Source organism: Pocillopora verrucosa, chromosome 10 (genome assembly GCF_036669915.1).
Source record: "Pocillopora verrucosa isolate sample1 chromosome 10, ASM3666991v2, whole genome shotgun sequence".
NCBI classification, from domain to species: Eukaryota; Metazoa; Cnidaria; class Anthozoa; order Scleractinia; family Pocilloporidae; genus Pocillopora; species Pocillopora verrucosa.
The window spans coordinates 17,751,862-17,879,768 of NC_089321.1; the positions used below are offsets into that span (position 1 = coordinate 17,751,862).

Here is a 127,907-nt window from a genome sequence, read left to right on the forward strand (position 1 = left end):
AAAGGAGGACTTCGATTCCGAACCTACGACAACATCTTACTTGCCCGTTTAGCGGTGACTGATGTATTAACCAGTCTTTTTGGCCAGCCATTGTATGTCCTGTGGAGGATATTCCTCATGTTTGGTCTCAGTTACAGTGACATGGTTGAAAATTTCCATTACCATGTTATGACTATATTTGTAAATGCTTCATGTCTTCATCTTCACGGACTAATGATAACGTTACAGACCAGCCTTTCTCGGCTTTATAAATTTTACAGATATGGTGCTTCGCTGCGCGCACCCTGCGAGTTGCGCTTTTACTCACTTTTAACTTACTTGTTTGTCATATGGAATGGATGGGAGGTAAATATTCTTTCACAACACCCAATCGGAGGGATTTTGATTGAGAGCAAACAACCGTTTGAATGTTGTAAGTGACAGATCACTTTGTCTGCATTCATGCCTCCTTTGTTTCTGTTTCAGCATCGCTGAAGTATCAAAGCTTTAACTTGGTGGAATATAATTTTCCTTTTCACAAGTTTCTCCGTCCTTCTGTTATGATATACATGCATTTTCAATATCTTTCCTATTATGTTATTTTAAAAAAATGTATAGTTCCTAGCAACTCTTTACTCAGTAAAGAAGCTTCATGAATATGAAAGCGATCTTTGCAGTAACAAACATTACTTATAAGCGGTTGTGAAAATATGGCCTGTAAAAAATAACGCTTCTAAAAAATTCAGGCCTGTATAGGATTTGAACTCAGGGCCCCCTGCGATGTAGATGTAGTGCTCTATCAAATGAGCTAACAAGCCAACTGGGAGCTGGTTTTTATGTTGGTTAATACACCCGTGAGGTGATAAATCAATTACTGTGAATATATGAAAATCTTATATGAAAGTCATTCATAGGTATCGCAGATGTCATAGGTTCAAATCCCGTACAGGCTTTAATCTTTCAGACCTTATTTTCACTACTGCTGAAGTAGTGTTCATTACTACAAAGATCGTTTTCGTATTCATTTCTTAATCCGTAGTTCTCTTACATGATTTTCATATATTCACAGCGGTCATTAAAGAAGCTTGACTAAAACACTGACGATATAACTCAGAATTGTTGTTTGAGTATTCCAGCACGCATTTTAAACGATGGCACTCTCAAACACAGCAAGCTATGATTCTGTAACCGATATTTTCTTCTTTGTCGTCAAAAATCCTTTCTCTTTTATGATCGGTTTTCTTTAGTGTCTCAAAGCATCGAATAGTTAATTTTTAAAAAGCTACGTAGGACTGTTAACGTATCATGCATTAACTGGTACGTTCCAAGCTACTGTGAACGTTGTAGTCATTTCCAAATCTGATGAAGATGCATGGCGTTTACAGAATGGCAAATATGCCTGTAATTGAATCGTAACTTGTGTCCTTTTTCCTTTTGAAAGCAGATCGTGCACTGCTTGTACTATCGACTGAGTTACGAATGCGGCTGGTTTACTTAGACTACTTGTGGCTTCAAGCGAAGTCAAAATTAAGTATTTAACTTTGTTTCAGGTAAAAAGTGTTTCCTGCGTGTCATGCATATAATTTCCTTTATTTAAATGGTTATAGGATGAAAATCAGATCAACATCGGGTTATAGAACTACTTGAATTCGCCTTCTTATCGAAATCAGATTGATGTATGCATCATGACAATCCTTTTTTTTATCAAGGAAATCAATTTAATGAACTGTTCTTCTTCCATTAATTTGTTTTTTTAATTTGTTTTCAAGCTTTAAGGGTAGATCACCCCCAAATTGTTTTTTTTTAATACATAACTGATTCTGGACAAATGATATGATATTTCTTTGGTGTTTTAATCTAACTCAAAACAATTAATCAAACTATAAATAAAGGTTGCGAAACTACCTAAGACCCCTACTTACCCCCTCCCCCCTCGACAATAAAACGCGGGACAAGCAATTAGAATACTGTTCATCTGACTGGTTTTTATCGTTTTATTTCAGAATATTCCACAATATTTTTACAATCTCTTAAAAAGGAATAATGAATAGTCGGTACTACTTCTGGACTCGCGACGCAATATAATGGCGCCTTTTCGCAGTTTATCCACGAACCAAGCGAGGGGGGCGTTTCATCTCAGTACATCCACTCGTTAGCCTCCAGATTTGGGTCTTCCCCCTATCAAAAGAGACAAAAATAGTAATAGTTCGTCAGTGGAAAATCAACTGATCACCAGAAATAAACCTTACAATGGATCAAGTCGTTTCTCCGCTCTGCAATTACCGATTTTTGATCACGTTGCATCACTTTTACTCGAAAGTAGTAGATTCCAAGACGAACAAAGCTGACTTTTTGAATATTTTCCTTAGGAAAATACAATTTAAGTTATAAATTTTACTTGATTTAACCAGAAGAATGCTTCCCGCGTACGGCTAAGCAAGCTCGCTCACGGTTTTCAAATGACATCATAATTAAAGCACTAACTGACCTCTTTTCGACGAACTTCTCTTCCGCTGGGACGGGATTGCTTATACCCGCCCGGTGGCTTGTCACTCTGACAGGTGAATTAAGTCTAACTATGTCCGCCGGCATTCCAAAAGCGTCGCGTGGATATGAAATTTACAAAAACATCGATCATACTGATCGACTTAAATTTTTCCCACGAGGAAGCCTCCGCAAGTTAAATTAGGGATGTGACCTTAAATCATTGGACCGATAGTTAACATCATTTTACTCAACTCTGTTTGTGGGGCGCATCATTACCATTAACAGTGATTCCTAATAATTTATCAATGCCTGTCTGTTTTCATCTGAAGGTGTAATAGTGTCTTTATTGTTCAAAAGATAAAATTACATATCTTATGTTACATTAAAAAAAGGATGTAAATAAGCTTAGGTGTATCTAAATAAGATAAGTATATACGTGGAAACAAATACAAAAGTCTAATACAGGAAGTACACTTTTACAAAGCTACATTGTACTTAAAAACAATTCTATTAAAAAATGTATTCTTAAAACGGTTTGTGCGAATAGCGGGCATGACAGGGGATTTATTTCTCAAATTATACCTCGTGATCTTTGGTCTCAGGGAAGTAGGCTCTAAGAGGATGGCTCAGGATAGTTGAAACCTTGCGACAAATTTTGTGATCTTGCGTTTTAAGTAAGTCACCTATCACTAATTTCTTAGATATGTAACTACGTTTAAAACAACGATCTAAAAACTGCTGGGCTATAGTTAGCTCTGACTCAGAGGCCCCATGCACAGATAGAGCATAAGTAATATTAGGTAGGACAATGGAATTAAATAAAACATCTACTTCTGCTTGGCTACATCCTTCTTTGCGGAGGCATCTGATAACGTATAAACATTTATTAGCTTTACCTAACTTTTCTTTTAGGTGAGTACTGAATTTGCAGTTCGGCTGAAACGTGAGACCAAGAATGGTTATTGTACTAGTCTGAGGTATGCCAAAAATACTTTTGTAGGCCTCAGCAGTGTGACCTTTTTTATACATAATAAGCTCTTTACATTTAGTAGAATTTGAATTCATTCTATTTTGGCTTGCCCACTGTAAAAACTGATTTATTAAGTCTACAGAGTGATCTTTATAATAATATACCGGAGCAATAATCGTACAGTCATCAGCGTATTTGAAACCAAGTGTCTCGTTCCCTAATTTAATTTCCAGATCGTTAAGAAATATATTGAACAAATAAGGTCCTGAAACACTACCCTGGGTTGTGCCCTTGTTAACTGTTTTCCAATTACAGACATGATTCCCGAAAATAACTCTTTGTTTTCTATCTCGCAAAAAACCTAACCACCAGTTTATGATATACGGGTTAATAGACTCTTAAGTTTCTCAGCAAGGAGTTGATGGCTCACAGAGTCAAAGGCCTTACTGAAATCCATCGCGAACATCCGCACTGCCTTGCACTTGGGATCATCAAGAAACTTGCAGATCTTATTCTGTAAAAGTAGCAGAGCATCTGTGCAGCTCCCTCCTTCTCTATACGCGAATTGACTATTCAACAGCTGTTCTTCTACCGGCCTTTGGGCGTGAATCTTATAGACTGCCTTTTCCAGGGCTCTTGCTATTACAGGGGTTACGTTGATCCCCCGGAAGTCCCCTCTTGCCACTGGAACATCAACTTTTGGCAGTGGGTTTATACTTGCCCTTTTCCACGATCTAGGCCATTGGTGCGTAGCGAGAGACAAATTCCATAGCTTAGTAATGATTGGAGTGAAGATCTCCGCATGGTCTTTCCACACCCAATACGGAATTTGGTCAGGACCAGTTGCAGTCTTCTTTAGAGTACTCAGTGAGTTCCATACATATCGTTCACTAATTTCCGGGACTTTCACCTCAGGACCAATTTCAAGTAACGCGGGCTCAACGTAATCGCCATCCGTACACAGGTCACCGAAATACTCGTTCAAATCTTGAGCGGTCTCTCTATCCAGCGAAACGTTTGTGGACCGCCGGCGTTGAGATATCAAGTCTACGTTTTTCCACCATTCTCTGCTCCCCATTTTGCCCTCCAGAAGCATCCTTCTGTTTTCGCCAATAACCTTCAACACATTTCTACTAAGCTCTCTATGCTTATTAGTGCGTAAAACAGAGATGCGAGACTTGCTACGTAGCATGTATTTAACTAGCGGTGTCATCCAACTTGGATCACGGGACGAAAGGGAAACCGTTCGTAAAGGCATGCACCAGTTAATATTTGACAGGATTAGAACGATAAACATCAATAACTGAAAGATTACTCCTTGTATAGATAGCAACACCTCCCCCATTCCTTAGATCGCATCCAGACCAATTCCTATCCCTTCTGAAGATATTATAACCCGAGATATTAACCACCGTATCGGGTACCTCAATTTTTAAATGAGTTTCCGACACAACACAAGCATCGATGTCATTATTTCTTAAGTCGGCCTCCAAAGCCACAACCGCTCGCACCCGACTAGTTGTTTTCCCCAAACTACAGATGTTAATAAACAAAAGTTTAGGGACAGCAAGCTGACCAGAACTAACAGAGGTGTGTTCGCGGGACACCACTTGTTTTGGTACACTGACGAGATTGCTAGGGTTTCGTCGTTTTTCAACCCGCAGCCGGGGAATAGCAAACCCACTTTCCGCCCTTCGTCCAATGACGACAGAAATATTCTGAATAGATCTCTCCTTCACATGATGAACATTTTTTCTCAAACCTCCCCGATTACCACGAAACCTGAGCAGCTGTAGCTTCTTAAGCGTCTCTAAGACAGGGCTCGAAGGTTTACCAGATTTCTTTCTCAAACCGAGTAAATAGTTTCTTCCATAACATGGAATCTTACTTTCGTCAGACCAGGTTTGCTTTCGTAGATCATAGCTCTTCTCTGAAGAAATAGGACCAGGGTTCGTCTCCACATCCATAAAAACTGTAATGTCTATCGTTAACAGGGAGCAATCCGTCGCCGCAAGCAGTATATAACCATGTTTAACCCATTTCATGATAGGCCTTCGAAGTCTATCATGGCGGTGCGCCCTTGTTGAGTAGCACTTACGAGCTGAGAAGGAAATTCCAAAGACGTCGCAACCAACCGAACTTTTTCCTCTCCAAATAGGCTTGAGAGAGTCAAAGTCTTCATCCAAGTATATATTGTAATAAAATTGAAGCTTAAAATTGATTAAAATAGCTAATAGAAGAGGAGCCAATATCCTCGTGGCCGCCATACTCGGCGCCTGCGCAAAGAAGTATGTGGTGTATTTACTTCCCAAGTTCCTGTTTCACCACTATACTCTCTCTAAGTCAGAGATAAGTCCTGGTAAAGAAGGAATGGTGATATAAACGTACCGAAGGGCCGCATCCGACAAACGAAAATGAGTAAAGCATAATATACAACCCTCCCACGGCCGGTATATACAACAAATTAATACTGGAAGTCAAGAACTCCTTTAGTTCCACTATATTAATTTTTTGTATGGGTAAATTAAAAAGTCTCTCAATCCGGTGTTTTTAACACAACAACTTAATACTTTTGTTCTCACTATGGAGTAAAAGAGAGATCTTTTTGCAATGTATTGATTTATTTATATCTTATTGCAGTTTACCAGTTGCCACCAATGATTGTCAAATTAGTACAAGTTCTAAGTTTACTTTGTAAACTAAACTTTATTTAATTTTAATTTTCTGTTGCAAAGAGCTTCCAGTTGATGACGATGTCCTTCAAAAGCTCTAAGTAGTAGATGTAAATACATATTATCCACGTCGTATGAGGATTCAGTCAACTGCGTGGGATCATTAACATTAAAGATGTTTCTAATCGTGGGAAGATTGTGAGTCAGTTGAATTGAAATGACGGTTGATTGTAGCCACAACGGAAACACAAAAATCAAAATGCAATTCTTTGGCTCTCCACTAACTGTTAATTGCAATAAAAGTCTCACGTCAAAAAGCATTCAAAGGTTACCATGTGTTAATAAAAATGGGCCCGTGATACCACATCAGATGGTCATGGAATTAGCTAAGGACACATCAACAATGAAATATTGTGAGGATTGTGAGAGAAGGTGCGAAAGAAAGGGAAAAACGGTTTCATTTAAAAGGGTGTGCCATAGAAATGAGCACCCTCTCAAAAATATTAGCGAGATACCATCGTAACTAGCACCGGAAATTTTGTGGAAGGAATGCGTATGATGATAGTAATTACCAAAAGATAATAAAAGCTGACGAAGGTGAAGCTTACGCTGTTCGATCTCTTAAATTTGGATTTTTCTGCTGCTGTTGATTTAACAATGCAAAATGCAAACCAGGTTAAATAGCGGGGGGGATTTTCCTTTTTCTGTTTAGCTACTTGGCAGAATTTTGGACATATGCCACGAAAAAACCAAATATCGAGGTCATCAACGAATACCGGATATGAGTATTCTTGAGAATAAATGAAATTGTTACAACAATGAATAACATGATGAATCTGGCAATTACGGGTTATCCTCAGAATCGTCGATTATTTGTCTCGACGTTTTTTGGGGTCAACTCGCAAACTTAGCTGAATAAAAACCGAAGCGAGTTTAGAAACCAGGGACCTGTTTCTCGAAAGTCCTTGTAGATTCAAATCCACAAAGCTTAATTTATTAGTTGTGTTTACATTCAATCGCTTTAAAATTCAAAAGTTCGATTAGATTAAACTATTTGTTTTGTCTTTAGACCAAGACCCAGAATAATATTCCTCAATTTGAGAACTTTAAATTATGGCTTCGGATCTATGATGTTAACTGGGTTTTCGACAAACGTGCCCCAGGGCATAACTACGACAGATGTAAAAGTTAATGAATGATAAAGGCGATTATAAACTCAAAGACTTCACAGTCCGATAGGCTGACACATATCAACGCAGCATAATCTATTTCTAGAATGTGAGTGATATCAAGGTGAAGTCGAAATGTTGCGTGATAAATTAACTTTTTGCCAAAAACTACAATGACATGAATCATAATTAAAATCTCTCTAATTGATTTTAGGAAGAATGCCTTTAGAATTTGTTTACGCACGTTATTATTTCGCCACCCCATTATCCATATCCCATTCCTTGAGCAATAAATTTTTGACCAGAATGTCGTAAAGCTCAAGCCTGCCCGTATTCATACATCTCTTTCCTAAGTCTCCATGATAACTTTCCTTTTGCATAAAGACTTTTGTGATTTCCTTTATTTTTTTCTACTTTTTATTCCATTGCTCTGTGATATAATTATGACACAAAGGATGTTTGAATGTTTATTGAGGCTAACAAGTGGACGTTGGTCTCCTTTCAACTTTCAAGGTTTTAATGAGCTTTAATGAAGACGTTGTACAAAGAAGGAGTCTTTAAACATACCATGCTGCAGGTGGTCACTGTAAGTAGGAAACTCCTCTATTGATAGGGCACAACAATGATTAAAAGTTAGGGTCGTATTTGCAAACCTTAAATATTTAATGACTTTGATTAAATCAGTTGACGTGGAGATCGTGGCTGTACGCAGTGTTATTTTAGAGTAGTATTTTAAATGTTTTGTTAGGAAATAGCGTGAATCAATTCTTTTCGAGGCACTCCAAAACTACACATTTTATCCAGCCTTTTTTATACACATATTTAAATTTTAAAAACATGCCTTTTTTTATGTCTTCTCTCCCCTGACTAATTGTAATTCATAACAGCTTACAGTCTATACCAATAAATTTTATAGTGTAACTAGAGAATGTTATTTGTTACTCCATGTACATCGATGGAGACAGACACTAACAAATAAGTCTCCAAAGCGGAATAAAACTGGCGCATAAAGAGTCAATTAAGAGTCACGGTATATATCGTGAACATCATTTTTGTGTAAAAATTGAAAGTTCTTCTAACATATATGGTCTGTTTTAGAATCGCTTTTATTATGGAGTCCCGTCTCAGTAATGCATTAAGCCTTGTAAAGCCACAGAGATACTAGGCACACTTTCATTAGTCGATAACCAGCGTGTTTTGACGAGAGTATGTCAACACCTACAAGGCTACATGGATTGGTATTTTTTGCTAAATATGTTAAACAGAATGCAGTGGAAGACCTTTTATGTTTAATTACAGAGCCTCATGTAAATATTAGGTGGGTTTGGAGAATTCCTCAAAGTTATCCAAACCTTCGACTTCGTCTTGGTATACGCAATTGTCACGAGTTCACCCAGTCCTCCAGATTATTTAGATGAGGCTATATGTAAATACGGAAAATTTCTCCATTGATTAGTTTATTTTTAGTTGTCGTTTAGGTGGAATTAAAATTTGAAAAGTACTCACTGACGTGCGACAAGATGATAATAAACAGTAAAGCAGTGATAACTTATAATACCTTGCTGACGTTTCGAGCGCTAGCCCCTCGTCAGAGCGATTGGAGAAATCGCCTATTATTTCAGCTTTTTCACTCTTTACGGTGGCCAATTTACGTTTTCAACTCAGTTGTCAACGTTAAATTACCCGCTATACTCTCCCACCGACGCAGTACCACAGTTTCTTTAGAAACTTACCCCCTCTATTCATTTTCAATGGATTACATTGTCACTATCATCATCTACGGCATTTGTGTAACGTACTTAGGAATTGTGGGATTACCTTTTTGGTGTTTTAATCTAACTCAAAACAATTAATCAAACTATAAATGAAGCCCATATATCCTTCCCCCCCTCCCTCCCCCCCCCCCCCCCGACGATAAAACTAGGGACAAGTGATTAGAATACTGTTCTCCTGAATGGTTTCAAATCATTTTATTTTAGAATATTCCACAGTACTTTTACGATCACTGAAAAAGGAATGAATGAATAGTAGGTACTACTTCTGGACTCGCGTCGCAATATAATGGCGTCTTTTCACAGTTTATCCACAAGCCAAGCGAGTGGGCGTTTCATCTCAGTAAATCCACTCGTTAGCCTCCAGTTTCGGGTCTTTTCTCTACCAAAAGAGACAAAAATGATTATAATTCGTCAGTGACAAATCAACCGATCACCAGAAATAAACCTTACAATGGGTCAAGTCGTTTCCCCGCTCTACAATTACCGATTTTTGATCACATTGCATCTTTTAGTCGAGCGTAGCATGACACATTGACAGTTTGTATATTCCAAGACAAATAAAGCTTACTTTTGGAATGTTTTCCTCGGGACAATAAAATCCAAATTATAAATTCTATTTCATTTAACCAGCAGAATGCTTCCCGTTTACTGCTAAGTAAGCTCGCTCACGACTAACCCCTTTTTGACGAACCTCTCTTCCGACTGGTCTGGATCTACTATAGCTCTCCGTTGGCTTAGTAATTTCCTCTCCTGGATCTTGGTGCTGCAAGAAAAGAAGAACTTCACTTTCACAAACTTTCACAATAGTCAACCTCTCTGAACTCAGTAAAAGTCACATACCTGAACGATTCTTTCAAGGAGAAAGCGCCGTTTGCCCACTGGTTTCGACTTACTATAGGCTTCTGCTTGATTATTCAGTAGCAGCAAATAAAAAATAGAAGAGACGAGTATGATCCACCTTGTGTTCATGTCTGCTTCTCTTCAGTTCACCCAGTCGTGATGAGAATGATTAACCTGTTATTCTGATATGTTTTTATAGGCTACTCTGACAGGTGAATCCAATTCTGACTATTGTCCGCCGGCAGTTCAAAAGCGTCGCGTGGATATGAAATTTACAAAACGTCGATCATACTGATCGACTTAAATTGTTCACACGAGGAAGCCTCCGCAAGTCAAATTAGGGATGTGACCTTAAATCATTGGACCGATTATTAACCTTATTTTACTCAATTCTATTTGTGAGTCGCATCATTACCATTAAATAGTGTTTAATGGTAATGATGCGACTCATTCATTTGTTGTATATACAACGCCCGTACGGCCGGTATATACAACAAATGAATACTGAAAGTAGAGAACTCCTTTAGTTCCACTATGTTAATGATTTGTAAGAGTGAATTTAAAAAGTTTCTCAATCCGCTGTTTGTAACAGAACACCGTGATACTTTTGTTCTTACCATGGAGTAAAAGAGAGACGAGATCTTTTTACAATGTATTCATTTGTTTTTATCTTATTGTTGCTTAGCGGCTGACACAAATGAGTGTCAAATTAGTACAAGTTCTAAGTTTACTATGTAAACTAAACTTTATTTAATTTTAATTTTCTGGTGTAAAGAGCTTCCAGTTGATGACGGTGTCCTTCAAAAGCTTTAATGAGTAGATGTAAATACATATTATCTACGTCTTATTAGGAGGATTCAGTCAACTGCGTGGGATCATCAACATTACAGCTGTTTCTTATGTACTGGTTAACGGGAAGTTTGTGAGTCAGTTAAATTGAAATGATGGTAAGTTGTAGCCGCAACAGAACACGAAAATCAAAATGCAATTCTTTGGCTCTCCACTAACTGTTGATTGAAATAAAAGTCTCACGTCAATAAATTTCCAAATGTGTTTATAAAAATGAGCCCGTAAGACCACATCAGATGGTCATGGAATTTGCTAATGACACATAAACGATGAAATATTGTGAGGATTGTGAGGGAGGTGCGAAAGAAAGGGAAAAACGGTTTCATTTAAAAGGGTTTGCCATAAAAATGAGCACCCTTTCAAAATTCCAGCGAGATACGATTACAACTTACACCGGAAAATTAGTGGAAGAAATGCGTATGATGATAGTAATTACCGAAAGATAATAAAAGCTGATGAAGGTGAAGCTTTTTTTTTTTTTTTTTTTTTTTAAAAAAAAAAAAAAAAAAAGAAGGTGAAGCTTACGCTGATCGATCTCTAAAATCTGGATTTTTCAGCTGCTTTTGATTTAACATGCGTTATGCAAACCAGGTCATCCTCAGAGTCGTCGATTAATTGTCTCGACGTTTTTGGGGTTAACTCCCAAACTGTGTCGAATTAAGACCCAAGCGAGTTTAGAAACCAGGGACCTGTTTCTCGAAAGTCCTTGTAGATTCAGATTCACAAAGCTTACTTTAATGGCCGTGTTTACATTCAAGATAGAAAACTCAAAAGTACGAGTAGATTAAACAGTTTTTTTTGTCTTTGAGCCAAGACCCAAGATACTATTCCTCAATTTGAGAACTTTGAATTATGACTTTGGATCTGTGAAGTTAACTGGATTTTCAACAAACATGCCCCAGAGAATAACTACGACAGTTGCAGTGAGATTGGGTCTCCAATAGTTCCAGGTGTATGAGTTAATGGATGATGACGGCGATTATTAGCTCAAAGACTTTTGACCTTAAGACGTGCGGGAAAAAAAATGCGAGCTCCGCTTTTAGGCTTGGCTAAATCTATATAATACCTTTATTGTATGGTAATATCAAAGTGAAATCGAAATGGTGCGTGATAAATTAACTTTTTGTCAAAAACTACAATGACATGAATAATGATTAAAATCTCTCTAATTGATTTTGGGAAGAATACCTTTAGAATTTGTTTTCGCACGTTATTATTTCGCCACCCCATTTGCATTCCCATTCCTTGCTTAATAAAATTACGGAGTCTTTTAACATACAATGCTGCAGGCAGTCGTTGTATGTAGGTAACTCCTCGCTATATTTGGGCACAACAATAATTAAAAGTTAGAGTCGTATTTCCGATCCTTAAATATTTCAAACTCAGTTGAAGTAGATAGCGTGGCTGTACACATTGTTATTTTAGAGTAGTACTTTAAATTTGGGCACAACAATAATTAAAAGTTAGAGTCGTATTTCCGATCCTTAAATATTTCAAACTCAGTTGAAGTAGATAGCGTGGCTGTACACATTGTTATTTTAGAGTAGTACTTTAAATGTTTTGGTGGAAAATACCGTTAATCAACTCTTTCGAGGCACTTCCAAACTACACATTTTATCCAGCCTTTTTTATACACATATTTAAATTTTAAAAACATGTCTTTGTTATATTTTTCTCTCCCGTGACTGATTGTAATTCATAACAGCTTATAGTCTATACCAACAAATTTTATAGTGTAATTAGGAAATGTTATTTGTTACTCCATGTACATCGATGTAGACAGACACAAACAAATAAGTCTCCAAAGTGGAATAAAACTAGCGCATAAAGAGTCAATTAAAAGAGCCTTGCGTTACACATCGTGAGCAAAAAAGGTATCTTTTGACAAAAAATTTGTGTTTAAAACTTAAGGTTCTTCTGACTTAATTGGTCCGTTTTAGAATCGTTTTTATTATGGAGTCCCATCCCAATAATGCATTAAGCCTTAGAAAGCCACTGAGATACTGGGCACACTTTCATTGGTCGATAGTCAGTGTGTTTTGACGAGAGTATGTCAACTCCTACGAGGCTTATTTTTATTTGCGAAATATGTTTAACAGAATGCAGCGGAAGACTTTCTCTACTTAATTACGGAGCCTCATGTAAACATTAGGCTTGGTGGGGTGGGGGGTGAGCAGTGCTACGGAGGGGAGGGTCATTAATACATTTTTTACAAATTGGAAAGGGTCAAACCTGTTTTATTCGCAACCGGCGAGGAAAAAATTACTCCACGTCGCCTAGTTGACTCTTATTTGTTAACAAACACGCGAAGTGTATAGAAACCTAAAACTTGTATATAAAAGTAAAGCTACCAGTCAAGAAGTGTATAGAAACCTAAAACTTGTATATACAAGCAAAGCTACCAGTCAAGAAGTGTATAGAAACCTAAAACTTGTATATAAAAGTAAAGCTACCAGTCAAGAAGTGTATAGAAACCTAAAACTTGTATATAAAAGTAAAGCTACCAGTCAAGAAGTGTATAGAAACCTAAAACTTGTATATAAAAGTAAAGCTACCAGTCAAGAAGTGTATAGAAACCTAAAACTTGTATATACAAGCAAAGCTACCAGTCAAGAAGTGTATAGAAACCTAAAACTTGTATATAAAAGTAAAGCTACCAGTCAAGAAGTGTATAGAAACCTAAAACTTGTATATAAAAGTAAAGCTACCAGTCAAGAAGTGTATAGAAACCTAAAACTTGTATATAAAAGTAAAGCTACCAGTCAAGAAGTGTATAGAAACCTAAAACTTGTATATAAAAGTAAAGCTACCAGTCAAGAAGTGTATAGAAACCTAAAACTTGTATATAAAAGTAAAGCTACCAGTCAAGAAGTGTATAGAAACCTAAAACTTGTATATAAAAGTAAAGCTACCAGTCAAGAAGTGTATAGAAACCTAAAACTTGTATATAAAAGTAAAGCTACCAGTCAAGAAGTGTATAGAAACCTAAAACTTGTATATACAAGCAAAGCTACCAGTCAAGAAGTGTATAGAAACCTAAAACTTGTATATAAAAGTAAAGCTACCAGTCAAGAAGTGTATAGAAACCTAAAACTTGTATATAAAAGTAAAGCTACCAGTCAAGAAGTGTATAGAAACCTTAAACTTGTATATACAAGCAAAGCTACCAGTCAAGAAGTGTATAGAAACCTAAAACTTGTATATAAAAGTAAAGCTACCAGTCAAGAAGTGTATAGAAACCTAAAACTTGTATATAAAAGTAAAGCTACCAGTCAAGAAGTGTATAGAAACCTTAAACTTGTATATACAAGCAAAGCTACCAGTCAAGAAGTGTATAGAAACCTAAAACTTGTATATAAAAGTAAAGCTACCAGTCAAGAAGTGTATAGAAACCTTAAACTTGTATATACAAGCAAAGCTACCAGTCAAGAAGTGTATAGAAACCTTAAACTTGTATATACAAGTAAAGCTACCAGTCAAGAAGTGTACAGAAACCTTAAACTTGTATACACAAGCAAAGCTACCAGTCAAGAAGTGTATAGAAACCTTAAACTTGTATATACAAGCAAAGCTACCAGTCAAGAAGTGTATAGAAACCTAAAACCTGTATATACAAGCAAAGCTACCAGTCAAGAAGTGTATAGAAACCTAAAACTTGTATATACAAGCAAAGCTACCAGTCAAGAAGTGTATAGAAACCTAAAACTTGTATATACAAGCAAAGCTACCAGTCAGGAAGTGTATAGAAACCTAAAACCTGTATATACAAGCAAAGCTACCAGTCAAGAAGTGTATAGAAACCTAAAACCTGTATATACAAGCAAAGCTACCAGTCAAGAAGTGTATAGAAACCTAAAACTTGTATATACAAGCAAAGCTACCAGTCAAGAAGTGTATAGAAACCTAAAACCTGTATATACAAGCAAAGCTACCAGTCAAGAAGTGTATAGAAACCTAAAACTTGTATATACAAGCAAAGCTACCAGTCAAGAAGTGTATAGAAACCTAAAACCTGTATATACAAGCAAAGCTACCAGTCAAGAAGTGTATAGAAACCTAAAACTTGTATATACAAGCAAAGCTACCAGTCAAGAAGTGTATAGAAACCTAAAACCTGTATATACAAGCAAAGCTACCAGTCAAGAAGTGTCTAGAAACCTAAAACTTGTATATACAAGCAAAGCTACCAGTCAAGAAGTGTATAGAAACCTAAAACCTGTATATACAAGCAAAGCTACCAGTCAAGAAGTGTATTGAAACCTAAAACTTGTATATACAAGCAAAGCTACCAGTCAAGAAGTGTATAGAAACCTAAAACCTGTATATACAAGCAAAGCTACCAGTCAAGAAGTGAATAGAAACCTAAAACCTGTATATACAAGCAAAGCTACCAGTCAAGAAGTGTATAGAAACCTAAAACCTGTATATACAAGCAAAGCTACCAGTCAAGAAGTGTATAGAAACCTAAAACCTGTATATACAAGCAAAGCTACCAGTCAAGAAGTGTATAGAAACCTAAAACTTGTATATTAAATTAAACTAAATTATTTACAGATGAAGAATTATTATATCAAAAAGCTATCTTCTCCCCACTTACATAATCGTCTCTCTCGACCCGTTCTCGCTTTCGTCCATATTTTGACGGCGGTAATGTTCCCGCGCGGGGTTCTGGTATAAAATCAGTCTCCGGTGACGACTCGTCACTTAAGCTACTCGGGCTTGAACCAACAACTCGATCTACTACATCACTTTGCGAGTCAGTTTCTACCTCAGAAACTGCGGTCACATGTTGCTGCACATTTCTTAGCAGGGCTACCGAGGTTGTTGACACTCCACTGAATCGTACACCAAGCTGCCAACGTGCCCTTTGATCATTGCGACCTTTTCAGCTTTCTTCTCTTTGAAGGTGACCTTGTGATGGGAAAAGTACAAGGATAGCTTGTCCACCCTCAAGGACGACAGCTCATCGGAGTTGTACAGTCCAACCCAGTCAATGTCATTGTACTGCCGGTTCAACCGTTCTATTTGCTCTGTTTCAGTCTCCTCTTTCTTCTACTCCTTGCGCATTTTTATCTGGGCAAGGTGCCGAACATACTGTGCCACAAGCTTTACGGGGACAATGTATTTATCTGAAAACTTTCTAATAGCCTCACTGTCCCCACTGACTAGTTCACTTTCCTCAAACAATCGCTTAATCTGAGCTCGAGGCTGGAAGTTGTCGGGCTTACGGCCATTGGTGGGGGTTGCACTCCAAGAGAGATGGTGGAAGTTTGGTAGCTTGCCATAGTCGGGATGTGGTCGTCGAGCTGGAAGTGGAGCGCTGGTAGTCTCATCCTTCTCGCAGAATTTATATAGTTGCATTGGCCATTTCGCTCTCGAAACGACATTCGCCTACACTCCATATAAAGCTCCATGAATCTCCCGGCAGCCGCTGGATTATCAGAAGTCACAAAAGCCAACTTTTGATTCATTATTTTCAAAGCCTCGCGAACTTCCCACTGGCGCTTTCTTTCACTCACGAAACAGCGGCGAAAGGGTTCCTTGTAGGGAAAAGTGGTCCAAAAGGACAGCTAGAATTTTCAGAATACTATTTGAGTATTATTCGCCCTTTGGGTTCGCGAACCACCCCCAGGTCTTCATTTCTACACTTCTCTGGACTTGTTCCCGCACCCGATGTGCCACCAACAGAGTCAGAATAGTAGCGGGCATCCTTTTTAGAATGACGAGTCGGTAAACAGCCACAATAGTCACAAGTTGCTCCATCTGACCTCATGAAATCCTCGCATTCACCACAAGCACATTTTTCTCTTTCTATTCCTCGTACATCCTCGCCCATTTTCAAGTTTTCATCGTGCAATCATACGCCACGCAATTAACTGCTTTGTGCGCAGACGCAGTTACGTGAGTTACTCTTCCGGTTAGCTACTTACACTTCCGGTTATTTTTGTCATGGAGGAGGTGGGGGGGAGGTTCAGATGTTTTGTGGTGGTATTTGTGAAGGGTCATGCGTTAATCCATGCAGGGAAGTGGGAGGGCCACGACTTTTTTCGCAAAAAATTTCTAAAATACCCCGACCCACCCCCCCCCCCAATAAAAAACGTACCTTCCCTTAGTTTGTTTTCAGTTGTAATTTAGGTGGAACTAAAATTTGAAAAGTACTCACTGACATGCGACAAGACGATAATAAAAAGTTGTGCAGTGATAACTTATAATGCCTTACTAACAATTTCTCGCGCGTCTTTAGAGAACTTTCGCCACTATTTCAGTTGCAGTAGCCCGGATGTAGTTATTAAGATTTTAAATTTAGGATGTGCAACCAGCCAGACGCCCCTTGTGGAAATCACCTTAATTGACGAGGCAGAATGTAAAGTATTTTATTATTCACTTTATAGACCGAGTATGATATCTTTTTGGCTTCTTCTTCCCTCTGGTGCTGGGTCGTATAGCGGTTTGCCGGCATAACCAGGTGTGACTGATATCTTTTTGGCCTCTTCTTCCCTCTGGTGCTGGGTTGTATGCGGTTTGCTGGCATAACCAGGTATGACTGATATCTTTTTGGCCTCTTCTTCCTCCTCGTGCTGGGTAGTATGGCGGCTTGCTAGCATAATCTTGTATGATATCTTTTTGGCCTCGTTTTCCTCTCGGCAGTTTGTCGTATGGTTGTTGGTCCATTTTACTAAAGCTGATATATTTCGCGTTCATGTTCTCTTGTTGTATGTCGTAATCATTTGCGGGAGGATTTCGCAATTCAGAGAACAGGAAAGTTAAAACAATTATCACGAACGCTTGGAGAGGCTCCATTGGGCTTTACTCGACTTGTTACAACTGCGTTAAGTTGTGTAATTTGAGCTTTGTTCACGATCTATATATGTTTTGACGGTAACATTATGCAGTGCCAATGAGCAGTTAAATAAACTGGTGACACAGGAACGAAAGTTTTTTATTCTTTAATTTACGTTAATCGTGTTTCTTTCAATTTTATTAAGTAAGTGATATAAGTAGGACAATAAGATATTTCAAAGTAATGAACGGTCAGTTCCAAATCAAACGAGTTTTCGTTTGGTTTGGTCCGACATATCGTTTAGCAATTAAAGCTTCTTACTGTATTCGATTAAATGCCGAGAATTCCTGAAAAATTTTAAGCTTCTTCCGACCTGTCCTTCCGCAAGATAGATGAATCTGTTGCTAGTGCGTTAATAAACGGTGGCTTTTAAATCCTTGTAATGCCTGGATTGAATGTTTCTCTTATCGAGAATCCCTAGACTTGGTACCTGTTTTCCCATTTATACCTTGTGATACCTTGTGACGCCGGCTCTGACAAAGTTAAACTCGCTTTATGAGGTAAAACTGGATGAGAAAGGATAAAATAACTTTTAGAGTTCCAGCGGTTGAAGCAAATCTTGAAGAAAGATCAAAGGACGTTAAGTATCCACAAACTGAAATAGCAGCACAGTGTTGATAAATACTAAACATATGAAGCTCTTGGAAAGCATTTACCTCGCTAATAAAAATGAACCCGTATATTAAAAATTCATGAAAAGATATAAAAATATATAACATATATATTTATATATGATGTATGAGATATGTTATGTAATTAAATGTCTGGTTTAATGGCCGCGAGGGGAGGGGGGGAGGGGGGTTCGAGAATGTGGGTCTGTTAACGGTGAAGTTTACTCCTAAATACACCCAAAAGTTGCAAGGTCGTTAGTAGCGAGCAGATAATTATATCATAATCAAAAATACATCTAATTGCATACTAGAAAACTACAATAAAGTCTCGCCCTTTTCAGCAAATTAAAAAAAATTGGTTGAGGAGAAATTCCCTCCAGTTCAATCTTTGTAATCATTCTTCCCAGTGGGTCGAAGTTATCCTGAAACAGATACGCATTTAAACAGCCCGAGCTAAGTTATCACCACTCTTACCAATCCCCACTTCTCTTATTTTTTTATCATTTTTTTTTTAATCGTGGCTTATTTCGTATGGCTCTGCCGTGTTTCCTGACTGAATGCGGGAAAAGAAACTTTAATTGAAACAGAAGAGCGTATATTTTTGCTTTTTTTTATTCGTGCGCGTCAGCCTGCAATAAACATAGAGTGTAACACTGGGAGCCTTTAACTCCCCCGTAAGTAGTTTTGGGAGCGATATTCGTCTGCTTTTTATCATATTGATGGTTCATAGCTTATAATCAGTCTGGCGGCAACTTCTGAAGGATTTTACTGCTTTGAAATTTCTTCTGATTCTTGTTCGTTTGTCAGCAGCCAGTTCAGTTGTTAAACATACCCGGAACTCAAAATTGCGTATTCAGGTTTCTTTGCATAACAGAAAATGCGGACATTTCTGTTCATGAGAGCCCAAGCACGTTTTAATTTACAAAATATGATTATTTGACAAAACAACAACTGAAACATGACGTGGTAGCTGATTTTATCAACCTACATGATAATTATTGATAGGCGTTTTGTCTCAGATTATTCCTTGTCAAATACAAAACATCTAAACTGAAACAAAACGAGAGACAGGAACAAAGGATTATTCTTAAAGAAACTTTTACTGGGTTTCAACAAACTCAGACATTTTCTGTAAAGTTAAAAAAACAGTAGTTGGAAATGGTGTTTATAAAATTTGCAAAATATTCTTTCCTCGTGTAAGCATTCTAAACCTAGAAGAAGCTCTTAAATTCAGATTCAATATCCCGTTTTTTTAACCCACACCTCGTTGTGACATTGAATAGCTGAAAATATGTCAGCCTTTGATCACTTTCAATTCAGTTTTCAACCGATGGGTTGATCAAAAATTTGACTTAAAATACTCGTTTTTAACTCAAAAAGGAAGCTCTTACTTTGAAAAGGAATCTTAATTTCAACTGCTTAAATAGGAAAGGCCAATAGATATAATATTCATACCGACTGTGAATTTTAATATAATTGAAATGGTTTGTTTGACTTGAGTATTTACCATTCGAAGCAATGACACCTCTCGTGTGACAGTTGATAAGAAAATACGGAAATACCAACAAAAGAATTCCTTATCAGTTTAAAAAGCTTTTATCGGAATTTCTTTTGAAATTGGTTGTTCCGACAATTTGTAGATCATTTCACAGCAGGCAGACAGAGACTCTCAGTGTATTCACACTAACCACTGAGTATAGAGAGGGGTTTAAACTGTACAGCATTTTCATATTTACAATGATCTGAAAAATTTTGATTGTGGCTACGCTAAACAACGGAGATTACTTCTGGTGAGGTTTGCGGAGAATATCTCATATCCAATCTGTTTGAGGATTGTTTATGAGTTCATGGTAAATGGTCATGAATGATGATTTGGCAAAAGTGAAGTCAGCCACGAATCACGATGATATGGAGCCGAAGACGTGTTATGAAGGAACTAGACCAGAATACGTGGCGCAGACGTTTTTCTTGCTGTACATTACTATAGCTACCATAATTGGTAATTCTGCCATATGCTGTTCAATCTACTACAATCAAACTCTTCATCGCTTCTCAAACTATCTCGTCATGTCTCTTGCTTTATCAGACCTGATGGTTGCCTTTTTCTCACTTCCAATGCGAATCCACCAAAGTTTGCACAACACGCACTGGTGCCTCGACGAAACCACTTGTGTTTTCTGGATCTGGGTAGATTTAGCTTGCCGCTGCACCTGTTTTGCGAACTTAGCATTAATATCGCTGGACCGTTTTGTAGCGACAAGATATCCGTTGAGGTATCACCGTATTATAACTCAGAGAAGAGGTCACTTGATGATTCTCTATATCTGGTTTCATGGAGGCGCGATAGCTTCGCTCGGACTAAACAACTGGACAAATCCTACCATTCCAGCGTTTGCTATAGATAATCCATCAGGGTGCCGAAAAACTCCCGATCCGACTTTTTACACTTTTGCCGCTTGTGTGGGATTTTTCCTTCCTTTACTCATCATAACAGCATCGTATTCTTACGTATTTTCAGTTTCCCTGGAACACTGGAAATCTACAAACTGCAGGACACTACCAGAGCCCGTCTCACTTGTTCAGGGTGGCATCGCCTGTCGACGATTTACATTGACTCGGGAGATCAGAGCCGCTAAAACATTGGCCATAGTTATAAGCGCCCTGATCTGCTGTTGGTTCCCGTTCTTCGCCATACTTATGGCTCTGTTTTGGTGCTCGACATGTTTTACTCGAATAAGCCCGTTTATAAACATAACATTCATTTACATTCTTCCAAACATCAGCAGTGCCCTAAATCCATTCATTTTCTTCATATTTAGTCAAAGACTACGAAAAGCGTTCTACAAATTATATACTCGTGTTAAGAGGAGTTTAATTTGTTTCATTGAGAATTTCCGTCTCTAGAAGTGCCTCCAGACATTCTGTGAGCACGAGCATAGTCGTTTGCTGTCATTTGTTACCGTGGATCAGTTTTCCACAGCAGTAAATGGACATACGAAATTGTTGATTACTGTCTGTAGAATGAACTGATCGAAGGTCTTAGCTTAGCACGCAGGTGTTGAGCACGTAAGAAATTCGTTCAATTTTTGTCCCTTGCTACATTACGCCGCGTTCAGTTTGCACTAGTAAGATTTTGAATGTGTGTTCTTCTTGCACGGTGTCTTAAGAAATTCGGACCCCTGGACCCTGTGTGGACCCCATTGTGTTGTCGTAAAGGAACACGTTCTCCTTGACTGAAACGGCAGAGAAATGTCATCAAGGGTTGGTGTAATGTACTAGAGTCATGCAATTCGATGAAAATTGTACGTCTTACTTCAGCTTATTTTCTATAAAGTAAGAAATAAATCACTGAAAAGTATGTTCTTTAAAGGGTGTGAAGTTCGTATGTGTTAGTTGTTACTCAATTTATTATTTCAGCCTCTGAGACTCTCTTATTCAGGAACTGAACAGAAAGACATGTGCTTTAATGCCACTATAATTATATTCATACACCAAACAACTCCAGGTCTGTTTATTGTATGGGTATAACTGAGTGAGGTTTTCCAGTAAAGAGCTGAAGCCCGTTGATACTTTGCCTACGAAATTTTTCACAAACCCGAATAATCTAAAGGTCCTCACAGAGCTGTTAACACATTCTGAGCCTAGACTCAATCAACATCAAATAATTATCGACGAGAAAAGACACTTTTGAGGTTCGCTTTATCATCCGCCTAATTTACTGGAGTCTCAGAAATTGCAAAAGGAATCTTTCTGTGACAAAATCTGTGTAAATTTCGGTGTTCGCAGGCTCCGAGAAAACGATAAATACTTCAAAGTCATATGGAAAAATTACTCCAACAAACTGCAACGGGCTTTGTTCCCTAAGATATGTCCACTCCAACATTATCTACCGTCAAAAAGGTATATTACAGCAGCTTTTTAAACATATTATTAGGTTCCTTTCAGTCAGCATGGAAAGTTAAAAGACATTCTCGCTGCCTAAGGGATAATATGGTCAAAAGAAGTCCTTCGAATCTCAAGAATACAAACAAAGTCCATTTGTGTTGTTAGACTGAGTCGGCCAAACTCTATGTACATGTTACTTTTGAAGGTTTTTCTCTTTAAATGAAATAAATTATACCAAAGGTCACCAAGCTGACGCCCAGAGTAACCCAGTCGACAGAAGTCACGTGACCTGTATTCCAGAATGAAAGAGCAGTTGAGTCTCCATGGTGAGACATTGAATTACATCCGCTCCATTGGCAGCAAGTAAAACAGCGTTTCTCGTGAACTGGAATGAAAGAAACAACGCTCAGGACCAAATGCTTCTTACAAACCTACATTAACATACGTCCACATAAAGGGATGACAAAGCTTTCATATTTTCCTCTTATAATAATGCGAAAAAGGTTTTTTTAATGATGTGTGTCTCATTTTCCCAGTCTGTTACTATGTTCAGTTATGACATGTGGACTGTCCACGAATAGATTTTCAGTAAAACCATTTCGGAAAAATATTCAGTTGTTAGAATGAAGCCGCAAAAATTCAATGCAACCAGCTGAATGGAACATAAAAATAGCTTTACCACGACAATATATCCCCTTTCATGCAATCAATAATTATTTGATTTTCAAAGCCAAGAATAAACCATGTGCAATAATTTTAATTGATGAAAAACCAACTAAATAGTTCACTGGGTATTTTGTACTGACTCATACTACTTACCTTTGCATGGTTTAGCACGAGCCCTCTGACATTGCTTGTGGTTAGCACAGCCCATATGATAGTGAACTACATCGTTCCTCTTTGTACTCTTTGTAAAGCAGATATTAGAAAGACCATCATTACATTTCTTGAGTGTGCGTTTATGTGTACATTCGTCGTATGTTGAATTCATTGGACAGTGATGGCACATGGGGTACATTTCATGGGCGGGGTGTTTCACGCTACCGTGCTGGTAAGATATATCCGGGTCATCATCCAGAGCGAGATCACCCGACGGATTCTTTCCTTTTGCTAAAAAAAAAAGAGCGCCAAATTCACCATGCATGACGATTACCTTATTATTCGATAAATTGACAAATTTGTGAGACATAGCAATTGTAAAATATCTTAATAGCATTAAGTGAGGTCCCATTTGTAAATAAAGTAATTCATTGCTGGTTCTAATAGATATAAAGATCCTAGAGTATCTAAGATTGAATCCCAAAGATCGTAAGGTGTGTGATGAAACTGCTCATTCTTGGCTATTAGAATAAGCAATAGCTCAGAGATTTTTTTAAAAATACACGAATCCCTGACAACATTTTTCAAATCAGCTATTCTGAGATCCTGTTATTACTTAAAAAGGCGAGCCAAGATAGCAATATCGGCTTTTACAAAAAACCATTCATTGTTCCATTCATGTTTGTTTGTTTGTTTGTTGTTTATGCTTCACTAAATCTCGAAAAAAGTGAACTTTTCGCCAAATCTTCCCAAGAGATTCAGTCAGAAGTATTAGATGAGAAAGTTGTTCACCACATTTTCTAGCTGTCAATTTCCCGCACAAACTTCGTTGCTACTAACGACCAATACTATCAAAGACGGAAACAAGTTGTAACTCAGTCTGGTTTTCATGTCAGGGCCCATGGATAGTTACCTTTAGTCAGATCATTTGATTTATCATGTTGAGTGACATTCGTGACCTTCCCTTTCCCGCCTGACAGTTCAACAGTCTCATGATGTGGGAACAGGAAGAATGAAATAGTATAAGGGTGAGGCTCCTCGTCTGTGACGTCACTTCCGGTCGTCCGTTCTGCCTGCTGTGCGCATGCGACTTGTAAAACGAAACAATGAAACGTTACGTCGAATGTCAAATCTGTCACTAAAAGTGTCGTATCCCAACAAAACTTAATTGGCCTACAGTGCATCACAAATTGTTGGAACATTATCACTTTTGCCTGGGAATCAAACAGAAACGAACTGGGAGACTTTCTTCCAAACCTGACCATATTGATTGTGGGCTTAAAACAAATTCTTCGGTTGCAAGCAAAAGTGGGGAAATTTGTTAAGAGAAGGTTAAGTTATCGGGTTGTTAATCACTGTGAAACTGATATGCGTTGCGCGCATAAATTTGCCGGTAAGGTGACCGAGTTTTTTCCATACTTGTGCATGAGCAATCCTTTGTTAGTTTTCTTTGAGTGATATTAAGTTGTTTATCTAGGCTTTTCACCAAGGTTTGACTTAGTCATCGAGCTCCATCAGTAATGGCTGTACGTTTTTTTCTTAAGGAAGCAGTGAGGTTGGTATAGCTGCGCGTTTACTTCCATGTATATTGCCGATGAGATGCGTGTTGGCGTTCGTCTTTGTCTTACGTGCATCGGTTGTCACTGTAACATTAAACTAAAGAAGTGAAGTGGTTTTCCTAACAATTTGTCCCAATTTCGTGAAGCTTTATAGGCCGTTAACTAGGAGGAAATCGGGAAACAACAAACAAACAAACGTGATTACGACAAAACAAAAATTACACATTTTAGCTTTCATTCATGCGCGATATAGCTTTATGAACTACCAAATTTCGATCGATGATTTGTCATCAAATTTCATGATAAACACTTTATGATGAAATGCGGTAACATCATGCGTATAGTGACGTGTTGCCACCAGAACAATTACTTGGTCTCACCTAAGTATTCCTACAAGACTCTTCATCGATAACATTTACTCTATAACTGATACTGATTTCACTGAATGTGAGTGGAAAAAAATATGTTCCTTAACAAAAAGGTAACACTGATATCAAGTATTCCTCAAAGTGGATTTCGAATCTTGTTGGCTTACGAAAAGGGAAAAAGAGGAAAATCAGGTGAACGATCGATCACGCATCGAGTTCGAAGCTCAGTCTAAGATAGGAGGAAGTCGCTTTTAGGACTAATTATTACAACAAAATTAGAATTAGAAACTTGTTTAGGCTGACAAAGGTGGCCAGTGTTACTGACAATATGCAAATTGAGCGCATAACTGGTATCCTAACTTCATGACCCGCAAAGAGTCAGGCACAGGGCCGTGTTTTGTCTGGTACGCGACGTATGAACACTGAACTTGTCAAATTTTAACAGTTCACCACTGTGCGACTATTTTTAACCAAAATTTCTCGGAACTGTTTGATAAATGGTTCAAACCTCGACGTTCACAAACAGGAATTATACATAAAGTGAAAACACTCGAGAGGAATTCTGTTCAACAGAATAAGACCCAGTAAATTATTTTTTACAAACTGTATGGTCCGATATGCCGTGAAAATATAAAAAAAAGTCATCGGTAAAAGCAATATCGCGGACAAAGTTGGAATATTCTCTGATGTTTCAACACGGGTCCGTTATCTGTACTTATAAATTTTACGAGCAAGTGAACTTATAAGATGAATTTTAAAAAAAAATTACGTCATGTTGAGATTATTTTTTTCAACTATATCTCTTAGGGTCTCACTGTTATACGATAGTTTTGCTTAAAAAAAATTATCCCTGACCATCGAATTATGCTCCCGAGGATAACATTTGAAACGATTCCTGTAAAGTTATATAAAACACATCAAAAACGGAGACTAACCAAGATATCTTGGAGCTTTATATTTTTTTAGTGAATATTGTTCCAGTGATCTGTTCCGTTATCAGATCATATCCAGAATATCGCCCCTGGATAGATAACTCCTCTCAAGAGGGAACATGATATTTATATAATTCAACAGTGTTATGAAGTACTTACCGATGGCCAAGCAAAGCAACGAACAGGCGAACAGCAGTCGGGTCATATCAGCCCTTGTGTAACCTGAGATACACAAAACAAGCTCTACTAAGACCTCTTACCGTCCGTGACCTTCAAAGCGTGTAAACAGACATAGGACGGCAGGTACAACAACAGGTCCCATGTCGCTAAGCACTTGCGCGGTCAATCGGCTCAAAGCAGATTTTTGTCACGTGAAATAAGTGTTACTTTGAAAGTCAGACAAATGGATACTATTGTTGGTGATCTATTAACAAGGTGGGAAATATATCGAATTTCACTTCCTAGTCAGAAGACAAGAGAACTTCATCATCATGTTAATACCTCGAAGCAAGAATCGAGTTAAGTTAATGTTGCTACCCTCTACAAAAAGCACCTTTTCTACGAGCGCCAAAAATATTTTTGTTGATCGGAACAGAGGTATTTAACATTCTGGCTTGTAGTCTTTCCTTTGAACCCTTAGTATTATCATTTGGTATCATTCTAATTTAGAAAAGAAAGAATGAATTCTTAAATATCATTCGACAATTATTTCTAGGCAAGTGACGAGTTAAGTGAAATCCCAGAGTGGTTCCAAAGATTTGTTTTAGGTGATGGACAGAGATTAACATCATGACAATAAACATACAACAAGACCGCTCATAGATCTTTTTCTTTTTGCGCTAAATACAACACAGTTACGTCAACCTATCTCTCATTTCACAGAGTTTTATTGTTAAACTTGATTGGAACTGCAGGTGTAGTGATTCACTGCCAACATCAACTAGAAGTAATCAGTTCTTTGCTAAAATCAAAGGAAAATTCGAAAGCGTTAACCCACCTTTTGTCCCTTATCTTTACTTCTTGAGATGAAATTAATTGTCCGCCAGGCTATATTCGAACGTTATGACTGACTGAAGCTTTAAATCTCATTTTCTTGCATGGTTACCCTCGTGTGAACCTGAAATCAGCTTCAGGCGGTATATGTCAAACAAGCCCTTTCACTTTTTGACGCACCAGCGAACTCCTGTTCACAAACCTACATTTTTTTAAAGACAGCTACCTGTTTCTAAATATGATTTGGCTCTAGGGGTAAATGTAAGTGATTTCGAGGTAAGCCCTTTAAGTTTGTATATTCTGCTAAACGCTGGACGCCACTGAATAAATTCCGAAGCCGGTCACATGGTAAATTGGAGCATAGGATGGTCCATCCATCAGTGGTCATACGATCATCGACTCCTTCGGCGCGTGGGGACACAATGACCTCTCTCGCTCAGAACTTAGAAAAATGGCGTGAAAACACTAAGCAAATGTCTTTAATCACGTGTGGGATTAAATAACTGTGTATGAATCCGTTTGGTTCTGATTTCTGTCCGCAAAGAAATGACAATAGAGTATTCTCGGCTATTGGAATGATTGGGTCTGGATGGCAAAATAATGAGAAGAATGAGAGTGATGTGATGTGTCAGAACGCAAAGTAAATCCCACTAGTGCTGAGACAAGCTGCGTAACAATCATGTGTTTTGTTCTGGTCATGCTTTAAGTTAACAAGTGGAACGCTGACTGCTTATATTTCACCAAGTTCAGCTTGTTGACAGAAATTTACTTACTTTGCTTTATGGTAAAAAAAAAAGATTAAACTGTTGAAGGAATATAATGTTATGATCGTAGCGGTCGATTCCGTTTCATGTTTGTAGACAACACCACATGCATTATTTCAAACTGACAGGAAAAAGGAATGCGGATTTGGAATTCTTAACTAGCACTTGGTTAATGATAACTCTTAGAGTCATTACATACGAGACCATTCCTCCCCTCCTGCAGTTTTTTTACTTTCTACAACTTTCCATGTCGCTTTAAGAGTTGACTGTTACACACTAATTTTTCAGGGGAACAAACAGATTATGTGACATGCTCTTAACCAAGAGTCGAATAAGAAGTTACTTCATATAAATCAAAGAAATCCTAACTTAATAAAGGATGGTTATAGTCGTAACGATAACGCATTTTTGTCTGTATTTTGACGCTTCATAGCAGTATAGAAATGAAGGAAAATTAAGATCAAAAGGACCTCTTCAAGAGAAAAAAAAACCTTAACTTCAAAGGCTATTCTCAAAATTGACATGTCAGTTCCTCATCAGTTAAAAAAAAAAATATATATATATATATATATATAAATTTGATATATACTAAAACAGGGATAGCGTTAAAGGCGCGCTGTGATTGGCTGCTTAAACTCTGAATATCCTATTCATATTCACTTCCGAGAGATGCACTCAGGATTTGCCCCAGAAAATGTTATAATCGTTTCAGAAATAAATTAGCTAAAAATCGTCCTTTGTGATATATAACATCACCGTAAAAGTAAACACTAAAACAACCATTCACCTCAGCGTCGCTGGCTAACGATTGATCTTTTCCTGACCGCTTCGCGGCTCGGTAAATATCCACCGCTAGCCACCTCCACTTCGGTGAATAGTCGTTGTATATTTTTATGAGAAAGATATGACAGTCAATGGTTTTTCCTCTGATCAGACGCAACCGCACCTTACAAATGAACTGTTAAAATATATCTATCCCCCTGTCTGCCTCTTGAGTGCATACGCAGCTTTAAACGAATTTGTTATTTAGTATCTTTTATGTGACCTGCTGAACAACCAGCCAACCTACCTGTAGTCTCCTTTGATAATTAGATAAAATGAGATCCTCTCACGGCTAATTGCCACTTCGTGAATAACTCAACACAGCAATACTGATCCAAAGTCAAATTTTCTTATTTCAACTGCATGCTTAAAAAGGCCTTCCACCGCTCGAGCGGATCACTAGCCGAAATCTCGGTGACAGACATGCCAAATTGGATTGGATGATCACAGATTAGATGAAATCATCTTCACTTTATTAGAACAAAACTCATCAGAATAAACCATACCTTTAGAATTGCAAATTGGAATTTTCATCAACTTTAGTAAAACCTCTCATCTCTCATCAGTTGACATGGAACAATTCAATCTCCTATCAATTGACTCGGTATAGTGAATACTCCTGTAATTTTCAGGGGCACCACTTTCATTATATGCGTACAAACGATTCTTCGAAAAAGCAAATCGACCTTGTCAATTAGAATGTAGAATTGCAGATTGAAGAGGAATGAATTCAATGTGATTGTTTATCGATCGGCGACTGATTATAAGCTGCAACCCCTCTAATGTACCAAAGGAACTTCACTGGCCATGAATAATAACCAGAAAACAAAATTCATCAACTTCTCCCGGCACTTTTCAAACTGATGATAACCGTTGTGCTATATTTCAAATAGCCCTTGTACCCTCCCCTCTTACCCGCCGTCACTCACATGAGCTGACATGCAAGAAAAATATCTTTCCTTTTCTCAGAGCAATTTTTGAGCACAATCATCACATTTTTAGTTTTTTTGGCTCGTTTTGTTGTTTTGGCAAGCTGTTTATATTGAGGGTTATTTGGAATCTTTCACTCGTAACACATCCTAGGAGAAGGCGGAGGGGGGGGGGGGGAATTGACCAGCTGAGATGTGAGAATAAGATAAAACGGCGGTTTCAGCTCGACCGAAAAGTTTTCACGTCAGGCGTTTGGAGATGAAACCGGCCTTTTATTTTCATTTTCGCCAAATTATTTACTCCTTTACCTCAGAAGGTGATACATTTACGCATCTTAGCACCTTTGTGGCCAGCAGTCTTGATTCTGATAACTATGTCGATACTTAGTATGCCTGAAAAGGTAAAAATAAAACAAATCAAAATTGCATGTGGCCTTCCATGTTAAACCACTAAATTACTAAAATTTTGGTAATGCTTTCATCGTCGTAATCGCCAGCCTTTCGCCTGATTCCTTCCAGTTCAGAGCCCAGGCCGGAGTAACAAAGATTCTACACCCTTTCTGTCTCTCGGTACAACCACAGCAAAAACAGTTTCCAAGGTGACTCATAATAGAGGGGTTTCCACCGTATGTTTATCACTAAAGAAGAAGATATGGACTCACCGCTAGGACTGGAAGCTTTTTATTTTTCATCTTATACACGAAACACCATTAAAATACCTTAGTTCACATGGCAACCAGGTGGACAATCAGACATGGTTTGATGTTACTCTGGTTTAAAGATTTAATGAATGTAACCGAGAAGTTACAATTCATAGACCCAACGTTTCGACACTCTTGTCTAGTGCCTTCACCAAGGGTGATCCAAACGCTGCAACAAGAGGTATTTTTATACGCTCACTAATTAGCTGACCTTTTTTCTTTCACATTTTGAGTTTATAATTTAATCCGCAAAGTTAAACTAAAATTATGTACTTTTGATAAGCAGTTTGAATTTTGATGACCTTTGTAATCGTTATCATTATTTTTCATAAGTTTAGACTTTTTATTGGGTTTTTCCCTCAAATAACTAGAAGACTTCCGCCTTAGCAGTTTTACCCAATCAAAACGGAACAAGTCAGACTTGCTGATCGCCATAATCACCCGGACCACCAATCAGGAACTACTTTACAGCGGAAGTGAAAGTAAAATGAACCGCACGAGGCACCAAAACGAGGCGAGCGTCCTGACGTCACGAATCTGCCATGTAATTACGTCATGTGACAAAAATATGCATTGAAGAGACGCGAGGGAAAGATTCATTTTTAGGGGAAATTTTACATTTTCTGAAGAGTAGAATTCTTATTTTTACCCATATTCAAAGGATAAGAAAAGTCTCGAGAGCAACCCTTTAATGGGTTATTTAAATTCTGACAGTTCTGAGGTTTCTCTGGCTCTTCTAAATGTTGGTTTCTGAGAGTTTATGAAGAAGGAAGGATTCAAAATGGAGGATAGCGATGATAAACCATTCCAGTGTACGACTCCTGGATGTGGACAGGTTAGGCTGAGTACCATTTGTTGCTGTCATATATCTCTTCCTGGGGGAGTTTGGAAGCGACTGGTTTAATTTTATAGTGATGTCGTCACCCGTAGATGTTTCCAAGCCTTACGTAAGCCTACATTTAGCCAACTTTTCACCTTCTTCTCTTCACAGAGATTCGCTAACAACGATCACCTGGAAAGACACAAACAAAAGCACCAGTTAACTCTTAAATTCGGCTCTCTTAAAGGAACAGACTTAACTGTTGCAGGTAATTTTCCTTCGTTTGCAAGATCACACCAAATTTATATTTAGCACTCTTACGACCAAACAGATCCTTTGTTAGTTTGTATTTACGTGCGGTAGTTATAAATGAATTTAGCTGATGGTTTTACGTGACAAGTCTTATTCGTTGCCTTATATCAGCTCCTTCGCTTCCTTATGCCCTCAACAATTTGTAGAGGTCGTGAGTGGCCTGAATGACTTTAATCCATGGTACTTAACTTGCTTTCAAACTTACATGTATGTTTGTCCTGCTACATGTTAGAAATTCTGTTTTACAGTTTTCCTGTTATAATAAGTTCTCAAATACCTTGGTTTTGGTTTTGGTTGTTGTACAAACTCGTAGTTATCCTTGCATGCCATTTTAGGGATGAGGAAACAACATAAATGTGTACTTGAAACATTAAAATTTTGTTAGCTGCTACACTAGCTAATTACAGTTTCGTAATTAATTGAAAGCTCTCAGTTAATGTGCACTTGTGACCACCAAGTGAGTATACTGTGAAAGTCTGCAGTTGTGGCACTCAAGTTGTGTTCTAATTCAGTTTTTATTCTGTATTCTGTATTCTGTGATATGCTATGCTCTAAACTATGTCATTGCCAAATTTGTTTGGACTATTGGTAAATGATTACCAAGCTCACTGTTGCAAATAAACATAAGCTTTCTGCTGTGCCTAGTTAATTTTGTTGAGTGCCTAGAATGTATTTGATTGTGTCATTCCTGATAAGAAATGACTGTGGGATTAGGTACATTTTGATTAATTACACTTTGTGCTCTCCCCCATACCACTGCTGGTACCAATTTCTAAGAAGTAGTGATGATTAACAACTATTCATGGAAGTGGAAGTGGCTTGTGGTGGATATTTACTGAGATGTGAAATATTCACTGCTAGCCACCAACACTAGTTGTTTTAGTATATACTAAAACTGAGGTTTGATCACTACAACCAGTTGCAAAAGTAGTTGGAACATGTTACCATGAAATCCAACATAATGTTTCTACTCTTTCCCCTCTTGTTGATTGCTGTACAAAACTTTGATGAACAACAGTAAATCTGGGAAAGGGACCTTTTTTTTCACTGACTTTCTTCTTGGCCATGAGATGAAGTCAGTAAATTCACTTTCTTCTCAAGGTTCTGAAGATTTTTGCAACTGTTTGTAGCAAATGAAGATGATTTCAACTCATTTATCTCTGCAGCCTTTATAATATTTTCGGGTGCAAAAGTTTTAAGTTTGGGTAGTTAATCAGGGCATGCCTTCAATGCTATCCACTGTTTTAGTATACACTAAGTATGTTATTTCCACATAGGTATGCATTTATACTGTAGCTATCACTTTATTTCAACAGATCAGGATGAACAATAAATTTTGTTGTCATTTAATATGGTCATCCTTATATGATATCCTATTTGCAGATCAGACACCAACACCAACAAGATTTTTAAGGAACTGTGAAGAGGAAGGACTCTTCGAGGATTTGGAGAATCCATTTGACCAGGTACATGTATGTTCTGGTTTTGCTTTGAATCACGTAAATGTAAACTTGCATAAAAAGTTGAGCAAGGTAGCTTTCCTCTGAACATCTGTGAACTTTGCAAAAAATGTATGTGTCAGGCTGGTTATTTTCAGGAGGTCTAACCTAAACCATAGTTTTTTGTAATCAGTGGGCCTCAGGTTTTCTCTATAAGGGGTTGATCTAATTAAATAAATTTCCATCCACTGTTAGCTTTGGCTCTCTTGATGCTGTTCACAAAAATAAATGTTTAGATAAAAGGTTCAGCTGAATTGAGGAATACTTAGGATGTGATTTCATCAAACAACAGCCAAACTTTGTCAAGGTAATTGGACAGTATTGTTTATCAAAATGCTACTGTAAATGAAAAAGCCATGAGTTAGCCATTATTGTCATTATGCTTATGATCAATTTTTTCTCTCTATCAGTCAACTGGAACATGTCCAAATTGTTTATTATCCTTTTTTTTGAGGGGGGTTGGGAGGGGGGTTCAACATTACATCACAATAGCTATGATATACAGGTGTTATTAAACTGCATGGTCACACAACTGATAATGAAATGATTTTGTAAATCAGGACTAAAACTATGCAATTTTTTTGGCTTGTTTCATTTCAGGATTTCAAGAGAGCTACTGATCAGGTTTGTGATGATGTTGGTAACACTCATTTTACATGGTTACCGTGGTAATATACATTGCATTCCCTGAACACTGAATATGATAAACATGTAGATGTAACTGTATATGAAAGACAAGGCATTCCATTCAGTGACATTCTGTAGGAATCTATTTTTGAAAATGGTATTCCATTATGTTCTTTTTTTTTTCATTAAGGTGCCTAATATTGAGTTGATCATGTTATAACCCAAAAAAAAAGTAAATGTTTCATTTGCTGAAGTCTCATACACTGTATGTTACATGAAATTTAAACTTCCTCATTTTCAGCTGAAGTCATGATCTTCCTTTAACTTAAGGTTAAGTTTGGCACTTTAAATTTTGTGATAGAGTGACATAAATCCATTTTTTTCCCAACTTTTAGCCCCCAAACTCGTCCACTTCTCACTCTTCAGCTCAGTTGTCTGATCACAATCAAGCTTCTCTTGCCAGTAATGGTGCTCCAACACCAACCGTCATTGTGATTGAAGAAGCTGAGTCTAAACTTCAGCTAACACCACCTGTGCAAAATAACACCACAACAGACACCAAAAAAGTCGTCATATCTGCAGCCCCAGTGTCAGTACTTGTGCGAGTCCCCCCGCACATTCCACCAGCAATACCAGCCTCCATAGCAGCTCCTGATGCTCAAGTCCCCCCTGCACTTCCAGTGCCTAGTCATTTACACAGCCGCCTTAACTCCTCCAGCTCTTCAATGCCAATTCCATCCATCCCCACCCCAGCTATAGTAAGCAGCCCAAGTGCAAGTAGTCCACCCTCTTTCATGGGCAGTGCTAAACAGGTGTGTTAAATTGTATCCTGCAAGAATAATATTTTCATAGAGCCACCATCATACATGTACCTTTAAGTTTGTGATTGGTAAATCTCAAATGTGGGAGGTTCAGCATGGCCTGAGTTTAAGCCTTTAGTTGCACTCTTACTCTGGCTCTCTTCACTCTTTAGCTCCTGTGACTGACCAAGACAAAATTGCTCCTTAAAATATCGATAGAAATAGAAATATAAATTAAGGGATTGTGACATGAAGTTGATCCAATACCAAATTCTCAGAATTAACATTATTGGAATTGTATGACAGACAGCAAAGAGAATTGCAAAGGAGATCTTAGGAATGAAAGGGTTAAAACCTTTCTTTTACCAAGGTTTGATGTTGGCAAACTTTCAGGGAAACTTTTGAACTCTTGGTTACAAATATATCTTGTCCATGAGGATTAGCAATTCTCATAGTCACTAAATCCCTTTCAAACCTTGTTTGTTTTAACAGTGACACTCATCTGTAAATTAGGTAATAGATCAAGTTAGATGTTGATCTATTCTTTGTTGATTCAGTGAGCACTATTACCCAGTCTGTTTGGTTGACGTGATCAACTCAATTTGTCTTGATGTACAATGGAGTAAAATGGAGCAAAATGAGAAATGTAATAAAATAGCAGTAGAGTGAAATAGTCAGGGAGGTCTGGGTTGGTTCAATATGCCACCCAACCCAACCATTATGTTCTTTTTTTTTTTCATTAAGGTGCCTAATATTGAGGTAATCTTGTTATAACCCAAAAAAAAGGAAATGTTTCATTTGCTGAAGTCTCATACACTGTATATTACATGAAATTTAAACTTCCTCATTTTCAGCTGAAGTCATGATCTTCCTTTAACTTAAGGTTAAGTTTGGCACTTTAAATTTTGTGATAGAGTGACATAAATCCATTTTTTTCCCAACTTTTAGCCCCCAAACTCGTCCACTTCTCACTCTTCAGCTCAGTTGTCTGATCACAATCAAGCCTCTCGTGCCAGTAATGGTGCTCCAACACCACACCTCCTTTGCTCCACTGCCATTATCACATCATTTACTATCATGCTTTGGTTTACTTACTGAATGTTTGAAATAGGCAAAATTGCAGCATGTCCTATATCTCTTTTGGTTTCCTAAATCAATTTTGATACGCAAAAGAATGTAATGAAATTGTTGCCACAATAGTCAACTTGTTTTGACTTTGCAGCGTCTCAAGGAACAGCTTAAAATGCACCAAGCAGCACAGTCTAACAATATCATACATCGTGCCATGACTGAAGCTGTTGACATGGTAACATCCCAACATAATGGTCTCCCTGTGAGTCCAGCTAATCACATAAATCACCAACAAACTACAGTCGTAACCAGCAACAGTCCACAGGACACCAAGAAAATGTCAGGTGCCTCGTAAGTATTAACTGTGATGATAACAGTAGCCATGGTAATTTAAAATTTTTGGCTTTATTGGTTTTCAAACCTTGGCATCTGAGCCTGTTTAGCCTATGGAAGCATGGAGAGCTGGTTCTTATTCCTTTTCCTAAAATTAAATCCATGGGCTTGTTGGTTTTGTTGTCCAGTTCATCAGTCATCTACTACCTCATATCTTCCCCACACCCATTAGACATGGCATGTAGTAGTTATATCGTATCACTGTCGTATCGTTAATACATACACTATATGTTCCCTGTCTGAGTCAATGAGATTAAAATGATAAAACTTTGTTTATGTAGAAAACGCCCACGAAGAACACAGGATGAGCTGGACCCTGACGAGAGAAGAAAGCGCTTCCTTGAAAGAAATCGGTGAGTATTCACAGACAAAACTCAGTATATGCATACTATATACATGTATAGTTTGGATGTTATGGGTTAAAGTTGGTTGAAGAGAACAACAAACCATTCTATCCCAATTTACTTCTATCTTGCATCACAATTGACATGTTAGAGTGAAAGGAAACCCATTATCTACAACAACCTTCAAATGGAGTAGCTGTATCTGTTTTTAAAATGATAGTGCCTGTACATGTACACACTTGATGAACCTGTGCGTGTTTCCTTCAGAGCTGCGGCCACTAGATGCAGAGAAAAGAGAAAAATCTGGGTGCAGCAGTTAGAGAAAAAAGCAGATGACCTTAGTAATACAAATGCTCACCTACAGGTATGATTGGTTTTACTTTTTTTACTGTTTTTCGTTTGTTTTGTCGACCGTTTTAAATTAACTATGATGCGTTTTCTCTCGATCGTTTGTTCATTTGAAGCAGCATGATAGCACATCACTCAATCATATTGATAAAGATAATGACAACACAAACAATTACCTGAAATATCGTCGTAAAAAAAATCACTGAAAACAATGTTCCACTGATTCAGAAGCGGAACTTCGGCAGGAGTGTTGGTCGTGCTGATTCAATCATTGAAGACCTTCATGTTGGTTTTCAAGGGTGTAGAAACTTTATTCATACGATTTACCTTGTGACTCAGGAAACAACAGTCCTATGAATCGCTATGTTAACTTCTTTGTGATTGCCTTTAGATACTTTTATAACACGTACACTGACACAATTTTTCGATTTCTGTAATGTTTGTACAGAGTGAAATAACACTTCTACGAACCGAAGTTGCGCAGTTAAAATCCCTACTTCTGGCGCACAAAGACTGCCCGGTCACAATAGCACAGCAAAGAAACGCACAGATGTTAAGTAAGTATTTAAACTGAAAATCTTGCTCTAAACTAATCAAACAGTCGATAACATAATTAAGATTTTGTTTTGTCTATTTGACTCACGAAATCGCGCGGTCTTCGTACAAAAGAAGTTGGTCGAGTATGGAGACGGGAGCGGAGACTTGAAAAGAAGCAAGCACAATCATCAACGCTCTCTCGCATCTCGACCTCCGTGAAAAATTCAAACTGTCTTTATGTCTAGTTTTGTTCACTTGCTTTTTTCTGTTCTTCTTTTCTATAGTGATAAAAAAAACTTCTTCATGCAGTTATTGGCTATCATTATCGGGATTACCTTCCGATCAAAGAGCTGTCTTGTAGTCCTCTTTTCTGTAACCAGTGTTACCAAAACTTAACGTTAGAGTTTATCTTGGAAAAAATGCCAAGCTAAGGGTGATAGAATGTCAGTAAAGTTGCCAATTTATCAAACGAGTTCCTATTTTTCCAACAGATCATCAAGTTGGTGAGCAAACGAACGGAGTTCTTACAAATAATTCCCACGGCACAGATGCTGCCTCTGCTGAAGATGTCGCTACCAGCGCTCTCACGCAAATGGCTCACCGGGCTACCCTGGAACTAGAAAATCTTGCTGCTACTACGATGTCGAGTGTCATAACAACAAACACTAACCCGATCGGGGTTTGATATAGAGTAACTTAGGTAGAAACAAGTACAGTAAGACATTAAGAGCATTCTAATCAGCATGTACAGTTAATTAGAACGGCGCGCGTGCGTGAAAATAACCGCTTTTAGAAGTGTATTTATACAGATTTTAAAGAGAACTGAATGTATTTTAGGTATGACGCGTGTCTGTAAGTTGCTACTCGACACTTGTGCTACTTTCTATCAGAAGCATCTTACCGCGCCATTTTTATTACTGACGCATTCATTTTGTGCTTGCTGAAGCTGTAGTATAAAACTATTTGTTTTAAGGTTTTAAATATACAGTGCGACTCAGCAGATGGTGGAACAGTATCGCTCTGAAAAATGCAAAGCCTACGCGTTGACGCGTTCAACACTCAGCAGAAGTGCGAGAAAAGAGTGCAATGTTATGTTATCTTAGCAGCTGTAATGATTCAAAAAATGAAAAATGCAAAGCTTACGCGTTGACGCGTTCAGCACCCAGCAGAAGTGCGAGAAAAGAGTGCATTGTCATGTTATCTTAACTGCTGTAATGATTCATTTCCTGAGTGTGATGTTCTTTCATGAAAAATGCTTATGTAATTGTGTAATTCCGTGTCTGATAGGGGTTAAGTTAACCCTTGATTTACGGTGTTGAGTGTAGGTTACTGGAAATTCCAGTTTCAAACTGAAAACAATTCTATTCAATCTGTGTGCTGGCCCTTCGTTGGGCGATTCTGTGTTTAACATTCACGTCAAGATGGCAAGTAACCAATTGACTTCTTTAATTTCTCATCGAAACCGAACCCTTCTGCGGCGATGTGTTGCTGACATAACGATACAAAGGCTAAGCGCTTGTTCGTTCGTGGTGCGCTCCTCTGATGGCTGTTTTGTTAAAGCAGGACGTGCATTTGGTGTAAGAAAATAACTCTTGTAAATAAATAGAAACGAAAAAAAGGCGATATATACCTATATCCTTACTCGAGTTTTACTGTGGCACAATGTGACGTTCAATAAAACCGGTGCAAACTCACTATTGTGTCCTATTAACTTACTTTTCTCTATCTCGAGTTTGGCCACCTAGCATTGAAACAATAAGGCTCTTCCTTTGTAGGGTTGGGGTAAGGGCAAAGGTTAGCGTCAACATTATGGTTAGGATGTTAGGGTTAGGGTTTAGGCCTAATGACGGTGCTAGGTTCGAGGTTATGATTAGGGTTTAGACCTTATGTCCGGGTCAGGTTTAGGGTTATGGTTGAAGTTAGTGTTTCTGGTTAAGAATAGCATTCAGCTTTTGTCTCTTGGTTATGGATGGGAGAGTAGCAGCGCGAATCCTGGAAGTTGTCGAGAGGTTAGGAAAAAGGAATTCTTTGCTTGAGATGATTACGAAGTTTTACTTACGAAACAAAAACTATATAACTTTGTGATAATACTAGAATGAAAAAAAAATTTCAAACTCACGACAGCACTATCAAAAGTATGTTACGGCATGACTCACGCCATCATAAGTTTATTACGCTATTATCATTCCTGTCATTATAACTGTTTCTGCTATTACTATTGTTACAATTTATAAAAACAAATTCGCGTCACAACTCACCATTTTTCTACTAGCGTAAAGGGACATCTGATCGACAAAAACTCATTCGCGTGTTTACAAATACTTGAATACCTTGCCTAGCGGTAAACGGAAATGTTCGGCTGAGTGCCTTTAGTTGTTGAAACAGCGAAAAATGCTCATTGTCAAGTAATCATGGCATGAGTCAAGCCCAAACATTTCTAAAAGCCTTCAACCTCTAAGTGTGACTAACATCTAATTTCTCCTTACAATATCACACCTTAATCAAACGTTACGGTCACGAGAGTAGAGGAAATGATCACCGACCCAATAGCAACCAGTATAACAATTGTATTATGGGTCATTAGGAAATTTGAAATGTAAGTGCTGGTTGTATGTGCAATCTGAAGGGTTCCCTTTACAGTTGGTATTGCATAAACAAAAACAGTGATACAGTCAAACCTGTATCAAGCGGTCATTCACGGGAAATGACAGGTTGACCGCTTAATACATTTTGACCGCTAAATGAAGGTTTCACAGAACAGAGTCACTACAACAAACATGATAAAAACGTCATTTTATGCCATAAATAACCGATTCACATACAAAAACTCACTTAAAAATGCTACTAACATTGAAAAAAAATTTCCTTGAAATATTATTCGTAGTTTTATTTGAGAAGATCTACTAAAATTAACCGTCCGAACAGGTCGAGGACATTACAAACGGGCCGTTAGAACTCAATAAAAGGTGACCACGACCGCTAAAGAAAGGTGAAAATTACAGTAATTAAGGGTAAAAATCTCTGGACTTTGAAAACTGACCGCTTAATACGGTTCGACTGTAATTCCAACATTGACTGTTGCATAATGATGTTTAGTTAAAACTGATAAGGCCAGTTTGTAGGTTTCACTATTAAGGCAGAATACAATCCCAACCTACTTCATAAGCTTTCATACAAAGTAGAATCTGACTATTCTTGAGTTTTTGTAAAAAAAAAAAAAAAAGTTATTTTTCTGTGTTACATTTCAATGGTTGACAACTTCAACCATGAATCGCTTTTTATTCTAAAAAAATTAAACTTGTATTTTAATTTACCCTCGGAGTAAACTTGTCAAGAACCAATAATTTCCTTAAATAGTTAGCGAAAACACAGTTATAAAAAACTGATAAAAGAAAATGAAAATATTCAAAATGACTATGAAGACGATAATGTGATGACCTGAAACATGCAAGAACAAATTATACACAGTTGGTCAACACGTACGTTTCATCTTATATCTCGACATTTAAGGCGCGTCAAAGGCGCCTTGAAAGTTCCTTTCAGTTCAGAGAGCTGAACACAATTATTTTGATTATTACAGCAAGCTTACTATGTTCATACGGAACGGATGAGGGCTTTTTCAGGTCCTGCTCGCTGGATGAGAGTCCGCAAAACGGCTGCGTCTGTAAGGTAATCTACCTTAAATCTTCTTCAGAGACAGATTCTAATTTCCACGTCATAGGACTGTTGTTGGAGGGAACCCCTTACCTTGCGGTGCAGAAAGTTGGTCCTAACAAAAAAAGCGTTTAAACTTTCACAAAAATTGAATTTCAGCAGGTGGGTGATTTTCAATTTCACCTTAGCGATGATTCCTGTTAGTCAAGAGCTCCTGAGCTGCTTATGATATCTCCTCTTTGTTGAATCATCATAAAAAGGAAAATGATGATGACGTAAATGTAAAATTATTCAAAACATCACAATACGATATCATGGCCGCACGGTTTGCAAACGTACTTTACGCCACAAAAAGTAGGAATGACCAAATTTTTTTTAAGCCCGCGCACGTAATGGTAAGCTTCACGTAACTAGAGGACCCAAATGAAGAGAATTGAAACTTACCTCACCCTTGGACGCAGGATTTGTTTTCATATCAACAGCCAACTCGTCTTCGTTCTCTTGGACTTTGTCGCTGGACGTAGATATTGCAGAAGGTTTTCTGGAATTCGTTTTAGAATGTTCTGAAGCATCTGATTTGTTGTCTTGATCATCAGGGTAAAGATTACTCCGTATCAAATGTGAGTGTTTCAGAAATAACAGCAACTGAGCTTTATAAATATCGTTGTCATCATCGTCGTCTCCAATAAATTCTGGATTCGTTTTCCCCTTGGGATTGGCACTAGTTGCTGTACTGTCCTCGTAGATAATTTCGAGTGGTACAACAGTACTGAGTCCATTTGTCTCATAATCCTTGGAGGTAGATTTTCTGAAATTAAAAGGTTGTCATTAATCTTGGCGTAAATTTTACGCAACTAGCATTGACGTTTTCCGGCGAGGGGAGGGAGTGTTCATTCAATGGCTGATTTGACTTTAGAGCCGAGCCTGATTTATACCCAACTTATTTCCATACTTTGACTCGAGTAGTCGTTGCTTCAAACCATTGTGTTATTCCTTACTCATTCGATTTAAGTAACCTATACTTACCCATTTCTTTGTTCAGCTTGTTTCCTTCGTCTTCGTAGCAGAAGCAACACAACAAAAATAAGAATCAAGAGAAACACACCACAGGCGACTCCGACAGCTATCCACACCTCAGTTGAAACTGAAAAACATGAGCAGTAGTGGCCAGAAGTCAGACGGTAAACTCTCACATTCCGACAAGATAAACGCTAATCAAAAATTAATGATTGAGAGTAGCACTATTTCAGAATAACTATACATCATACCAATCGTATGAGCTATTCAATTGTGATAGCCCAGTCCTCATCAATATGAAACCCGCAAAGCCGAGTTCTTAATTAGTTGTGTAAACTTGTTCTTGGACAGTGGGGCAAAGGCTATTGCCCTCTGGTTAATAGGCTGGACTTAGGACCGAAATATCCAGTGTATTTTTCAGCCAGGCCACAGTTGCTGCGTTGCGCAAGACAAGTCTCACACTGAGCGCCTCCACCTAAATGAGTGGCTAAACTGACTGGTATCTTGACAACATGTTGAAGGTTCCCTGTAATTTACTATCATTTCATTTAGATGGAGTAACAATACAATTGGTCGCCTAATGCGACAGAAACAACAAAAAGCTCCTGATGCCCGTCCAATCAGTCTTGTATTTGGACTTTTTAATACCTGGACAGCGGACATCGCTATTGCAGTCGATGTATTCTACATCCCGTCCCAGTCCGGCGCAATCGTTGCCCCCAAGTCGAGGAGAAGGATTAGTACAAGTGCGCTTGCGGTGTTTCTGTCCACCTTCACACGTTTTGCTGCAGTCTGTAAACTCAGACCACTCTGAATAGTTTCCATGTACGGGATCTGTTTAAAAGTATTTTAGAGTATTTAACCATAGATTGTTTCTTTTGGAAGGAAAATATTTTGATAATTCAAAAATCTGTAAGTTTAAAGTACATTTCTTGCTTAGATCACAAAGGTCTGAACGTAACTTTAAATGAACAGAGTTTTTTTTTTGTCATTTAGCGATAGATTGTAACTTACCTAATCTTTGAGTACATCTGTCTCCCACAAATCCATTGCACCTTAGGATGGATCCACATAAAGATAAGTAAAGAGTCGCATGATTCCTCGTTATCCAATACTTTAACGCTGTATTTATGTTTCTCAGTATTCTCACACCAATTCACATGTAATTATCATTTCCGCGTGAAAGGCATGTAAAAAACATGTGTGAAAAAGCATGTAAAAAACATGTAAAATTTTGTCCATTTTGCATTATGATTTATACTCTCTTCAATTGGTTCTTGAAGCCGACACATGATAAACGTGCCCTCGCGCATGCACTTTGACGGCCTTGACGGCAAGTTGTGAGGAGCGCCTGATGAATGAATTTGGATTAACGTCGGCTAAAATAAGTGCCGAATCAAAAACGTGGAAAATTTGCTAAACAAGACAGTGTTTAGTCGAGTGAATGCAGTACTGACCTACACACTGGACCGTTGGCACCATCGTCACAAATACCTGCATTCGCACAGAATCCGGCGGAACACTTCTCTGTAATGCAAACAAAGCGAAGAAATTCCGAATTTCTTCAATAATAAAGGAGAATGCATTTGGCGTCAGAAAAATCTAACCAGAAAGTAAAGACCAGATAATTGAGATTACAGTTGAAAAAATATCATTTTGCCAGTGAATTATGAGAAGTGCAGTTCCCATGTAGTTTTAAATGTGTTATGGAGATGGTAAAAGAAAAATTAACATCATACCTTTAACGAGAATTCTCCCGAAAATAAACCCTTCAATGTTGGAACCATTTTTTCTCCAGAGGGTCTCATTGACTGTATGTGTAGTCGTGTTGGACGTACTGTCAATAAGCAATCGAAAATCCACCAGAACGCTTCCATTTCTTAAATGAATCAAAATTGGAAAGGTCAAAACTAAATCAGAAATCACTAATATTTCGTATCAATATTCCCAGTCTTAATTATTTTAATGCGTTAGTTAGGATTGTTTCATTTGAGTTCAATCAGATAATCGTTGCTGTCATCAAGGTACACCGGCATACAACCCGTTCATTGGCTGGACCAAGAAGTAAGTTCACTTTAGACATCAATTAGTCACTGAAAGAGACATTAATGTTTCTTGCAAACCTGAATTCAAGTATTTGTATTTCCTTCAGGCCCGTCACATCGCGAGAGAACATGTCCCACAGCTGTAGGAAGAACGAAATCATGATATGACTAATCTCTCAATAAATCGATTTTAATGGTTCTAAAGTTCATTCCTTTACGTAGTAATTCCTGATCTGTCGTTTAGTCAGTCCGTCTGGCATCAATTAATCAGTAAGAATTAAATCACTCAACGAAAATGAATGGCTGAAATATTTACCAGCTCCCAGTTGGCTTGTTAGCTCAGTTGCTGAGCGCTGCACCGGTATCGCAGAGGTTATGGGTTCAAATAGCATGCAGGCCTGTATTTTTTTCAGACCTTACTTTCGCTATTGCTTAAGTAGTGTTTATTACTTCGAAGTTCGCTTTCATATTCATTTCTTAACCCGCAGTTCACATATACGATTTTCATTTATTCACAGTCAATGAAACATATTTGTTTTAAACAATTGCATTTTTAATTTCAGCGAATACACGTCATGCATATCTGTGTCACTAAACTGAAATCTCCTCAGTTCAGAATGAAGTACAATTCTTACCGTATAGTTCACCCTTCGAGACAGATTCACAAAACGTGCTGAACTTTCATTCATCAGGTCTTTATCGTATTCTTCATTTATTAACGAAACCGTCACATCAATAATCCTCGTGTCATTTGAAGCCCTTGGTTTGGTCAGGATATCTGTTGCTAACACGGTGGACGAAGAAGATTCCTTAAGACGCGACTTGGTAGGTGAAAGAGTTACGTCTACTGTCTGTGACGTAAGGTTTACATCGGCCATTTGAGAAATTGAGGAAACTGTCGATCGCTGCTCTTGCAAGGCGTTACTTCTCCAGGGTGAGGATATCAAAGCTGAGGTGAATGCCTCTGACGACGACCTAGAGCTCATTGTATTTGACTTAGTAGGAACAATAGTCCTGTTAGCCGTGTGTGACATCACGTTAGCAATGATCAATTGAGAGATTGAGGAAATCACCGATCCTGTGGGGCGGATGACATATGTTAATGAGGAGTGTTTCGATTTTAAAGTTGATGTTAGTGATAGAGGTAAATCTAGTGATTTTAAAGACGCTGGAGAAGAAAATGGAAGAGATGAAGTTGCTGGTGGTAATGATGATAAAGGAAATGGTAATGGTGATACATTTTTTGACGATGACAGCGATGGGGAAGGTAACGAAGACAGAAACAGGGAGTGAGACAAAGACGGAGATGGATATGACGATGGAGATTGAGACGGAGATGGAGATGATGATGGAGATGGCGATGATAATGACAATGGTGGTGGAAATGATGATGCTGGTAGTGACGATGGTAATGGCGATGACAAAGGCCATGGCGGTTGTGATGATAATGTAGATGAAGACGGAGATTGAGATTGAGGCAAAGACGGAACCAGAGATACAGATGACGATGGAGATGGAGGCAAAGATGGAGTCAAAGGTGGAGGTGGCAATGATGGTGATGGTGGCTGTGATGATCTTCGCAGTGATGATAGTAAATGTGAAAGCATTAGTGACAGTGATGGAGAAGACGATGGAGAGTGAGATGGGGATATCGACCAGAGATACAGATGAGATACAGATGACGATGGAGATGGAGGCAAAGATGGAGTCAAAGGTGGAGGTGGAAATGATGGTGATGGTGGCTGTGATGATCTTCGCAGTGATGATAATAAATGCGAAAGCATTAGTGACAGTGATGGAGAAGGCGATGGAGAGTAAGATGGGGATATCGAAGGGGACGGTGTGAGAGATGATAATGGTAGGGATGATGATGGCGATGGTGATGGAGATGACGATGGTGGTGGAGATAATGTCGGCGATATCGATGGAGATGGGATTAGGGCTGGAGATGGCGGCGTTGACGATAGTGGTGGAGATGATGTCGGTAATATTGATGGAGATCGGGTTGGAGATGGCGGCGTTGACGTTGGTGGTGGAGATGATGTCGGTGATATTGATGGAGATGGGGTTAGGACGGGAGATAGCGGCGTTGACGATGGTGGTGGAGATGATGTCGGTGATGTTGATGGAGATGGGGTTAGGTCTGGAGATGGCGGCGTCGGCGATGGATTGGAGAATGGTATGATAAACGATGACGGTAAAGGCGGTGACGATAGTGAAGGCGATGGTGATTCTAATAGTGGAGGGGATGGCGTTGACGATGGTAACGACAACGTCGCCATTGACGATAATGATGATACGGTCGGCATTGGCGATTGCCCTGATGATTGTAAGGACTTTGAAATCACTGATGATGTTAACGATGACGTCGATGATAACTGAGACCATAGGGATGGCCATGATGATAATGATGAGGATGATAAGAGTGCTGTTACTGATTTCCGTGCTCTTGACTGTGATGAGGATGATGACGCCTTTGTCGTCGCTGATAGTTTTTGTGGCGAAAGTTGTAGAAATGTTGACGTTGCTGAAAATTCTGTCAAGGAAGAATTCAAAGACGAAGAGTTTGAGAATGCTGAAGATGATGGCGAATATAACGGCAATGATGACGATGATGTTTCATTTGCCGATACAACTGCTGATGAGAAAAGCCCTGAACCAAATAACGTTATCAAAATTAAGAGTGTTTCCAACGGTTTTGCGAAGATCTTTGGACTCGAGTTCATAACACCCGTTGAGCTGTCAACGCAAGGCATAGGTTTGGTCTTTTTTGTTGACAACATGAACCACTTCCTTCGAATAGCGAATAATAGAAAAAGTAAATGGACAATAGCAAGTAGTGAATATACTAAGCTCGTCAAGAGTTTCAATAAAACGTCTGTCAAAAGTACAAGAGTGCTTGCTATTTCATCTTTCGTGGGCCACGGAAGGGAATATCGAGGGCACTTTGATATGGCTTTTACGACTGTGCCACGAAAATGAAATCTCCTTGGATAGGATGTAATTATGGTAGATGCGACAGGGAGAGCTGACTTGTTGGGATCCTCTTGAAAAAGCGTTTGTAATTGTTCAAAGCAAGAAATTATCGGTAATGAACCATTTCCATGCAATTTTTCCTTTTCGTTGGCACTTTTAGGGTGACCTGTTGGCAGAGAGATTCCTGAATTTATAGCAAGAAAGGTCGGAGAAACGTTTACTTCCTCAATCCTGGGGTACTCACTGTTCCGCAATGTTCCAAAAAGAAACCTAGAAGTCACTTCATCTAAAAAAAAAGTTTGAAATATGATAGAAATTGATTTGGAATTGTTTCCTTGATTTTCCTATAAACAAAAGCAAATATGCTAATCATCATTGCATGCGGGGCTCATCTAATTGCTAAAATATAAGCCACTGATACATTCCTTTTGTATCTTATTCGGAACAGTCTTTCGAATCAGGCAATACAGAGTTGATAATATTGTTGTGGTGTCAAGGATTAATCAATATCTCTGTAACCGGGGTAGACGACATCGCGTTTTTGACCTGTGTTTACAAAATGAGAATTGAACGTTTCTTCCAGAAGTTTCGAATAGCGGTTTCATAGCGAATGTGCCATTCGTATGTACACCATTGATCCTACATATTAACAGTAACGTATTACATGATAAACCACGACAGCTTTCTTACTTGAGCTTCTTTTAGTTGGTTGCTAAGCAGCACTGTTCGTCTGTGATGAAAGTAAAGCTATAGTGTTAAAAAATATGTATGCGATACCTGCACTGTCTGACTCAGTCCTTTGTTTGTTTTATTTTCCATTTCCGGCCTTATATTTCCTTCGCTGCGGTAGTAAAATCACGATGCTTGTTGCAGAAAGTTTGTCGATTAGAAAAAGCAAGTAGTTGACAATAATTCAACACCGAGTTGCCTTGCGCGCGATGGTGGTTATGTGGTCGAAAAAAAAAATCAGAGGTGTTGAATGAAAATGTTACCTTGCTTCCGTACTGCATCTAACTGTCCTAATGCAAACTTGGCGATATTCCAAAGAGGAAATGACGCTTAAAGGAATCAGATGTGAAGTTTTGATGTGAATTGGTTTTAATAGAAATGAGTAGAGATATTCCACCTCATCTTAATTTGACGTAACTCGACAAGCCGTCCGTCGTATATTTCAGCATTGAAACCTCGCAGTGTTATAATCAAGGACAGAGCACAGAACAAACAAATTGAAATCAAACAAATTCATAAAATCTTTGATTTGAAGTCGGATAGATGAGCTTGAAACTACGACATTGATCACGGATAGGAATTGTTGGGCTACTAAAACATTCAAAATTGATCTAATACATTATATCGACCAAAATGATTTATAAAAAAAACCACCTTCAAGGTATTTTAGCAAAGAATAAAATCGGCGCGAATATGAATCCATATCATTTAGCTCAATATTTTGATCATTGGGTTGGCTGGAACCGAACGAATCGAACCTTGTAAGCATACAATCTGTGTCATTGTCAAGTTTGCGAGTGACCTCATTTTCATATCTCTATATGCTAAACCTTTGAAGCTAGACAATTTCAAGGTTTCGCGTCGCTGACCGAAGTTTTCCGGTTAGTTTAAATTAGCACTTCCTTGAGTATTTATTTCACATTCACAAAAAGCCTATTTATGGAACGGACTTATCGATGACTCTTCAAAAAAATGAAACGGGAAACTTCTCCGCTGAGGTGTTTGAGCTAATCTCAAGCCATGACGACAATTTTATGTTTTTTCATGTTTCATTGTCAGTTTCGAACTAATCATGTACTGAATGGAGACTTCTAATGAAAAATACTGAAAACCTGATTGATAACAGAAATGCAATCTTGATGGTTGTTCGGAAAAACGAAACAACCACGTCCTTGTTCATTCATAATCACAGCAGCAGTGAAATCGTACAGAAATGTTTATATTTTTGAAAACTGCTATAATAAGATCATGCAAATTTGAGTAAGGAATAATGGAATAATAAATACGTATCATTTTGGCCCTTAGCTTCTCAGTCTTGAGGAAAGAATTTTATTATGGTAAACACAATAAAAAATTCGTCAATATTGTTCTCATCACTGCTGTAGTTCTCGTTAGCTCCCTACTTGTCTTCCGTACTCATAACTATTAGTGTTAAAAAAATAACATTGGGAACACTTCAGCACTGCACTACACATAACCTTTATCATACCTTGAAATCGTACAGCCAAGTACAACAGACCGCAATGATACAGGATAAGATCCATTCGTGATTTGATCATCGTACGCTAAAACGTTTGACTATTCAAGAATAACCGTTTGTTGTTGTTCCTCGACATTTTCGTTTACCCATTATGCTTATGTCATTTTTGCATCAAGGTGGTCGTTTCGGCGGAGCAGTTCAGCGGTGCTTCACGTTACCGTCTGTTTATTCTGGCTGTTTTTGATTGATTGCCACCCCATAAGACAGGTACTGACAGGTGTCCGTATCCATGGAAACAGCATATAAACGGAATCTTACTATGAGTATGATAGAAAATGAAACCCTCCGTAAAACAACCGCAAAGTTTACTAGTGAATATTCTAAATTTTCCTTTTTTTTAGTGCGAATTCGCACTTATTAAATGACAAAAAATTACTCGTGTAGAATTTGCAACATACTTTTAAACATTCGTCTTTATGTTGGGTGTTATACTTCAATAATTAATTAAGGAACCATCTGTAGCCTTAGCTTATGATATCACATTGGTTTTAAATAAAACAAAACACTCTTGTATAGAGCTTCTTTAGAATTAGTTATTACATGACACAAACCATTAAAAAGGGTCGTTATAAACAAAAGATCGCGAAAAATTATAATTATCCTGAAAATCTCTTTGTATAAAATTTCATTTAAGTTACACCATGTTTGGCCATGTTTATCGTTTAACTATTCAAACCATAATAACATGACAACCCTGGTCTTCAATCCCCGTAAAAGATTAAAATAAAAAACCTTGGCCCCGGTTGTTCGAAGGTTGGATAGCGCTATCCACTGGATGAAACTCTATTCGGCGGATAACGCTATACGTTTTGCCATCACTTATCCGCCGGGTAGCGATTTATCCGTTGGATGGCATTATCCGCCCTTTATACAACTGAGCCCTGGCTGTTAAAACTCGCTGCAATATTTTAAAATTCATTGGCTTTTTTTGGGATGAAATATTATTTGTTCAGCTGCTAAGTGTGGAAATTTTAGTCCTACCATTGTTTTCAGATATGTTTTTGAGTAGATTAAATCACAAATATTATTCTAGATCTGCTGCAGCAGCAAAGCAGCAACATATTGAAAGAAACTCATTTGATTCAAGGCTCCTTGTCTCTCGCTCAGCGTTGTATCCTCGTCTTTCCCCTTAAAAACGTCCCAATTTAAATTTTGAAATCGAACAGTTGCAGACAGATGTTTGCTTTTTATGCTTGAAAAAACAAAGTGCTTCTGGCCCGAGCATTTTAAGGACTATAGACAGAATAGCCGCAGTTTGACTCAAAACAAACTCAACACAGTGTCGAGACACTCAACCACAATGAACACTCAGTCACAGTACGGCTACAGTTACCTCAAACCCACGTTGTATTACAACAACAGCAACATCAACATCGACAACAATCTTTATTTGTACGTTATCGACTCGGTTGATAATACTAAATTACCCTGTTACATTTAACATAGCTCCATATGCCCCTTTTATTGGTTGATCTTAGATAAATTGTCTCACCGTGGCACAGCATTATGGAACTCGACCTCATGCCAAACCTGCAGCTAGGTGGGGAAGTTTTAATCGCAGACAGCGAGGGAAATTTTGAGTTAGTCAATGTATCTTGAAATTACTAAACGAGCATCTTTCATCTTCTTTTTTTGCCAGTAATAACATCGAGTCAGTTATATAGTCGAAGTGTCAATCATATGGTGACAGTCGCAATTATAAAGTTCTTTGAGACAATCCCATAAGCAGATATAGTCTCTCATAACGAGAATCAGACCATTAGCCCTCTGGGCGTTACTTTCAGTAAGGCATTGTGTACACCACTGTTCATTTTGTCTTAAATCCTTCTACCCACAGTTCCTCCAACAAGTTTTTCAGGACATTCAAGGCTTCTTAACCCCAAAGTGTTCACCACTATGATCCTATCTGCTTTGAATCAGGGAATTAGAAGTCTTGTTGGCTCTGAATTGTATCTGTATTCACCAGCCCTTTGAACCATAACAAGCATGCCTCTCTACTCCACACGAGTCACGCGTTCGCGTCGAATACTTGTCCACCAAATAATGACGGTACGTCCAATAATGCGCCCACTGTCAGCTCAGCAGCTTTCACAATTCTCTTGATATCAGCGTCTTTATCCTGCAGAGAATAACGGACAGAATTTCATTTCATGTCTTCGATTTATTTAAACTTCAAACAAAAATAGCATATAACGCCAAAGGCATGGAACTGAGACAAACTCAAAATCATTAACTACTTCAAACAAACATTTAAACTTCAAACAAAAATAGCATATAACGCCAGAGGCATGGGACGGAGACAAACTCAAAATCATTAACTACTTCGAGAATTGAAACTAAGTTAATAGGTTTAACGTTTCAGTGCCTTGATATATTTGGGATGCATGACCAGGAGACTTACGATAGTCAACTTCAAGACGATATCATCATGGATTGAGACCAACATGACACGTGACAAATCCTTGTCCATAATGACAATAATGGCCGATAATCATGGTATGTTTCTCAAACATTGCTCCCGTGAATACGAAGGTGTACTCAAATTACGGCGTTTATTCGTAGACAAACATGGAGTGGTATAAACCAAACAAAGGCTCTGTATGGACTGCCACGAATCCACGTGAACTTCAAAACTCTTAACTGAGATCAGTTTTAATTTAGAACATAAACAAATGTTTGCTTCATAAACGTGTGATGAGACGAAAATAAAAATAAAAAGGAAACATACTTCGGGTTCGTTTGCACTGTTAGCGGGAACAAGCACACCGAAACAATTCACGCCTTGTTGCTGTAAACAGGACTGGAGATCTTTTATAGCTGCCTGTGGACGAAATAGACATGCGTTCTGATCGAGTTGATTAACATCCAATTCTCTCACCACTTCATAACTTTCGGCTACCAACCAAGGACACTGTGTTTGGCGGTAAAAAACAGAAAATGGCCTTTAGAGTGAAAGTAGCTGAATAATTTGGACTGGTGGGGCAATAAATACTGATAAAAGGTAGTCGTTACCAGTTATAATCAAAATCCACCGATCAAATCCACTTGGTGAACCTATATCCTCTTAAATCCATTGAATGAAATAAAGAATTAGGAAAACTGAAACAGAAAATATGCAAAAGTAACCAACCAACAGAAGTCAACTAAAGATGCCAGAGATCAGTTGAGGACAGTTCATGCCAAATTTGGATTTTCAACCTGCTTAGTTTTCACCTTTTTACCAGCCAGTATTCTCCACCTGAACGAGACATGGCGGACTGGCAGTTAGTGTGCTCGCCTGGGGCCATGGCCGATCCATTATGCTGTATTTTTAGGCAGGACACTTAATTTTCACTATGTCTATGAAAACATTGTGCTGGAATGGACTTCCTGCAATAGACTGGCATTCCACCTAGAGCAAGAGGTAATACTAACTCTGGCCTCATGATAACCGGAATAAGCTCTAACAGTGGTTCAAATCTGTGTCCTTCTGTCCACTTTCGGCAGTGTACAAAGATCTGAGCTCGTTATTATAATTCGTAGCAAAGCTTACCTTAAATGTATTAAAATCCTCAATACCGCGACGAAATCCAACATTCACCAGTTTTACACTTTTTAACAAACAGGAGTCGAGCGTCTCGCAGAATGATCTGAGAAATGACTGGATAACTGTTGTGTTGTGGCCCTAGAAAGAAGAAATATAACAATGTATGAATGAAAATTAAGTTAAATCTGAAAAGCACTTCCAAGAAAAATGAAAATAATCAGAGCTGTTACATATAACTACCGTTGTAAGAATGGTTTAATCTGAAATAAAAGGATAGGATTTGGGTAAAAACAAAAGAAAAAATAAGATTTTTAATTCCAAATTTAAAACCGAAGGCACTGATTTCGAACATGTATATGACATTTAACTGGTCTTACTTTATAAACAAGTAAAAAACTGTAATGTTTAACAGAGTGCTATCGATTGTGATCGAAACATATAAACTCTGACTCTCAGAGAATAAAAGGCATTCTAAATTCAGCATGCTAAATGGTAAGGCATTGTACCTTGCAAACTGCTTGTTCATCTGAGTGTGTGCTCTGCGTCACATAAACAACAGATACACAACAACCGGGAGCTATCTGTTTCAAGTTAATTTGGGATGCCTGTAATAACAGAACATGAAATGAGGTACGTCTGTAACAAGTCAGTTTCCTCCACCTGGGCTACATAGAGAGGTGGAGCGTTATGACGCCATGATCAGCATGCAAGCATGTCAGCCTTATCAGCGCTTGGCCCGCTTCTTTTACATCAACAAAACATTACGAAGTGGCGCTAACTTCCCGAAACAGCGAATAGAAGTTGACGTCCTGCAATGGACCAAATAGTGTATTTTTTATTTTTTAAGACTGAAGCAAACTTGTTTGACGTTTATCTCTCTAGTTGGATGGTGAAATTAAAAAATAGGTATTATGAAAAAAAAAATTCTCAACAGTGCTGCTAAGACTAAACTAACCAAACACTGCGCAGTATCTTGTGATAGATGTCCATCTGAAGATATGTCAGGAAGATACGTGACCTAGAAACACAATCATTTTAGAAGTCCAATGGTGAAGTATGTTGTTAAGCTTGACATTCCTAGCTGTAACATGAAAAACACTTACAAGACAACACATACCCAGTTATTAGAGATACAGTTTTCCGCTGCAAAACCATCGCTCGAAACTGTCGTGCAGGATGAGAATTCTACAGAGTTGTCTTATTGTTACGACATTCAACTGATTCCAGCAGCAGAGCAATAACATGGTTGGAGAAAAACTTAATCGTCGAGTAATTTATGCTGCAGATGATTATTAAACAAATATATCGAGAGAGTCTGGCTACGCAAAATACAAATTGACACTTAGATCGCGTGTGCAGTTTTACACTCGGCTAAAGGCGACACGTATCGGTCACATCTTGCGGCATCTACACGAGCATATACTGGACGATTGAGGACTATCGGAAAAATATTCTTCAATTAAACTCCACGCAATGTTCCGGCATGCCATACAGGTAGAGAAGAGACACTTCTCAGCGCACCGGTCCAAGAAACTCCTAACTTGGACCTGCTACGGTCATCCCAGGTTCGTTCAGACACATGGCTAGAAAAAACACATTCACTGTGATTAAAACAACCCAAACGTACCATTTCATCTCTCTCTTGCAACTGTTCATGCAGCTTTCCTGCGAACTCTGGGAAGTCTGTTCCATTAATCACCAACAGCACTTGCTGTTGCTTTTCTGTGGAAAACAATCCCCAATCAGTTATTGTAAAGAGATAAATCATGTATTCCTGTACAACACATGTACCCCTAGATTTCTACTTAGATTTCTACATATACACAGATCAACTCTGGCAATCCGACCTTTCTGTTGAATGTCAGTAAGAGCATATCCTTTTTAAATTTTGTTTTTTCGTAACTCAATTAAAAATTGGATCATACAACAAACAAAATTTGCGTACCTTTCAAGACTCCTTCGGCAGAATACAAATCCTTTCTGTGGGTAACCTATAAATATACATGCATGCTATCAAAGGTGACTCGGAGCTTGGATAAGTAAGACTTCTATCAGAGTTCAGAAGAAAATGACTCATTTAACAAATTGATTCCAAACTTTCGTGTGTCTGTTAAATAATTTATCAAAAGTGTCGTAAGATGCGTTAAAAAAAGAGCGCATGAAGAGAAACAGTGGCAAACCAAGCACAGCCGTACGTGTCACCGATGTTCTCACCGCTCGTTGACATCTTTTTAAATCTAGTACCGAAGAGGCACATGCACATGGCATCATGGAGTATACTTATCTTACATAATAGAGAAGCAAACTTTTGCTCAGTGACGTCATCTATGCACCGGCCCTCTGACAGATCATTAGTAAGAGCCAATCAAAATGCATGTATAACTCAGCTGACTACATAACATGATATAGCATTGGAGATGACATCATCATTTGAACAATTAATCTCCTCACTCCCAGATCTCATTATTAATTATCTGAACTGCCTGCCATAGTCTGCCATGTTAGTTTGGAGAATTTGGTACTGGATCAACTATTAATCCTTCAATAGAAATTTTTCTTTATTCCCACCAATCGTCTGCTTGATACTGTACTGATATTGTAAGGAGAAATTCTGTCTTGGTGACCCATGGAAATAAGAAGTTAAACTTCAGGAGTAATGGAACATCCACAAACAATTCATGGCACTTGACAAAAACTAAACTAGAGGAGGTACCAATTGAGGTTTAAAGCTTCGTGAACTTTGTAGCTTTCCAAAGAGATGGTTTGGATATCAACTCAATCTGCCAATTTTCCTTGTTACTTCATCAGTGACCAATCACAGGCTGATCCAAAATTTTACTCTTCACCAACATGCTTTGATTGTGATAGTGAACATGTTAAAATGTAGATGCCCTTCACTTAACATTTAGCCATAACTTGAATGGGAAACTAAGAATAATTAAGCCTTTACACCTTAGGATTGATATGCATATTCTCCATACTGTTCTCTGTCCATTTGCTATGTTACTGACAAGGAGAATTTGTTCAACAATTAGGAGCATCTATGGTGAGTGATCATTTCTTTAATTCTCATGGCCTTAATATTTGATTCAACAGTGACACATTAAGGAGAGATAAGATGCCAACAACTCTTTAGGGTTAAAGTGTATGATTCTTGTCATGATTGGTGTTAATGGCTGTCTTTGCACCAGAAGTAAAACTAATAACCTTCCAAAGAAACTCAGGTCCATCAATCAACAGAGCATTTGTATCAGCATACTTTTGAGCCAGGTGTAAACACTCTGTGCCATAATCAAAGTCATATTCTGTGCACTGAAAGATGAAAAAAAACATACCATGAAAAAATGAAAATAAGTATCTGTGTTGAAGCTATATTGAGAATGAACAATTCACATCATCTAAAAATTTTAATGGAGCAGAGAACTAATTTTTAATCTTAACTGAAAAACAACTGTGAGCAAGGTATCAAATAAACAAGAAACAGCCTAAAGTGATGCCCTTCAGTTAAAAAAGGAAATGAAAAGAAAACACACTCAAATTGCAAGCATAAAAGCATTATTTTGATCCAAACCTTCATGTAGGCTTTCTGAATGACTTCATATTTGAAAGCTTGTGGCATTTCACTTGCCCTGAACTTTGACCTATGTGCAAAGGTCATATTACATAAGAAATTTGACAAATTGGTATCAATGTCCTCTGACATCTCCAATCAAGACTGCCCGATTATAACAAAGATCCATTCAGAAATTCTCTATCTTGAAATATACCAAAGTTTGAAAGAAGTCCTGTACATGGTATCAGTTGGAGACCAAGATTTGGAACACATGACTAGAGATCAGTTAACCATGCATAGGTTGGGTGAGGTTAAAAAATAATGACATTTATTTGGAATTATCTGATCAGCCTACAGATGCTAATTATAATTATGATGATGCCCTAATTTTCCTGAAGGGTAAGATACCAGCTTGTTTAATCAAAACTGGGGCAACTGACAGCTCAATATATTCATCTAAATTTGGTATCAAGTGATGACAGCCCTGATGACTCAGAGTCCACCCTTGCATTCTTCAATGCACTTCATATTCAATGTGGAGCATCTGGACTGCTTCAATAGCTGTGAATGCTAATCCCACATTACCTGTCAAGTGAATGATCTAGGAACCCGTCACACAACTGAGCAACAACTGTAGATGAAAGTGGTCTGATCATCCCAGCTGCCTGAGGAAGAATTAACAAAAACAGACCTAAATAAGTTGACAATATGGAATCATCATCCACAAATCACAAGTTCACTTACCCCATGCTTTTTAGCAGCCATGGTCACATTCCTTAGAGTTTGTTCATCAACAAATGGCCTTACAGCATCATGAAGAATTACCTTAAACAGAAAAAAATTATGGCAGCTGTTTCCATTGGAATTCAAGGAACATCATTTAAGGATCACATTAACTGTTCAAAGTCTTATGCAATCCTCATTCTCAGTTTAAAACAATCATTAACATCTGAAATCCTCTCAGAAGTTTTATTGTGTTATGACCCATCATATTGGCTGAGCTCCAATTATTCTTGGATAGCATGATTGAAACAAAGTCTCTAAATTTCTAAGTCTTTAAAGCAATCTACATGAAAGAAACAGTTTAAGAAACAGCATTAATTTCATAGCCAAACATTTGTAACATTTCATTGGTGTTTGTTTGTCTTCTAATCATAATTTCAAATATAATCCATTCAAATATACCCACTTCATACAGAAATCATTAGAAGCAAATCAAGAAATGTCCACTGCTAAATTATTATTATCATTATTATTATTATCATCATCATCTTTAACTGATTACATTGTGGAAACTCCAGAGAAATTAGTCTAATTTATGACTTGTAGTAGTTCTAAAAACATTGGGGTTTATCTTTTAAACTCCATACAGTATAGCAATAATACACAGTTGTGTTTATAAAAAAAATGTATAAATGATTTGAATAGCAGTAAATAACTATTACATAATTTGAAAATGATCACTAAGATTATTGCATTTACCATTTTCACTTACTACTGTTGGTGAACCTCTCCCATCTGCAGTGATTGCTTGAATACCATTCCATAATGATCTGTGTCTATTTGCAGATGAGGAAGATGAAACAATATACCCTTACATCAGTTTGAATACTCATTTCTTCCTGCCCTACCATGTCCATCCTACCAAATCCTCCCCCTTATTGGTCAAGAGTCCCACCTCTTTCATTTTCTGACCTGTTTGAGGTTCCCATAGTTCTGTCCTATTGAACTAAATGCAAAGCCAGGGAAATTATTTCAGGGAAACCTAACTCAAAAAGCCATCTCTGCACCTCAGCCTGAAATTAGTCACTCTGAACTTCAGGAGAATAGAGTCACTCAAAGTGTGATTATATTCTTAACTGACCTTGTGGACCCTCCATAAACTAATCTGACTTTACTGTGATTAAAGTCTTTCAAAATCTGTAGAACAGTACAAAAAATAAGGATAACATCAATAAATGTGTACACTATGAACATACTTGTAATAATATTGATTTAAGAAAATTGGTTTACAGCTCACAAATTATCCTGTTAATACTAGTTGAATCATGAGAGACACAGAGTTATAGGACTTAGTCTGCTGGACTCCAGGTTGAGATTTCTAGGTTTGAGATCTGGTTGGTCGTTGTGTTGTGTTCTTGGGTAAGACATTTTACACTCACAGTGCCCCTCTTCACCCAGGAGTATAAATGGGTTTTGGCAAATTGTCAGGGAAGCCCAATGAAATGCTGGTGGTAATCTGAAATGGACTGGCATCCCATCCAGGGGGATTGAGTAGTAATACATCTTTTCACTTCATGCTACAGAAACTGGGACAAGCACCAGCTGGATAGACCACTTGCCTCAAGTGAAGACTTTACCAAACAGCTAGATCAATCCAACACCAAAGAGAAAAATGATCTCTACAATAAAGTCTGGTGGCTTGCTCTCACTTAATATTTTAATGATAGGCATTACCTGCTGTGCTTCCTTTATATAGTTTACATTGATGGGAACAACAACTTCCCTGATCCATGACACACTACAGTGCAAAATATCACTGTTAAGATTAAGATTATGAAAAAAGACACACCCACTGAACAAACAGTCTTGTTATTTCACAGACTTCACTTTAAGTTTGACCCATTGACTCTTCATTTCACAAAGTTTTGGCCACTTTCTGGTCCTCTGCCACAAATCAAATACTTGATTGACCAAGCTCTTCTTTGCAGTTAAGATGGCTACAAATCTACCTTCATTTTGTTTTGCTCACCTCATGATTTTAAAAGGCAAAAATTATCTTGGCCAAAATTCAGAAATTTTGACCTCCCATCTATCAAATTGCTAGTGCACTAATATAGGAAACAAACTTTGATATCATAAAGGTTTACCTTTCAAATGCTGCCAAGGTGTAACTGATCAATGGCCTTTCTTTAATTTCACAAAACTTAAAAAAAAAAAGACAGCAGTCAAATAGAGGCTGTCAAACTTCTTAAGCATAATTAATTTAGCAATCTTCAATATACTGAGAGTTCTCAGAATATAACTCATTCATTAGATATTTCATCTCAAAGGCCACTGCTTCATATGTTCTACTTATATAAAGCTCATCGTTGTCAGCTTCTCGGGCTGCAAGGATAATTCTAAATAAAACAATCTACTATCATGGGAAACCCAACCCGCCTCCATCCCTACCAATAAACATCCACCTCCAACTGACTCAAGTTTTGAAGTAATCAGTGTCAGGGAAGATAGGCGTTTCTTCATTAGAGTGTTTTGTTCCCCTTTATTGGTTGTAACATTTAAAACCACCTCTAAAAGTACAGTAGCTTTGACTAAGGAAATTATAAAATATGTCTAAGGGGGGTATGGGTTCAATTTTCATTATGCCAGCATAATTTTGGGCATAATGCATTAAACTGCATCTCTAGTAATTTTATAACGAAAAAGTTTTCAGGATCGTCTTCAGCGTCTCATTCTGTCATTTTTTCGGGTAGTCATTTCAAAGAAGGCCTGGTTACTATCCCACATGCTCATGTAAAAAATGTCGTTTTAAAGTGCAGTAAGACTTTATCTACCCCTAGCAAGTTTCACCCGTCGGTGGAAGGGAGGGGTAGTGGGGGTTGAAGGGCTCTTAAACGCTCCTAAATAAATAAAATGAGTTATTAAATGGAGCATAATGAAAAATCTACCAAAATTTTGGGCATAATGCTATGTTTTAGGGGTGACGCTCAAAAGCATAATGCTCAAATTTCCGAGCATAAGATATTTGCCCTTACAAAAAACAGTGCATTCCGATATTCAAGAAGTATGCCAAAGACGATCTACAGACTTGCCAATGTATCAAATCAAGTACTTTTATTAAATATTATTTAATTTTTACCTGCTTAGGGAGTCTCAAGTTCATTCTCACTCCGGATCCACCAGCTGGTAACACGGCCACAACATCATAACACACCGGTTCTTTGGCATCCACGACAGCCGCCATTTTGCTTTTGAAAACACTCTCGCTCTAGCCCCCTCGCGGCCAAGTCCGAGGGCAAAACTTGGCGTTTTGAGATAGTAAGACAATATGCCGCAATTTCCGTTTGCCCTCCACTCTCCACCCAAAACCACTCATCCTACATTGGTTCACAAGGTCAACTAATCATCTCTTCGACGGAAAAGCGATACTTCACTTTAATCACGTTCGTCCTTGTAGAAATATTACCTGAGGTAGGTTGGTGACAAGGCCATTTCAAGCATTTAAAGGGAGGAGGAGAACTATTTCTATTCATTTATCCTCTTACGGTCTTCTTTATTTGGGCCTCACAACAGCGCATAATTTGCATCTCCAATCATGATATGCCTTCATTCAAAACGTGTCACAGAACAGTTAACTGCGTTAGGATGGGCTAGGTGGACAGGAAGTCGGTTGAGTTACGAGTTCCGGTTCCAGACTTTTTAGCCTTCACAACGATTTTCAGTCTTCTGCATTAAAAAAAGCAGTACATGATGAGTGGACGGAGGGTTACACAAAAGAGCATGACTTACCTTTGCATGATGTTTCGGTCTAATGGTTATGATCAGCTCAGAGCTCGAGGGCTCAACTAGCATTATATTGATAACAAAGACAATTCACAGTTAATTACTGCGAGGGTCACTTGCATTCACAATTCACAGTGTTATCTACCTCGACTTAGAAAGACGCCCATCGGACGAACATGGAAATCAAAGCTGAGGTAAGATAGTTATTTGACTCGTTGGGTTTTCACCTCGTTGCTCTTTTAAATCGCAACATTCCGTCGGCTGTATAGTAAGAAGAATATGCCAAAATATGAGAAGAGTTTATGATACTAAAGTCTTGCGTTCTTGGTGTCTCTCGAGTCTCGCAATTTTGTATTTTAACATTCGCCACCCCCACACGAGGCGACTACAAAAACGTTTCTCGACGAAAGTCAGCAAACCCTAAAAGATTCTTAGAATCGGCCATGATGAAAACAAAAACAATTGTCAAAGTCTCTACGATTTCTATAGACATCGAAGCTTCAAGAAATAATACTAACATGCCTCAATCGGCGGAAACTATAAACATAGTGATTAAAACAAAAGTGAAATAGGTGAAATATATGGTAACAACTTTATACCGTAACGAGAATTGACTCTAAAGTGTAGTCAAGGAAGGCTTTTTTTTCTGCAAAACAACTGCTAATATTTAGTTCGAAGGAGTCTCACGATAACAGAATCCGAATTTTAAATCACACGGCGTCGCTGGAGGCATCGACTTACTCGAATCTCACAGGATTCCCTCACTTTGACAACAAGTTATACATTGGCGAAAGAGGAAGACGACGAGGTGACCCATTCCGAACACCTTCGCGACGTGGAAAGAAATGACAAGGACGCATCTAAACTAGTCGCTAGATACTTCAATCTCCCTAATCATTCAAAACAGCATATGGCAGTTTGCGGCCTTTCCTTACATCTAGGCAGTTCGGAAAGCCGCAAAACACTAGAACAAAAATTTATCTTTCAAATCGGCACCCTTATCCCCACGGAATCAACGAGCGCTTTTCATTCAACTAATTTATTCCTGAAATTAAAAGCTCCTCGCAGCTAAGAACACTACTGAACGAGTAGTTGAAAATAGGACCTGAAAAAAATTCAGGCCCGTACGGGAGAGATGAAATTAAGAGCTCCTCGAAGCTCCTCGCAACACTTCACCGCAGTGCAAATATATGAATTCCATACATCTAAAATCATCATTCATCACCTGGATGGTTTATTTGGACCCAACACATTGAAAATTACCAATAACCATTCAAATTATTCCAAGCATTTTCAGGAAGGAAACTAAGTAGTTACTACGCAAACAACACAGCCCCTTAGAGACCCTTTTGAATATCGATTTGTAATTGGCTCAAAGATGGATGTCTCAATACACTGGTGTTCGTCAGCTAAAAACAATCACAAGGTTTGAGCGCTAATTAAATATGCTTTGTACTGAACAGCATTTCAAAAATGAGTAAGTAAGAAAAGAACGATCAAGAAAGCAGATTCATACTTAACAAAACTTATGGTCTACAATAAACAAATCAATTCGTTCAAGCACGGCACCAGGACCTATCAGTAGAAGAATTGTCTAGATACCTAGCCGCTGTTCGGGATAAAAGGAGAGACAGATCAGAGAACGGACTTGAGAGAACAGCAGAGGGAAAACAGTCATGAGAGTCTTGAGATCTTTTCCCCATTCCCTGTTTGAAATAATAAAGTGCACTTTGTGTGGCGGTAATTTTTGTAACATGGGTAGAAACAGCTGATGCTTCAGAAATAACAGCGGTTACTGAGGTACTGTTGTAAAGCTTTGTGTGTTGTTTTAAATTTTTTTGTCTCACAGCCAGGAGAAACTAAAGAGGAGAGAGAGACAGGCAAAGGGTTGACCTACTCTATAGACGATACTCCACCATGGTACCTCAGTATCGTGTTGGGATTCCAGGTAGGGCAACATTTATCAACACCAGTCCCTTAGCATCTCAGTTCCATCAAAATTTTAGTTTTTATGGTTCAATTTAATGAACAGGATAAGGGCATTTTATCATATTGTCTTGCAGCATTACTTGACCATGTTCGGTTCAACACTGGCGATTCCTCTTGTTTTAGCCAAGCCCATGTGCTACGACCAGAATCCGTTAGCTACAAGTGAGATCATTGGCACCATATTCTTCGTATCTGGAATTTGTACCTTATTGCAAACAACTTTTGGAAATAGGTAAAAGGCAGTAATTATGATAGCAATTAAATAATGTTTGCCCGCTCATTTTTAGGTTGGAGGTGAGACGGACAGAAAAACGCACGCAAAATACGGGAGAGGTCGAACAAAGTTCCCCTAACTACATCTGAAAAATACTTAAATCGTCGACAGACCGAGCCAAATTCTACTTCCTACTCGCTTCTTCTTCCCATCTTTGCTATTATAAACTTATATTGGCTAAAAACTCTTGACAATAGAAATTTCATAGATCGTATGAGCTTTAGCCATGATTACATTCTTTCTTTTCAGACTTCCCATCGTCCAAGGCGGCACCTTCTCGTTTCTTACACCTACTTTCGCTATTCTAAGTCTTCCTCAATGGAAATGTCCCTCTCCTCCCTCAACGGCAATACCACCAACAGGTAACACTGATGAAAACTGGTCCTGTTGTAATGCTTGCGAGCAGGGTCTCATGGGTACTGTAACAGTAACCTCCCAGTAAAACGATTTGCTTGTGGGCCACCTGTTGTTCAGAGAAAGCTTGAAAGCCAACTCGTAATGGGTGCAGGTTTTGGTTTTTATAGGGAATATCTTATAGGGAATATCAATTTCCATCTGATTCTTGAGAGTCTATTGACCTAATCCAGAGCTACATGCTTATTTACTAATTTTAATCAGAGTGATATGTCTCTTCCACGAAAGTTTTTTTTTTTTTTTGCGTGTAGTTTGCTTTAAAATATACTATCAGCAGATGAGTAACAAGAAATCACCATCAAAAGAGAAATCGCTTTTTCATTTCTTTGTTTAGGAGCGGTCAATTTAAGTACTACAGCCTCACTCTTGAACGTCACCACAACTCCACCAAGTCCATCTGTCCTTGACTACACTGACATATGGAAACCAAGAATGAGAGAGGTACCTTGAACCTAGATTCACTGAAAACTTAAAATAACTTAACTTACTTACATGAAGGCTGGCTTTAGAAAAAGTTCACATTGTTTTCCTGTTCCTAAACCTTTCTTTTATCTCTTTTTATTGTGTCTTTGTAGATCCAAGGAGCCATCATGGTAGCATCTCTGTTTCAAATTTTCATCGGCTTTACTGGTTTAGTAGGGTTTCTTCTTCGTTTTATTGGACCGCTGACTATCGCTCCAACCATAACTTTGGTTGGATTAGCTTTGTTTCAAGCTGCAGCAGATTTCTCGGGTGCGTGTTAATATCTTATAGCATGTTCTCTTGCACCGTGTTGGTTTCAGAGAGGCCTTGGGTATGACCGTTACAAATAGCACTCGAATTATCATGCATCATTTTATACCATGTACATGTGAACATAGATATTTTCTCTTGATCTCGTACCATTTGTATTATCACAAATAATCCTACACATTTTAAATTTTGGGGATTTATCAGTTTGTCCTCTACCCGCCAAAATAGGGTCCACAGGAAAAGTTTCGTACAAAAAAAACAGGCTTAAACCCTCTTCTAAATAAAGTAAAGGGGAGAAGGAAAGGAAAAAGGCCTCTATTTGAGTTTGCTGTTATCAGTCACTCCTTTGGGACTGTCATGTCCTATCTTGTAAGATGGTTATAAATAGTTCAGTCATATGTCTCAAATAGGTAGAGTGTGCGGCAACTCAATAAGTGATAAGGGTTGATTAAAGTTTGTTATTATTACAGGTATCCATTGGGGTATATCTATTACGTAAGTACAAAGTTTGAGATGAATAGCTTAATAATCATTATGATTTTAATCCGTCTTCAGCGCTGATTTTAAGCCTTCAATGTATGTTTTTGATTCTCAGTCATTTCTCTCGCTATCATTCAACTACACTGATCCACAACCTTAAAAGTTTCAGTACTAAACCATCAACATGGCGATCGTCAATTTTAGATGAGCATCACAAACTTTTTATTTATCATTTTATACATTTATTTATTCCAGAACCATTTCGCTTATTACAGTATTCTCTCAATACCTAAAGAATGTCAAGATACCTTTTCCTGGCTATTCAAGGGACAAAGGGATGTACATGGCCAGATTTGCGTTATTCAGAATGTTTCCGGTCAGTTGCAACATTATTTATTTGTTTGGGTAGATTAAAGTTTTTACATCCGTCGTGCGCATCGTGCGAGACCTGAGCAAGCCCCACCTTATCAAAATTTGCATAATATTTTGACTAACAGACAAATTTCATGACGAAATCATACCATATACGAACTCAGCAGATGAATGACGAGACACAAACAACGCTGACTGCGTCATTATGAAGTATGCCTCAGCTCAATCCTAACTTTCAGTATTTCATTGTCCTTCAACTATTCGAGATTAGGCACCTTTATTCAGTTTTTAGCCGTAGAGATTTCGTTATGTATTTGTTAGAAACTGAACTAAGCACTCACTTGATTGTTTAGCAGTTCCTCAGGAGTTTTTTATTTTAATAGTAAAATGCTTGTTCTGGTTCAGAGACTTCAGCGGAACATTTTCAGCGAAACAGAAGCACGCTTCTTTCCTTTTGTTTTAATCTCTAAAAAGGGAAGTCGCATTTTAAAGTCAAAGTCATTCTGTTGTTCCGTTTGTGTTTTAATCTTAGATCCTGCTGGGGATCATCTTATCGTGGATCATTTGCGCCATTGTCACTGCTGCTGGTGGGTTTACTGATGACCAGAACAACCCACAGTACCAGGCAAGAACAGACGCTAGAATTTTCGTTTTGAAAGAGGCAGAGTGGTTTAGATTCCCGTATCCCGGTAAGAGAAATAAAAGATCAGCACGTATGTTTAAGACTTAGTTAGAAGAGGGTATTTCGCGCGCCGCTGTACGTCATAGTCATAGACTATAGAGTGTACGTCAAAGTAAAGTTCTCTATCCTGACCCCTTTAACTTATGATACCGCAATGAATTTTGGTAGTCTATGACCCCGCTCACGAACCTTTATCTCAGGTTGCCCTTGCGCTGTCTTACGATTAATGATTTCGCTATTTACGGTAGTTTCTTGGGGATATGACGGTATAAAGAATTAAAGACCTAATATTAAGCAATGTACAGAATATACAATATTAAAGTATTTGCATAGTCTTATATCTTCAGTTCTGTATATTACTGCGATGATCTTCCTGCAATAAAAATCTTTTTTCCACACTTCAAAGTTATGATCTCTATGTATTTCTTTTGAACTTTTCTTTTAATGTATGTTGAGCAACATATTCCTGTCAAATTTAGGTCAGTGGGGCACACCCACTTTGAGTGCTGCTGGCGTGTTTGGAATGCTGGCCGGGGTACTAGCCTCCATGATAGAGTCCATTGGAGACTATTACGCATGTGCAAGATTAGCAGGGGCTCCACCTCCGCCGAAACACGCCATAAACAGAGGCATTGGAATGGAAGGGATAGGCTGCCTACTGGCTGGAGCCTGGGGTAGCGGAAATGGAACCACCTCTTACAGTGAGAACATAGGAGCGATTGGTATCACAAAGGTATTCGTGTGTCATCATTCACCTCGTGTTATAAGTTTTCCTAGTAGAGCTTAATATGTTGACGTTATTCGTTTTCAGGTTGGCAGTCGTCGTATTGTACAGTACGGAGCTCTAATAATGATCCTACTCGGGATACTCGGCAAATTTGGTGCCTTGTTTACCACTATTCCAAACCCCATAGTGGGTGGAGTATTTATGGTCATGTTTGGAATGATAACAGCGGTCGGTATTTCCAATCTTCAGTTTGTGGACTTGAATTCTTCCAGAAATCTCTTTATCCTTGGTTTTTCATTGGTGTTCGGAATGGCGCTTCCCTATTGGCTGTCTCGAGAGGAGAACAAGGACGTAATACAAACAGGTTTGCTTCAATTTCAATCATTTCATTACAGACAGACGTTACCAGTCTTGTTTGAGTCTAAGCGATGTCGGAACTCCATATCATACGATATTTACATTATTCCCTAGGTGAACCCGAGCTCGACCAGATTATTACTGTGTTACTACGAACCAACATGCTGGTTGGTGGAATTACAGGTCTTCTACTTGACAACACAATTCCAGGGTCACGTGAGGAACGAGGTATGCTGGTATGGAACAGTAAGGCGGGAGAAACTGGTCACAGTGGAAATCATGTTTATGATCTTCCATTTGGATTGAAAAAGTTGAGCTTTTACAAGTGCACTAAATACGTTCCATTTCTGCCGTATTATGAAAGCGAAGAAGTGCCATCAGTGGAATTAAAGGAAGTATCACAAAAGCATGTTGATCTCCCAGCAGTTTAATGTAACAGTTTCATTATTGTTACAGGATATGGTTCATGGTTTTCATAAGCTTTTATTACTAAATGACCGTTAGTTATCGCTACTAAGAACTCAATAAGGCAACCACAAATTTTCTTTCAATTTTTTTTTAACTTTAAAAATAGTTCTCAAATGGAGGCAGCCAATCAGAGGTGCCATTCTTTTCCCTTTGGTGGTAACCATCACGGCATATAAATACAACTCTTTGAGGCAAAGACAACCGTAGTTTCCGCATGTTCGAGGTTAGCCGTAGCATAATGTGTTCATAGAATGGTAGAGAACGCCAAATAAATCAACTACATGACGAAACCATGCGTCCTATTTGACAGGAGATTAATGGGAAGAAGGGAACTTAACCAAACATTTTTAAAGAACATGGGACATCTTTTGAGAACAGGAAAACTGTAAGGGAAGGTCACCACCTGTACAATAATACAACCCCCTCAAAAACACATTCCTTGCGAAAAGTACATACCTCTCTAGAGATAGGTCGGCCTATCTTCAAAACAGAGTTTCCTTCCTAGATAGCCGGGTCACTCTCCAAAAACTAGCTGCCCTCCGAAAATTTATTCCTTTTAAAAAATGTATTCTCCCTCAAAAATATTTTGCCCTCCACGTAAAAACGTAACCCTTAAATGAAGGTAATAGAAACTCAGGCAAATGCCTCAATATCTTTATTACTGTTTTTAAAGTAGAAGTTTCTAAAAAAAAAAAACGTATGCACTGTAGACACTATGAAATCGGAAAGATGAAAATCAGTTTGTATTGTTTGAGGCAAAAGTGAGTGAGTGTGTCACGGTGCCGTAAGAAAGAAATCGGGGACTAGATCTGATCTGTGTCGTGAGTGTGTAATGTTTAACTCTTTTGGAATTTCCCGCTAGATATAAGGGAGTTTATAAGTCAGGCAACAAATTCGTATATTGCGGGTTCGACGAACCTCAGCCATATGAAGTGAAAAAGATAAAGACTGACAGCAGATAGAACGAAACGATATTGCATTAGGCTATTGAGGAGAGCATATTGAAATAATTTTCTGCAACTACTGATATAAATAAACCTGCCTTTGAGGGCAGCAAAAACCTTAAAATGTTTCATATAAATTTCTCACGAAGAAGATATATTTCAATTTGCTATATTTCAAGTAGGCCTAGGAGGTCTTGGAAAATGCCCATTTCTGATTGGGTAACATGTTACAGTTCTTTATCGCCACTGTATTTCCATCTCCTTGAAGCTCTAAACATCTTTCTTGATGCGTGTTACGAAGGGTGCCCTGAAAAAATATTAAGAGGCTTCATGTTTATTCGCGTTTGAGAAAATCTGGGCGTGATGTCCTAGCAGATCTAGTTTGGACACTGGTCGAAAGACGCCCGGAGGGAACAAATAGGTAACCCATTCAACCCATTAAATACATGCTGTATAGACGAGCGTGAAATTGAAGATCAACTTAAACTTTCTTTCCCTCAGAACAAAAGCTAGTCCCTTCAGATTTCTACATGGTACTAAATTCCTCTGCGAAAACCAGTAACTGACAATAATGGATGAAAGCGTACGACTCTAAGGAGAACATAAGCTTTACCTTTGACAGTTCCCATTGTTGGCTGGCTTCTCCACAAGAAAAAAGATACACACTGTCAGACTCTCCTCCAACACAAAATGAATCTTTTACTCCAGCTTTCAACTCCCCATCGTCCGTTAGAACAAAATGCTGTGAAGAATGTGACACGACAATCGTTATAAGAACAGGTCTGTTAACTCGTCTCCCGCAAATAAGTGCGTTTAAATCGACTTCCTTGTTGTGCTATCCAGGCTAAATAAGGGCTAAAAAAATCAAGAGTACTAGAAATAAATCAGCCGCGTGTCATATACACTTCGCGGTTCTGACTGCTCAAGCAGTGTTGTCACGTGAGAACTTCACTTCAAAAATACCTCCTGGGTCTTTTTCTCAGTTCTGTTCAATTTTTCCCTGATTATAATCTTATCATCCAAACACTAGTAGGGCAATTTTGATTATCAATATGACGATCTGATACTTTGCTTGAGGAGCAACAAAATTTTCTTGGTGAAATTCCTATGTTGTCGGAAGGGCAGTCTGAGTTCTTTTATGTACATTACAAACCTGATTTCCACCCATCCCATGGCAAGGAGACACACCCAGTTCAGAGCCAATAGACCTGGCCATTGTATCAAGGCACATTCCAGTCTCAGGATTGCGAGCCTTCAAAAAAATCCATACTTTAATTAATAAAAAAGGTTTACTGTGTTATATCCAGCACAGTCGGACATCCCATGGATAGTGAAAGTTTGATTTTTTTTTTTTTTTTTGTCGATGATCAAAACATATTAAAATTTGTTCGATCAAAACAGCCTGAGAAAATATATAAGCAATCGCCATGCATTTTAAGAACCTCTGGACCTTATCTCAATTCCTGATGAATGATGCTGTCATGAGTATTGTGAATTCTCTTGATGAGATTGCCAAGTCAGCTGAGGTTGGAGTTTAAATTCTCTGATCCAGGTGACATTATGTATGGGGATCAATCGTTTCAAAGAGAACTTAAGCAGAACACCCACGAACATATAGTTCACGTTGTTCCAGTGTCCTCCCCCCTCCCCCTCTTACCTCCCCATATGCGTGACTTTCCTCACTTGGGGTAGTTTGTTCAGGATAAACATTATCCAAGTACCATTTGAAGCTTTTACACATAAGCCGCTCACGGAGTTCCAAGCGCTTTGTCAAGTTTCCATGATCGACTCCTTCTAAGTCCGGTCTCTTCATAAACACGAACTTTTTGTATTCATCCATCCATACGTGAACAACACGTGCAAGATTCACCGTGACCTCATGATAGCCACCCGGAAACTTGTATGGAAAACGAGAGCGGAACACGTGACCAACACGAGAACATGGAATTATTTCTATTTTTCCTCCACATTGCCAAATCTGGAATAAATTAATAAAGGACATCAACAATAACAATGAAGAAAAGATTAACTTCTATATGTAACTGTTTAAATATTTTTAATAGGAGTTAAAGTTTTAATTCGCGATGGCGGAGATTGGTTTTGTATCAACATAGAAAACAATCATTTATTTTTTTTTTTTTTCTTTGTCTTTTCGCTGTAGCTACTTCGGAAAAGGTTTAGCTGATGTCAATATGAGTTTAGCTACATTTCAAGACTTTTTAATTTTGAGTTCGGTTTGATCCTCGTGTCAACATAAAAAGAAAGAAAAGCCTTCATCGCAAGGAAACCTGGAAACCAAGGAAGCCTGTATGTGAGGTGAAGTTTATCGGCTAATTAGGAAACAAAACTTCAGAGAGCCATGACTTCTAATCATTAACACCTCACTCGAAAGGACATCTCCAGATTTTCTCCTCCCCAAACTTCCATTCCTTCGTCGTAAGAGCCAGATTCGAAGAAGTACTTGCGATCAATAGAAAACAGCCCTCCTGCCATTGTAGGAGTCCTACCATGAAAGAAAAATATGCACACATAACCGGGAGATTTTCTAAGCGAGGTGTACTCCTAAAAATACTTCACTTTTGGTGATAAATTTTCATTTTCAGAGGGAAAGAACTCGTTAGAAAAAGTGAATCAAGTCCGTAAGGAGCCAACCTTCACAAAAATTGGGAACTTGAATGAAAACCACCTTCTCCTGTTCAAAAAATTGCTTCCAGTTAATCTTAAAGGAACAGAACTTTGCGAAGAAACTAAGAGATTCCTAAAAACTGAACGTCTCAACTTGGTGAATTAAAAAAGCCCCCTGTTCTTTTGGATGCAGTCATCTTAAATTTAGAAAAGCTTTCTAATTATCCAGTTATCTGAACTGTTGGTTGCACCGATATACTTGGTCTTTGTTGTTTTTTCTCCGATTCTTTCGGAATGATCGGAGACTTTCTAAAACCCTTAATGCAAAATAATAGGTACAACCTCTTTTAAGTTCAACTGTACACTAACCTGGTAACTTGGTATTATCAACCAAGTTGACAACGTAAATTGGCCACCGTAAAAAGTTTCAAAGCTGACGTTTCGAGCGTCGGCCCTTCGTCAGGGCGATTGACGAAGGGCTAACGCTCGAAACGTCAGCTTTTAAACGGTGGCCAATTTACGTTATCAACTCAGTTGGTAATACTTTATTACCTTGTTATACTCTCCCACCGAAGCAGCACCACAGTTTCTTTAGAAACTTACCCCATTTATGCATACTAACCTGATTGGCTCGCTAGAGTCTTTGCGTTTGTCTCGAACACTCAGAGGTAATGAATGCCAGTTGAACTGCATGTCCCAGCTGAAACCGCCAATAACTTCGGCTGGTGTCCCTGAGTATGAGAAGTCTGTGGAGCTTATAATATCGATAACTGGCACAGGAACAATGGTATGGTCCTGTCGGATCCTTTCTAGTAGGGGCTCTAACCAGTTCACGTTTGCTTCACAATGAGCGTCAAGAAATGTTAACACTTGGGCTTTAGCTGCGTTGGCTCCAAGAAGACGAGCCCGTATAAGCCCCTCTCTCTTTTTTGTCCTTATGATATGAACCTTAGTGAGCCTTGATACGTAATCTTCGAGCGGCTTTTTCAAATGATCTGGAAGAAGTGAGCAAAGTGCAAAAATATAAATAGTTATTTCTGACAGAAAGTGAGTGCTGCACAGCAGCAGGGCAGATATCTAGTTCAGATGTGAGAGGGGAAGAGTAAAACAAAAGATAAGCTGGATTAGAACGTTTTGTGATTGAAGAGAATAACATTATTTGTTGTAGCTACAGGAAAGCCTAGAAAAAATATTGGAGGTCTCAGAGCTCAGGGTAAGAAATATATCTAAAATTATTTAGATTGTTGGGCCTATTTAGTTCAAATATGATACAAAATCAACGTCACGATGCACTCGGTGTAATAATTTTTGTAAAATGTTTTGCAAAGGATTAATAGCTGTGTAAAAGCTGAGTGCAGATTCGAGGATCATGTTTATGGTCGGACAGGGCGAACTGAACACAACTTGAAATCTTCTCCATTTACCAAAGGTGCTGAAGTCATCGACGAGTATAATCTCGTGCAGGAGGTCTGGGGGCGAGCGGTTTAACACACTGTGAACAGTGCGTAATAGAGTGGACCATGCCTCGTTATGGAAACAGATCACCACACTTGTAGTAGGTAGGTCCGAGACATGGTACAATTTACTAACGCATCTGGAATTAAACAAGGGAAAGTATACCTCATTAAGTCTGAAACGTTTCCTTGTCAAGTTCTCACTTCACACAATCAAGTTATGGAAAAAGATTTTTTAAGTCTACTGTTAGTATAATATATGTAAAGTAGAGGCAAGCCAGACAAAGCTGGTTCTTCCGTAACAACTCTTAGAGGCCAAAAACCGCTGGAGCATTTGATCTTAATTTATTCAAGGATCCGTAGGTGCTAAAACGAACGCGACTTGCAACGATTGAGGAGCTCCCATCCGATTTGCGTGACTCCCTCTGCCCAAATAAACCACAGTCTATAAAACAAAAAACTCTACTTTATGCGTCACCAGTATATACGACTCTCAATAAAAATTCAGGCACTGTTAGAGTAAAGTTTGTTTCATACGAGCACTTCATGAGGACTTGAACGCAGATACCTTTTCTTCCTGCCAGGAAATACTCAGACTTAGCGGTTAGAAAAGTGACAAAAAAAACACAAATACAAACTAACAAGACTCTTTCGACCAGGAAAACACTGCATCAAAATTTAAGTCGCCATCTAAAAGTTGAGGACTAAAAGTGTTAAAAGTGATGGGACCACTACATCTTAAAATAAACTAACGAGCTGAACAAAGAATGAATGAAAAATTCAAACTATGAATCATGATTTGGCCATTAGCGAATTTGTAACACTCAATGAGATTCCAAGAAGAAGAAGTTTGAATACGAGGCAGTTCTGTTTACAAAACAAATTAATGAGGAAGCCAGTGTTTGAATGTAATTTATCGATTTGATCTATAAATAAAACCAATCAATCCACTTTTACACCGAACTAATGGCTGTTCGAGAGAGCTGAAATTACACATCGTGATCGAGTATTAAGTGTTGCAATATTAACCAAAATTTCCTTTTGCGTGCATCAAAGGACAGCACTGATATTTGAATAACATTAACCTGATATTATTTAAATAAAGGCCACTGCTCACCCTGGACTCCTTGTGTCCTGAATAGATCGGTCAAGAGAAATTTTAGAACTGGCATATTCGTTGAAAGCGTACTTATCGTAACCAGCCTTCTCGTTGTATTTTTCTTTATCTAATATCCTCACAGCTTTGCCATTTTCCCCCGGACCATTCGGGTCATGTGTCGGGAATCTTGCGACGCCAATATTCGTGTCGGCAGAATCTTTCCTTGGGTTGTCTTCGGCAATGGATCTCACTGACGAAATGAGTTTTTGATTTAAAACTTTAGGTTTTTTCCTTTTGCTTTCTGTTATAGTATCTTCTTTGAACCGTAGTCTTTCCACTGATTCCTTTTTACCATTTTTAACGAGTCCATTTTGAATCAATTGCCTGTCGTGATCTGACTTATACTTCAGTATCTTTGATATCTCAGTGTTTATGGTGTCGAGTTTCCCTCCGCCGTGGAGTGCGATCTCTGAAATTCCACGTGGCAATAATTTCTCTACGCTGGCTAATTCCTTTGACTTTTGCTCAAATTCAAGCCAATCATCTTTTTTTCTCTGATCAGAGATAATGTAACTTTTGTGATCTCGTGAAGGAATATTTAGCTGATATGAAACAAGTATTACGGTATTGAGCGCAAACCAAAATATGGACGTCAGTAGAGCTACAACGATGACCTTCCGCGGTTTCTGAACAGTGCATCTCCACGCCATAACAAATTAAAAATACCTCAATTTATTCCAATTACTGTATCCTTCCTTTGTATCTCTGCTAGTCTGGGATGATTTCCTCCGTAATTTTCACTGTTATGTCTACCAAATCCCAAAATCAAACACAACTTGACTGGCCATCGATAGGCGTAATAAATTACCTCGCGCTATTTGCCATTTAAAGCACATTACTTCTGATTACTCCTGATAGAATCTCCCCATTCCACACACAATTTTTAAGAAGTGTGAACAGAAATAGCTGTAACGACAAACATTATCCCATCACAACCAGCATCACTGTTTTGTCAGTGGCTCCCAGTATGTTGACTTAGCTCTGTTGAGTTTCCGCGAGCACGCGTATAGGATGACACGTATTGTATTAAAGAGCCATTAACAAGCTTTTCATAGTTCATCCCATCTCAAATTTAGTCAGCTGGGTACGGGGCTTTTGTTCCGCTGTCTGCATGACCCGACAAAGGTAAATAATTCGCAGCGAACAATTTTAGTCCTAATTTGCATACGGGCAACATCACTGATGCAAATAATTACGACGGGCACAACTTCTAGTTAAAATCTAAACTATATCAATCTCTGTATGAAATAAAATACAGCCAGACATTACGACTCATATCAACTCAATCTGGCAAAATTTTCTCTGTCTATTTATTGCAAAACTCAAATTGTAAGATAATTTCCTTGCGATTAAACTTTGGAATAATAACAGAGTAGAAAAGATTTATTTCAGTTTCCGTAACAATTTCCTTGAAGTATGTGGGGCATTTGTTACTTAGGGAAGTGCTTTTTCCAAAAGACGTTTGACCCATAGCAGTCGTCAAGTCATGGTATGGTAACCGATTAGCGTACTGTTTCCTGACGAGGCGTGCTTTACTTTTTCAGCGTATTTAATTAAAATTAAGAAAAAACAGATTCGGCAACGCCTGATTACAAGTTGGGCGAGGAGTTGTCCGCTGCGATTGAACAAATCGAACGCTAGAATGATGACTAGGAAAATGACTTTCCTAGATCACCAACTAGATTTCATTGCGAAAGGAACACATCGACCCGACATGGCTCAAGATGTGACGATGATTGGTACAGATACGAGGCTTTAGAGACATCACTTTTTACACTTAATCCAACGTTTGTTTTCTTTCATAAATTGGGAGATAAGAGAGAGGTTTTCCGTTTAAAGCTTTCGAACCCAGGTCTCTCCTTGTTACAGTTACAGGTGTGTAATGTTGTCAGAATACATCATTTTCCACTGTGGGAGGATAACGAAAAATAATTTATTCCTTCTATAGTTGTTTTCTTTTCACAGAACTAATCACAAATGACATCTTATTTGAGAAACAAGTTTTCATAATCAACAAATCCTGACAGATAACTTAAATTGTTTATCGCCTAATTTCAAAACAATAAATTCATATGTCCTAAAAAATTTCAGCTCTATAAAACGTACATTGTACATTTTTTAGGTACAGTGATAACCGTGACAGCTGGACAGTGATGTCAGCACTATAGAAGCGTCCGACGTGCACACGAACATAGAAACAATTCAGTGCGGAAGAAAATCGAAAAAGAGTTCGTTCAACTTGAGCCAAACGAGGCGAGTGTCTCCGAGTTTTGTTAGATAGTACTGTGGCGATTAGTGCTATACTGGAGTGATTCAGCAACGACTCGCTATAGGAGGGAGATGTTTCTTATCACACCCCAGTGGAGATGATTCCCGGTGGTACAGCTTCAGCCAGAACCCATGTTCTGAAATTGGACGATCACCAAGCGACCTCATCCTTCCCAGAGCTTAACTCCATACCGGACTATTGCCTCGTTTCGTCACTGTGCTGAGAATATGCGCAAACCGGCTGAGCATCAGTCCATCTCTTCTGTCTTAGAGAATTCCCATACTTGGGCCAGTCTCCCATCACACGCGCGAACTTTGGCATACTCTGCATTTGAGGAACCTCGGTCAATACATACATCATGGCGTGGATGGTAGAGCACTGTTTTCTATGAGCACAAAAAGAGTAACAAGGATAAGAAAAAAATGACTAAATTCGATACTCGACCACACTAATTAAAACTAGTCGGCGGAGAGTCGGGCGATATATTCTTCAGAGGGTTTCAATGAAGTTCACCGCTCGTTAGTTGTAAAAAAGGACACCGTTAACATTTTCCTTAAATCACAACAGAAATAGATAAACCGTCAACCATAAAATGGCTAACATTTTAACCGCCAGTCGTAAAAGCCATCACCACATTAAGACCCTCTGCTCAGAGCCATCATGCGAAATGCTCTGTTGTGATTCATAAAATGACCGCAGAACGGTTCCAATGGTAAAAAATGAAGGCAACGAAAAAATAATCCCAAATGATGCTAACACAAGTACGAGGCACACTATGTCTAGGAATACGTATGTATTCGTACCTTATATTCCCATTTCTGGTTCTGCTTCAGTCCGTCACATTCCTTCAGGTACAGATCATATCCATTGTAGTCCAAACAATTATCTTCTGATTTTAGCTCTCCCTTGCTTGTTAAAACAAAGTACTAGAAACAAAACAGAAAAGATCTGTCACAGTAAGCACGAGACAATCCCCTGATAAACAATATTTGACACCTTGGGGAAATAGGAATAGTCTCTCATGCTGAATGCCTGGTGTTGGAATTCTGTACTTTCTTACCTGGTTTCCACCCTGGCCATGACACTCGTACAGCCCCAGAGGTGCATCGTCTTTCTTCCCCAACGTGTCTAGACACTTATCACTCGTAGGATTACGAACCTGCAAATAGTCAACGACTTTTGTAAATAGAAGAAGAAAGGTGGTAAGTCTTAAGCTCGGTTAAGAAATAAAGAACGATCATCAGTGTATTTCGTCTTGTCACGAGCGTGAGACAAAGAAAAAATTCTGAGTCCCCATTATTAAAACATGACGCTATCGACATTGCTGATCCCAGCAGTATGCAGACCGTGTGTTATAAATAAAATACGTAAAGTGCCTTGCTCACCACAGAGTCTCTGTGGCTCATTGGTAGAACACCGGAGCGCGGAACTCGAAAGTCTGAGGTTAGTTTCCTCATGGGGACTCAGAATTTTCCTTTGCCCCACCATCTTGACAAGACCAAAAACAGCTTTGTAGATAACGACTTAAATAAACCAGTCACAGACAAAGTCTCCATGACAACTCCTGCACCTGTTCAGAGTCTGATTATATTATTACTTAGACATTCCATACTATTCACCGACAAATGCTTAAAAGATCCAGTTTCACGTGCATGTGTAAGATTACTTTGCATTTATCAGTGATAGGAGTAGTCGGAGGATTGGTAAAGGAATAGGTGGGTAAGAAAGAAGGAATAATCAATAGAATTTTAGAATAATTCTACCACACCCCTCAACGCAGATCGGAAAGGGTACTACTCTACAAACTTCGCTTTTTTGTGTGTTTACTGACTGTCATAGATACATGGACACCTGAGTTGTTCTCTTTCTAACCAACCTGTCCAGCGGCCACAAAGTTTGCATCGGGCACCTCTAACTCAGGAATAATATTCTCCAAATACCACTTAAAACTCTTGCACTGTAACTTCTTTCGCAGAGCAAGTCTTTCACTGATATCATCGTGCTTTTTTCTTTTAAGATCAAACCGAATGTTGTAGAAATGTTTGCTGTATTCATCCATCCACACGTCTGCCACTCTCATAAGATTACGACTTACAACATCAAGGTCACCACCTGGACGGGCGGGAAATGAATATGGAAAACGTGGTCTGAACACGTGGCCAACACGTGAACAGGGGAGCATCTCAATGGTGCCTCCACACATCCAGACCTGCATCACATGACACAGAGGGGCAATTTGGTTAGAAATAGCAGCTCAGGAATTCTTCTTATTAAAAATGTGAATGGTCATTTGCTTATCTGAATCTGAAACGAACCTTAACAAATATATATTCTCACAAACTGTTCATATATACAATAGCCTCTGAAACTGCAATAAACCTGCAAGACTTCTGGCCTTGAATTATAACACCACAAACCAAATAAAAAGAAAAAGATTTATTGGAGTCGGCGTGCTTGGTACTAAGAGTGTGGATTGAAAATTGTTTTGGCCAGAGAAAACTTCTGAAAAGAGGACTGCGAAAAACGCGAAGAGGCTAGAAACAAACTGAACAGAACTGCGCTAAGCGCGGACCAAACTGAACTCACAAACTGTACTGACAAATTACGATATGAAAATACGCTAGAACATGCAGAAAATAAAACTATAGAAAGGCGCTAATGAAGATGAAACAGCACGGAAACGCTAACGAGGGCACGAAAACTGACAGAAAGAGATAAACACCTAAATTAACGCCAAAAAAGAAGACTAAACAAATGGACGAAAGGAAGTATAAACTAATTTGCGTACGCAAAGGAAAAACAAATTAGGCAAGAACGAATAATCAAAAAAAATGTTACACTTGGATCTAACAGCCTCCATTTGGCACAGCATGATATGTATGGATATTTGTCCATGGACATTGCCCGTTCTAAGATGTGGACTGTTTTGCAAGAGCAAAGCTCAGGGAAAACTGTGAGCTTCAAGGAACAGATAATGTCATAAACTAAATGTTCGAGCATACTTTCACCAAATGGAAGCTATTGTGTTGATGTTCCCCAGTTTCAGCTGGGGCATATTTGATCATGTGATGCATTTAGACCAATTGCAAGAATTGCAAGAAAAAAGATTTGATGGATTATAATTAACAATTATTTACCCAAGTGGAAGTGAATAATGGTGGATATCTACCAAGCCGCTAAGTAGTGAGGTAAATATCCACCACTTTAAACAACACTACGATGAATAATTGTTTTCAACAGATATAAAAAAAAATTGTTAATTTCTTTCAATGTACAGTAAAATGGTCAGGAATTAAAACTCATGACAAGTGATTTTTGCCTTATTGGCTGCTAGGAGGTGAACAGTAGTAGCTATTCACTTTCACACTAGCAAATCAACATGCGCAAAAAGCACTGTTCACCTGTGTGGTAAGTACTAATAAATAATATTTACTTGGAAACAGTGAAAAGCTCTGTGAAGCTAATGTATGAAGCTAACATAAGCTTAAACAGGCTGATGAGATAAAGATCCCCTTCCCTTTACTTAAAAAAACAGAACCTACTACAACAGACTTACCCTAAAGGAAATTTCCAGGTTTTCTCCACCCCAAATGTCCATTCCAGTGTCATATGTTCCTATTTCATCAAAATAACTTTTGTCAATAGAGAACAGGCCTCCTGCCATCACTGGGGTCCTGGAAAAAGGAGAGTTTTGATTGTTTAATTACCATGTTAACACAATTGAGTTTCACTCTCACTAATATATGCGAGGCTGCCACAATAATTCATCACAGAACATTTTAGTTCATGAGAATGGTGCTATCCTATACCATCTAATTCAGGCCACCTACAACTCATTACACAGTGACCAATACTAAAAAAGAATGTGTATTAGCTTGACCAAGATTGCCAACAGCTTTTTCAAGATCAACTGCCCACCAAGACTACCCACAAGCTGATTCATGTTGCCTTCAGCTTTAGTTAGATTGCATACAGCTTAGTTCACAATGCCTACATGATCGATGCGACCAACAGTCCAATTCAGATTTTTTATTTGTCTGTTTAGATTGCTTGCATTGTGATAAAGATACCCATAACCCAACAGAGATTGCCTACACCTCATTAAGATTAACTATGATACCAAAAAGGTTCCCTGTGGCTTGAATCAATTGCTATGAACCTGGTACAGATCACAAACAACCCACACAAATTGCTTTAATAGGATATTTATATTGTCTAGGCACCTGAAAGAGATAACTTACAACAATCTAATATACTCAGAATTTATCCTAAATTTGACAAAAAACCTCAGTATTAAACAAAACTCCAGTTTTTTTGGAAAAAGAGATCACTATATGCCAATTAGAAATAACATTGATAGGTTTAAAGTGTCTACCTTATTCCCTCAGTTTCATCTTTACGTCTTTCCATCTCATACTGAGGAACAGGCTTCCAGCCAAACTCTAATCGCCAACGAAAGATGCCCCTATGGAAAGGCTCTGGCACTGCATGATAATAAAAGTTCTGGTCACTTATTTCATCTATAACAGGCATTACTACATTTGAACGATTTTCAGCGATTTTTGCGAGAAGAGGCACCAGCCAACCCTTAGAACATTCACAATGGGCATCCAAAAATGTCAGAACTTGTCCCTTGGCTCGTTCTGCCCCAGTAAGTCTTGCACGAATTAAACCCTCTCTTCTAGGAAGACGGACAATCTTAACAACTTTCAACTTGGCAACATAGTCTTCAAGCTTTGTCTTAAGCTCATCTATGGAATAAAATCATGGGAAAAATTTTTTCAAAGATACTTCAAAGGAAATACAATGTCTAAAAAATTGGTTTATTAACATCCATGATAACTCAAACTCATCTTAACATAGAATTCCATTTAATCATTATTAATTTAAATTTAATCCTTGTAAAACTAAAACAAACCCATCTGTAAATACAAGACTTATGCAGGCAATAAGACAATTTTGCCATAAACATGTCTCATCATCCAACATTCTTTCTAGAAAAGAGGATATTTAGGTTTAGGTTTGAACCTTGGGGGGGGGGGGGGGGGGTCAGATTGTCTGGGTGACAGTAGTCCCATGAAGGACTGTTGTAAGTAGTAGTAACTGACCTTGCAACAACCTGAGCAGAAGTTATGAGTAGAGTCAAGTGAAGAGTTTTTGTCAGTCAAATGTATTGTTGATGAATTGTTGATGAAACTTCAGTCACAACTACTGACAACAGTCCTTCTTGAAGCTACCTTCACCAGGACGATCAGATACATGATCACAAATTATTTACTGTTATACCAATAACTACATGTACCTCTGTCACTGGCATCATCTACAAGAATGATTTCCTTTAATAGCTGTGGAGGAGTCCTGTTGATGACACTATGTACCGTCCGTAAAAGAGTGGACCAAGCTTCATTATGAAAGCATATAATTACAGAACTTGTAGGTAGATCCTGAGGATATTTCTTTATTTTACACCTAAAAAAAATCATGATTAAAAACAACATATAATTTCACTCTACATAATAAGTTGTCAAAAGTGATCTAGTTAGGACAGTATTTTGAAATCTAAATCTACTGAGTTCCTCCATTTTGGATCTGATTTTCAATCAGTGGTTGCTGCTTTCATTCACATCATCTGTTGAGGAACCAGAGTGCAAAGAGCTTAACCTATTGTTTGATAATAATGCTTCATGGATTGAACTTGTAGATTGGTTCCTACAACAAAATTTAAAAATCAAAACTGTTGTTCCTTTTGTTTCCACACTGTCTCAAACCTTGGGTTTTTTTTCCAACTTTAAACATCTTAAATTTTTCATTCACCAAAAACATAATTTGTCATTAAGGGTAACTTGCTCCAACAGAAGATGTTTCCCTTTAAGCTTGTGTATGCCTCCCTTTTTCCCAAACTATTAACAATAATCTAAAATGTTTAATAACAACTGTGAAATATTAATCACAGTATTTAAAACTGAACCACCTCATTCCCTTTAATTTTATCTTTGTCCCTCCTTCATGTCTGCTTTACAATGATGGAAACCCATCAAAATGCTCTGTACCAACAAAAAGCTACTCTGTATTTGGGGAGGGAATGTACAGCGATGGAATAGGTTGTTTTCATTGCAGAAAGGAAGGGTATCCCAAACATACCAATGGCCCTGCCCCTCTTCCTCAAAGTAGTTCTATTTCATCAAAAATCCTTCACAATGTATTTTACACATAGGTCAATTTTGGACTCGGTGATTTAAGGCTTATTAAGGCTAGATGGTCATTCCAGCACGAATTTAACGAATCTGTTGATGTCAATAGCCAGATCTAGATGGTAAGCAAAATACTCTCGTCAGTATTAATAAATTATCACGGAAACTGATAAACTCGCGTGCTAAGTCTTCTCTGATGTAACAACATAATTCGATGTTCACATTGTTGTCATCAGTAGTGATAATGGCATCCAAAATACTTATCGCTAACAAAAAAAAATGACATCTGTAACATATATGACATTTTCCAATCTTCTAAACACAGTGCGTATTAATTAGAACTGAGTATCAGCGTTATAATCTCCTTTAGATCGCTTACTTTGAATTTCGTACGTCTAGCAGATTTCTTTCCAGGGAAATTTTGTCGCTTACGACTCGGTTAAATGCATGATCGTGAAAGCCTTGTTCTTCTCTTTTCTTTTCCAAAAAATTAAGCGAGACTCCAGCACCCCATTCTCCAGGCTTGTTTGGGTTTCTATCTGGAGTTTTATCATACATAAGGAGATTGTAAGTGGCTTCATCTGCAACCCTATTTTCCTCCGGCTCGAATTCGTTTGTGAGGATAAAGTACGTAGCCAAATAAATCCACACAGAGGATGTTATAACCACGAAGTAAAACACAATGCGTCTCTTTGGAATGATCATTCCTCAAACATATTTTGCTCAGTTTCCACGTGATGAAAGCACCCAGCTTTTATCAGATCTGGTACCATATGTTGCACAAATTATTCATGGTCAGCCCTAATTAAAAAAAGTATGGCCCTTTATGGAGAGAAAATGCTAATTTTGAGACATCCTCACGATACCGATGCAAAAGGCGATTTACTCTATGATTCGAAAACGTTTTATGACATTATCCTGCGCCTTCGTTCCACTCGACCAGTGGTAAGAAAATCAGGAACTGGAACGACTTTTCCGAAGGACTCTCTGGAATCTTAACGAAAAAGGGGCCTTCACATGAGTGGCCTCTAAAATGAATCGTGCTTGCCAGAAATATATATTATGCTTCGAACACGAGTTGTGATAAGAAAGAGAGCGCAAAGGAGGGGAAATTCAACCCAGTGATGTTTTGCCTGAATGGACTGAGAAGTAGTTAGCCGTAGAAACTCGGCAAATGATCCGTAAAAATACCGGTGAAAAAAATGTGTAATATCTCTACCACGATAACACCATCACTGTGATACTGTGAAATAGAATTAATGTATAACACAGTCCATAAGAATAAACTGATTTATCATCTTCCAAAAACAACCCAATTACAAACTATGATAATTTAGCAAATGTGAGTGCTCAAATCAACCTGTTCACAAATGACGGCCCTCTTATCGTGTAGTAGTCAATCATTTAACTTACCTGCTATTTCTGTGGTCTTGTAGCGTTCGGTGCACAGAAATCATATCACTAGCCACACGATTAAATGAATGCTGTTCAAATCCTTCTTCTTCGTCGTCCTTGCGGGACTCCGGTACGGTAACCCCCTCTCCCCTAGCGCCCGGTCCTTTTAGTTTAACCCCCGACGGATACCTCTCATAATTGGCTGTGATTTGTTCAAGTTTCTTTTGAGATCCTTTTGAAGCACTGATGCCTTTGTTGGAGATTTGTTGATAAATTAGGTTAATGCGGGCTTTCTTTGTCTCGTTCGGAATGTATTGTTCACCCGCTCTCTGGTCTGTTTCCTTAGCAAGTCGGTCATGTTGAACGTTCCATTTCGGCCTTTGCGAGGAAGGGTGACTATCAGACGTACGTCTTTTCACGTCGATGCTAACTTCTAACGACTGAAAGAGAAAAAATGACACAGTTCCCAGGACCCAGCAGAAGGAAGTTACCACTATGGTGTAGTAGACCAGTTTTCTCCTTGAAATCAAGCGGGCCATCGCTCACCATGCACCGGTTCAATGACACACATCTCTACCATGCCATGACTGGTTCATCGCCGGATCATGTCATTCATTCAAGTTCATGCAGAAACCTAGATTTCCGGAGAGTAAGAATCGCTGAATATGGAGGAACTATAAAGTACTTGAAACAAACAATACTAGCTTTTTGACCAGGTCACGTGAACCAACAGGTTCTAGTTGATCCACCTGTGAGTTTTCGCGCAATACCTGTCACACCACACGTAACTGCATTCAAATGATTTTCCTTTAAATGGTACATCGATTTCGTTTCCCAATTTGTCTCTTTAAAGTGCGAAATTGTAAAATTCAAAGTTTGTAGAAAACGGTACATGACTTTGAGCGAGTGCTTCCATTGAGTCCCGTTCCAAGGCTAACCGACAGCAAGGGTCAAAGTTATCACTCAGAGAGGTGAATATAGTTGTTAAATTCTAAGTGGCTCGCTCTCATCATGAAGAGCATCGGAGAATCTCTTGTTTATTAAAGCAGAACACTTCAAACGTATTGACATCAACCTTTAACGCTGGTTCTTCCAGTTTCTTTACCTGCTATGAATCTAACCGCCATAAAATGGCGAACCGGCGACCCCGATGTTAACGATCTGCGCAGCCAAATTATTAGAAACTTAATTTGTGAGTACAGACTTTTCACAAATGAGCCCGCAATAACGGAAAAGTAGTCTGGCAAACTAGCTCATACTTGTAAACATTGCAGTCGAGGCTTCAATGGCTAATAAAAGGCGTCGGCGAAGATCCTTTTCTGTTGGCAATATTTTGGCATGAAGTGGAGTGTCAGGGCTTTTGATCAAGCTCTCATAACAGAATTTAAGAATAGAACATAAATTGCCCCTGGTTCGTAAGAAAATGGATCAAGCTTTCAGAACATGAAAATTATCAGCCCGCTTGGGTTCTCTTTTCCAAGGGGTATTCTCTTTGGAAGGAGGAAGGAGTCACTAGGAAGAGTCACAGGAAGGGTCCACAGCTTCAGAAAACATTCAAGGCTCACGTAGCGAGCTCGAGCTCTTACGTTGAAGCTACTCTGCCCTTTTTTCCTTTCATTAACGTTTATCTCTGACTGGTTTGTAAGCAGGCCCTCACGCGCGCGGTGGAACGACTCGGAGCTGTGACAAGGGAGCTTTCCAATAATTTAGGGTTTATTTGTATCCATGCAATTAGAGACAGATTTCATTTCCGATGACTGTTGTACAAAAAAACGGGGGTGAAATATCCTCTTGGGATGTGCAGGTTACCTTGAATGCAAAGCCGCTAGTTTTACTAGTGAGCCTAACAGCCGACAAATTATGCGGTCGAGGGAATTTCAATCGTTACCATATGCTAGTTAAACCTACGTGGATTAGTTTTCTTCAGTATAACGTATCATGTACTTTGCCTACATAGCAGACAATCTGCATGCGTTCTATGTCAACTTAAGGCGACAGAGTCACGAGTTTCCTCTCGGGGCACTCTTTAGTTCTTGTCTTGCGAGTCTTTTCAGATTGTTCTCAATTTCACAATTCGCATGTTTATACTACTGCAATACATGGAGTAAATAAAGATCTATTGTCGGATATGCTTTCTCGACATCAGAACTGGTACATTCAAAAGGATTTGTGTCTGATTCACTCAAAATTTCCAACTGCGATCGAAGCAATGATCGCTGTGTGCTTTACGAGTCTAGTATTCGAATTATCGCCGCATCATGATGCGGCGTTTATTCAAGGGCGGCGTTTAGTAATATTTCTGCTCTAAAATGCGGCGTCTATTCGAGCGCGGCGTTCAATCCATTAAATACGGTACTTGATGAACACAAGAGTTAAAGAGAAACTATAGCTATTTATTCACGCCAGGCAACTAAAAGAACAAAGTTGGCTGATACGCAAACTGTTGTTTAGTTGATTGATGAAACCACATCAATTGTACAAGGGTAACTCCCTTCCTCGTCAATTGAGTTCGAAAAACTTTCTGACGTAGTGAATGATCTGACCCAGATTGTTTAAGCCTAATTCTGAATTTGGCTGGGAAAGATTTTGAATGTAGCAATGTTCCTAGGAGTTGAATATTAACAAAAACAATATGAAAAGAAAAAAATAAAGGAAACCTAAATAAAATTGCATAGTCGAAATCATATCAATCACACTTCAGATATATCGCTAAAATGCATCAAGTAGTCTAAGATGCATTTCATTTAGTGTTGAGAGGTTCTCCCGTTTGGTTACCAAGAACATCATCACATTATACAGTCGTATGCCCTCGGTGCTGACTTGTTTGACAAGCGATTTGCTTTTATCTCCTAACAATGTATCACACATAAAATAAACTAGGCTGTACTAATGTAGGTTGAGCACAGTCAGTATTACCTCAAGATAATTGTCGACATAGGCACTACAAAATGACATATTTCTTAAATGTTCTTCAGCACAAAAATATTATTTAAATATCGTTTGGAAGAAGCAACCTTCTGAGGTTTCAGTGTTTAGCTCGCTGAAAGACAAATAATTCATTTTCTAGTTCATGTAAGTCAAACCCAACAAAACCAGATTTTAAAAGATGACTTCAGGGCCCAGTTGTTCGACGGCCAATTAGCGCTAACCTAAGGTTAAATTTTACTCCAGATTTCTATATTTCTCTGTTCAAAGCTATTTTGGGATAGTTTTCCCAATTCTTTTTAGTGTATTCAGTCATCAAATTGTAGAAAAATTGGATTACCGTAACCCAAATTTTCTTTTAAAGCTATCGGATCTGAAATCAAATTTCACTTTAACCCTAGGTTATCGTAACCCAGCTTTGAACAACTGGGCGTGGTTAAGTTACTAACCTAAAGTGAACTAACTTTTCTCTTGTGAAAGTCTCAAAATACAGTAAAGGGAACAAATACTAATATTTTCTGCCATCAACAGTCTTGATTGCCACATTTCCATGACAAGCTTATAAGGACTGCAATTTGCTCTAACCACTTTACCATACTTGTTAATCCCTTCAAGCCCAAAATTGATCAATAACGAATTTCTCTTCTCAACATCATTACATTTTACAAGATGAACAGCAAAGAAAATTATTTTCTAAGGGACGTTGTTTAATTTTGCAGCAAGTTGGAGAGGACGCATATAATTAGAGTGTATAACAGATAGTGAAAGTAATTGATATTTAGATTTTTTGAGTAAAAGGGTAAATCAAACACACTCCAAAGTATTTAAAATAGAATTTGATCCCTTGACTGAGCAAGCAAACCACAGTTAACCCAGAATTGACTTTGCGGAACTTGCAGCTTTTAAATTGAAATTGAGGTCAAATAAATGAGTGGATTCCACTCTTTCTTTAACATCCAGTTCGTATTTGCTTTGTAATTGTGTAATTAAGTAGCAATCGACCCTAGCTTCTTCTCAGTGCATCAAACTTATTTCCCAGATCAAGCTGTGGTCCCCTGTCAGCTAAATTCTCAAGTGTTCGTGATCCATGCTTCACAGTCTCAAAACTTTTCCCATCATTAGTCTCCTTGCTACTGAAAACAAGATAAAAAATGTATTTGAAAGACAATGCAGCTTGCAATGAATAGAGAACGGTAGAGTACATCTCATTTGCACAGTAACTCAAAAAGTCTTAAAACTGTCTCATGATGCATAATGATTACAATTTATAAAAATATATCTGAAATGATACCAACTAACTTTTTATCATTTGATGCCATGGCTGCTGACAATGAGGGGAAAGCAATTTCACTGTCAATTTCAGGCATCTTTCGGCCTGCAGAAACTGGTGCCCTTCTACCAGGGGCTCTATAAGCTGGTGGTCTGTAAGCCCCTACTGGCTTAGACTCCTCTGAGGCCTGAGAAGCTGTGGATAAACCAACAAACAAACAAAAATAAATACATCAAGTACAAATTGGTGTGTTTAATCAAACTGGAACCTTTCACAAACCATGGTCCCCCCCCCTCCCTATCTTATTGAAAGATGGAATTACCAGCAGTGCCTTGGGGTGCTGTGGAAAGCTGCTGCCATGGTCCTGCAGTTTTGTCTTTCCTTACCGATGAGTCTCCTGGAGATAAGCATGAGAAGTGTTTACAAAATGACAATAACCAAGATACAGCTTATAACTATTTGGGTCAATTTTACAAAAAAAATTAATTCATGCATCAACCAAGCCTTCTAGTCAAATTTGAAACTAACTGCTTACATACTTTTCCCTCTCCAGAAAATAAGAGGGGGGGGGGGGGTCTGCATACAAGACTAGCAAACAGTCCTCAGTCCTACAGCTTGTTGCTGTATCTTCATCAATTAATGTCTTTGTCCTTCATTTAGAGTGGGATAAACAGTTGCATACAACACTTTAAATAAATCTCCAATATTTTCTCTTTTTTAATATTGCCTCTAGTTGTCTGGATATTAAGCCTTGAGATATTGGATGAACTGCCAAAAGCAATGGTGACTGAAATTTTATTTCTGGCCACTATTTCATAATTTAGGTCATCAAATAGAAACTTTGAAAAGAGTTTAGCTAGGAGTACTCTATCACACAGCATCTGTAGCTTATCCCAGTTTCTGGAGTGTTTCTGCTCCATTGTAAAGAAGAAAACTAACATTGATCTCCTTAACTATCCATAGAATGTTTTACACTGGGACAATGTAATTCCATACCTTCATCATCTTCATCCTCTTGTTCATTACTCTCTGATCCTTCACCTTCAGCATTCTCTCTTTGAAGCAAAACAATTTAAATAGAGCTTATGATCATCATTCTTATAAGTATTATTATTACTATTATTATCATCATCAATATCATTACCATGCTTGTTGCTGTTATGATAACAACAGCTTCATCACTTGAAAAAATAACATTCACATAGAAATACACTTAATCTCCAAACTTAAAAACTAAAAAAATTTAACGATAATAAAATGACTTGATTTGATTTTTTAGGACAAATTTCTCACTTGGTAAAAACTAAAATAATTGGAATCCTCCCACCAGACTAAGAGATTTTTTAGTGTCTTGACATGATCCTTACACAATCATCTAATATGAGAGGTCAAATACAGGTTATCACAGCCCTGACAACTCACCCAATCTGTAATGACTGTATCCTTAGCCCTGAGTAATCTTTCTCTTCTGGTTCCTGAAAGTCAATCCACTCCTCCTCTTTCTGTATGAAAAATGATACTTGGAAATTATCCATCATTTATTGATAGACTTTTGTCACCCTCCTAACCCACCCATGATAGGATGAGATTTTGAAATCAGTTTTTCCTCAATAAGTTTGATGTAATATAAAGTAGAAAGACAAACTACAACTTTATTTCAGCATGCAAATGGGCCTCAAAAGAAAAAAATCAGAGCCTTAAAACTTGTGGAGACCCCTGTTTAAAGATTTCAAACAGAGATTGCACAACAGATAACAAACTACCTCTTACCTACCCTTCTTAACTCAATAAGCTTTAGCAAGTTACTATTGGTGAAAATAATGTGCTTAAGTAAATAATAAGCTTAAGTTTCACTACCCACTTTTGCACTTGCACTGCTATATATAAGCTTCAACATTGCAAAAGGTTTTTCATGTACAAGGTCCATATAGCAACTCTATGAGTAACTCCAGCTCTAGACCCTTGATCTTAAGAAAAATGTCACACCTAAGAACTTTGAGAGAAGTGCAAAAAAAAAAAAAAGGCTTCCTGGTGAGATTTTGGAATACACAAAAAAAAATTGCAGACTTGCGATTTTTCATGATAGCATCACCACCTCTTATATTATTGTTCAGGCATATAAGATATAATATCATAATTGTTCAGAAAGGAAAACCAATTGGAAAAATAACATTCATTGATGAAACAAACCAATGGGAGGTGAGAGGAGAAGTATCCAAATATATATATATATATATATATATATGTATAAACTGACAAAAACTTAGAGAACGAAAACGGTCAGCTCAGTCACTAGCATAGAAAACGGGTATTTTGGTAAGGTTATTCATCAGCAATTTCAAAAAAAATCAATTTGGCTTTCCAAAAAAAAGATACAGGATAATTAAGAAAAAGTTATAGACGGAAGGATTGAAGATTCCTTCAAGACCAAGGCTATATCTGCATGTTGCAGCTAGCTGTTGCCAGCTCTCTTTCTTCTTCCTCCACTGGTTTATAAAAAAGCGCACCATCACACTAAAAGAGATTAACGTCGAACTAAAAAAGACTTGGACGAGGAATATGAACGTGGGTTATTTGGCTTACTTCTAGGAAAATACAAAAAAAAGTGTAGTGTAATATAACTGTTACAAGAATGACGAATACCATTTTTAGGCCATTTTTAGGACTTAACAAGAAAAAAAATACACGTGACTCGATCGATAAGCCGACCGAGAATGATTGGTGAACGTTTCGACGAAGTTTTAGAATGCCTTGAACGTACGTGCATTCATACCGTGTTAGAAGGCGCCGGTGTCACTCCAGAAGCCTTCTTACTTAGTTGATCTTTCGATCGACCGTCTGGTTCCTTCTGAGTGCTTCCAACTTGCTTCGTAATAGCATCACTTGTTGTAAATTTGCTCTTTCCTTTGGACTTCTTTCCCTTCTCCTTTTTCGCGAAGAAACTTTCTAACTGTTTGTCATGTTCTGACATAGCTCTCCGAACGAAAAAGGCCCAGGCAAAGCGCCGGGCAAAGGGAACAACGTCTTAAAACTTTTGTAGCTATCACTCCTTTAGTCTTTCTTCGAACTTTTATGAAGTGGCGCATGTGCTTGGAGTAGCTCGCCCTATTCCCTCACGGTTTGTTTCATCAATATGACTGCTGAATCGCCAAACCTAGGGAGTAAGAAAGATTGTGTTTTTTGTAAAATTGCAGTCAAGGAACAAGAATCTCGCATAATTTACGAAGATGAGAAGACTGTTGTTTTTCCAGACATTCGACCAGCTGCGAATCACCATTATTTAGTGATTCCCAAGGAACATTATGGAAATCCGAAGTCACTCACTGCAGTTGACCTGCAAGTTGTTGAACATTTGTTTGAGGTTGGGAAGAATGCTATTACCAACAGTGTTACTGATTCTGAGGACGTCTTGTATGGCTACCACTGGCCACCATTTAATTCTATACAGCATTTGCATCTCCATGTAATATATCCGCGTTCACAGATGGGTTTTTTCGCTCGACAAATCTACAGACCCAATTCATTCTGGTTTGTTACTCACGAGTGGCTTGTTGAACATTTACAGAAAAATCCTGCCGGTTAATGTTGCTAAAGCTAACCTTACTCCAGATGTAAGATTTTATTAGAACAACAGCTTGGCCAGATAGCCTATGGTTGAATTCAAATTTCGATTTGTCATCCATATATGAATGACTGAAGTGCAACAATAAAATAAACGGGCTAATTCGCGAGAAATGAAAAAATGTTCATTTTTTCATTTTTTTGCAAGAGTTTTAAATTGGTGTAGGTAACCGCAAATGCAGTTTGCAAGACGAATGAATTACATGTATGTAAGAATAGTCACTATTGTTACTCAACTGCACATCTTGCAGATTTATTTCAAATTTTAAGGAAGATAAGCACCAGCCTTGATTGATCTTTTATCAGACAACCAAGCTGAGCTGATGAGTCATGTCTTTTGAAGGAATACTTTGTGGGTGAAAAACTTTTTTTTGCATATTTAATCAACACCATTGTAAAATTAGTTAATTCATCATTGGAGAAAAAGTGGTGTTGGAAGAGAAGTTACATTGTAGAGGAAAAAGAGATCTGGAAAATTGCTCTCCAGAGATAATCAGAAAGGGCTGAAGTTTTACATTTATTTTGGATTTTTCTAAAAAGTTTTAAAACCACATTGTGGTGTATATAACAGTCTGTAATTAAACCATGTCCTTCCAGGCTGTTCTATTTTATTGATATCATGCGGCAGATATTTTTTTTGTTGAACAGTATAATGTCTTTTGTATAACTCATACGAATCTTTACCTCAGCCCTCAGTGTAAACATACATGGCACAATTTATATCCTTTGAAAAGTGCTGCAGCTGCCCACTTCAAGTTTGGTTTTAATACAAACTATACTTTCTTCTAAAGCTCCTGGTGAGACAAAGGTTACCAACAAAGGACCTCTTGGCACACACATCTCAAGCTAAGTTTCTCTAAGAGACTCCAAGAATAACAAAGTCTCACTATTTAGCACATCCTCCTGATGTATGGCTTATTGTTTTCCAGGGCCAAACTAAATTTCAGATTGTCAGTCTTGTTGTAGCAGAGGAGATTTGCATAAGGTTACATTGTTAGCCCCTCAGTTAACCCTGCTAAGCCCTACCTGGTTCTCCACTGGGCTTGGGACTGAGCATGGTGGAGTTAGGTGCCGACCCAACTTACTAGATTAGGCCCATCCTTGATTTGGAAAGATACTATAAAATGCCCTGTGGGCAAATCATGATTAAGCACCACATCTACTAGGAATGCAGCAATTACGTGGGGAATGTAAGGAAAACACACCGAGGTAGAATACAACTTTGGCTTTAGACCTCCCCCTGCACCCCCCCCTCAATTTTGTTCAAGGGCCATCAGCAAAGTAGACACACTCACACTTTTCCTGCATAGTTGACGATTTCTTGTTTTCAGTAAGTGATGAAAAATTTAAGGATGAAATAACGCATGCTTTTTGACGTAAAAAGTTCTGAAATTTTGTAAGGAATCATTTCAATGCTCTCTTTTTTCATCCCGTCGTCTTGAACGCGTTAAAATCAAGATTTTCAAGGAGTATGCCAGCACCCCTCTCGGGCTCACTCTTCCGCGTTGATCTGTAAGCCCTAATTGTATACTGCACCTCCACCAATTCTGCTCTTCAAAAATTATTTGTTTCAGTGAAGAAATCGATTCATACACCCACCACTAACACAGACATTAGTGCTCCCTTTAAACGACGGTGAACTTTAATATTTGACATTTTCGCACACGGTAAGCTTTACGAAACTATGTACTTGCGCCATAAACGTCCTGCGCGAGTTTCCGCGAGTGCTTACCAGTGGATTGGATTCCAGACTCCTTGCAGTTCGGGAAGAAGTTCAACCAGTTCCAGTCCTCATGATGGTCATCTGTACCCGTGACCTTAGAGACAGGCGAAAGACTCTAAAGATCGAGGGAGACACACTTTGCAGAATCCATGCAAATCTTTTAGAAAGGTAATCAGGCTTTGTTTGACGGTTGTGACGAAATTCGAGAATGCTCTTCGGATTCATACACTGATTTTCGCAGTTATCAGCGCGTCAGATCGAGTGATGTTGACGCCATATACCTCTAACCTCTTGCATGGTGGTCTGTTTCCTCAGGTTTATACCGATGCACCACCCTTCTGGTCTTCGTCATTCGAGTCCATCCATAGTCTCCTAAGGGCAAATGTTTCCATAAGGACCATAAGCTTACGTTACGATACTATACAATTTGTTTGTTTCCTCCATGTGGGTTTTTCCGAACCAATTGTCATAACAATTTGCTTACAGCAATTCAACTGTAGCACTGATAGGTATATAATGCATGATGAATAAGAGCGATTCCATGGTCTTTCAAAATTATGCAAGCCTAGGGTAACTTTTGCTTCGAATTAATGTCACGGTAGAGAATAGGTACTTCTGTGTGTGGGGTGGTGGGGGGTAGGGGGTGGCAGTTTACTGACAAGTCAAACTGGAAAGTTTTTAGAAACATTAGATTTTGGATGAATTGAAAGTGCACTGGATTGCTATAGAATTTTAAAACTTATAGAAGTTTGGTGTGGGGAACAATATGTGAAACAATAATTTTTAATTAGTATCTTTTGGGAGTTAAGGGAAGAGTTGAGGTAGTTTGGCACAATGGATGAACCAAGGATGCTTAAATCTGAGATAAGTAATTTGATAATGCTTTTCCCCTTATGGATCATTAAGTCTTTTGGTCTTGTATCCCTAGGACCACAACTACACAGGAAAGAGAGTGATGACAGAATTGATTAAGGTGTTTGTCTATGGGACCTTGAAAAAGGGATTTGCAAATCATTACTTCATGCAGAACAAGAAAAACGGAGTGGCACATTTTATAACTACTGGACATACCAAGGATGCCTTTCCACTTGTAGTAGGGACTGATGCATCCATTCCTTTTATGCTTCCAGTAAAAAATCAGGGAAAGGTAAGTTGGAGACATTTAGTATCAATATCAGTCTAGGCTCAATTACCTGACACTATTCAGGAATATGAGCCTGCACTCCTCCCCTCAAACCCAGGGGAGGAGCAAAGACCAGACAGGGAGAGTGGCAGAAATCAAGCTTTTATCTGACTATAATAAAAGTTACTGCAGCACTGTAGAGGGGGGGGACTGAACTTCTCAAAAATTGAAACTAATCACCCTATTTCTGGCTGAAATGGCTTAAGACAATAACTTTGTTAAAAAGGTGATTGTCCAAACACAAAACACTGTTCATCACTCACAGTGTGTCAGTGGCAATTATCAAAGTGGTTCAAAAAGTATTTGGTAGCTGTTTCACTCTTTAACCCTTTACACCCTAAGGTCAGTGTGCATATTCTCTATATTGTTCTCAGTACATTTTTTAAGGTGCTGATAAGGAGAATTTGTTTAACAATCAAGAGCTTCCTTAGTTCATGATCATTTCTTTTATTCTCACAACCTTAATGTGGTGATTCACAGATGATATTGTAAGGAGAAATTAGATGATAGTCACTCCTAGTGATTAAAGGGTTAAAAGATCCAATATAATAATGTTTTCAGTTTTATTTTTCATTTGATGTACCCAATCCTCTTTTCCAAATGAGGATTTAGAATAGTGGGTGTTTCCTATACACAGTTTTCATATTTCAGGCTGTAGTGGGCTATGGCAAAATAATAAATACTTCAAGTAAAAGACCTTGTTTCTTTCTAGGGAGTTGGATAATCATTTACCTTAATTATTTCTTGACCAAAGATGGTTTGTTTTATCTTTTACAAATCAGCAAGTCCATGGTGAGGTATATGAAGTGGATGAGAATGTTCTGAGTGAACTGGACGATCTAGAAAATCACCCAACATGGTATAAGCGTTCAAAATGTGACATTATTACAACCCAAGGAGCAACAGGAATTCAAGTAGGAGATATTGTATCATGCTTTGCCTACTTTTTAACTGACTTCAAAGAGTCATTTTTATCTCAAGATTTTCTTAGTGAATACACCCTGGAGTGTAACCAAGCATACCTTGAATCTGACAAAAGATCCTTGCCCTGTGATGTGATTATCCAGTCCCAAAGAAAATGACCAGGAATTAACTTATCACTGGTTCTGCATTTAATGGCTCATTTAAAGACTTGCAATTCAAGACTAGTCGAAAGACATGTGTTAGAACAACTCTTCACCAACAGAAAAACATAGTATGTCCTCTCTGCTTGTACAAATGATACTGGTCTTCAGATTAAATCTCTGGAAAAGGAACAACTGCCTCACAGTATAGATTTGTCAAGACTAAAGCAAAGTATTGGATGTCAACATTACTTTAAGAGTAAATTTTATCAAGGCTTCTTTTACAAGGTACAAATACAATACAATTCTCATAAAGAAAATTAATATTTTGAACACACTTTGTGTTACTGAATGTGCTATACAATCCTATTTCGCTTTATAATAGTTTAAAACTCCTTTTTCATTTATCTAAGTTTTGAAAAGCCACATAACTAACAATATAAATTTTCAAATATCTATGTCTGATGCCTTGTTGGGAAAATAAAATTGAACACTGTGTTAAATTTCAGATTACTTAATAAAAAATTTAATACAATGATTAGAAACTAGAAACTGGGTAACAGTCTAGACCCTCAGCTTGCTCTGAAATTACAGAATAATTACTGACAAAATAATCGTTAGTCAGCAACCACATAGTCCATCTTTTTTCAGGATTCTAAATTAAATGAGAAAAGTCAACTTTTCAGATGTAACCCGAGTTCAACAAGAGTTGTCACTTTTTTGATTACTTGAGACTGACATTAATTTGCAACGGTTGACTTTCCTCATCACAGTGGGAATTTGGGAAGTACAATTTTCCAGATTGCAATTATATTTTCCATTGAACATAATTTATTTGTACTAAAAACTTCATCTTTCAAAACAACCTGTTTGCGTCATGTCAAATTATTTAAGTGCAGGTGCATTGAAAATAGCCCTTAAGTTTTGCAATTCAGTTTACACTGAACTGAGGCTATAATCAAATGATTGCAAATTGACATGAGTAATCCAATTCTTTACTTATCAATGGAGACATTTTTTGAGAAATAGCAGAATGGGACAAGTGTTTAATCATGACAAGAACATTACCAATCTAACAGTGATTCCACTAAGATTGGTGAGGAGAGAGTGAAGAATTTTTAGTGCTAGATACATAGCTATATATGGCTTTCTCAAGAAGTTCAGCTCTCTTCATTTCTTCATCATGAATTTTTTTGATTTCATTTTCTTTGCATCTGAGCTGTTCCTTTAGTAGTTCCAATTCACTGTCCTTTATGCTTATAGCATCCCTGTGTCTTCTTGTCATTTCAGCTATTCTACTTTCCAAATCAGAAATTTTATCTCGTAGCTCAGACTGAGTTTTCCTTTCTGAGTCAAGTTCAATTCTTGACCGATTGACCTCATTTCTGTAATCTGCATCTTTCTGTTCCAGTTGTTGCTTCAAAGTTTCCATCTGCCTCCTCAACATTTCACTATCTCTGTGTGTAGAATTAAGCTGAGACTGCAAATCTGTGATCTGTGTCAACTGTTTTGTGTTTTGGATTTGAAGCTCACTCTGTGATTGCTGGATTTGAGATAGATGCTCATCATACTGTCGGGATCTAGTAATTTCATCTTGTTTTAACCTTGTCTTTGTGTTACGGAGTTCTTCATCTGAGGAGATCCTCAACGAGACCAACTGAGATTTCAAAGTGCTAACCTCCTCTTCAAATGCAGTTTTCTCTTCCTCCAACTTCATCATCTTTTCTTTTGTGGCTTCACGATATTCCAGAGCTTTCTGCTGCAAATTGCTTACTTCTTTTTGTAGCCTTCTTTCAGTATTCAGAAGCTCTTCCTGGAATTTTTTATCACTAGCCTTTCCCCTATCAGCAAACTGGGTTTCCATGGCTTCAATATCTTTCTCTAAAGTACTTATCTTATTCTCATGGCTCTTATTTCTTCTTTCAAGAATGTTGATTGTTTTTTCTAACTCCTGATTTTTCTCCAGAACCTCATTCATTTTCTTTCTGTGGAGGAGCTCTGTTGCAGCCTTGCTTTCCTTTTCCTCTTGCAGTTCATCAGTTAATGTCTGAACTGCAAGCTTCTGTTCAGAGAACATTTTTCTGGACAAAAGTAATTCAGAGTTGGTGGTGGACAATTTTGATGATAGAGAATCAAATGCTGCTTTCCTTTCATCCAAAGCTGTTCTCAAGTGATCAATCTTGGTTTGCATACTTCTGTTAAGCTGTTCCTGACTGGATCTCTGTTGGTCAATTTCTTCCTTCAAACTCGTCACCTAACATTAATCAGATGAAATATGGACTTGAATGTAATACATTTCAACCTTTTCTCATCATTCTTGTAGCCAGGAAAATGATGAGAATGAACAACAAGACATCCTGTGACACTTTAACAGCTACTTCAGTCATTTTACCCTTTACCATTTTAGTTTGAGCCTGTTTTTGGTAAAACTGCTCACCAAAAAAACTATCAGTCACTATCATCCACTCATTCAAACAGCAACAACTATCATCACTTATTATGTTGAATTAGAAGATAGTCAATGATAGTTCGTGTTCAAATGCACATGATAATTGAAACTATCATCAACTATCATGACCATTTGAATATTTGAACGGGGGCAGCCATGGACAAGCATCCTAACCAGGGGGAATAGACAATACTCCCAGTAACTTCATGCTATGGAAACAGGGATAAGCTCAAGCCAGATAGAACAACTTAGACTTTCCCTATCTCTTTATCTAAATAAAGTGCTTGATGATTATACTTACATAAGCAACAAAAAGAGATGCACCACTAAGGGTAGAATGATATTGAGAATTGTAACAATATCCTGTTTAATAATTAGTTATCAGTTTTATGGCAAAAGAACATACCTCCTGTCTTTTTTTCTCTTGTGTCATTTCCAATTCTCTTGTTAAAGCCTCAGTCTGGGCCTGATGTTCTTCAAAAGCTACTTGTCTGTCACTGTTCTGTTGGATAGCAACAGACAAAGCCTGAACAATATCTTGAGGAATGTTGTTCCCTGTGTAGATTTTTAATGAAATCAATCAAGCAAGCTGTCAAAAAATCTTGTTTAATTTGATAAAAGATTGTAACTTATTTACCATTTTGTGATAAACACTGCATGGAGTAACTTTTCACTGATTTTAGTTTTGCTCTCATGTCTTCATTTTATAGCCATACACAACCTTACCTTTCTCCTCACTATCAAGAATTCATGTGTGAAGTTAGGTTCACAATGCAATAACTACACTGAGATTTTGTCCCTAAAATGTATATTTGGACCTTTAATTAAGGGCTTTTTTTAAAACTATCAAATCTTATAACCACCAGGTCTTGTTCCGACTTCTACTTTTTTTTTTTGCTTTCTTTCTTTCTTTTTCTTTCTCTTGATGGAAATCCAGAGTTCGTACAAGCATAATCAACTTTCAAGGACAATAATCCCTCCTATCCTATCACAGAATTTCAAATGGGACAACAACATAAAATTTCAAGGTCGTAAAAAATGATAATTACTAAGGCACTTTTAGGGAATCCTTCCCATCTGTGATACATGAATGGTACCCCCAACATCCCCTCAAAAGAGGATAGAAAACCTCACCTGTGAGTTCCAACCCCACAAGCCTTTTGTTAAACTTCAAAGCTTCCAGTAATTCCCTTCCACCAAGGAGGCCGATATTATTCCAGCGTAAATCTAGACCTCTTAAACATTGGTTACGTTTTAATGCAACAGCGATTTGACTTGCTCCTTCATGGGTAATCTGATTATTCCTCAAATCGAGAAATAATAACGCTTGATTGTGAGCCAGTCCCTCACAAATAGCTCTCATTCCATTATCCCACAAACCAAGCGAATTCCACTCGATAAGTAGACTTCGAACACACTCATTTCTCTTCAGGAACTGACCCAAGATTTCTGCAGCCCCAGCGCGAATGTTATTCCCTTTCAAGTTCAACCGTTTGACGGCTTTATTGTCTATCAAGCCTCTAAGAATGATTTTGCTTGATTCTTCGCTAAGCAGACAGTCGGAAAAATTTAGTTCTTCAAAGAACAGGTCATCTGTAAGAACGCTAACAAGTGCATTACAATCCTCTGGAGTGAGGTTACAACAGGAAAGATCTAATTTCGTCGCACTCTCAGGCGTTGATCTACTTTCACGAAACTGTTCGCCGTCTGAATAGCTTCGAATATGATTTAGAACACTTTCTAATGGAAATACATGATGTTCTCGACATATTGTAGAGTAGCGTTTGTGAAACTCTTCCATCTTCTTCAAATATTTTGCCTAGTACTCCAAAAAACAATAAAACAACGCTGCAACAAGTGGTAACTGACTTTAACGGCCACTAGTTGAGTCAAATACGTCAAATATGGCATTGGAAGTGTCCTCGGGAACACTTGGCGTGCAGAGGCGTGCATAGTAAATAGTCTTTGTTTGTTGTCATGGCAACAACACGAATGTTTACAGAACTTTTTTAATGGCCACTAGTTTGTTCATTTCCATGGTGTTTTTGTCGATGGGCTGTGACTCATCTAGGCTGTTTAAACTAGCCAAAAGCTCAAATTTCAAGGTGATTACAGGTAGTTTGTAATTAGAACCATTAGGAAACTAACTAAACTAAGGATAGTCATTCAATAATCAACAAGTGACATTCACCCCAAGAAGTCAGGATGCAAAAGAACAGCGGATGTGAAACAGTGCAAGTTAGTTATCGCTCCAAAGTTGAATTCAATGTAACGAAGGCCCTGATCCGTTCTCGAAGCGACTGTTTCTTGGAGTCAAAGCGAGCGCGTGAACGAATGCTTAAAGAAAAAGAATTTGAAAACCGAACTCCATGGGACATCAAGCCACCGGACTTCACACTTCAAATCTACCGTCCAAAGCCTCCCAAACGAAATACAAGAGAATCTATGATACCAGGTTACAACGAAGACGAGTGGAATGAAAGAGCAAAGGAGAGAAACAAACAGCGGATTGAATTTAAGCCTATTTCTTTACCAAAAATTCTACAGCCCCCAGTATCACACAAGGTGCCTTTCTCCACTCAGTTTCGTATTCCGGACTCTCATGCTGCCAAAATCAAGTACGTTAGGGAAGGTGTACACAAACGTGATCCTTACGTTACACCGGGACCTCATGCCTTCAGAGGGGATAATTTCAGACCAGTAAGTTGTTATAGTTAAGTAACCAATTAAATCAAATACACATCTCATTATCTGTTTCATAAAGTATAATTCCTGTTATTGTTATCAATATTATTACAATACTATTGAATGCTTTAAATCGTTTTGGTTGATTTCTTACATCCGTTCAGATTTTTTGCCCAAGAGCATTTTTTTGTTCATGAACGGTGGTGTATAAAACGCCAAAATAACGGCTAATTGCATAATACATAAAAGAGCACCCTAGCGTGAGTTTCACCCACGAAGTCATGATTCAAGACAGGGATAACTTAATGGCAGACTTTTTTTATCCTTACCCTCTGAATTCTTGGACAGGGGGGAGGTATCTCTCTCTCAGAACCTTTGATATTAAAAAGTTATTAAGACTAGATCAGCTTGTAGACAAGATGGCACACTGTGCTAGGACATGAGGCAACTAAGACTTTTGCTATTCACCCCAGATGGGATGCCAGTTTATCATAAGTTTCGTCCCACATTCTATCTGTGTGAGAGTAAAGAATTTTTCCCAAGAACACAAAAAAAGGGACCTAGTCAGGGCCCAAACCCCCTTAATTCCATCAGGAATCCAGTTCACTGGCTTAACTATCACATTTTCGACAAAGAAAAAATTTCTGCTGAATCTAGGCATATAGTAGGGAGAGAAACTTTTTCAAAAAACGCACATATTTTAAATTTGTGATTTATAGCTGGAGAATCCAAAAACGTATGGTTTGCCAGAGTTCGAGACTACTTATGATCACGATCCAGGAAATTTGAAGTTCAAGTCCAGAACATTGAATGTCCTGCATGACCGTAAGTGTTCTAATGCACCTAAATGTAAATTATTCAAACTACAACTTTAGCAACATTCTCATTCTAAATGTAACATCAGTAATTTAATATTAACAGGTATTTCAATTGAGTATGATGAACATCATAAGGAAAAGAAAACAAAAATTGTTTGAATTGTTCCATACTTTAGAAAATTTCAACACTTAAATTTATCTGTACTACAATTTTCAAATAGATAATTCATGCAAAATTATGATCTTCATCGCTAAATTACAGTCACTGTGTAATAAACATGATCCAGGCAAAAATGAAACACAATTACCAACCTATTCTCAATAACCCTTTGGTGATGTTGCTATGATTGCATTATATGATTAATTATCAAATCAATCCCTTTTTTAGCCTATACAGATCAGTTTATAAATTGTAAGGATGGTTATAGAAAACAGATGATAACTTACAAAGAGGAGGAGTGCGAATGGGATAAGTCACTCATCTTATACAAAGGGGTAAGTGGTGTAAACTAAGTTGATGGAACACACAATTATTACTCATCTAAGCTATTTAATAATTCAGTGCCTTCTGCCAGGCCAATTACCTAGAGTTCCAACACCTCTCTTGCCTTCATCTGCACATCATGTTAATTCACTGCAGCAGCACTATTTGCTTTAGTGATTATGAATGAATAAAGAGAGATGGAGAGATAGATAGGAAAGTGAGATGAAAGAGGCTGGACTGTCATGAAACTGATACAAAAACAAATTTCTCTCATTTGACTGTCTTACTTTTACATTCCACTGTTTGTCTCATTGTGGATTTTTAATGGCATCAGAGGCATGTACAGAGGCATGTAAAATGCCTATTAGAACATAACACAATTTGCCTTGTCCCTTACTTAACAACACATGCTTGAAACTGTTCTCTGTTTCTCTTTCACAAAACTTTGCAGCCATACAAAAAGGGTCATTTGCCAGGAAGTGCTCTGATGAGACAGATAGCCAAACAGCTGCCATGGTGTTCACCCCAAGATAAGATTGAACAATTTTCAAGGCCAGACATTTTTGACAATAAAACAGCTGACTGGTTAGAAGTAACAGCACATAGCAAAGAACTCAACAGGATCTAAAAATTGTTAAAGAGCATGCAGAAATGTGCAGAGTAAACATGGTTCTAGTGTATGTAAACAATTGTGAATTACACTTCATAGTGACTGGCAAAACATGCTACAGCTTGTTGTGCATCACATCATTCAGGATTCTACATCTATACATCATAGTCACATGACTTGAACCTATATCAAAGACTGCAATAAGGGTTCTTCTACTGTGCAATAGTTAACAATTATTCACCAAAGTGGAGCCACGAACTGGTGATCAGGGTAAATATCCACCACTTTCTCCAAAACCATGGTGAATAATTGGTTCAGTAAATACCACACAGAAACTGAAAAGAATTAGTTTATTTCAGTCTGTAAATATACAAAAAAATGGTTGGAAATTGAATTATTGACATGCAATTTTGTCTCCTTGGTTGCTTGGAGGTGAATAGTACTTGCTAATCATTTCTGAACCAGCTAATCATCATGCATGAAAAGCAACATTCACCTGTGAGGTATAAACTAATTCAAAATATGTCAGACTGGAAAGTGTTCACTCTCTGAAAGTTTATTTTTAAAAACAATCATGTCTCCCCATCCTTTGATAATGTGTTACAAACATTTTTATACAATCACTTACAGGCAAAAATGAAATGAACAACAAACTATTAATTTATTCTATTGGAAGTACATTTTTTTGGTTATTGTTGCATTTTTTTCCAGATACCATGTACACAAACATAATATTTAAGAATATTTAAATTCAAATTTTTCTTGGTCAACATTAAATAGAACTTGATGTTTTTTCATCAGGAAGAGTTTCTGTAATAATTATTATTTATTACTAAATGCAATGAAGCACAGCTATTTTGTAAACACAAGTTTGGGTATTAAAGTAACTTTTATCAATAAATATTTTCCTATTCTTCCCGATGATATGGGTTCACTTTAACATTAAAAACTTCAACTTGGAATTTAAATTATAACAGATGATTCCACCTTCCAACATGACATTTTCAAGTAAATAGTATTCAATTTTGCACACATGAATGATACATTATGTTATAAATGTTTCATATGAGTAAGTACAAGATTTGATGATCACTCAATTAAATTAATTCAGGCTAGATTCATATTATGTGCTGCTGTTATACTACCAACTCAGCTGAGGTTACACATCTTAGGAGGGAGCCACACTTTAGTGGTTTTTGCTACTAGACCAGTAAAGGAATCTGATCACAACTACATGAAATGCATCACATTTTGAACTAAAAACCTTAAAAATGTATGATTCTTGCAATTAAGTTGCAATGAAAGAAATTGCTGATAAGAAGCCATAGGAAAAATTTAGGCTTTGACAGGATTCAAAACCATGCCCCCAAGATACTAGTTGAGCACCTCTACTAACTGGTCTGCCAATCAACATGTGTTGGGGGTGGGGCAAATTTTGGAACTTCTTTGTTCTCATGGGAGAGTCTGATCACAACCAAATAAAATATATTATCTTATTACCTGTGGATGATACACAAGTAGAGAAATGAATCTCACAGGTGAGCCACACTTAAAGAAATCCCAGAGAGGAAGCCTGAATTTTTTCCATTTCTTCATCCTGCACACATTCCTACACTTAATAATTGGTTCATACGTCAGCGTGTGTTCATCGAGATATGAAGCACACAGAAAGTTTGAAGAGCACAAAAGACGCGTAAGAGTTGCTCGAGGCGTAGCCAAGAGCAACTCTAGCTTTGTGAGTGCTCTCTAAACTTCCCAAGTGCTTCATATCTCGATGAATGCATAGCTGACATATGAACCAATTGTTTTATAACATTTTCAACCCAATGGAAAATTTTCTTCTCGAGGGATATGTTTGTTGACGTCATGAGCATGCACAATAGGAATATGAAGCACGCTCGTGAAATTGAATTTGATTAGACAAATTTACTAGCTATGTTATAATAATAAACATTGCCAAAGTTTTCAAAGTTTCTTGAATTAAATATAACATCATTTACAGAGGAAAATTTACATTTCCTGGAGACTCTTCAATAGAAAATCTCAAAATACAATGAGAATGAGCCTGCCTGTCTTTGTTCAAATTTGAAATGAATTTAAATAACTTCAACAAGTCCACAAACATCCTCAAATAAAAGTTTCTACATTTGGCAGCTGTCATTATGATGAACTCTCATGCAAAATGAATCAGGTTGACAATCTTTTTCATTATAAAACACAAAAGGTGAAGTTTAAAGGTATAGCTATTCTTTCAACACAACATAGAGAAAGCTGCCATATATGTCACCACAACTGAGTCACAAGTACAGTGTCAATTATGAAGCTGTTTCATTTTCTGCCAATATCTTGAGACTTCTACACCTTCCCAGGAAAGATTACCACATGGCTCAAAAATACTGCAAGAGATAGCATTATAACAACATTATCTCATGATGCACTTCAGTAATGTAAATGGCATGTCCAAAAACCTTCCATTAGTTTTAACCACCTTTTCAAAACCCAGAGGAAAATTTTGATGCTGAATGACGTTTCCATTACTGCTTTTCACATGGCTGATGAAATGTAAGTGTAGTTATCTTAGATGTAGTAATATTTTCTATGTATCATCTTTTTCCTTCTAAAAGTGACCACTTCAAAGTTCTGATGTACATGTAACTACTAGCAACACATACACAATAATCATTTAAGACACCTTAAAAGCCTCTAATAAGGATGGTATTACTGTTACACTTTTACACATAACACAAACAATTTTCCTCCATTTCCAGAAATCATCTTGAATGAATTGCTTCTGACCATTTTATGGATGCATTTCTAGACTTGTGTCATGAGTACAGAGCTATGACTGAAAATTTTGTCTGTGGTAGATCTTGCCTCTTGCAGGCCACCACATACGCTTGACATTTTATTTTTTCCCAGCAAGTTATTCCACTTTAATTTCATCACATTTCATTCAAAAGGAAAAAAGAAAATTCAACATACTTGTCCCTTATATACAGTAGACATCTTCTCTCAGCATCTGATAACTTTTGACTAACTGCATCAATATTCTTCTGCAGATTTTGAATGCTAGCAGTGCTGACCAAAGTAGTTGGAATTTCTTCAAAACCCAAAGTGAAATGAAGTGCAAGCTTGGAAATATCAACCCCTTGTTCCTTCAAGAAATGGGTGAAAAAAAATATTTTTTAATATGAATCAAAGCAGGTAAAACAAGCTTTGCACAAAGATAGCTTTCTCAAAATCATAGAACAGAGAAATCTCAGGCAAAAAACTGTGACAGCTCAGACAACTCTAAAACATTATTGGGTGATATTTCTATGATTGCTATCGGGCAGTGTTAGTGGCAAATTCATAATTATTGATTTTACTGAGAGTGGAAGTCTCTTGTTTAAGTAGAGACTATTCTTGAAAAAGCAAACAAACAAGCACAGTGCAAAACAACAACAACGACAACAACAAGAAATTCTTAGAATTTGCTCTGAAAGGAAATGTGTCATGGCAGGTGTCCCCCAGAGATCTCTGCTTGGTCCATTGTTATTCAACAAATATATAAACGAAGTAAACTACAGTGTTCTGAACATGGTACTAAAACTATATGCCAATGATGCCACTGGATACAATTCTGATCCTTTGTCCTTAGCTCTACAGTTCATGGTCAATAAGAACTTGTACATGTTTTCTACACGGTTTGAGTAAAATTTACTCTCAACTAAAAACTCCACGACACAAGCTATGATCCTTGGCTCATCTACATACAAGCATGATCTTTTAGTCAACAGAATGGAGATTAAAGTGAAGCCTACTCTCAAGATTCTAGGAGTAATATTGGATAGGAAGATTTCTTACAAGGCACATATTTCAGCAAAGTTAGCAAGCATTTATTCCAAGACCTCAGCTCTTAACCCTTTAACTCCCATGAGTGACCAAGACAGAATTTCTCCTTACACTATCAATACAATATTAACCAGATAAGCGATGAGAATACAGAAAGATATCAATTTGGGGATAATTAGCTGATAAATTAATTAGCGGGCTAAATTCTCTGAACTAACATTATAGGAATTGTATGGTTGACAGTAAGAAGAATGACAAATTTGATCTGGGTAAACAAATATCTCACTTTGTTCCCATGAAAACTATGATTCTCCTGTATAGATATTTCTAGTTCCATGTTTAAAATATTGTAATACAGTTTTAGTTTGTCTTGGTAAGGTGCAGAGCAATAGACTCCAAGATGCTAACTATTATATCTTAAGAATTCTATTTGGGACTAAGAATGAAAGCTAAGAAACCTTACTGAGTCTTGTAGGCAAAAATACTTTAAACACTATTGTTATTACCAAGCTCTGGTGTTGATTTATAAATATCTTAACTCAATAGGTCCAAAGTACTTTGCCAATTTTCTGAATTTAAGGGATGTATGTTATAATGTAAGGGTTAAGGGAAGTAACTTGGTACAGCCTCCTTTTAACACTGAGTGGATGCAAAAATCTTTTCCATTTATAACTTGCAAGCAGTGGAACAAGCTAATGTTATATACTGGGAACTCAGATAAACTTCAAGTGTTTATAAAGGCTCTTCATAAGTTCAACTTAGAATCTTAATAGTAGTTTCTGTCTTACATACATTATTAGGTTATTTTATCATTATCATTTTTCTCTATTCTATTTTATTCTTTGCTATTATAGTTTGTGACTTTTCTAAATGTTCTGTCAAATTTTAGCACTTTTTGAATAATGGACTTATATTGAAGAAAATAATGTAAAATGGTTTCTGTGTTTACATAGCCTGATGTAAACGCGCGGGAGGTTGGGAGAACACGAGATAAGCGTAGGAAACCACGACGCGAAGCGGAGTGGTTTCCAGTTTATCGAGTGTTCTCCCAACCTCCCAAGTGTTTACATCAGGCTATGTGAACACGAAAACCATTTTACATTTCTTTTATAAAATAACTTATGAAAGAGGAACGAAAACCGTGTTTACATATGCTCATGTAAAATGGTTTCATGGCCAATCAGAGCGCGTGTACTATTTGAATTATTTTATAAAATGATGTATCTTTAATAAAGTAGGTATTACATTTTAATAAGTAGTTTAAGTTTTTCACTTAGGTTTTTGTAATTTTTTTCCACATATGCACATTCGAACAAGTTTTTTTAAACTCTTAGGTGTTAACGTTTATAACTAAAATACTTAGTTACTAAATAAATATGAAAAAAATTCACCCAGTTATAATTGGCAGGGGTTACTTCAATGTACCCAGCCCTTTACTTTTAAATGCTGACAGCTCATGGAATAAATAAGGACTATAATGCTAAAAAAATCCTTCTAAAATTAATGAAATTATTAGGGTATACTGAATGCATTTTAAACCAACACACCTGACAGTAATCAACAGCCTCGCTGCATTTTTTCCGTACAATTTCCCCAGCTGGGTGCCACGAGGGAGGCCCACGGTTTGACAATAATCCCATTGATACAGGAGAAGCATTTACAACTCCAACTCCAACTCCACTCTCCTAAACAACACAAGAATTAAAATATGAAAAAATTTGAATGACCTTAAGAGGAAAAAAAATGAAAAATAATATGAAAAGTTAACAACAAATGCTAATCATATGCCAAAGAAAAACCACAAATTTAATGCAATGGGCTGCCTGATTTATTTCCTTTTTTTCTTTTCCTTTCTTTTTTGCTTCATATACTGTTGATTAAAACTACCTTGTTTGTACCTGAAATTGTTATACAATAGATTTGGTCCTGAACCTGCTCATATTGTAATCCTAAGATCAGAAGAGTATCATTCACTGATGGTGGAGTAAACATTTGTTGGCCAAGTTAAGGGAGAGAAAAAATTCCCAAAGCCTGAGGGAAAGAAAAGCTATTACCACCATTTCAAGATTCAGACAAGTGATGATAATCATTTGCTTACTTTTGGAACATTTCACCTTGAAGATAAACAATTTGCCTCAGAACATTTATCATTAATAAAATTGATAAGAACTTTCAAAAAATAATCAAAATTGAGAAAATTAATATACAGAAAAGGAACTCAGCCTTCCCTAATAAAACAATATTTGTTTTAGTGGTGGTGTGTTTGGGGTCAGTTTTGAGACAGGCAGCATACTGAGGAGATTTGCTTTTAAATGTAGCATGGAAAGCCAATTTAAGCACATTTTATTTCCAACCAGTTGTCATGATAGAGCTGCTTTAAATCTTACTTTAAAAAAGTTCATATAATCTAGCAATCCAACGTCATTCAGAGAACAACGGCAATATGTCAACACTGTGTCAATGTTTATTTTACTCCTTTCCAGAACAGTCCTGAAGATGAATGAAACAGTAATCAGCAAAAAATGAAAGAAATTTTCAGAAATGTCTGGCTCTGAATTGGGTTCAACTACCAAGAATACAGTTGAGTAAGAAATAAACTATATCTGAATGTAGTTTAAAATGAGTTGCAGGTAACATTACTAGTAAGAAACCTTGTAAAAAGTTTCAATTTTTTTCCTCAAGATACATTACCACAGTCCAGAACATAGAAAGTAGAAAATTAATTAAGCTTGTTGGCTAACCTGAAACTATTATAAATTAAACTACAACATATGTATTCACCGAAAGTTTTCTAATGGATATCCTGTTATCCCAATAAACTTCACTTTCCCACTGTCTTTGAGCTGAAACCATAGAGAAAATTAATAATTAACAATAATATGTAATGAAAACAAAACACACTGAACTTAAAGATTTTGGCAAATGACATATTTCAACAGTTTTGTTTGAGATTAAATTCAAACTATGTAATTAAATATTGGAGTACAATTATACCAGCCCGCTATTGCACTATTTTTGTTACTATTCTTAATACTTCTGATAAAAATCTTGCAGAGGTGATGGGTAAACAAATTACCATAAGTATATTGTAAAGCATCAATTCAATGCAAATACCTTCTGAAGGGCAGGTAATGTCTCACTGATAATCATGTCCAATGAAGGAGCAAACTCCATATCATGAACCTGTACTGACAGGGAATTCACACTAAAAATTGTTATTGTTATTACTAGAAGTGCAAATCAGTGATTTCTGAAAAAATAAAAAAACTGTGAAATTATGGCAATTATAAAAGATGTGTTTTATAAAGCAATAAAAGGTTTCAGTAGAAGGGGAAGTCATGTTATAAGATATTTTGGTTACAATTAAAGCTTGACTGACATCACATTGAGTTGAGTAACAGTTTCAACCACAACACAAGTTAATATAAAGTTTAGAAAGTGATATGAGCAAATTACATTATTGCAATTGTACACAGTATATTCTTTGAAAATTATAGAGACACATTTCAGCTCACATGCATCCTTGAGCTAGGTAAAGAGAAATATCATTTCCTAGGGAGTTAAAATGGTCTGTGATAGAAAATTGGCAGGAAAACACAAATATGATCCTTTCCCTGAAATGCGAGCTTTTGCAAGTCAAACTAATTGGGATTCCTATGATACACCTTTGAAAATCCTCATTTCCAGTTTGAAAAATTTCAATTACATCCTGACAGTTTTCAATTCTGCAGAGCAATACCTGAATAACATCTATGTAATCCAGACCCAGTCGCTTCAAGCTTTCCTCAACACTTTGTAATGTTCTTTCAGCAGAAAAATCAAACATCTTTTGCATGTCAGGCTCATAGCGACACACCTATGAAAAACACAAAAAGGCATAATACATCTAGATAACAAAAATGTATCAGGCTTGAAATGAGATCATTAATGTAAACATTTGAGATGAGTAGTGACTCCAACTGGAGAGTAAAACTTTCAATTACAAACACTTTCTGATAGGCATTATTCCACCACTTCTCAACCATGTGACTATTAAAAACGGTGCTGTCAAACACAATAGCTATTAATATTTGTAAACAGTTTTGAAATTCTTAAAACATTTGAAACTAATGCAGATCTGTATTTCTACTTGGATCAAGGAAGCATTCATCTTTCTTTTCACAAATGAAGATGCTTACTTCAGTGATCCAAGTTTTAAAAAAGGCAAAATAAATTTTACCTTGGTGGCGATGTAATATGCTTCTCGAGGTATTTCTTTCAAGGCCTGAATATAAAACAGAAAAGATAAATTCCTGTGGTATAGCCTAACAAAAACTTGCTGCCAGTCCTTACTAATGGTGTCCATCTCACAGAGAATGGGTAATAATTAGTTACTGTAATAAAGAACAAAACAACTAACCAAACAGCAAATAAATACAAACCTTGCCTAAAACAGTCTCTGCTTTACCATGGCCATACCATGGAGCAACATCAATGTAGTTGATACCACTTTTTATTGCATGATGCACTACTTTCATGGACTCTTCATCATTAGTTTCCCTAAAGACACTTCCAAGTGATGATGCTCCTGTCATTGTTTAAAGCAAATAGTAATTTTTTAGAATGAAATTGACACGTCACCTTGTTGCAAGATATAAAAATTCATATTATTTGTTATCTATATTTGAATAGAAAAATTGAAATTTTCACACTTACTATTTGTGCAATTGATATGTAATCATAATTTGTACTTTAAGCAAAGCCTTAATTCACAATTCTCATATTTCTAAAATTCAATAGCTTCAGGGAAATATCACAACAGTAGAACAAAGCAATATCAAAAATGGCACTTGTCTCAGCTTTGGTTAAAATTTGTGTATTAATTGCCATTCTGAAACCGTTAAGAAGAAAAAAAGTTTTTGATGTATCTTTAGCAAAGGTTTACCATATTTTTGTTTAAGGTCTATGGATTCCCTGAGAAAACACTGTTAAAATGCTGCATTCATTTAAAGATGCAGATGCAACACCTATCAAGGAAAAGAGCATATTGATATTTGGCTTTCACAAGCAGTGCCTCTCCTGAGGTGATCCAATAAGGAGGATGCAAAGTTGAATTAATCAAATTTATCCTAAAAGAAATATAAATGTGGTACACAACAATACACAGTACCTTAGCAACATTATTTTTGGCTTTGTCTGCCAAACACAGGCTTAGAGTGCTTTATTTTCCTTTTTTTTTTTTTCACTTCTGCATTGTTTCAGAAGTTTAGAGTCACTTTAATTATTATATAATGTAAGATAGCTCTGAACTGTTTCTATACTTTAAACTAATTGCAATTGAACTATACAAAATGGGAGTGACTGAATTTGTTTTAGAATGCACATACAGCTACAAATATGGGTGTTTCTACTATACTATACGGTTGCTATGGTGGCTTATTGGTCACAAAAGCCTCACTTACATGTATTGGGAGGCTTTGAAGATTGAGGCATAACACAATAGACGCTATTCTTATTCAGTGACATGTAAATGAGTGGCCGGGTATTCTGCAGTTGCTCCATCATAAATTTCTCCTAATGAGGTGAATTTGTTTCACAATCAAGAGCATCCTTCCTTGGTGATAGTTCACTTTATTCTCGTGACCTCAATGAGTGATTCAGGGGTACCGCTGAGAGAAGAAATTGGATGATAGTTACTCTTATGGGTCAAACAATTAAGGTGAATTCCTGATGCAAATATTCTGTTTGGTTCTGCTCAACCAACCGCCTCGTTTAAAATGCAAGATTAAGATGGCCGCAAGCCCTGTGTCGCTCTTACGCTCAATGACGTTTTGCTACTTTCCTAACACAATATATTTCCTTTTTCAACATCATACATAACATGAAGTAATGATTAACAAACTGTATCTTACCAAAGCTCAATTTAGACACAATCATCCCTGTCTTGCCGAGCGGTTGATATTTCATTTTTCTAACGGCCTCCACACTGTGGAACGTTTCCACAAATGTGTTCGGTAAATCGTTCATCATCATATTCAACTGAAAAATCACAACTGTTCGCTAACGAACAAAACAATTTTGTATATTAAAGAAGAGCTCCTATGGAATCGCTTTGACAACGTACACGTGGATCGTTCTGTTCAGATGTGACGTGACATTACGTGACACTACTATTCATCACGATATCTGCGTGATCACGAGTCTCGCTCCCATGTTCTCCTAGACGTGAAGTATCTGTTCTACAGACAGAGTGATTAAATCAATGGTAAATAGACCTAAATATCCTGACCCTCACAGCCACATCATTCATCTTCGACAGCAGGTAGCGTTGATTTTGTTTATTCATTAGGAGGAATTTAGATGAGTTTGAGATTAAGGACCTCAAGTATGAGCATCAGTTCATTCTTACGCTAATTTCCTTACACGAGGACGTTGATAAAGCAGTAACTCAGAATTTTAATCAATTAAGACGAAAGCTATAAGGTTTACAGAGATAATAATAATAATAATAATAATAATAATATTAATAATTTATAGACTTATATTGCGCAATTATCGATATAAGAATTTTCAATTGCGCATTACAATTAAATGTTAAAAATTCAACCCTACATAGATACAAAAAACTAAAAAAAAAAACTAGAAAATAAAAAATAAAATAAAATAAATAATAAAACTGTTCACTAAGAAGATGTAAAAATATAAAATTAGATACCAAGAATTAAAAAGCTTTTGCAAATAAAAAAGTCCTAATGGCCTTCTTAAACTTGTTTAAAGATTGGGTGTTTCTGATAGAGCCCGAAAGATCGTTCCACAACTTAGGGGCGGCCGCATGGAAAGATCGGTCGCCGAGCGTGGTGAGTGTTTTACCCTTGCAAGGAGCAAGGAGTAAGCCGTCATTGGAACGTAAATCATATCTTCTGGTGTCTCTAATAGAAATCAACTCACTTATGTAGGCTGGGGCAGACCATGATTGCTTTAAAAGCAATTAAGATCATTTTAAAAACTATGCGATATTTTACAGGCAGCCAGTGTAGTGACTTGAGCAGAGATGTGATATGACAAATTCTGGAATATGAGGCGAGCAGCTACATTCTGGACTCTCTGTGATTTGTGAAGATGGCACTCAGGAACTCCAAGTAGGAGGCTGTTACAATAGTCCAAGCTGCTGGATATAAAGGCATGAATAAGTGTCTCCGTGCATTCTTTTGTTAAATATTTTCTAATTCTTCTAAAGTTATAAAGATAGTAAAACGCTGCAGAACAAGTCTTGGTGATACGATTAACCATAGATAGGTTTGAGTCACACCAGACTCCAAGGTTTTTAACAGGAGAATGCGGAGCTATATTTACTTTGCCAACTTTAATGCATCCAATATAAACTTTGGCGAGCTGCTGCTTCGTGCCAATTAAAAGAAACTCAGTTTTTTCTTCGTTCAACAATAGTTTATTCTCACGCATCCAGCACCTGATCGATTTAGTACAACACTCAATAGCAGTGTTGGCATCCAAGTGACCTGTCTCATCTGCGGGGCGGAAAGAGACGTAAAGTTGGGTATCGTCTGCGTAGCAGTGGACAGATGGAAGATATTTTTCGTCGACGTCTAGTAACGAGCTCGTATAGATGGTAAACATGAGCGGTCCTAAACAGGAGCCTTGGAGTACTCCGCAGTTCAAATCCTCTTCGACGGACACCCACGAATTAATATCCTCTGACTGCGCCCTGATTAATACAATCGGAACCACTTGGACACCCTGCCCCCAAGTCCCAGCGTATTGAGTGGCTCCAGCAAGATATTATGCTCGACTGTATCGAAAGCAGCACTAAGATCGAGTAGCACTAGAAGGGTTACATGTTGTTGATGCACCCTGTAAGCTGATTGAGCGTTCGGGTATAGATTCGTGTCGACCATGTGTTCGTGTATCTGATGGAAGACTGCTTTCTCAATGAGCTTCGATAAGAAAGCCAAATTGCTTACCGGTCTGAAATTCTTGAGTATGATATGAAGACCAGGCTTTTTGAGTAACAGACATACTAGTGCCTCCTTCCAGGACTTAGGAAAGTGTCCGGCTTCTAATGATTTGTTAATGATCGTAGTAATGACGGGAAGAAGAGCATCACATCTGCTGACCAAGCGAGGGGGCATTGGGTCGAGTGGGCAAGACTTCAATGTTGAGTTATGGATAAGCGACTTAACACTGTTGGCAGACAGAACCTTGAATGCAGATAACGATGGAGTCGACCAAGTAGAGCCATCAGCAGTAGTGGATGTGAAGGCAGGTAAATCTGTAATATCAGAAACGATTTGTCTCTGGATTGTATCAATCTTTGACACAAAATGCTTTCCAACTTCGTTTGCAAAAGTAGGGGCGTGCAGATTCGGAGGTAACTCATCGCCCTGCGACGGATTAAACAGGCGTTTATTAGCACGAAACAACGTTCGCTGATTACAGCTGTTATCCTCGACAAGTTTAGTGTAAAACGCCTGTCGTGCCTTGTTCATAAGATTGTTTACAGTATTGCGCTTAACTTTGAAGACAGCCAAGTGGGAATCAAGTTTCGACAATCTCCATGTTCTTTCAGCTTTCTCTTGGCTTGCCTGATTTCGTCTGTGTACTATGGAATTTGCGGACACACAACAATCGTTCGAGTCTTAACAGGGGCATGTTTGTCCAGCACAGCTATTAGGGTTTTGTTATAGGACAAAAGAAGTTCCTCGAGGTCGTCCGGTGGATTTTTGCATAGCTCAGACTTAGCTAGGTCATTATTCAGGGAATCCACGTTCACTGATTTTATTTTCCTATTTTCCTGTGTTCTGTAACAGCGACTAAGTCAGCTTTACACTAGCAAATATAATCGAAAAAGGCCGCTGATTGGTGATTGGTGTTGGTTGCGATACAAATTGGTGGAGTACCTTCTCTGAGAAATGCGCACGGGAATATTTGAATTGACAAGTGGAGTGGAACCGACTGATCGCTGATTGTTAGAGACATGAGTAGGGTCAAATTTCTTCAGACCATTTTCCCAGCCAGGATTTACTTCGATATCTCAAGACAGAAGTAAGCAATGCGGCATTTCGAAAATTTGCACTTTCTCGCTCGGTGATATACTTTTGGTGTTTCAGGCGGATGATAATCACAAGTTAGTCAGTTGATGTAGGAAGTGCGAACAAAGGCCAATCAAGGCAAACGTTGGAAGTACGAACAAAGGCCAATCAACGCAAACGTTAACACCTGTTATTGTTGTAGGAAGTGCGAACAAAGGCCAATCAACGCAAACGTTAACACCAGTTATTATTGTAGGAAGTGCGAACAAAGGCCAATCAACGCAAACGTTGACACCAGTTATTGTTGTAGGAAGTACGAACAAAGGCCAATCAACGCAAACGTTAACACCTGTTATTGCTGTAGGAAGTGCGAACAAAGGCCAATCAATGCAAACGTTGACACCAGTTATTGTTGTAGGAAGTGAGAACAAAGGCCAATCAACACAAACGTTAACACCTGTTATTGCTGTAGGAAGTGCGAACAAAGGCCAATCAATGCAAACGTTGACACCAGTTATTGTTGTAGGAAGTGAGAACAAAGGCCAATCAACGCAAACGTTAACACCTGTTATTGCTGTAGGAAGTGCGAACAAAGGCCAATCAATGCAAACGTTGACACCAGTTATTGTTGTAGGAAGTGAGAACAAAGGCCAATCAACGCAAACGTTAACACCTGTTATTGTTGTAGGAAGTGCAAACAAAGGCCAATCAATGCAAACGTTGACACAGTGGAATACAGTAGTCTGCTCTTGGAAAGCTTTCGCTAGCCACCATCGGCGAAGGAGAAATGTAACCATTTTGACTCGAAAGTTGGATATTTCCATTCTCTAACATCGCTTCACTGAACTCTTTACCATTACCCATCCTTGTGTAGCTTTTTCAGTTTTAAACGGCTTCCCAGTGTGACGCAAGTCACGCTCGAACGTTTCATTAGTGTGACGCGAATCGCACTCCAACATTTTCTGTAGTTAATATTAATTTCAAATCTTTTCGGTGACCTGTAGCAGTTGTAAAATGAGAGTACTGGGACAGGTAAATACCACAAAAAGGATGAAAAGGTGGTCCGGGACAATCCCAGACCACTTTTTCATACTTACCCTTTAACTTCTCCCAGAACTCTTATTTTACAACTACCGAGACACCTTTTATATTTCTCCTTACTCAAACTAACATGTCATAATTTTTTCACATTTTAAATTTTCAATCTTCAGTATCTCATCATCCTCAATAAATCCAACCAAGTGATTTTAGTTTCATACAACAGGATCAGCATCAATATTGTATCTTCTTATGAAGAAGTCATGGTATGACTTGATTTGTTCTTCTGTCAAAAGAGAGTCTTTGTAAAAGTATGACCGTTTTATTAATAGGTCACACTCTCAAGCTCTCGGTTGATGATGTTGAGCTGAGTATCTGAGAGGATGAAGATGTGGCATTTCACATTAACTGAACCCAATGCTTTGATGTTAATTACGAGCTGAACTCCTTCCTTCATATTCACCAATCTCAATCCTGAACCATGAAGATCAATGTCTCTCATACTCCTGCGATTGATGAAAAGACCGAATCCATCTCGTGCATAAAAGTCTGTTGCATTCATTGCACTGTTTTCTTTATTAAATCTTCTGAAAACTTCCTCTCACATATCTCTAGTCCTCATTCCTTGACTGTTAATCTTATCCGGGATTCCATTCACAATCACCTTCACCTCAGTTATGTCAGGATTGAAAGGCTTCTCACTATCTCTTGTTCCTGCTGCGTATGGCTCGTAAAAGAGAAGTCCCTTCATAGACCTCCTTGAGGCATTTCCTGTTTCACTGATTATTGTGTCAGTCCTTTTATCTAATGTCTTGAGATGAGCAACATGCTTGTACATGAATTCCTTTCCATTTCTTTAGTAAGACAATACCTCATCAGCGAGTTCTTGACTGTAAATAACTACATACTCAAGCTGAAAGTTGGTCAATTCACAAGCAAGATTTGCTGGTTTGGATTCTTTCACACCACTACCAACAGGTGCAAGCCTGATTTCTTGTAGAACCATTGAGATCTAAAGGAACTGACAGCATAACAAGTGCAGCTCCCTTCTCTGTTTTTTCAAATCTGTTCCTAAATTGATTGCTCAAATATTGGAGAGATACACAGCAAAAACAACTGGGTACGTCACTTTAGTTCAAGTAATGTGATGATGGTCTTTATATAGTGTATATACACTGAGTCTAATGTAGGCAAAGGGGTTGTTGATCTCTCAGACAACAAAAAAGCCAACACCAACAGGTGCAAGCCTGATTTCTTGTAGAACCATTGAGATCTAAAGGAACTGACAGCATAACAAGTGCAGCTCCCTTCTCGGGTTTTTCAAATCTGTTCCTAAATTGATTGCTCAAATATTGGAGAGATGCGCAGCAAAAACAACTGGGTACGTCACTTTAGTTCAAGTAATGTGATGATGGTCTTTATACAGTGTATATACACTGAGTCTAATGTAGGCAAAGGGGTTGTTGATCTCTCAGACAACAAAAACTAAAACCCACAGAAGGAGAGTTATATAATACTACAAGGAGAATGTTGCAGATGCCTGAGCAAGTCCTTGGTGTCTGAAAAGAAAATCAATCAAATCACGTTAACCTTTCACACCGTAACATTACTATGCATATTCTCTATACTGTTATCTACATGTCCCCTAACTTGCTGACAAAGAGAACCTCTTTAACAATCAGATCTTCTTTAGTTAGAGATAATTTCTTTTATTCTCATGACCTTAATGTATGACTTAGGGGTGATATTGTAGGGAGAAATTAGATATGAGTCACTCTTAGGGGTAAAAGGTTAATAAAACTTACAGTTACTACAAAAAAACATGTTTCCTTCAAAACACGAGAGCTCTTGGGAAGAAGGCTCCATGATCTCGTGATCCAATGGAATCCTGTACTTGTTCCCATAAATATCATTGAGCTTATTATCTTTGTCAACTCCCGAGGTCTTCTCATCTCTAACTTTGCATCTGATCTTTGAAAGATCCTCAGATTAAATCAATTCTCTGAACATGTCTGTTCTCTCACTCACAGTCAGGAAGAGGTCCTCATAGGGCTTGAATAGATCATAGCCATCAGTGTCCGGAATGATTTCTTCTGTGAATTCGACTGTTAGTCGATCAACAAGTGCTCTTGATACATTGTTTAAGAGGAAATTGTTTGCTTCAGTACTTACTGTCAAGTCAAAGATGAGTGAAAGAGATCCTGGCACAAGTACTACATCATCATCAAACCTTGAAACTGGATCTCTATGGACTTCACATGAAGAAGCCCCACCAGGGTTAAATGTTACTCAATGAATTATACGCCCTACCTTAAGGACATTTGACATCTTTTTTTTCAAAACTTGGTTTGGTTTTTCATTGACTTCCATTTTAATAGATTATATTTTAAATGGCAGAATTTGGAGATGCTGATGCTATCCTTGACAGAGAGGGAAATACAAATGATGGAAAAGATGAAGACGATGGGAATACAACAGGACACTTTACCTTTAATCCTTATTACAACTCAACTCCCGGTCCCTCAGATGATCAACATAAAATGATAACAATGAATAGGGAGGGAAGGAAAGCACCAGAAATTGCTGAAACATCTTTCATTGATGGTGATTCACTTGAAAAATCAACTTGAAGAAAAGTGTCCTGAATAAGGTGAAAATGGTAAGGTACTTCACTTAGTGGTCGCCAAAGGCTGATACAGAGATAAAGTTGTTGTTGTTCGTCCTTGAGGAGGAAAAAAATCCATTAATTCAATTCAGAAGGGGCTATAAATCCAAAACTTTCGAAAGAAACTTTTCAAATTCTTGGCCCATCAAGAGAGGAACTGATTACTGAGATGGAGAAACAAATTGAAGAGAAACAGAAGTCAAATTGAGAAAATCAAGAGCTTGCTGATGATGAGAGTGAAGATCCAGCCACAAGAGAACAAGCAAGAGAGAAGGTGGCTCAGGAAACACAACAGCTTGATGCAATTGGGAAAGAGAGAGGAGACCTTGAAGAAGGCACTTCGCTAAGAGAGTGGGAAACATCTTTAGGTAGTACGGATCCACAGTCTCAGCTGTTGTACTCCCTGTCAGGACAATGATTGAAGTGATTGTGAGGACACTGACATAAGGTCTTAAGTTTGTTGTAAAAGGAGTTGGAAATGGTTTTAAGACTCTCTGAAGTAAGATCACGGGAATTCTCCCAGGTCTCATTGGTTCAAAGTTGACTTCATTTTCAGGACTGTTGGATCAGTGATCAGCTTCCTCATGGAAAATGCATGGATTCTGATTGTGGGAGTCTGACTTTAGCCTCATCAATTTCAAGCTGAAACCTTTGAATACTCCTTGAGATCTCTGACATTCGATAGTATCCTCAACTAAAACAAGGAACTCACGTTGAACTTCCTTAATGCTCCCTGATGAGCCTAAGATCGATAATCTAACATTGACTTGAGAACCAAGAATGTAGTGAACGAATGCCTCAATCAACTGATTCAATCTCCCCATCCCTGCTTACGTCAGACACTCTGATTTATCTGCCATGAAGAAGTTGAATTGCCACTCAGCCTTTTTGTTGTCATTCCTTATGAAGTAGATCAGATTGAATTTGATAGCTTTTCCACCTTCATCACCGAACTTGTTATGACCTAGATATGAGAATGAAGTTGCGGACGAACCAGGATTTGTCGCATAAATTAAAACAGATCCAAGACCGTGATTATCACCTTCTTTGAAGCGGAAGTCTGTACTTGATGAAATTCCAAATACTACACATATTTGTGTGAATGATGGCGTGTCATAATCATAATTTATCTGATTGAAAGTTGGGTCACCTGGAAGAACCGATTCACTCAGAATTCCACCCATTTCGAAGAGAATACTTCTCACGGTGAAGTGGATGTGGAACACAAGAAGCGACTTTATCTGTTTTGGAACATTATCAAAAAACTTCACAAGAGATTCCACAGCCTGAAGTTGCACACCACACAAGTTGAGCTATCGCGGCCGCTAGCTAATATTCGATCCCATGAACCATCTCTTTGATTCTACGCTTGAAGTGTGCTGGATTTTCATTCTTTTGAATATTCCTCTGAATTTTGCATTGAAATATTGGGATGAGGTAACAGAGTGAGTTCAATGAGAAAACCTCCAATTCCAATATCATCATTTCAATACCTTCTGTCTGATCAACTGAGCTCCATCTGATTAACTGAAGTAAACTTCACCTGTTGCCTTTCTTTTATTGCTGAACAACACTTGCACACTGAACTTACTGAAGTCTTCATTTGGATATTGTGCTTTGAAGTCGTTCCAGCCGTTCTTTGATCTTAACCATTTAAACATTTCCAATATATCAAACAATTACAATGGTTGTATTGACACTAATAATAGATTCATGTGATCACACGGTTCGCTTCCAAGAACCTCTTGGTAAATTTCAACATATCAGGCTGATGCGTTGTTCTAGATATAACGTTTGGCACAACTTAACGCGTTCTGGAGAAATCTCTATATTTGACCGAAGGGATAATACCACATATTAACTTCAACAATCACAACTGTTTCATTAGAGTTCCATTTGCAATTTACGCTGACTTTGAATCATTAACAGAACCGATTGACACATGCAAGCCGAGGAGTGACAAGAGCTTCACTAATCAGTATCAAAAGCACAAACCATGTGGGTTTGGCTATCACATCATTTGCTTCAATGATAAGCTTTATTCACAAGAGCCAGTCATCTACGGAGCAGAGAGTGAGGATGACAAGGTTGCTCAGATCTTCGTTGAAAAACTTTAATTCAAAGACAAAATTGATTTAGTCTCGCAGAAAGGTGTGTACCCGTTAACTACGTGGGTAATACTAAGAAGTTTAATGAAACAGAACTACCACCAAAAGATAAGTTCTACTCTAAACTGAACGGATGCTCTACTACTAGCAGACATGTTTGAAGAATTCAGAAACATTTGTCATGAGATTTATACGCTGAACCCTGTTTCGTAACACGATGCTCCTGAATTGCCTTGGGATGCTGCCTTGAAGAAGAGAATGAGTAACTTTGACCCTTGGCAAGATGTCCCTTGCATCCTCAAGATGGATCTTGAGTATCTAATGATTATCCACTTGTTCCTGAGAGATTAATTAATCAAAGTCGGTAGGAATAGTGCGAACTACACAACAAGTGCAGACTCCAAGGTACACAATAGCCAACAAAAGTAGTCTCTGACGGACACCAAAACAACAAATTGGGTAAGGGAATTACAAACATTAACGGCCACTTAAGCATAAGTCCACTAAACAAAAGGGACATAGCCACTGAGGCACACAAAAACGACAGGAGTACAGACTTACGCTGCCGTCAAGGCACACACTAGTCACTAAGACTAGAAGCATACGCAGCCACCGAGGCAATCATTAGCCACCGAGACCAGAAGCAGACATGGCCAACAAGGCAAGCAGTAGTCGCCAAGGCCACAAACATACTGGGCTACGAGACAAAGCTGACCTCAGAGAGGTCAAGGAACACATAAAGATAAAATGGAAGAAAAAAATCCCAGATGGGAACTGCAAATATGAAAAAACAGGAAACAAGTTGCAACAATATAATATAATAGAATATATAACGAGGTGCAGATAGAGGTAGAAAATTACAAGGACGAATAAATAATATAACTTATAAGGGAGATTACCTTAAAACTAACAACCAGATAAACCTACTGCCAGTACATTAGTTTCAAGCTTCGGTCTGTCAAAAATGGACTCGGAGAAGCCCCTAATAGAAATTCCTGCAACATCAGTGAAAGCAAAGATGCCCTCAGCAAGGAAGTGGTAAGGAGACTTGAACCCGAATAACATGGGCCAGAATGGGGACGAAACCCATGCAGGTACAATAAAAGTACCCGCAGCTTTACAAAGCACAAGATCCCTAATAATCTGAGGAATCAAGATCTAACCAATAATTCTCCCCAACCCAGTCATACTAAGAGGCATCGACTCCTTTGCAACCAGGGTCCCAACTTGTAAGCTTTAAGTTGTAGGAATTTGCAAACCGATCAACAGAATGGGGCCCCAGATACTATCCAGGTCAGCGAAAAAATGTAAGGAAATTATTAAAAATTAAAAATTATAAACTTGTCAATCTTCAGTATCGGAACGAATCTTGATAACTTCATTCGAGAGGATCAGCAACAATATTGTATCTCCTTGTGAAGAAATTGTGTCTTTATGAATGAGCAAAGTATGAGTGTCATTAACATTTTATGCTTTCAAGCTCTCTCTTGATGATGTTGAGCTGAGCATTTGAAAGGATGAGGATGTGATGTTTCACTGTTCTTGAACCTGATGCCTTCCTGTTGATTTTCAGCTGGACTCTTTTCGTATCCACCAATTTTAATCCACTTCTTTGAAGATCATTGTCCCTCAAACTCCTGAGATCGATGAAAAGACCAAATGTCTGCAGCAGAAAAGTCTGTTGCATTCACTGCGCTGTTTTCCTTTCCAAATCTTCCGAAGATCTCTTCCCATGTATCTCTTGTCTTCATTCCTTGGCTGTAAACCTGAAACAGAATTCCACTCACAACCACATGCACTCTAGTGATGTCAGGTTTAAAAGTCTTCTTACTGTCTTGCTCCAGTGACATATGCCTCATAGAATAGAAAAAGAAGATCCTTCATTGACCTCCTCGGAACATTGATGCTTTCATTGATGATCATGCCAGTCCCTTTTTCTACATTAATCGTATTGAGATGAGTGACATGCTTGTACATGAATCTCTTTCCATTTGGGTAGTTAGATCTCACTGATGAAGCGAGTTCCTAAATGTGAATAACTTCATATTTAAGCTAAATGTTTGTCAATTCTTAAGCAATCTGAGCCTTGTCAGATCCTATCACAACACTGCTGGCAGGTGCAAGTCTTGGTTAAAAAACAAACTCATCAGAAAGAGCTCTTGGGAAGAAGACTCCATGATCCTTCCAAATCTCATGATCCAATTGAATCCTATATTTGTTCTTATAAACATCATCGAGCTTATTACATGCTTGCTCTTTCATACTCAGTCAAGAAGAGGTCTTCATAGAGCTTGAAAAGATTGTCGCCGTTGGTGTTCTGCGCGATTTCTTCAACACATTTCACAGTCGACCTGTCAACAAGAGCTCTGTTCACGTACAACTGTTTGCATGACCACTAATTGTTAAGTCAAAGATGAGTGAAAGAGATCCTGGCACAAGGACAACTCCGTCATCAAGCTTTGTAACTGGGACTCTTATTAGGGTTAAATGTTACTCTATGAGTTATGTGGTCAGCCTTAAGGGCAATTAGACGTCTTTTTTTCAAAACTTGGTTTGGTTTTTTCACAATACTTCACACGAGATTCCACAGCCTCTAGTTGCAACCCATACTGCGAAGTTGAGCTGTTACAGCCAGTACTTCATATTCGACCCTACAAGCCATCTCTTCGATTCTGCACCTGAAGAGTGCTGAATTTTTGTTGTTGTGAATATTCCTCTGAATATTGCATTGAAGTATTGGAATGGGGTGACAAAGATCTCAAATCTCCTTATTTACTCGAACTATTGCATTCTTATGAAAAGGGAAGACCTCCAATTCCAAGTGACTTCTTCACGTCATCATCCCAATATCTTCTGCCCGATCCTAGGATGCTTGACTGAACTCCATTTGATCAACTCGAGTAAACTTCCCTGTTGCCTGTCTTTTATCATCGAACAGCACTTGGGCACTGAACTCACACAAATTTGCATTTGAATATCGTACTTTGAAGTCATTCCAGGCTTTTTCCCTTGCTTTATCTGCAATTTTATTCACTTCATCTGTTATCGGATGCTGAATTCGCATCACTTCACTTCTAATTACCTAGATATGAAAGAGAAAGCTCTTCCTTTCAAATATCATTGATGATCTTTAAGTAAATTCGATCACATTGACTTCTTTTCTCAGCAAATTTCACAGTTCTATCTAAATCCTCTTCTCTCCATCACAAATTGTTTTTATGGCTGAAAAGTTTTTCTGAAAATAAGGAGGTAGTTACATTGCAAAAGTCTTGGATAATCTGGAGCAAGTTTAAAATTTCATAAAAAAGAAAGCATGTGACCTTTGAGATGTCGATGTTCTTTCACAATATTGTAGAAAATGATTAACCATAGAAATCTTCCAAGAGCAAAAGTAATTAACCATGCAAGGCTGAATAAAACAAAATATTTCTGTTAGTGCTTCCCATATCACTTTACAGCTTGCTTATGGATTGAACACACTCCCCTGGTGTATTTCTTACGATTTCTTCCTCAACCCCGAAGTAACCCTGTCGTCTTTCTTTGCTCATGAAGAGTCCAAAGCATATTTCATGTGGGAAATCTCACTCGGGTGACTTTCAACATTTGTTGGAATAACATCTGGAAATGTTTCCAACATTTGTGTCTTTTCATAATTAAGAATATCCTTGATAATTGGGAATCTTGTGACAATCCTTTGCATAAAAGCTTTAAGATAAATAGAGAATTTTGAAAAATATGAATCCTGATAATGCACTAATTAAATGTATTAATAGTCGTAGCTACAAATTCAGGAAAGACAAGATACCTAGTCAATCCCTTAAGCACCACCTCCTGAAATTTTTATTACATTGTTCTCTGTCCATCAGTCATCCGCAACAGTACATATGATGGTTTTGGAGAAAATGATAAGGACTAACTTATCTTGACTCCACTCCAAGACCAGATTGATGATTGGCCTAAGATTATCAGTTATGAGTGTGTGGGAACTAATACACTGATCATTCTCGATGACTGCGCTGCTTCGAGAGATGTGAAGCACCAAAAATCTACAGGACCATAGAGCTCCTGGCTGTTGAAGTGAAACTACAAGACACACATGCAGTCCTACTCGGAATATGTAGACCACGGCAGAGTACTGGAACCAATTAACATCAACTGTTGGAAGAGGAACTCGACAAGATAATTTCATGGGCCATCTCCAAACGCCAAACTGTCATCATTACATGGAATCTAAACTTAGACAGACTGAAACCAAGGGAAAGAGAAGGAAAGCTGTTAATAGATGTAGAGGAAGTGCTTGAGCTTAAATGCTTGATTGACATAGTTACACGGGTAACCCTAACATCCTCTACCCTCCTAGACGTGATACTCACCAGCAAACCAGGCCTGTTCGAGTCAACTGGAGTTGCAGAGATGGGGTTCAGTGACCATGAATTGATATATGGATTTTTCAACAAAGCAGTGAAACAACATACCACAAATATTGTTAACTGCAGAAGTAGGAGGCACCTAGTTCTAAAAAAAATTCAAAAGGACCTTAAAGACATAGGGGGGTTCGAGAACCCATCAGCACCAGTTAATGAACAATACACACACTGGAAAAAGGAGTTTACAAAAATCATAGACAAGCACTTACCTGTTAAAAAAGATGAGAGTAAGAATGAACAATGTCCCCTATATGAATGCGGAATGGAAGGCAGCAATACATAAGAAAAGGAAGTAGGCAAAAACAGTAAGTCATGGGAGTTGATGAAAAGGTGGCAAAACAAAACAACGCCGCTGAGAAGGAGAACAATCAAGGAGCACTGGAAAAAGATCTCCAGTGATCCAAGGGATAACCCCAGACAATTTTTTGGAACATTCGTCACCTCAAAAGGCAAAAACGACAAGGTTGACACATCTCTAGACATCCAAGGAAAAGTGCAACAAGATCAGCAGCTCGTAGCAGTAGAATTTACAAATTATTTCTCAACAGTCGCAGACAACATAGAAGGGTCCAAGGTAGCAAATCTGGCTGACGTTGAGAGTGGAAATCATTCTAGTGTCAAAGTAATCGGCTCAAGGTACACTGCAAAGTCACTCTGATCTAAGCCTTTAGACAGAAAGGATGTAGTTAGTGCCATACAGATTATTGACCCCCACAAGGCTGCAGGCCATGATGTGATACCATCTGGTATTTTGAAGCTAGTTTCAGAAGAGCTGGCACCACCACTCACTAAAATATTCAACCAGGTGATAAAGGATAGAGAATAGCCCGAAGAGTGGAAAAAGGGAGAATGGACTCCTGTCCATAACAAAGAAGATCCACACGACAAAGCTAACTACAGACCAGTCATTGCATTGCCCGCTGTGGACAAGATATTTGAACAGTTACTTTGCAAACAAATTGCAAATATGTTTGAACACATCTTTGATCCATTTATGTCAGCATATGGGAAGCAGTGTAGCTGTGAAACAACACTCATTTGCTTGGTTTAGGCTTGGAAACAAGCGCTGGATCAAGAAAAAACTGTTGGTATACTATCAATGGACGTGAGAAAAACATTCAACTCATTCCATAGACTTTACTTATGGCTAGATTGAAAGCCTATGGCTTCTCTCAGCATGCACTAGATCTGATGAGGTCATATTTTAGTGGTCGAGAAAACAGGATAACAATCGGCCAAGTGATAAGTAGTTGGAAAGGAATTAGTAGGTGCTGCCCACAAGGGTCATAGAATAATAATCAAAATGATCTCTTCTATGTTCAACAAGAGAGCCAGCTCTCAGTTTGTGCTGACAATGATCAGCTATACTATGCTCACAAGGATCCCGAACAAGTTGCAATAGGAATAAATAAGGATGGCAAACAAACATCTAGTTGGTACAGTAACAACTATCTTTTGGGAAACCTCAGTAAATATCAGGTCATGGTTGTATCTAAAGGCACTCCACAGTTAGCGGGGGAAATTTCCGACTCTTGCAATGTTATATCCAAAGATGAGCTGAAGTCACTGGGGGTGACAATTGACAGGAACTTACATTTCACTGAACACATATCAGCACCTTGTAAGAAAGTTAGCGTGGGTGTTGGGGTATTGATGAGGATGTGGAAACTAATTCCAGTGGAGGCCCAGTCGAGGATATTCCAGGCTGCTACTTCACCCTACTGCGGACTAGTATGGCACTTTTGTAGGAGTTTCAACAGTAGGAAACTAGAGCGAGTCAATGAGAGGGGCTTGAGAGCAGTATACTGTGATTTTAGTTCTCCATATGGTGAACTTCTTGCTAAGGCTCATCTTACGAGCTTGTACAAGAGGTGACTGCAGGACATAGCTATTCTAATGTTCAAGGTCAAATACTACTACGATATACTACTATACTACGATATACAACAGAGTAGTATAGAATCCACAAAATAGACCTGACATTCACTTATTACAGAGTTTTAAAACATTTATAGTACACAGACATAGTTTTATAAGTGCATAATGTACAGAATTTCACATTACACAAGATACCGTACACAATATATAGAATTTACAATATAGATCTAACTTTCATTTATCAGATACAGTTTTAATGCATTCATAGTATTTTCTTACATTTGGTAGGTGGATAGATTTTTGGAATATACTATTGTAAACATCATATATAATATATAGACCATTACATAATATTCAAAGTATTTTTGCAATTCTCAAAATTATTTTTACAATCATCTTTATTACTACTGTACTTAACAGATTCACCCTTAGTTTCTGTTTGTTTGAACCATTTTGTTATGGTGTCTGCGATTCGTAAGCTACTTTTGCCGTCTAGCTAAAAGACTTAGACACTTAAATGAAGTTGTTAATTGATTGATTGATTGATTAATTGATATCAACTTAAGCTCATGGTCACTATCAATTAAATCAATAAAAAAAATGAATCGTGATAACATTCCATTGAATGCATTGATAGTGGATACGAAGCGCGAGTAAACGCTCTCGGAGCGTCTACTTTCAACAAGTAAGTTGTCTTTAAAACATATTAAAGTTCACAAAGCAACCAGGTGGACAATCAGACATGGTGTGATGCTACTCTGGTTTAAAGATTTAATGAATGTAACCGAGAAGTTACAATTCATTGACCCAACGTTTCGACACTCCTGTCCAGTGTCTTCATCAGGGGTGATGAAGGCACTAGACAGGAGTGTCGAAACGTCGGGTCTATGAATTATAACTTCTCGGTTACATTCATTAAATCTTAAAACCAGAGTAGCATCAAACCATGTCTGAGTGGTCTTTGTTGGTCTAGGAAAAAGCAATATGACAAGTGAAATGCAATTTATTCCAGATAAAAAAAACGTTGGATGCGATATAATTTTCAATAAAATACATCCGAAAAGGTTGAAATCTTCCAGTATTAGCTTGGCTCAGGATACTCCTTTTTATGTGACGCGTGATTAGTTTAAAAAGTTATCCGTGATGCGTGAGTTAAAATAAACATTCAGCGGGATGTGTGATTGGAACCCCCTTTTTAACTCGTAAATTGCGCGCATGCGCAAGAGCGAGTTATAGATACGATCTGGGGAATGGAATTCGCTCGCTCGCTCGATTGGTCGATTCCTGTAAACTTTTTTTAGATTT

The 127,907-nt window shown here is 37.9% G+C and overlaps 15 protein-coding genes and 1 long non-coding RNA gene across 27 annotated transcripts; 6 read left to right on the forward strand and 10 right to left on the reverse strand.

Moving 5' to 3' along the window:
- Nucleotides 1–3,809: 3,809 nt before the first annotated feature.
- Nucleotides 3,810–4,514, reverse strand: LOC136283738 (uncharacterized). Its single transcript, XM_066172933.1, has one exon. The coding sequence runs from the start codon at nt 4,512–4,514 to the stop codon at nt 3,810–3,812; it is 705 nt and encodes a 234-aa protein (XP_066029030.1).
- A 4,718-nt stretch (nt 4,515–9,232) lies between these two features.
- On the reverse strand, nt 9,233–10,065 carry LOC136283999 (uncharacterized). Its single transcript, XR_010719019.1, has 3 exons — nt 9,893–10,065; nt 9,729–9,815; nt 9,233–9,431 (listed from the first exon to the last, which is right to left on the reverse strand). It is a non-coding gene; the product is annotated as an uncharacterized lncRNA (long non-coding RNA).
- Nucleotides 10,066–20,053: 9,988 nt separating this feature from the next.
- LOC131782347 (probable G-protein coupled receptor No18) lies at nt 20,054–21,097 on the forward strand. The gene has a single exon (XM_059099082.1). It carries the CDS (start codon nt 20,054–20,056, stop codon nt 21,095–21,097), a length of 1,044 nt encoding a protein of 347 aa, XP_058955065.1.
- Nucleotides 21,098–21,582: 485 nt separating this feature from the next.
- LOC131782327 (uncharacterized) lies at nt 21,583–28,722 on the reverse strand. 2 transcript variants are annotated; one of them, XM_059099052.1, is made up of 5 exons: nt 28,583–28,722; nt 25,916–25,978; nt 23,811–23,987; nt 22,898–23,188; nt 21,583–22,463 (listed from the first exon to the last, which is right to left on the reverse strand). In XM_059099052.1, exons 2-5 carry the CDS (start codon nt 25,959–25,961, stop codon nt 22,294–22,296), a joined length of 684 nt encoding a protein of 227 aa, XP_058955035.1. In that variant the 5' UTR covers nt 25,962–25,978; nt 28,583–28,722; the 3' UTR covers nt 21,583–22,293. The 2 variants fall into 2 exon arrangements, with proteins under 2 accessions (XP_058955035.1, XP_066029880.1); XM_066173783.1 differs by lacking the exon at nt 28,583–28,722 and adding an exon at nt 26,754–27,564.
- Nucleotides 28,723–30,532: 1,810 nt separating this feature from the next.
- On the forward strand, nt 30,533–38,410 carry LOC131782334 (cyclic AMP-dependent transcription factor ATF-2). Its single transcript, XM_059099062.2, has 10 exons — nt 30,533–30,800; nt 30,957–31,053; nt 32,481–32,563; nt 33,197–33,220; nt 33,619–34,035; nt 35,246–35,445; nt 35,769–35,840; nt 36,099–36,195; nt 36,628–36,736; nt 37,208–38,410. The coding sequence occupies exons 1-10, from the start codon at nt 30,726–30,728 to the stop codon at nt 37,399–37,401; spliced, it is 1,368 nt and encodes a 455-aa protein (XP_058955045.1). The 5' UTR covers nt 30,533–30,725; the 3' UTR covers nt 37,402–38,410.
- A 1,516-nt stretch (nt 38,411–39,926) lies between these two features.
- On the reverse strand, nt 39,927–48,794 carry LOC131782332 (uncharacterized). 5 transcript variants are annotated; one of them, XM_066173016.1, is made up of 11 exons: nt 48,627–48,794; nt 46,653–46,694; nt 44,068–45,968; nt 43,511–43,572; nt 43,127–43,266; nt 42,845–42,914; nt 42,402–42,442; nt 42,036–42,221; nt 41,397–41,514; nt 40,815–41,178; nt 39,927–40,485 (listed from the first exon to the last, which is right to left on the reverse strand). In XM_066173016.1, the coding sequence occupies exons 1-11, from the start codon at nt 48,694–48,696 to the stop codon at nt 40,432–40,434; spliced, it is 3,048 nt and encodes a 1,015-aa protein (XP_066029113.1). In that variant the 5' UTR covers nt 48,697–48,794; the 3' UTR covers nt 39,927–40,431. The 5 variants fall into 5 exon arrangements, with proteins under 5 accessions (XP_066029113.1, XP_066029112.1, XP_066029114.1 ...); XM_066173015.1 differs by having other exon boundaries at nt 44,068–46,574; XM_066173017.1 differs by lacking the exon at nt 46,653–46,694.
- A 1,732-nt stretch (nt 48,795–50,526) lies between these two features.
- On the reverse strand, nt 50,527–59,764 carry LOC131782341 (D-ribitol-5-phosphate cytidylyltransferase-like). 3 transcript variants are annotated; one of them, XM_059099069.2, is made up of 16 exons: nt 59,619–59,764; nt 58,627–58,682; nt 58,214–58,277; nt 57,621–57,676; nt 57,252–57,315; nt 56,501–56,581; nt 56,342–56,421; nt 55,775–55,844; nt 55,411–55,515; nt 54,149–54,194; nt 53,831–53,925; nt 53,159–53,221; nt 52,710–52,808; nt 52,210–52,341; nt 51,406–51,588; nt 50,527–50,796 (listed from the first exon to the last, which is right to left on the reverse strand). In XM_059099069.2, the coding sequence occupies exons 1-16, from the start codon at nt 59,721–59,723 to the stop codon at nt 50,686–50,688; spliced, it is 1,410 nt and encodes a 469-aa protein (XP_058955052.2). In that variant the 5' UTR covers nt 59,724–59,764; the 3' UTR covers nt 50,527–50,685. The 3 variants fall into 3 exon arrangements, with proteins under 3 accessions (XP_058955052.2, XP_058955054.2, XP_058955057.1); XM_059099071.2 differs by having other exon boundaries at nt 51,406–51,498; nt 59,619–59,763; XM_059099074.2 differs by lacking the exon at nt 58,214–58,277 and having other exon boundaries at nt 57,239–57,315; nt 59,619–59,701.
- A 135-nt stretch (nt 59,765–59,899) lies between these two features.
- Nucleotides 59,900–67,047, forward strand: LOC131782318 (solute carrier family 23 member 2-like). The gene is made up of 12 exons (XM_059099042.2): nt 59,900–60,456; nt 62,112–62,210; nt 62,326–62,483; nt 62,775–62,887; nt 63,274–63,380; nt 63,515–63,671; nt 64,142–64,166; nt 64,407–64,527; nt 65,056–65,212; nt 65,685–65,938; nt 66,017–66,296; nt 66,404–67,047. Exons 1-12 carry the CDS (start codon nt 60,439–60,441, stop codon nt 66,718–66,720), a joined length of 1,806 nt encoding a protein of 601 aa, XP_058955025.1. The 5' UTR covers nt 59,900–60,438; the 3' UTR covers nt 66,721–67,047.
- A 140-nt stretch (nt 67,048–67,187) lies between these two features.
- LOC131782317 (polypeptide N-acetylgalactosaminyltransferase 1-like) lies at nt 67,188–74,081 on the reverse strand. The gene is made up of 8 exons (XM_059099041.2): nt 72,898–74,081; nt 71,751–71,920; nt 70,949–71,321; nt 70,087–70,204; nt 69,359–69,679; nt 68,855–68,953; nt 68,315–68,443; nt 67,188–68,008 (listed from the first exon to the last, which is right to left on the reverse strand). Exons 1-8 carry the CDS (start codon nt 73,587–73,589, stop codon nt 67,886–67,888), a joined length of 2,025 nt encoding a protein of 674 aa, XP_058955024.1. The 5' UTR covers nt 73,590–74,081; the 3' UTR covers nt 67,188–67,885.
- Nucleotides 74,082–74,225: 144 nt separating this feature from the next.
- On the reverse strand, nt 74,226–83,479 carry LOC131782333 (polypeptide N-acetylgalactosaminyltransferase 1-like). 2 transcript variants are annotated; one of them, XM_059099060.2, is made up of 8 exons: nt 82,813–83,479; nt 80,511–80,677; nt 79,584–79,959; nt 78,765–78,882; nt 77,085–77,417; nt 76,269–76,367; nt 76,012–76,134; nt 74,226–75,593 (listed from the first exon to the last, which is right to left on the reverse strand). In XM_059099060.2, the coding sequence occupies exons 1-8, from the start codon at nt 83,331–83,333 to the stop codon at nt 75,456–75,458; spliced, it is 1,875 nt and encodes a 624-aa protein (XP_058955043.2). In that variant the 5' UTR covers nt 83,334–83,479; the 3' UTR covers nt 74,226–75,455. The 2 variants fall into 2 exon arrangements, with proteins under 2 accessions (XP_058955043.2, XP_058955044.2); XM_059099061.2 differs by lacking the exon at nt 82,813–83,479 and adding an exon at nt 81,779–82,291.
- Nucleotides 83,480–85,166: 1,687 nt separating this feature from the next.
- LOC131782322 (protein CDV3 homolog) lies at nt 85,167–90,061 on the reverse strand. 2 transcript variants are annotated; one of them, XM_059099046.2, is made up of 6 exons: nt 89,763–90,061; nt 88,412–88,491; nt 87,986–88,044; nt 87,312–87,386; nt 87,019–87,184; nt 85,167–86,849 (listed from the first exon to the last, which is right to left on the reverse strand). In XM_059099046.2, the coding sequence occupies exons 1-6, from the start codon at nt 89,958–89,960 to the stop codon at nt 86,723–86,725; spliced, it is 705 nt and encodes a 234-aa protein (XP_058955029.1). In that variant the 5' UTR covers nt 89,961–90,061; the 3' UTR covers nt 85,167–86,722. The 2 variants fall into 2 exon arrangements, with proteins under 2 accessions (XP_058955029.1, XP_058955028.1); XM_059099045.2 differs by having other exon boundaries at nt 85,167–86,852.
- A 61-nt stretch (nt 90,062–90,122) lies between these two features.
- On the forward strand, nt 90,123–90,572 carry LOC131782348 (adenosine 5'-monophosphoramidase HINT3). Its single transcript, XM_059099083.2, has one exon. It carries the CDS (start codon nt 90,123–90,125, stop codon nt 90,570–90,572), a length of 450 nt encoding a protein of 149 aa, XP_058955066.1.
- A 1,803-nt stretch (nt 90,573–92,375) lies between these two features.
- LOC131782340 (putative gamma-glutamylcyclotransferase CG2811) lies at nt 92,376–94,605 on the forward strand. The gene is made up of 3 exons (XM_059099068.2): nt 92,376–92,501; nt 93,262–93,480; nt 94,299–94,605. Exons 2-3 carry the CDS (start codon nt 93,289–93,291, stop codon nt 94,596–94,598), a joined length of 492 nt encoding a protein of 163 aa, XP_058955051.2. The 5' UTR covers nt 92,376–92,501; nt 93,262–93,288; the 3' UTR covers nt 94,599–94,605.
- An 834-nt stretch (nt 94,606–95,439) lies between these two features.
- On the reverse strand, nt 95,440–98,944 carry LOC131782338 (leucine-rich repeat-containing protein 45-like). The gene is made up of 3 exons (XM_059099067.2): nt 98,164–98,944; nt 97,436–97,584; nt 95,440–96,834 (listed from the first exon to the last, which is right to left on the reverse strand). Exons 1-3 carry the CDS (start codon nt 98,828–98,830, stop codon nt 95,668–95,670), a joined length of 1,983 nt encoding a protein of 660 aa, XP_058955050.2. The 5' UTR covers nt 98,831–98,944; the 3' UTR covers nt 95,440–95,667.
- Nucleotides 98,945–99,041: 97 nt separating this feature from the next.
- Nucleotides 99,042–101,965, forward strand: LOC131782331 (putative uncharacterized protein C7orf78). The gene is made up of 4 exons (XM_059099057.2): nt 99,042–99,729; nt 100,434–100,539; nt 100,921–101,027; nt 101,468–101,965. Exons 1-4 carry the CDS (start codon nt 99,235–99,237, stop codon nt 101,642–101,644), a joined length of 885 nt encoding a protein of 294 aa, XP_058955040.2. The 5' UTR covers nt 99,042–99,234; the 3' UTR covers nt 101,645–101,965.
- A 621-nt stretch (nt 101,966–102,586) lies between these two features.
- LOC131782330 (uncharacterized) lies at nt 102,587–111,575 on the reverse strand. 3 transcript variants are annotated; one of them, XM_059099056.2, is made up of 10 exons: nt 111,352–111,575; nt 109,882–110,027; nt 109,680–109,724; nt 109,200–109,316; nt 108,575–108,643; nt 108,242–108,303; nt 107,848–107,950; nt 107,008–107,145; nt 104,609–104,781; nt 102,587–104,022 (listed from the first exon to the last, which is right to left on the reverse strand). In XM_059099056.2, exons 1-10 carry the CDS (start codon nt 111,470–111,472, stop codon nt 103,938–103,940), a joined length of 1,059 nt encoding a protein of 352 aa, XP_058955039.2. In that variant the 5' UTR covers nt 111,473–111,575; the 3' UTR covers nt 102,587–103,937. The 3 variants fall into 3 exon arrangements, with proteins under 3 accessions (XP_058955039.2, XP_066029117.1, XP_066029118.1); XM_066173020.1 differs by lacking the exon at nt 111,352–111,575 and adding an exon at nt 110,902–111,073; XM_066173021.1 differs by lacking the exon at nt 111,352–111,575 and adding an exon at nt 110,385–110,464.
- Between the last annotated feature and the right edge of the window lie 16,332 nt (nt 111,576–127,907).

What these genes read in the sequence shown, in the direction of transcription:
- LOC131782341 (XM_059099069.2), bottom strand. Translation starts at nt 59,723, where the DNA reads ATGGCGGCTGTCGTGGATGCCAAAGAACCGGTGTGTTATGATGTTGTG. An exon ending in ACCTTGGCAGCATTTGAAAG is followed by an intron (nt 58,278 to 58,626) that starts GTAAACCTTTAT and finishes TTTGCACTGTAG; the next exon opens with TGTGTCATGGATCAGGGAAG. An exon ending in AGGATTTTAATACATTTAAG is followed by an intron (nt 51,589 to 52,209) that starts GTAAGCTTTGCT and finishes CGCCAAACACAG; the next exon opens with TGTCCTTGGTTGGTAGCCGA.
- LOC131782330 (XM_059099056.2), bottom strand. Translation starts at nt 111,472, where the DNA reads ATGATGATGAACGATTTACCGAACACATTTGTGGAAACGTTCCACAGT. An exon ending in TGTGTCTAAATTGAGCTTTG is followed by an intron (nt 110,028 to 111,351) that starts GTAAGATACAGT and finishes AAACAATGACAG; the next exon opens with GAGCATCATCACTTGGAAGT. An exon ending in CATTACCTGCCCTTCAGAAG is followed by an intron (nt 108,304 to 108,574) that starts GTATTTGCATTG and finishes CTATGGTTTCAG; the next exon opens with CTCAAAGACAGTGGGAAAGT.
- LOC131782347 (XM_059099082.1), top strand. Translation starts at nt 20,054, where the DNA reads ATGAATGATGATTTGGCAAAAGTGAAGTCAGCCACGAATCACGATGAT.
- LOC131782334 (XM_059099062.2), top strand. Translation starts at nt 30,726, where the DNA reads ATGAAGAAGGAAGGATTCAAAATGGAGGATAGCGATGATAAACCATTC. An exon ending in TCAAGAGAGCTACTGATCAG is followed by an intron (nt 33,221 to 33,618) that starts GTTTGTGATGAT and finishes CCCAACTTTTAG; the next exon opens with CCCCCAAACTCGTCCACTTC. An exon ending in AAGAAAATGTCAGGTGCCTC is followed by an intron (nt 35,446 to 35,768) that starts GTAAGTATTAAC and finishes TTGTTTATGTAG; the next exon opens with AAAACGCCCACGAAGAACAC.
- LOC131782348 (XM_059099083.2), top strand. Translation starts at nt 90,123, where the DNA reads ATGACTGCTGAATCGCCAAACCTAGGGAGTAAGAAAGATTGTGTTTTT.
- LOC136283738 (XM_066172933.1), bottom strand. Translation starts at nt 4,514, where the DNA reads ATGGGGAGCAGAGAATGGTGGAAAAACGTAGACTTGATATCTCAACGC.
- LOC131782322 (XM_059099045.2), bottom strand. Translation starts at nt 89,960, where the DNA reads ATGTCAGAACATGACAAACAGTTAGAAAGTTTCTTCGCGAAAAAGGAG. An exon ending in ATACAGTCATTACAGATTGG is followed by an intron (nt 88,045 to 88,411) that starts GTGAGTTGTCAG and finishes TTTGCTTCAAAG; the next exon opens with AGAGAATGCTGAAGGTGAAG. An exon ending in ATGGCATCAAATGATAAAAA is followed by an intron (nt 86,853 to 87,018) that starts GTTAGTTGGTAT and finishes TCTTGTTTTCAG; the next exon opens with TAGCAAGGAGACTAATGATG.
- LOC131782338 (XM_059099067.2), bottom strand. Translation starts at nt 98,830, where the DNA reads ATGGAAGAGTTTCACAAACGCTACTCTACAATATGTCGAGAACATCAT. An exon ending in TGTGGGGTTGGAACTCACAG is followed by an intron (nt 97,585 to 98,163) that starts GTGAGGTTTTCT and finishes AAATCTACACAG; the next exon opens with GGAACAACATTCCTCAAGAT. An exon ending in AAGAGAAAAAAAGACAGGAG is followed by an intron (nt 96,835 to 97,435) that starts GTATGTTCTTTT and finishes GATTAATGTTAG; the next exon opens with GTGACGAGTTTGAAGGAAGA.
- LOC131782318 (XM_059099042.2), top strand. An exon ending in GGAAACCAAGAATGAGAGAG is followed by an intron (nt 63,381 to 63,514) that starts GTACCTTGAACC and finishes GTGTCTTTGTAG; the next exon opens with ATCCAAGGAGCCATCATGGT. An exon ending in CGTTATTCAGAATGTTTCCG is followed by an intron (nt 64,528 to 65,055) that starts GTCAGTTGCAAC and finishes TTTTAATCTTAG; the next exon opens with ATCCTGCTGGGGATCATCTT.
- LOC131782340 (XM_059099068.2), top strand. Translation starts at nt 93,289, where the DNA reads ATGACAGAATTGATTAAGGTGTTTGTCTATGGGACCTTGAAAAAGGGA. An exon ending in CAGTAAAAAATCAGGGAAAG is followed by an intron (nt 93,481 to 94,298) that starts GTAAGTTGGAGA and finishes TTTACAAATCAG; the next exon opens with CAAGTCCATGGTGAGGTATA.
- LOC131782333 (XM_059099060.2), bottom strand. Translation starts at nt 83,333, where the DNA reads ATGGCCCGCTTGATTTCAAGGAGAAAACTGGTCTACTACACCATAGTG. An exon ending in ACCTGGAAATTTCCTTTAGG is followed by an intron (nt 77,418 to 78,764) that starts GTAAGTCTGTTG and finishes CATGTGATGCAG; the next exon opens with GTCTGGATGTGTGGAGGCAC. An exon ending in ACCAGAAATGGGAATATAAG is followed by an intron (nt 75,594 to 76,011) that starts GTACGAATACAT and finishes TTGTGCTCATAG; the next exon opens with AAAACAGTGCTCTACCATCC.
- LOC131782331 (XM_059099057.2), top strand. Translation starts at nt 99,235, where the DNA reads ATGCAAAAGAACAGCGGATGTGAAACAGTGCAAGTTAGTTATCGCTCC. An exon ending in ATTGAATGTCCTGCATGACC is followed by an intron (nt 100,540 to 100,920) that starts GTAAGTGTTCTA and finishes TCCCTTTTTTAG; the next exon opens with CCTATACAGATCAGTTTATA. An exon ending in CACTCATCTTATACAAAGGG is followed by an intron (nt 101,028 to 101,467) that starts GTAAGTGGTGTA and finishes AAAACTTTGCAG; the next exon opens with CCATACAAAAAGGGTCATTT.
- LOC131782317 (XM_059099041.2), bottom strand. Translation starts at nt 73,589, where the DNA reads ATGGCGTGGAGATGCACTGTTCAGAAACCGCGGAAGGTCATCGTTGTA. An exon ending in ATCTGGAGATGTCCTTTCGA is followed by an intron (nt 69,680 to 70,086) that starts GTGAGGTGTTAA and finishes AATTTATTCCAG; the next exon opens with ATTTGGCAATGTGGAGGAAA. An exon ending in AACAATGGGAACTGTCAAAG is followed by an intron (nt 68,009 to 68,314) that starts GTAAAGCTTATG and finishes ATATTTTTTCAG; the next exon opens with GGCACCCTTCGTAACACGCA.
- LOC131782327 (XM_059099052.1), bottom strand. Translation starts at nt 25,961, where the DNA reads ATGACCCGACTGCTGTTCGCCTGTTCGTTGCTTTGCTTGGCCATCG. An exon ending in GTTGCTTTGCTTGGCCATCG is followed by an intron (nt 23,988 to 25,915) that starts GTAAGTACTTCA and finishes TCGTTTTACAAG; the next exon opens with TCGCATGCGCACAGCAGGCA. An exon ending in ATCAAATGATCTGACTAAAG is followed by an intron (nt 23,189 to 23,810) that starts GTAACTATCCAT and finishes TTTTTTTTTTAG; the next exon opens with CAAAAGGAAAGAATCCGTCG.
- LOC131782332 (XM_059099058.2), bottom strand. Translation starts at nt 48,696, where the DNA reads ATGATCAAATCACGAATGGATCTTATCCTGTATCATTGCGGTCTGTTG. An exon ending in CAGATGTACTCAAAGATTAG is followed by an intron (nt 42,222 to 42,401) that starts GTAAGTTACAAT and finishes ACTTTTAAACAG; the next exon opens with ATCCCGTACATGGAAACTAT. An exon ending in ATCCTGCGTCCAAGGGTGAG is followed by an intron (nt 40,486 to 40,814) that starts GTAAGTTTCAAT and finishes TTTTTTTGTTAG; the next exon opens with GACCAACTTTCTGCACCGCA.